The following is a 144,179-nucleotide window of genomic DNA, read 5'->3' as shown; positions in this document are numbered from 1 at the left end:
ACAGGAAGTGAAATTATAAACCTAAAAAATGTGCTATTCTGGGATAAAATGTTAATAATTTTTAGCAAAATTTTGAATACATAAATCTTGACTGTGTTTTAGTTCATTGAGTCGGTCAGAGAGACTTTAAACATTCATTTTCTTACAGCATGTAGCAATATGTGTGTCATTTTACTTTTTGAAATGAAAACACCCTGATGCCCTTTCTGTTGTAGTCACGCACCAACTATTCCGCTCATTCTTTTGATTCATCGATTTTTTGTTTAGATCTAAGTCAATATGAGATGAGGCCATTATGCACTATTAATTGTGATAAGTCATGATTAAAATATTTCAGCCCTTTTTCATTTTGCTCGTTAAATGGTTTAAAATATATTCCATATTTGTTCTGTCTGTGGCCCCAAGTAGTGCTCAGTTTAAATATTTAGTTTGTTACCTGAAAGAGAAGCTGGACTTTACTCAACTCTGTTTCGTTTTCTAATGTCTATTAACAGTTTAAGTTCATGTTTTTTACAGATAAATAATAATTTATTATCAGTAAAACAGTTAAAGATTCCATGAAAAAAATGTAATCAAACAAATGAGGTTCTGATGACTAATACAACAAAGTTTCTCTACAGTGTCAGAACGATCCTTCTGAGTATAAGCGGCTCTACAGAAGCAGAAAAAGCCTGCTAAACGCCGCCGCGCGCCTCTGGCTCTCCTGCACACTTGAAGCGCCGCACGTGCTCCGTGTACCGAGCGGTCTCCGGCTCCAGCGGCGCTCTACGGAGAAAAAAACCCTCTGCTCTGGACCAGTCACCCCTGAAACCAGATCCTCCAGAACACCGCGCCCCCAGGAATGCTTTAATCACGGGCAGAGCAGGAGCCGCCGCCGCCACGATGAGCCGCTAGAGCGCTAATGTGCAGAGCAAATACGGCTCACGCTGGAGCGGACGGAGACAACGCCGGGCAGATAAACTGGACGTAATGATGGTAATTGACGGATTAATGGGACAGTGCAAGAGGTGATTACACGGGCCGCTGGCTGTGTTTGCTTCGTTTAGATCTGGATGAGTCGGAGTAACGGGCGAGACACAACAACACAACAGAACTCAGAGCTCAGTGAAAAGTGCACACCTTTAACATCTGCAATATCGTGTGTAAATGTTACTCTTTGGAGCTGAAATGTTGATGACGTTTTAATCTGATCGAAATGGCTTGAGCAGCAGCCTTCACTCTGTCCTGACCCGATCGTGTGGGCTCCATTCCGGCCCTCGACCTTTTGCTGAACGTCTCTACCTTCTCTCTCGCCATTTCGCGCTACTGTCCCATCAAAAGGTCTCTACATTCGCCTACTGCCACTTTGAATCTTCCGGAACAAAAGGTGTAATTCAGTGGCTCGGTGATGGAAACGTTCCCTGGCTGCGAGTCAGCGAAATGACCAGCGATGTGGAAACGTGCCTCTGAGTGCGTTACGTTTCCTCGAGGGAGATTTAAAAAGCGCTGCGTTCATTCGGCACGTGCACAATACGCCGAGCATCCGCTATTCGCTATTCACCTTATTCCAGAAGCGACACGACGTAATCCTTCTTCTGCTTGTATATTCGTCGACCTCCAGAGAAGTTCCACGTAGAATAAAAAGTCGTTCGGTAAAGCACCTTTTATATACTGTATATGGTAAAAGTATCTATTTCTTGAAAGAGCCTGAATAATAAGAGATGTTTAAAGAACCACGGGGAAAGCGTCCATCCAAGTCCGTTGCTCTTTCTGTTGTTCGACGTTAGAGTAAGAGAAGGGAAAATGGAGACCGTGAAAAACATTTTTATTCATGTTTCAAAAGCAAGAAAAGCCCTTGAACTCTCTTTTCACAATCCTGTCGCACTCACTGCCTCTCGATCCCCGTCACTGTTAACCACTCTGCCACCCATCATGGTTAATTGACAGAACAGCCTGTGTAGAGTATAACGCACGTCCCATTGACATTCGGCCGTTTTTAGCCTTTCAGCTGCGTCATGATTGGGCACATTCACCAGTTTGTGTCCATTTACTGATAATGGTTAATTGTTTTGTTATCTCCTCATAACCAGGCTGTTTTTGTCGTGTTTTTATTTAATCGTTGATGGGCTTTTGTCTTAAGCAATAACTGCGCGCTGTTTTTAATAAGGCTCAACAACTTATCACGATTTGAGAATGAGGCGGGTTTAGCTGAGCGGATAATCCATGTCAAGGTTAATGTATTATTTCTTTATTTAATGTACTATGTTTACTTTCTGTGGTCTACGCTTTACAAAGCTCGGACGGAGATGTGAAGCAGAGTGGACCGCGATCCCACAGACTGGCATCCCATAGACCGCCATCCCACAGACCGCCATCATCACACAGACCACCATCCCACAGACCACCATCCCACAGACCATCATCCCACAGACCATCATCACACAGACCATCATCACACAGACCACCATCCCACAGACCACCATCACACAGACCACCATCACACAGACCACCATTCCACAGACCATCATCCCACAGACCATCATCACACAGACCACCATCCCACAGACCATCATCACACAGACCATCATCACACAGACCACCATCACACAGACCATCATCACACAGACCACCATCCCACAGACCACCATCACACAGACCACCATTCCACAGACCATCATCATCACACAGACCACCATCATCCCACAGACCATCATCACACAGACCATCATCACACAGACCATCATCACACAGACCACCATTCCACAGACCACCATCCCACAGACCATCATCACACAGACCACCATCATCCCACAGACCACCATCACACAGACCATCATCACACAGACCATCCTCACACAGACCACCATCATCCCACAGACCACCATTCCACAGACCACCATCCCACAGACCATCATCACACAGACCACCATCATCCCACAGACCACCATCACACAGACCATCATCACACAGACCACCATCCCACAGACCATCATCACACAGACCACCATCATCACACAGACCACCATTCCACAGACCACCATTCCACAGACCACCATCCCACAGACCATCATCACACAGACCACCATCATCCAACAGACCATCATCCCACAGACCATCATCACACAGACCACCATCACACAGACCATCATCACACAGACCACCATCATCACACAGACCACCATTCCACAGACCACCATTCCACAGACCACCATCCCACAGACCATCATCACACAGACCACCATCATCCCACAGACCATCATCCCACAGACCATCATCACACAGACCACCATCCCACAGACCATCATCCCACAGACCACCATCCCACAGACCATCATCACACAGACCACCATCCCACAGACCACCATCTCACAGACCATCATCACACAGACCACCATTCCACAGACCATCATCACACAGACCACCATCATCCCACAGACCACCATCACACAGACCACCATCCCACAGACCATCATCACACAGACCACCATCATCCCACAGACCATCATCACACAGACCATCATCACACAGACCATCATCACACAGACCACCATCCCACAGACCATCATCACACAGACCATCATCACACAGACCATCATCACACAGACCACCATCCCACAGACCACCATCCCACAGACCACCATCACACAGACCACCATTCCACAGACCATCATCCCACAGACCATCATCACACAGACCACCATCCCACAGACCATCATCACACAGACCATCATCACACAGACCACCATCACACAGACCATCATCACACAGACCACCATCCCACAGACCACCATCACACAGACCACCATTCCACAGACCATCATCATCACACAGACCACCATCATCCCACAGACCATCATCACACAGACCATCATCACACAGACCATCATCACACAGACCACCATTCCACAGACCACCATCCCACAGACCATCATCACACAGACCACCATCATCCCACAGACCACCATCACACAGACCATCATCACACAGACCATCCTCACACAGACCACCATCATCCCACAGACCACCATTCCACAGACCACCATCCCACAGACCATCATCACACAGACCACCATCATCCCACAGACCACCATCACACAGACCATCATCACACAGACCACCATCCCACAGACCATCATCACACAGACCACCATCATCACACAGACCACCATTCCACAGACCACCATTCCACAGACCACCATCCCACAGACCATCATCACACAGACCACCATCATCCAACAGACCATCATCCCACAGACCACCATTCCACAGACCACCATCCCACAGACCATCATCACACAGACCACCATCATCCCACAGACCATCATCCCACAGACCATCATCACACAGACCACCATCCCACAGACCATCATCCCACAGACCACCATCCCACAGACCACCATCACACAGACCACCATCCCACAGACCACCATCTCACAGACCATCATCACACAGACCACCATTCCACAGACCATCATCACACAGACCACCATCATCCCACAGACCACCATCACACAGACCACCATCCCACAGACCATCATCACACAGACCACCATCACACAGACCATCATCACACAGACCACCATTCCACAGACCATCATCACACAGACCACCATCCCACAGACCATCATCACACAGACCACCATCCCACAGACCATCATCACACAGACCACCATTCCACAGACCACCATTCCACAGACCACCATCCCACAGACCATCATCACACAGACCACCATCATCCCACAGACCACCATCACACAGACCATCATCCCACAGACCATCATCACACAGACCACCATCCCACAGACCACCATCCCACAGACCACCATCCCACAGACCACCATCACACAGACCACCATCACACAGACCACCATTCCACAGACCATCATCACACAGACCACCATCATCCCACAGACCACCATCACACAGACCACCATCCCACAGACCATCATCACACAGACCACCATCACACAGACCATCATCCCACAGACCACCATCACACAGACCACCATCCCACAGACCATCATCACACAGACCACCATCACACAGACCACCATCCCACAGACCATCATCACACAGACCATCATCCCACAGACCACCATCCCACAGACCACCATCCCACAGACCATCATCATCACACAGACCACCATCACACAGACCATCATCACACAGACCACCATCCCACAGACCACCATCACACAGACCATCATCACACAGACCACCATCCCACAGACCACCATCACACAGACCACTATCATCCCACAGACCATCATCACACAGACCACCATCCCACAGACCACCATCCCACAGACCATCATCACACAGACCACCATCCCACAGACCACCATCACACAGACCATCATCCCACAGACCACCATCCCACAGACCACCATTCCACAGACCATCATCACACAGACCACCATTCCACAGACCATCATCACACAGACCACCATCACACAGACCATCATCACACAGACCACCATTCCACAGACCACCATTCCACAGACCATCATCACACAGACCACCATCATCCCACAGACCACCATCACACAGACCATCATCACACAGACCACCATCCCACAGACCATCATCCCACAGACCACCATCCCACAGACCACCATCACACAGACCATCATCACACAGACCACCATTCCACAGACCATCATCCCACAGACCACCATCACACAGACCACCATCCCACAGACCATCATCACACAGACCACCATCACACAGACCATCATCACACAGACCACCATCCCACAGACCATCATCACACAGACCACCATCATCACACAGACCACCATCCCACAGACCATCATCACACAGACCACCATTCCACAGACCATCATCACACAGACCACCATCCCACAGACCATCATCACACAGACCACCATCACACAGACCACCATCCCACAGACCATCATCACACAGACCACCATCCCACAGACCATCATCACACAGACCACCATCATCACACAGACCACCATCCCACAGACCATCATCACACAGACCACCATTCCACAGACCATCATCACACAGACCACCATCATCCCACAGACCATCATCACACAGACCACCATTCCACAGACCATCATCACACAGACCACCATCATCCCACAGACCACCATCCCACAGACCACCATCACACAGACCATCATCATCCCACAGACCATCATCACACAGACCATCATCCCACAGACCATCATCACACAGACCACCATCACACAGACCATCATCCCACAGACCACCATCACACAGACCATCATCATCCCACAGACCATCATCACACAGACCATCATCACACAGACCATCATCACACAGACCATCATCCCACAGACCATCATCACACAGACCATCATCACACAGACCATCATCCCACAGACCACCATCACACAGACCATCATCCCACAGACCACCATCACACAGACCATCATCATCCCACAGACCATCATCACACAGACCACCATCACACAGACCATCATCACACAGACCATCATCACACAGACCATCATCATCACACATTTAATATTTACAGGTCCATATTTGAACCTCATTATTTAATTAATTAAGTTTCTGAATCTGAGTGTAATTTATTCCACGATGCTGCGTCTGGACAATGTTCAACGTGTTTTTTAGACTCAATGACTCTTTCTGCTCATTCCTAATTCTACAAAGTGGATTAGTTTAAATGTGGTGTTCAAAACCTAAGTTTAGAATGAGCTGAACAGAAAGGACAGAAACATTTAAGTTTCCTTTTCATCTTTGTTCATTTTCAAAAGGAAACTAAGATAGAATCAAAACTCTATGTATGAACTATTATGAACTCTTAACTTATGAATAAGCCATAATTATGTCTAGATAAAACATGTGTATATTTATCCAAGTGAAAGAAAACACACACACATTTAATTTGATCAGAAATGATGTTTTTATTAGAATAGATAGGTCTGTAACAGCAACATTTTATTATTTATATTAAGATGTACATTTATAAATTAAATTAAATTCAGAGCAGTTCCGTTTACAGAGTAAATACGTTCTTAACTCTGCTGAACATTTTTGACTGTACATTTTGTAATAAAGCAAACTAACCCTGGGACTGCTTCAGGAGGAGTGATCACACAGTCTTGTACAATCAACTTGAATCTAATTTAATAAAGCACAAACAATATGGCCAAAAGCCTCAATGTGACTCTAATGACGGCATTGTAAATCCCGGCACATCCAGTCCTCCCCAACGCAGCCTTTTCAATGTTTTGTCCAATGACACTCGCTGTTTAGTATTCTGCCGCTTTTCCCGAATGTGTGAGAAATGGAATTGCGGCTTGCACTTAACATAATGCGATAATTGATCTTGAGAGCGTGGCCGGGTGCGCGGGGGGCGCGCGGGGGGCTCCGGGTGCTTCTGGGGTCGTGTTAAATGACTGCGTGCTGTCGTTTGTCACAGCACCCCGGGGTGACGGTCGGGTGAAGGTGACGCCACTCTAATTACGGAGCGGACAAAAAAAGTTAGTCCTCTCTCACTGCATCGCTATGGCAGCAGAGGGATGAACCAAGCTGGATTTAAGACGCGACGCTACGTGCTAAAAATGTGTTTGTTTTAGGGTCGTTTTGCTCTGTTAACGCACAAGATTAGGCCGCAGTTATTTTATTACTTGGTTTACGGATTTTCTTATCTTTTGACGTAATACCGCTATTTATGTTTCATTTAAAGCTATTTTGCGTTGACGGCGGTACTTTATAAAAAAAAATATTGATAATAATTTATTTTATTTATATTTGTATAAATCAATAATCTAAGTGCGGCGGATCCGTAAACCAAGTAATAAAATAACTAAGACCTTAATAAGAAGACAAGAATCTGCACTAAAATATGTTACCCATAATCTACACACACCGAACTTTACTTCTCGTTCTTAATAAGATTGACAGATTGTGCAGAAGAATAAGTTTTGAGCAAATTCCAAGCCTGAGCGTTTTCAATTTGACTCCAAGAATGTGGTAAAATGCAGATTTTTATAAACATTTTTAGTAAGTGCTTCTTTAATCAAATACTTTATACAAACATATTTAATAACGTAATCAGAATCAGAAAGCAATTGTCACTGAACAACATTCACAGGAACACAATGAACAATAATAATGTGGTATCAAAATGACGCTAGCAACGCTAACGCTAACGCTAACCTGGCGCTCTGTCCATTTTTCACACAATGCCTTAATTCTATATAAAATGTTACATGATGAAAAATGTGTGAAATAGTTTTTCTTACTTTTATGACAGTAAACTACATAGAAAGTTTCAATTTCTTATCTCAAAATGTTAAAAGTTCCGTATTCGCCTTAATGTAGAAAGTAGTGACTTGCCAGTTCCTCCTGGAATTGAGAGAAAGACTTTTTTTTCATGAATAAATGTGATGTTTACAAATGTCATACTTTAGAACTTCAAAAAGCAATTTGAAGTTATTTAAAAGTCGCATTGCACTCTATAAAATGTGGCAACGACTTCACAAGAACGTCACTTTGCATTTGACACTGTACTTCCTTTTCATCTCTTTCCAGATGAATTACAGCGAGCGTTTCCCTCCTTTCCCCGCCACAGCGTCGCCCCCTTCAGCTCGGCGTGACGGAACACAACACCGCCAGTCTTTTTCAACTTAATGTGACGGCAATAAAAGCATAATTATGACTCTAATCTCCCCATTTCTGCAAATAGACCCTCGTAATTTAAACCCAGCGCACGTTTACAGCCGAGCTACGCCGTCAAATCCATCTGTAACGGCTTGTATGTTGGTAAGCTAACGTTTTATGAGCGCCGCCGGTGTTTTTCGTGGCTCGCTTTGGCCCGTGAGCGTGGGCAGAGCGGACGGTCAACCGCCACCCTCATCGCTCTGACGACCCGCCGCTTTTTTTTTACATAACGTTTTGAAACGCGAGGCCGAGCAGATGACCTCGTGCGCTGACCGCTCTTGTTTATCAAACTCCCACTTTATGATCGGCCTTTATTTTCCCAGCTTTCAGAGTGTTTTTTTCAAAGCTCGCATGTATGAATACCATCCGCAATTGGGTGACCCGATCATCACCATGACAACCGATCAATTAAGAAAGTTGGTGAGTAACGTAAGAGGGCTGTGTTTCTGTTTAGCGTTGTCATGACCACAGAAAAGCTTTAATGGGGAGATATTTCATTCCAGGTCTGTGACTACTGTAATCTATTATGACACTTATTCATTTTAATTTCATATTTATTAAAGAAGACACAAGAGTAAACACATGCACCACATCTAAGGCAATAAAAAAGATAAATAGTTTACTATAATAATGATCAAAAACCCTCGACGACGGCCTTGTCTGGCTTAGAATATGACTAAAATAATGAATATAAAATGCTGTTAAATGCTTATGTTTGGACACCTTGTGCCATAAGTTTGTACGTTACCCTTCTGTGTCATGTCATTTGTTCTGTCTGGAAAGAGAAAAGCATTTTGAGCTGTGGAAGACGATTATTCTTGCACGTACGGACGAAACAAAAGCTTCAGCCACGTTGGAGACGGCGATACCGCTGTACGACGCCGCGAAAGCCAGTGGGAGATAATATCTGCCCTTCGAGACAAGAGCGATTTGAACCCTTTTGTGCTGAAGGCCCGTATTATCCCCCGGCTCTGTCACAGCCAATAGAAGACTAATGTGAACGGAGCTCCGATTATTCACTGCTGTGTCACATATACAAACTCATCCACCATCGGCGTAATGGGATTGAATTCATCTTTTCATCTGAATCCGAGTGCGCCGCTCTGTGCTGCGTCTGTGGCTGCAGCGGCCCGTGAGGCTTTGTGGTTACACGTGTAGAAAATGTGTTTGTACAACATGTGTGTGGTTACACGGTGTAGAAAATGTGTTTGTACAACATGTGTGTGGTTACACGGTGTAGAAAATGTGTTTGTACAACATGTGTGTGGTTACACGTGTAGAAAATGTGTTTGTACAACGTGTGTGACATACTGGCATTATCCACTTACAATAAATGTAAATGTGAGAGTAAAAAACATTTTTTTCTGCTAATCTAATTTGTCTGTTGTAATCATTAACTGAACTACACAGTCTCTAAAACACACACAAAAATACATTAATAACACAGAAAGCAACATTATTAAATCAAAATGTCAAAAAGATAATGAACAATTTGTGATTTTCATCATTAATATACTTAATTCATCATTATTCTCTAGCTAAAAGCCTTCAGTCACCACATTTTAACCTTTATTTGGGTGAAAATGTATCTATGTCTCACAATAGAAATACATGTTTAATAAATGTTTGACATAGAATAGATGACGAGGTGACTAATACAAGGTTATCTGAGCGTGTATTAGATCATGGCCTTTAACCATAAAGCAAAAGAACCTGGATGTTACACTCTTATGATCATGCTTCAAACATTTGTGAGGCTTTTGGAAATGCTTCATGGAGCTGAACAGGAAGTGTGATGATGCCATATGTTTCACACTCTTAAGTCCTCTCTTGTCCTCTCCTGAAGTGACACCGACACAGGTAGAACATGCAAACTCACCACAAAGCGCCCCCACACACCAACTAAAAAATCCGATGCCACGATCATCCTGCTGTGAGATCATCGAGCACAAACAACAACAACAACAACCAGATATGTAATGTGAGGCTTTGAACTTCCCTGCCTCTGCTTGCTTCTAATTCAACCTGATCTCATGACGACCTGATCTCGTGACGACCTGATCTCATGACGACCTGATCTCGTGACAACCTGATCTCGTCACGACCTGATCTCGTGACGACCTGATCTCATGACGAGCTGATCTCGTGACGACCTGATCTCGTGACGACCTGATCTCGTTACAACCCGCTCTCGCGACAACCTGCTCTCGTGACGACCTGATCTCGTGACGACCTGATCTCGTTACAACCCGCTCTCGCGACAACCTGCTCTCGTGACGACCTGATCTCATGACGACCTGATCTCGTTACAACCCGTTCTCGCGACAACCTGCTCTCGTGACGACCTGATCTCGTGACGACCTGATCTCGTTACAACCCGCTCTCGCGACAACCTGCTCTCGTGACGACCTTATCTCGTGACGACCTGATCTCGTGACAACCCGATCTCATGACAACCCGACCTCATAACAACCTGATCTCGTGACGACCTGATCTCGTGACGACCTGATCTCGTGACAACCCGATCACATGACAACCTGCTCTTGTGACAACCTGATCTCGTGACGACCTGATCTCGTGACAACCTGATCTCGTGACAACCCGATCACATGACAACCTGCTCTCGTGAAAACCTGATCTCGTGACAACCTGCTCTTGTGACAACCTGCTCTCGTGACAACCCGATCTCGTGACGACCTGATCACCCCTCCTGTGCTGCAGCCACCTCCATCCTGAGGCCAGACCGCTCCGATCGCACCCATTTGCGCTCCCATCAATCCTCCTCCCCGGTTACAAACAGCTCGGGCTCTCAATCTGTCTGTCCACAACACTTTTGGCTCCGCAACACTTTTGGCCTAAACCAGTAATGACCAATTAACTTCCCGAATGCAATTGTTTATCCTCCTCTCCAGTCTGAGCGCGTGCCAGTTTGCATTCGTGCCTAAGCGTTGTTGATTCGGAGCTATTGATGAACGCAGCAGATGCCACGGCTTCAGCGCCATTGCCCCGCTTTGGCAGACTTCCCTGGCCGTCGCTGCTGCTGCTGCTGCTGCTGCTGCTGGTTCACTGAGCTAATGCAAATGTGCGATCATCCGGGGACCGAGGGGGAGACGAACTGGCTGTGCCCGACATGCTGGCGCTCTCCAGGGGTGAGCCAGAGGGGCGAGACGCTGCACGGGGAAGAGTCCCGCGAGGCCAAAGAGCGAGCCGGGGACGGGGCCAGTGAGGGAGAAGAGGATGTTTTATGATTCAGAGTTTTAACCTTTCGTGCCGCTTTAGCGCTGAACTATTTTTAGTTCTGGGGATTGTACTTCAGGGGGTCGTAGAAGATGATATTTATGACTAAGTTTATGTCATCTTTCATTACGCCCATAAATCTCCTGTTTGGTCTTCCGCTGGCTCTAACCTCTGCATCCTCGTACACATACTTTTACACATACTTATACACATACTTATACAGATACTTATACACATACTTTTACACATACTTATACACATACTTTCACACATACTTATACACATACTTTCACACATACTTTTACACATACTTGTACAGATACTTGTACAGATACTTATACAGATACTTATACAGATACTTATACACATACTTTCACACATACTTTTACACATACTTGTACAGATACTTATACACATACTTTCACACATACTTTTACACATACTTATACACATACTTATACAGATACTTATACACATACTTATACACGTACGTATACACATACTTATACACATACTTATACACATACTTTTATACATACTTATACACGTACTCGTTCACTTTAGCCATGTGTCAGGCTAAACAAACTTGGAATGGAAAAGTCTTTTTGTGAATCACTTATGAAGAAAAGGTCAAATGCAGGTACGATTTAGATTGCATTTATTATCTGATCTTTAGTGACAGTATGTTTGGTGACGTCAGACCGCTGCAGACCGTTAAACAAAGGGTTCCAACACGCTCCAAAGTGAACCGCTCCAGGGCATCAGGGCCAATCGAAACGTGGCTTCATCGTCCCTTTTCAGTACCAGTCACTGTCCGTCCTCTGTCCAGGTCCAACCAACTCGAAATCGCATCCTTAATCAACCGGTTTGCAAGATCCTCGGTTCGATTCGCGGACTTGACGGGGCCTTTCTTTGCAGAGTTTGCATGTTCTCCCTGCGTCCCCTGTTCACCCGGCTCCATCCGGACGCTGACTGGGATGTAGGACACAGAGGAGTGTTTTGATCTGCTGACCCTTCTCGATGACTCTTTCAGCTGCACTTTGACCTTCGCCTGGGACACAGAGGCGACTGGGAAGCGCAGCAGAAGAGCAGGGGAAAGGATTCTGCTGCTGAATGTGAATTTCAGGATCAATAAAGTATCTACGTATCTATCTATCGAGAAAAGGTTTCAAAGGCAGAGTCATTTGGAGACTGTTTATAGTATGGGAATGCTTAGAGGATTCCATCAGATTGAAAATGACTTTAAATTGACTTCCTTTGAAACCTCACAGACTCTTTTATCTTCCCATTAACGTTAATATAGAGGTAGAGGTCTATTTTAAGGCGATATACCTGTATATATGGATCCTTCATATTTATTGCCAATATACGCTTGCTTGTCTCCAGGGAGATCGCTGGGTTTTTCACCATTTTGTGAAACATTGCAGGCAAAAAACAACATTTCCATGGAGAAAAGAACATGTTTTGTACATGTGTCATTTATTTACTCTAAATGTTGTACAAAATGGAACTTTAAACCCTACAAAGCTTGGACTGTCTCCAGGTTGAAGTTATAGATTTCAATTAAAGTGTAAAAAGCATCACGCTGTTGACCATTTGTGAAGAAAATCTGACATTGTACTATTCTCATTGTGTTGTATTATTCCACAGTTATTCCTCGTGCCCATGACCCTGAGATCTCTGGATTGTTGGCATCTTCTGCTCTGTATAGACATTTATTATATTTTTAAAAAAGTACTCCATCAATTGTGAAAGGGTAGAACATACTGTAGATTCCGATTTTGGACATTTATAAAATAAGTTTTGGTATGAAAAAAACATTATCTCTGTATCAAGGACGAAACTAACTAGGAATTTGCCAATATTTTAAGCGCTATTGCTAACAGCTATAGGAAAACACCTTCCTGATACAGCCTTTTTTTCTTTTCCGGCATTATTACTATTTTGTGGCATACATTTTAACTTTTTTCACAGTTTAAAAAGCAACAAGTATCAGCTATACATTATATGCAATATCCCCAAAAAGCGTAAGCGCGTGCAAAAAACATGTTTCTAAAAATACTATACTTTACTACAGTTGAGCCTCCTCCACAGGTTAAACAGTCCAAAGCTTCTTTCACACCATCAACTATGATCCAACTCAGTTTACTCTCAATCCACCGGGGGGACGTGGGCCTCAGTTTGTGAACCACCGCTGCAAAGTCTGCCCTGTCAACTCCGTGTGTCAAATCTCAGTATATAAACATAGACGGCCTTTTCTCGCCATCTTTTAAACATGCTTGAATATTCCTGTTTAGATCTCCGTGCTGCTGTCAGCTCCGCTCCAGCGGCTTCATCGTCGTGGAGACGTACGCGGTGACAGCTCGATCCGTGAACGCTTTTACCGCCGCAGCTTTTCCTTATGTTTTCCACCCGTTTCCGCTGATGGGTGTGGGGTAGCGTGATATTGATCGGTCTGGACACGGCGCCCCCGGGGGACCAGGCCCGGCGGATGGAAGAGACACAGAAACTGGACAGAAAACATGGATTCCAAAGGCTTCTTTTAATAGTGCAGCGCTCAGTCATTCCGGCTGGTTTGAAGGAAAACGCCTGACTGAAATAAAAGTGTTTCTGAACGCCGGGGCCTAAACAAATGGCCGGGCTCTTCGCGGAGCTGACACGCTGCAGTTTTGGCCTCTGCCGCCTGATTTATCTGATTACAAGAGGTAAAAAGCAATGGACGTGATCGCAGTAGAGACATGACTCAGGGGACAATTCACGCCTTGTAGAATATATTTAAATAACAGTGTGTAGCGTGTACTTACTCTACGCAACTAGGGTGGGTACTACACGATGTAGTACAGGACACGATGGAGTACTGGACACGACCGTAATACTGGACATGATGTAGTACTGGACACGATGTAGTACTGGACACGATGTAGTACTGGACAGGGTGTAGTACTGGACTGGACTTAATGTAGTACTGGACACGATGTAGTACTGGACACGATGTAGTACTGGACTCGATGTAGTACTGGACACGATGTAGTACTGGACACGATGTAGCACTGGACATGATGTAGTACTGGACTCGATGTAGTACTGGACACGATGTAGTACTGGACATGATGTAGTACTGGACTCGATGTAGTACTGGACACGATGTAGTACTGGACAGGGTGTAGTACTGGACTGAACTTAATGTAGTACTGGACATGATGTAGTACTGGACATGATGTAGTACTGGACTCGATGTAGTACTGGACACGATGTAGTACTGGACTCGATGCAGTACTGGACACGATGTAGTACTGGACTCGATGCAGTACCGGACACGATGCAGTACTGGACTCGATGTAGTACTGGACACGATGTAGTACTGGACTCGATGTAGTACTGGACACGATGTAGTACTGGACTCGATGCAGTACTGGACACGATGCAGTACTGGACTCGATGTAGTACTGGACTCGATGTAGTACTGGACACGATGTAGTACTGGACTCGATGTAGTACTGGACACGATGTAGTACTGGACTCGATGTAGTACTGGACATGATGTAGTACTGGACACGATGTAGTACTGGACACGATGTAGTACTGGACTCGATGTAGTACTGGACACGATGTAGTACTGGACTCGATGTAGTACTGGACACGATGTAGTACTGGACACGATGTAGTACTGGACTCGATGTAGTACTGGACTCGATGCAGTACTGGACATGATGTAGTACTGGACATGATAAGCAGGCTCTGCGTAAGGCCCAAACCAGATATTATTCAAATCTAATAGAAGTCAACAAAAGTAACACTAAATTCCTTTTCAGCACTGTAGCTAGGCTAACAAACTGTCACAGTGCAGTAGAGCCCTCAATCCCAGCTACACTTAGCTCTGATGATTTCCTCCTATTTTTTAATAATAAAATAAAAACAATCAGAGATAAATTAGATGAAATTACCCCCGCTATTAGCCCTGAACTAGCCCAAGCTGTAAATCTAACGTCCCATATAAATCCACCTGTAAACTTAGAAAGGTTCACAGCTGTTGATCAAGCAGAGATAACTTCAGCCATTATGTCCTCTAAAAGCTCAACTTGTGTCCTAGACCCCATTCCAAGCAGACTCCTCAAAGACATTCTTCCCCTAATTATAGACCCTATTCTTAATATAATAAATACTTCACTCCAAAGTGGCTATGTTCCACAGTCCTTCAAACATGCAGTCATTAAACCTCTTCTGAAAAAGCCTAATCTAGATCCCGACCTATTGGTAAACTACAGACCTATTTCAAATCTTCCCTTCGTCTCTAAAATCCTTGAAAAAGTTGTAGTAAAACAGCTTTGTCGCCACCTGCAGGACAATAACTTATTTGAAGTTTTCCAGTCAGGGTTCAGAGCCCACCACAGCACTGAAACTGCACTAGTTAAAGTCACAAATGATTTGTTATTAGCCGCTGACGATGGACTGGTCTCAATCCTGGTTCTGTTGGACCTCAGCGCAGCGTTTGACACCATCGACCACAACATTCTACTGCAGAGGTTAGAATGTGATGTAGGTGTTGGAGGAACAGCCCTCAGCTGGTTTAAATCCTATCTATCTGATAGGTTCCAATTTGTTAATGTAAACCAGAGCTCCTCACCAAGCTCTAAAGTAATTTACGGTGTGCCACAGGGTTCGGTACTCGGTCCAATTCTGTTTACTCTTTATATGCTACCATTAGGCAACATTATCAGAAAGCATGGCATTAACTTCCACTGCTATGCAGACGACACTCAGCTGTATTTATCAATGAAACCTGATCAGAGCGATCAAGTAGACAGACTTAGTACTTGTGTGAAGGAGATAAAAACCTGGATGACACTAAACTACCTGCTTCTTAACCCTGAAAAAACCGAGGTCATTGTGCTTGGCCCTAAGCATCTACGAGACGCTCTATCTGAGCAGATAGTCACACTGGACAATGTCAGTGTAGCCTCCAGTTCTACTGTAAGAAACCTTGGAGTCTTATTTGACCAGGAGCTCTCATTTAAAGCTCATATAAATCAAGCTTGTAAAACAGCCTATTTCCATTTGCGCAACATCGCCAAAATCAGAAGAATCCTGCCTAAAAGTGATGCCGAAAAACTTATCCATGCATTTGTAACGACTAGATTAGACTACTGTAACTCCCTGCTTGCAGCGTGTCCTAAAAGCTCCATAAAAAGCTTTCAACTGGTTCAAAATGCAGCAGCAAGATTACTAACAGGAACAAAAAGAAGAGAGCACATTACGCCGGTGCTGAAGTCTCTTCACTGGCTCCTGTCGAGTTTAGAATCAAATTTAAAATTCTACTCTTGACCTACAAAGCCATAAATGACATGGCCCCATCCTACCTCAAAGATGCTATAGAACCATATCATCCAAACAGAGCTCTTCGCTCTCAGAATGCTGGCCTTCTGGTGGTGCCAAGAGTCTCTAAAAGTACTGTAGGAGGTAGAGCGTTTAGCTACCAAGCTCCTGTGTTATGGAATCAGCTCCCGACCCATGTTAAATATGCTGACACAGTCTCTTCATTTAAATCCAGGCTTAAAACGTTCCTCTTCGAAATCGCCTATGGTCAGAGTAGTTAGGAACAGAAACATAAACCCACAGCTTTAGCTACGCTGCCCTAGGAGTAACTGTGCTGGGGGAAGTATGGCAGCTTGAGCACTATCCTCTTCTTCTTCTGACTACTTATGCTATCAAACAATATTTATTTTTTGATTCCACTTGCAAATTGTTCACCGCCTTCTTTTCTTTCTCTCACTCCTGAGGACCTGTGGACCCAGATGCCCCTCCCCTGGTGAAGTGGTCCCTGCCCTGTGTGGACGGTCCCTCATCTGCCTGAAGAGTGGGTCCAGCTCGCCCCCGACGGTCCCTCATCTGCCTGAAGAGTGGGTCCAGCTCGCCTCAGTCGGTCCCTCATCTGCCTGAAGAGTGGGTCCAGCTCCAGTCTCCTCGTGTCCGTCTGTGAGAGTCGGATCTCTCCTTCACTGGAACTCCTCCAGGTTTCTACGCTTTTTTCCCAAAGAGGTTTTTTTGTAGTTTTTCCTGGCCGAGAAGGAGAGTCTAAGGACAGAGGACCCTGGGACATCGTCCCTCGCCACCACAGACATTTTCTGACTTCATCGCCACCACAGACATTGTTGATTCATTTCTCCCTGTGGCCCTCAGAGGCAACTGTTGTTGTGATTTTGGGCCTTACAAAAATAAATTGATTTGATTTTGATTTGATGATGTAGTACTGGACTCGATGTAGTACTGGACTCGATGTAGTACTGGACTCGATGCAGTACTGGACTCGATGTAGTACTGGACACGATGTAGTACTGGACACGATGTAGTACTGGACTCGATGCAGTACTGGACACGATGCAGTACTGGACTCGATGTAGTACTGGACTCAATGTAGTACTGGACACGATGCAGTACTGGACTCAATGTAGCACTGGACATGATGTAGTACTGGACTCGATGTAGTACTGGACACGATGTAGTACTGGACTGGACTTGATGTAGTACTGGACACGATGTAGTACTGGACACGATGCAGTACTGGACACGATGTAGTACTGGACTCGATGTAGTACTGGACTCGATGTAGTACTGGACACGATGTAGTACTGGACTCGATGCAGTACTGGACATGATGTAGTACTGGACTCGATGTAGTACTGGACTCGATGTAGTACTGGACACGATGTAGTACTGGACACGATGTAGTACTGGACTCGATGCAGTACTGGACACGATGTAGTACTGGACTCGATGTAGTACTGGACTCGATGTAGTACTGGACACGATGCAGTACTGGACACGATGCAGTACTGGACTCGATGTAGTACTGGACTCGATGTAGTACTGGACACGATGCAGTACTGGACTCGATGTAGTACTGGACTCGATGTAGTACTGGACAAGATGTAGTACTGGACTCGATGTAGTACTGGACATGATGTAGTACTGGACACGATGTAGTACTGGACACGATGTAGTACTGGACTCGATGTAGTACTGGACTCAATGTAGTACTGGACACGATGTAGTACTGGACTCGATGTAGCACTGGACATGATGTAGTACTGGACATGATGTAGTACTGGACATGATGTAGTACTGGACTCGATGTAGTACTGGACACGATGTAGTACTGGACAGGGTGTAGTACTGGACTGGACTTGATGTAGTACTGGACACGATGTAGTACTGGACACGATGCAGTACTGGACACGATGTAGTACTGGACTCGATGTAGTACTGGACTCGATGTAGTACTGGACACGATGCAGTACTGGACTCGATGTAGTACTGGACTCGATGTAGTACTGGACACGATGCAGTACTGGACTTTTTTTTACATGATTTGTCCAGAAAAGTGACTATTACTTTTAGTATGAGATTGAATTTTGAATAATCTTCTAAACTTTTCCAAAACATGTCAAGAGCACGTCATGATCGACCATAAGTCCAGCTTCTGCTTTCGCCGCGTGTGAAAAGTAGGTGTGGTTCAGCGCTCGCACCTCCAGCAGTGACGGGACGCTTCACGGGCTCTACAGGCTGAGCAGGTCGGGGGCCGCGTTGGGGGGGCCGCGGTGGGAGGGCCGCGGTGGGGGGCTGCGGTGGGAGGGCGCGGTGGGGGGCTGCGGTGGGAGGGCCGCGGTGGAGGGGTCGCAGTGGGGGGGGCGCGGTGGGGGGGCGTCTGCTGCCGCTTCAGCATGTTCAGCCTCCGTCAGCGCGTATGAGACCAGATTTCCTGGAATCAAAGCTCGCTGCACGGGGTAAGATGAAGGAGCAGTCGAGGGTTATTTAATCATGAAACAGGAACGTCCTTGTTCTAGAATTCAATACGATAATCACAGAAATCCCCGACAAATGCGTGCTAAAACTGTTGAGGGGTTTATTCTGTATTAGTCACTTCCACTCAAAGTCCATCCCAATTAAGAAGATCGTTAAATGTTAAAAACAAGAGGACAAATCACGTCAGAGTTTCCCAGTCTTATTCTCTGAGTGATCCAATTCTTCTGTGGAAACTTTGTAGAGCTCAGTCCCTTCTAAGATACAGGAAAAGGTTTATTATGAATACTGAATATACATTGTTAAAACTCTCAAGGATCCGTGAATACAGTAGAGGGCAATTTAACATAATCTATTATTACTATCAAGGTTTAGTTCTTGTATCTTTTTTTTAGTTTCACTTTTCTTTTTGTTAAAAACTCTTCGACCAGACGGACAAATGCCTAATCATGGGACATTCCAGTCAAAGTCACTAATGAAGACATCTCCTCTTGAATATCCTCGCATCATTCATAACAGAATCTGCGACTCATTTTTACCTCTGATTTACAGCGTTTAGTTCTTCACTTGTTCATTGGTCAGAAATCCATGCTGTTTCCAGTGTTTATTGTGACAAAAAGGGACCTTCACGCTGATCGATTCTTCTGCAAATCTGCCTCAGAAATCAGGGGGACAGAATAACGACAATGGACCGCACAGTAAAGTATTCTATGACCTGTGACTTTAGAACGGCGGCACAGTGACTCTCAAAGCACTCACAGCAAGAAGGTCCAGGTTCAATCAGGAGAGCCTTTTTTCAAACACACCAGGCCTTTTCAAACACTATTATTTCACGAGAGGTTCAGGCGCTGGTTAAGTTTAGAGATCGCGTCTATAATCGAGAGGACTAAGTGTCACCTGAAGTGGAGCTCGATCCTTCTCGTTATACTCCCGGACTCTGTACTTTTCTGTGTCGACTTTATACGACAAAAAACATAATTTCCAGTCAGATCCTCTTACCACCAGAGCCTTGCCCATGGGTCACGCCGTGTCTCGATTCTCCTTTGACCGGGTGCTCCGGCACGAACGGAGGACGGGTCAAACGCAGCGGACGCCAATAAAAGTACAACGACCTTCAACATGACTCTTCTTCTCCTTCTTCTTTCTTCTTACTTTCGCCTCCCGATCGTCTTCGCATGCACCACACGCAGAGTCCGGACGTCTTTACCTCTCTCCAAGACGACCTTCACCATCCTCCCTCCCCCCCCCCCCCCCCACTTCTCTTTCCCCTTTTGCGGATTTCCTGAAAACGCTTCCCATCTTCAAACTCCTGCTTCCCCCGATCCTTCCGCCGCCGCTGCGTTAAAAGCGAGATGACACTCGAGACGGAGCATCAATCACTCGCGCCAAAGCGATGCAAATGAATACAGAAAACCGCCCCCCCCCCCCACCCACCGAGCGCGCTAATGCATCTCGACCAATACGGGCGTGGTGATTGATCGGGACGTGCGGCGGGGGAGCGGGGCTTTTAGTGCGACTACATTAGCCCTGCCCGCGGGGGGAGCGGAGAGGGTCATAAAGTTTGATTATTTGGGCCTGATGAGCAGACAGGAGACGGCGGTAAACAGGGCGACTCGGCTGTAGCTCGTAGCCTCGCGCATTATGCCAAACCGTCGGTGCCGGTAAAGTGCTCCGGCGCTTGTAGAACATTTACAAGTGCGGCTCAATGACACTGCGGGGATTTGTTTTGACAGAGGAGACGGGAGAGGGACGATTACGTTTAACTCCGGGGCTTTGGTTTATGGAGATGGACGCATCAATTCCTGACACCGAAATGCGCCGTTCAATTCTTTGGTAGTTGGTGAGTGCTTTTCGCGTCGTAGCGTCGTGCTAAAAGGTTATGGCGGACTTTACGGTGCCCGCGGGGGGAATCGTCCGCGCGACATCCGTCCGTCCAGACAGAACGACGGGGTTTGAATGTGACGACGTGAAGGAGGAGGGGAAGACGGACTCGAGGAACTGTGACTGTGTTTGTGAATGTTTGTGACAGTTGGAGGCGATTTGATAAAATGTAATGTGAAAATGACAGGAAAAACTAAACTTTTTGTTTCTACCTCAGGAAGTGTAAAGTAAAAGGAAAAGTTTGTGGGAAAAAATCAGATCTCTTTTTTCTATCTTGTGTCTTTTTCACTGCTTCAGCTTTTAGTTTAGTTTAGTTTATATTCTTCAGGTCGATGTGCAAAGGAAAAAACAAGCACAAAAATTAGAAACATAACATTTTACAGATGGAAAGGGTTTAAGCCAGGGGTGTCCAAACCTTCGCCGAGGGCCGCATTTTGAAACTTATACAGAGCCGAGGGCCACAAAAAACCCAACAATGTCGAATTTGTTGAATGACAAAGTGAATCGCTCCAAATTTAGCATTTGACATTGTTTTGATGCTTCCGCACCTTTAGTAAGACTTGGCACACTGAAATTATGTTGTGTATAACATCAAAAGGCTTGAATTTTTGTCGTTTGACCAACTTAGGAAGAAGCCGGAGGACCAGCAAAAATTGGTCTGAGGCCGTATTTGGCCCCCGGGGCGTAGTTTGGACATGCCTGGTTTAAGATGAAGTTTAACATTTATTTTGCCCAATCTTATGAGGATGAAATTGTATGTGTAATATAAAGAGACATGCAGGATGAATACAGTTCCAGACGCACAAACACGATACAATTCCTTCAGTTTCTCTATATTTTCCTATTACATTAGACTTAAAAGTTTATTTGAAAGGTGTAGATTGTTTTAATGTTTCATCCAAATGAGATACATCAGGTTTTTTTAGGTTAGACATTGAAATTTTTCCTCTGAGGTTGAACTCTTGTTGACTTGTTTGTCACATAAACAATGAACATTTCACACAAATCTGTCTATTTTACATCATATTTTACAGACAAAACATGATTCATGCTCAACCAGAAAAGCCAAAACAAATCTAATCGAATGAAGCTAAAGAGGGTGGGGCAGGAAAACTTTTTAAAAATGCACAATTACAGTAGAAATGTACAAAGGAAGATGATGACTCTTCTTTTTTCCTTCTTCATTTGTTCGTCCCTTTTGCTCAGCTCATTGTTCAGACATCGTACGTTGAAAAGGTGTCGCGCCCGTAACTTTCCAGGTTTGCGATCTATAAACGCACAAAACGACGTGGAAATGACGAGAATGAATGAGCCATAAATTGCTCAAAAGCACTTTGAGCTTTCCAGAGCGCGAGACGAGAAGTCAGCGAATCTGCGTCTTTATAAATGAGCTCGGATCTGTGGAGGGGCGACAAGGCTGCTTTGAGAAATAGAAACACAGGTAATTGAATAAATGCGAGACGGAGAAGATGAATGCCGTATTGTAGGACATTCCGGGCGGAGCAGGAACACCTCTGGAGGAGAGCGTGGGCAGAGAAGCCACAGGGCGTCATTAAAGGAATTTACGGCTTAGGGAGGAAAAGAACCCAATTCGATTCTTGATTTCACGTAGAAGCAATAAATGAAAAATGACTTCCCGTGACATGATTTAGCTTCTTTTCTTCGGGATAATCTCCTTCACTCCGAGCCGTGGGACTGAGGAAAAGCCTTTCAAAGCGCGCGGCGGTACGTAAAGGCTCCCATATGCAAAGCTACAAAGCACCTCAGCCGCATTATGGAGATTTATGATGTCACTCGCGCCGACTTTTCTCACGCCTGGATGTTGCAGATAATGTAAAAAAAAAAAAAAACGCCGGGCTTTATCTGGGTTGAGCCGACACAAGGGGGAGGATCCAGTGTGCGCGAGGGAAGTCTGGAATCAATAACAACATGAAGCAATTAGTGCCGGAGTCTGTTTCCGTTCAGACGAGGAAGAGGCAAAACGGTGTAATTGAAGTCCGGACGGAGTCGGTGAACGCACAGACATCGTTATTCCTCCTCTGTTCCATTTCTCCAGAGGTGGCAACTTACATTTACCTGAGTATAAGTCGCGCCAGCCAAGAAATGCATAATAGTGAAAAAAAAACATATATAAGTGGAGGATAAGTATAAGTCGTATTTTTGGGGGGAAATTTATTTGATCAAATCCAAGACCAAGAACAGACGTTTAATAGGTGTACGTATGCTAACGCTAACACATTCAGCTACATGACTTATGCTAACGCTAACACCTTCAGCTACATGACGTATGCTAACGCTAACACCTTCAGCTACATGACGTATGCTAACGCTAACACTTTCAGCTACATGACGTATGCTAACGCTAACACCTTCAGCTACATGACGTATGCTAACGCTAACACCTTCAGCTACATGACGTATGCTAACGCTAACACCTTCAGCTACATGACGTATGCTAACGCTAACACCTTCAGCTACATGACGTATGCTAACGCTAACACTTTCAGCTACATGACGTATGCTAACGCTAACACCTTCAGCTACATGACGTATGCTAACGCTAACACCTTCAGCTACATGACGTATGCTAACGCTAACACCTTCAGCTACATGACGTATGCTAACGCTAACACTTTCAGCTACATGACGTATGCTAACGCTAACACCTTCAGCTACATGACGTATGCTAACGCTAACACCTTCAGCTACATGACGTATGCTAACGCTAACACCTTCAGCTACATGACGTATGCTAACGCTAACACCTTCAGCTACATGACGTATGCTAACGCTAACACCTTCAGCTACATGACGTGTGCTAACGCTAACACCTTCAGCTACATGACGTATGCTAACGCTAACACCTTCAGCTACATGAGGCACAGACAGAACTGTGGTAAGTGTCTGGTATGTTAACGTAACATATGAACAGTTATTCAGATAACTATAGCATAAAGAACATGCTAACAAGTTTAGCAAAGCATCAGTTTTACCCCAAATCACAAAATCCATTGAATTCTTCTTCCTCTGTGTCACTTCTAAACAACTCTACAAACTCCAGAGGAAGAGGAAGTGCAGATTCTTCTTCTGCATCGCTTAGAGCCTAGAGCGCCCTCTTGTGGCTGTCAGTGTGAAAAGAACAAACAATATCACATATAAGTCGCTCTGGAGTATAAGTCGCACCCCGGACAAAACTATGCAACTTATAATCCGGAAAATACAGTTCTCTGGAAGAAACTGTACTTTTCGGACTAGTTTTCAGACCCTGTATTTTCACTTCTGCTTGAGTAATATTTAGTTTGCAGTAACAGTAAGTTTACGTCCTCTTCTCACTGTGACAAAAGCTTGAGTTGACAATATTTAATCATTGCAGCAGTTTTTGTCATTCGTGTGTCTATTTGCGGAGATAACGCCATCTGTGCATATTTCATTAACACATAAATCATGTTTTAAATGCTTTTCATGCCCAAACTGTTCGCTCAAGTGGTTTTTTCTACAAATACTGTGTTTTACTCTTATTTGAGTCGTTATTTTGGTTAATACTTTTTACTTCTACATATACTGAATTATTGGTAACATTGAATAATAATTGCACGTTTGATAAAGCATCAACAAAGGCTCGATTCATAAAGATTTAGACTTACTAACTACTTTCTATTTACTGCCCTAACCTTTGCTCTTTAAATGTGCTCTTGAGTACCTAGAAGCTAGCTTTCCCCCGACATGCACGCAGTTGTAACGAACACGATTTGATGGCAGATGGCGTTTGTGTCCTTTCATGAAGTCGTTAAAAAGCCTGAATCATTCTCAATGTTTGTTCATTATGAAGTAAAACAAGGCGAGTTTATTTGTCGAGCACATTTCATACACGAGGCCGTTCAAAGTGCTGCACACAGCAGGAAAATGCATTAGAATCACAAAGACATGACAGACCACATATGTAGCATTCCAGACACTCTTTCACATATGTACGTGACATTGCAGCATGACAGGCGTCTCCGGGATGGACACATCACTTTTATATTGATTCTTTCCCATATCAGCGCGTTATCTGCAAACTGCACATGAATAAAGCCTGAACAAAGTTAAGTTCGTCTTTGTTCATGCTTTATTAAGGCTAATCACGTTGTAGCTATTGTCCGGCGGTGCCACATTATTCTAAAGTAGCCTCAGTCTCACTCAAGAACCACCTCCGCTAGTGTTCACCCTCTTGTTCACCCTCCGCTCGTGTTCACTCTCCGCTCGTGTTCACCCTCCGCTCGTGTTCACTCTCCGCTCGTGTTCACTCTCCGCTCGTGTTCACTCTCCGCTCGTGTTCACTCTCCGCTCGTGTTCACTCTCCGCTCGTGTCCTCAGCGTCTCAAATGAACTTCTACACATTTGAACACATCCTCTGCATCTCCTCTTCCTCCAAACTTTATTTTAGACATGGAACCTCGCGGCCGCTGCCCTCTCAAACCCAGCGTGGTGCGTTCGGGTTCATTTCAGCAGTTGGACAGTGCCGCGCTGTCTCATTTATTTTGGCCACAAGCTGAGGGCAGACACCGCTTTTGCTCCGGCCGCTTTGAAACCCGACAAACTCGCCAATTAAACGTGTCCCGCGTCCAAAAAGCTCCAGCCGAGGCGAAAAGGGAGCGTGGAGCTCTTTCCCAAAATCCATGCGATGATCAGCATGTGTTTTATCCACAGCCCGACGCGATGGGAAGCAAATAAACAGAGAACGAAGGTTAAAATCTGCAATGCAAGTGCGAGTAGGAGCCAGGAATAATTTAGACCTGGTTTAGTCCTGGTCAAGACACATAGTTTTGATCCGATTTTGACCTGGTTTCCTGCTGATTAAATATGTGTGTTTAGTGTGTATATATGTATGTATATATGTATGTATATATGTGTATATATATGTGTATATAGATTAGGATGGTGGTTTGTACTGAAGAAGATGCTGAGGAGTTTATTCTATTGAAAGGGCAAATTTATCTTGAAAAGCAACCAAAGAATTATTAAAGCCGCAAGCGGCATCCAACGGCCCTCGCGGGCCGCCGGCCTTCCGACTCTGCGCTTTCGACTTGATAAAGATGGCGCCCTTATTGTGTGTTGAATAAAAAAAGAACTTGACAGACGGCGACACATTGGACATGGCCAATCCAGTGCAAATGAACACAAGTGTCAGTCAAATTTGCAGCTCCGCCGCACAGAGACCGTAGCACTTAGAATATAAATATGGATAACTTTTGATGCCCCGCTTGTGTAGATGATATTTCCCAAAGTAAAGCTTGATCGAGCTATTGCCCACGGAGGAGTTTTTTAAAGTGTGAAGCATAAATTTGAACACTCAAAGATTTGGCGTTTTTCCCATTTGTGACAGTATATTTGCAGCTCCACGGCACAGAGACCGTAGCACTTAAAATCCAAATATGGATAACTTTTGATGCCCCGTTTGAGTAGATGATATTCCCCAAATATGAGTTTTATCGGGCAATCGCCCTAGGAGGAGTTTGTTAAAGTGTGAAGCGTAAAAATGTGGTGATTTGAGCGATTTTGCGATTTTCCCATAAGGATAACATGGGATGTTTCTGTCATCGCTACGGTTACGCCGTACAAAATATGACTTTGGCTCTCATACTTGTATGATCAGGATGGCAAATGAGAATTTTGTGCAAAATATCATGTCATTTGGAAAAACTCTATTGTTTATAGGCCACTCTGAAGGCCAAATAGTCAGAATTCTGGGAAACGTTTGCGGCTCCGTCGCACAGAGACCGTAAAAGTTATCCTTAAAATTTGGATAACTTTAGATGCCCCACTTGTCTAGAGGACGTACACCGATTTTGAGGTCGGTGGGCAAAACGCACTAGGAGGAGTTCGTTAAAGTGTAAAACATAAAAATGTGGTAATTTGAGAGATTTTGCGGTTTTCCCATAGGGATGACATGGGAGGTTTCTGTCATCGCTACGACTACGCCGTAAAAATGTAGGCATTTTTCTGATTGGCTTTTGTGATCGGGACGCTAAAATAGAATTTTGGGTAAAGTTTAGAACATTTTGGTAAAACTAATTTTTGACCTTCAATGTTAATTTAAAGGTCACTCTGTAGGGGGCGCTATCGCGCCCATTTCAATTTTGTCATCATAAACTGGTCCAAACTAGAAAGTTTAACAACTGATTCAAATTTGGTCCTAATCGGACTGGTTTTGATCAAATGGGAGCAATTTTTAGATTTGCAATATCCCAAAATAAGTTGTCCAACTTTGCGGCTGCGCCGCACACAGACCGTCAAAGGTATCTCAAAAAATTGGATAACTTTAGATGCCCCACTTGTCCAGAGGACGTACGCCGATTTTGAAGTCGGTGGGCAAAACGCCCTAGGAGGAGTTCGTCAAAGTTTGACGTGAACAAAATGGCTAACTCAGCTTGTTTTCATTTTCAAAGGAAGATGGCGGCCATAGGGTAAGTCTGGGGGCGTGGCCACAATAATATTTTTTTTTGTCCTCACGAGAGGAATGCGTGTCCCGAATTTCGTAGCTCTAAGACAAAGTTGACCTCGGGGCGTCTCCCATAGGCGCAATGTATTTTGACTTTTGTCGGTGGCGCTGTCGCGCCATTTTTTAACGAAAAAAAAAAATGGCCCAGAAAAAATCAAATTTTTCGCCGATTCTGAATTTTGGGCAAAGTTTGGTGAGTTTTTGAGCATGTTCAGGGGGTCAAATTAGAGTTCAAAGCGATGAATTCACTCATTGTTGACTATTTCTGTCATAGCAGGAGTAAGTATGCATGATCCATGCCTTTGGCATGGGCTAGTTCACTGTACTTGCCAGGGGCGACGGGGCACCAAACATGCGGGCTGCGCCCGCATGTTTGGTCAGACAGTTGCAACGCTGCCTTCGGCAGCGTTGCGGGAGCAATAGGCCCTCCGCCCTGCTGGGGCTCGGGCCGAATAATATTTTTAGCAAAAACAATACAGCCGTTTCCACTATAACAACAAATGATACATCGTTTGAAAGCTCTAAGCCTTCCCGATGACGCCATGGGGTGGAATCATCAGTACGAGCGCTTACGCGCTCGTCACTCCCTATTCCTTTGGGATGCCCCGCCCACTCCCCATAGACTTCCATTGAGTTGAGCAGATACAAGCATGGCCCATGCCTGCGGCATGGACTCTCGCGTACAGGACGATGCCAGGAGGGTTTTTGGAGGAATGCAGCGCTTCGCGCTGCTGTTGTCAACAATGAGTGAATGGGCTACGCCCATTCACTCATTGTTGACTATTTATGTCATAGCAGGAGTAAGTATGCATGATCCATGCCTTCGGCATGGGCTAGTTCACTGTACTTGCCAGGGGCGACGGGGTACCAAACAACTGCAACGCTGCCTTCGGCAGCGTTGCAGGAGCAATGTTTGAAAAATGCAATTTAATATGTGCATAGTGTTTTAGTTGGATTTAAATTAGACTTTTGTTCGAGCCAAACTAGACTTTTAAATCCATCTATTCTTGCTGATATAAAGTTAGCCGTCCTTATCTTTTACTCAAATAACTGATGAAATAACTGCTCTGGACTGAACGGCCACAATAACAGTGACAGTCAAATATGTCAGTGCTATTCATACATTTCATCCATCTTCCTCCACTTATCAGGGGCCGGGTCACAGAGGCAGCAGTCTAAGCAGGGACTCCCAGACTTCCCTCTCCCTAGACAGGATTCCCCTTCCGACTCCTCCGGGGGGATCCCGAGAGACATAGTCCCTCCAGCGTGTCTTGGGTCTTCCCTGGGGCCTCTTCCCGGTGGGACATGCCCGAAACTCCTCCACAGGGAGGCGCCCAGGAGGCCCCGGAACAGAGCCACCTCAGCTGGAGGAACAGCGGCTCTATTCCGAGCTCCTCCCGTGTGACTGAGCTTCTCACCCTCTCTCTGAGGGAGGGTCCAGCCACCCGGCGGAGGAAACTCATCATCTTGTCCTTTCGGTCCTGACCACAGGTCAGGAACCTCGTGTTAACTACTTACATGTAACTTCATTTCTCAGACACAGTTCTATTAAATGGAATCACGGACAGGACGGCCAAACGGAGCGTGACCTTTAGCTTTCACCGCATCTTTTATTCATACATTTTATCATTGCTAATCATGTGTTTATTTCATTCCTTTTCTGAACAGGAACTGTCCCTGAGCTCAAAGCAGAACATGGCTGCAGCACCGGGGCCCGGGCTCGTGTTCCCAGGGTCGGCCTTTTGGAGAGAACAAATCTGCAAAAGCAACATTGAAAAGATTTGTTTCTTCTTTTTCGGTGCTGAAACGTTTCGGATAAAGAAACTCTGCCAGGAGCAAAGTGAACGGCCTGAGGTGATAATGCACCGTGGAAATCGAAGGTCCAATAACCAAGAAGTGTTTCATACGCGTCTCCATGGAGATGATCTTGTTTTGTCTGGAATGTTCCATAGTGTAGCATTAAACTTATCTATGAGACAAGCTGTTGACGTCACCTGGACACGTTACAGGTCAGATCTGTGCGGAGGCAACCCCATTGACAGTAAGAATGTATGTTTTTTGAGATTTTAGACCCACATGAGATGAATGTTTAATGTCATATATATATATATATATATATATATATATATATATATATATATATATACATATATATATATATGTGTGTATATATATATATATATACATATATATAATATATATACATATATGTGTGTATATATATATATATATATATATATATATATATATATATAATATAAACACATATATATATATATATATATATATAATATAAACACATATATATATATATATATATATATATATATATATATATATATATATATATATATATATATATATATCTGCTAATAATGATAATTAAAAAGAACATTTCCTGTCACATTCGAACATGTTCACTCCCCATTTTTCTGTGGAAACTTAAGGCCAATATTTCATAAACATTTACCTGTCTGTGCCAACCTGTGGAGGAAAGAATACTCAGTTTAAGTTAATTAATTAATATGACTGAAAATGTATGAAACTACATGTACTGCTGCCAAAATGCTCAAATAAAAGTAAAACGTCACAGTACAAGTTACTACTAGATAGATGGTGTCTTTTTGTTTTTTTTTGCAAAATTTAAATAGCATTTTAGATCAATCTTTTACACAACAGGATTATTTAAAGCTGAACTACCGTATTTTCCGGACTATAAGTCGCACCCTTTTTCATAGTTTTGGCCGGGTTGAGACTTATATTTATACTTATATACTTATACTCTCGAGCGACTTATATGTGATATTCTTTATCATTTTCACACTTGCAACTGCATTTTATACTCCAGTGCGACTTATATGTTTTTTTCTTCTCTATTATGCATTTTTAAGCTGGTGCGACTTATACTCCGGTGCAACGTCCGTAAAATACGGTAAGTTGTTTTAAAGCGCTGGTCTGTCCCATCAGCTGTTCTGTTTAGACCTGTGGATTTGGATCTTTTGCAGGGAAAAATGAAACAATCGGACTCTGATTAGAACAGTACCTATGATTTTAAACAATTACATGCTAGAAAATGACTCAATACAAGTACGGGTGAAAGGCTTTTGCAGAACTTTTCACATTTTGCGGCTCTGATAAGATCACTACGGACAGAACCTTTCATTTTAGCCTTTCTTTTTGACAGTTGACGTTCTCTCGCTCCTTAACTCCTCCCACATCAGCGACGAGTCGTGGAGAGCTTTAACGTCTCTTCTTTTGGATTCTTCTGACAGCAACGTTACATTTTAAAGGCGACGTTACACAAACACACTGTTCAAAAACAACTCACACCGGGCTTGTTTAGAAAAGGATTTATTATTCAGACGCCACAAACTGAGACACGACGAGACACAAGAAGAATCCACCGTTAAATGTAAAAGCATCAACGTTTGACAGGAGGAACAAGAGCGCTCGCCACTAATATCCACCACTTTCTGTTAGAGAGTTGTACAAATGTTCAAACTTTGGAGTGACAACCGGGCGTCTAAGTTTATGAGTTTTTGAATTTTTATGTCAGAAATATCTATATTCATTCATTCCGGAGAGGAAAAGGGAATATTAAAACCAGATTTTCCGTTATTAAAGCAGTTTTAAGTGATTTTTCCACAAAGACCTGGTTTAGTCGTGGTTTACATCCGGTTTCTAGTCCTTGTTTTGTCCATGAATGATTAATAGTCCTGGTTTAATCCTGAAAAGTAGTGACTCTCGGACTCAGAAACACAAAGTGACCTCCATCGCTTTCGTTTGATTGAAAGAAGTGGATATTAAACGGAGTGCACTTCACAAGACTGTAGACATCTGAACACGTCTGCGCAGAAGCGTGCAGCGTCGTGTCAGCCAAAAACACAAGAAGTCTGTTTTACATTCTGTGTAACGGGAGAGACGCTCTCCAAGGACACTTAATTCATCGGGAAAAACGTGAAAAGTGCTGTAAAAAGTAATGAAATCCTGCACCAATGATAATAATGACGGAATAAAAACGAAAAAAAAGCACTTGTTTTGAAGTGGCATTATGAAGCGCAGCAAACTGGGTGAAAATGGCAAAATTCAACAAAAAGCAAATAAAAGTGGTTTTGATGTTAGTTTCCAGGTTTGATGTTTGATTCAGGAGCTAATGTGGTCGTTTTCTCTTTTGTCCAAGAGTGAATTCAGTCTTTTTTAATTCCAAACAAGACCGAGGGCTCCGACAAATGTGCCACAATCTTGTTTTGTGTGATTTTTATCATATTGAGCAGCGACACTCGAGCACATTTTCAACATAAAAACACCTCACATTCTAAGCAAAGAAATCATACAACTAGAAAAGACATGTGATTTTCCAACACAGGGATGGGGGAAGTAATGAAAGTGTAAAAAGCGAAATGTTTATTCCCTCGGTCAATACATTGTTTGTGTTCAGGTTTTTCTAAAGCCAGATTTTCTCTATTTTGGCTTAAGAAACAATATATTCCCCTCGTTGCTGTTGGCGGGTCTGAAAGTGGTGAAAAACTGGGACAAATCAATGGTTTTGGAAACATTGGTGGGTCATGGGACACGGGGTTCAAAACTGGGACTCTCCCGGGTACAAGGGGACGCTTGGTCACCCTGGATATTCAGTAGAGCAACTTAAATCGGACATTTGAAAGCTAAAGTCGTGGGTTGCATAGCTGTTTCTTGACACAATGATTAATAATCGTGAATTGTCGGCCCAAACAAAGCAGCTTAATAACAAAAGATGTGAGAATATGGACATCTTGGTGAAACGAAAAGACGTACAGATCTCTCTATCGTAGCTGTGGATATATTTCCCTTAGATAATTCATGGGTCCTTTAGCAGCTGCTTGAAACATATGGTCTTCTCCCGGCGCCAGAACAGAACAACAGCTCAGAAATAGCGGCGCCCGGCCTGAAATCTCCACAGCGAGACAAGGAAAAGCCAAAACAAAACAGCAATTATTTCCGAGGCGGATCCACGCGAGCGGTGCGGCGGCGTACGGGAGCGGCTCAAACGCCGGGTAAACAGTTTAAGAACAAAGTCAGAGGACGCGGCGCGCAAAATACTGAACAGACAACGCCGTTTGTATTCAGGAGACACACGGCGAGGACGGTGAAGGCTGCATGTGCGGTCGCAGGAGGTGTGCGGAGACGGGGCGGAGTCAAACTGAGCAAAGTTACGGCAGAATCGACAAAGGAATATGTAAGAAACTTCAGTAAAAAGTGCTGGTGCCCCATTTCGGAACGCTAATTCCAGTCTTATTTGACCTTTTAAAAGTCTGTAAACAAATACATTCTAAATATTGGAGGCAAAACTGTGATGGGATTTCATGGAGAAACTGGGATTAAACTCAGAATATCATGGAATATATTAAAAAAGGTATGTTTGGTGGATAAATGTGAGTGAAATCACAGCCAGGTTTAAGGAGATTTACAACCGTATTTTACTTTTGACATTTAGCTTTTTTCATTAAAAAAATTAATTAGGTTTTACTGGACAATTACAGAAACTTTGACTAGGCATGGGACAATATTGAAATTTGGTGACGATTAATTGCGATTAACGATCACAAAAAACTGTTGAAATTGCAAACTGATACTGAAAATACAAGTTCTAAAGACATGAATTATTTCTTATGATGAACAACTCCTGTGTTTAAACAACTAAACATTGGGATTGTGTCGTATTATCCAGAAGTTTTAACATTCAAACTCTATAATTCCACTTTGTTTGAAGTGAAAAACAACAACGATCCAGACGAGAAAATCATGGATAAGTTTATATTTATGCTGCATAATCTGGTGGTGTAAAAGCGATGATCTTTGTTGACGACACAATACAAGCGATTATTGTCTAACTTTCCTTTATCACGATTCGAACATATTATTTATTGCCCCTTCTCTTGACCCTTCAATCGTTTTTTCATTAAATCTTACGTTTATTTCATCCGTCACCACAAATTACTGTTTTCTTTTTCTTTTTTGTGAAACTCAAACACAATTTTGAGTCCGGACAAAACCATCCATCAAGAAGCAAACACGACATTTCTACTCTGGAAAGTAAAAAGACTTAGATTTGATGTTTGATGTTCTTTGAAAATAGTGGTCTTTTTGCCTTTATTCCAGGATTTAGAAAGTCTTTTATCTGGTGCGTGTTTCTCTTACGCGCAAATACGAGACTTTTTAAGCTCTCGCCGTTCTCCGAGCGCGCTGCACCGCCTCTCACTGTATTTGTCGCTCTTTTCAGCGCTTTTACGGCTGAAGACGGTGTAAGGAGGTGACGCGGGGACACACGGCGCCGCATCCAGGGGCCGAGGGACAATAAATACAGGGATCTGCTGACTCCGGCTCCGAGACATCTCCACAAATCTGCCCCTGACGCCTTTAGGTTCAAATAAATTGAGATTTCAGGCGAAAAAATATATACTTTGGGAAGGAGACGGGGAGATGGGGACGATGTAGTGACACGAGATGAACGACTTTGACAAAGTTTGGCTCAAAAGTCGGACTAAGATTCCCCAAGAGTTTCAATTTCGTACAAAAGTAGTGGTTTTTCAACAACTTTGCTCTATTAATACATCAGATTTTAGGTCATGTGTATAAAATAGAGAATGTTATTAAGGAAAGTTAATTAAATCTCTGTCAAAAACAACCCTGGTGAGCTCAGCCTCGCAGTACTCGCAGTATTCAGAGACAAATGTACAAAAACAGTGGATTACTCACCGCACATAATGACACAATCTCAAGGTTGTTTTTCTGGTGGAACAACAAAAGCTCAAAAGAACTCGCCGCTCGCAATTTTCCTATCGTCGAATCGGAAAAACATAAAAGAAATTATGTAAAATACGTACGGAAATGTACTTTATAGGGTTCCCAGCCGCGGCCGGCGTACAATGAAGCGCACAATAACGGTGCAGCACTCGAAGCTCGGGGCTGAAATAGACTTAACGTAAAAGCTTTTTTCTCCATTTGTTTTGTGCAGGTCTGGGGCAGAACGATTTATCACAAGACAAAGTGGCTGTGTGCACAATGGCGCCCAGCTAGCTCACGGTTAGCGTCGCTAGTTCCTGTCCAATTATTCCTCCGTGGGGATTTATGCCGAGTTTAATAAACCGAAATTAATCAACAGAGGATTACACAGTGTACAATGAGCTGCAAGTGAATGCCAAAGACTTTACATGTGATTAAGGTGGATTTGTTTGTCTCAAAGCTAAAGCTAATGCTAATTTTGAGGCATGACAAAGATAAATTGCCACAAACCAAAGTTAGCCCACTTAAAATATTAGTCACTCTACTTTACTACTACTTTACTACTACTACTTTATGTTTCACGTCACTGACAACAAGTTAAAGACGTTACAAAAGAGGAAAGTTAAATCGTTCTGTCTCAAATGTAAACAGGCTAAAGCTAATTTTAAGGCATAACACAGAAATTATGCCACAAACTGACATAATCTCTATGAAAGTAATTGGTTAGCTTTTATTTTCAATTCTAATGAGTTGTTTATTGTATATTTCACTGACAACACGTTAAAGATGTTATAAATGAGGTAAAGGAAAGGAAAGTTACATCTTTTTGCCTCAAAGCTAATGCTAATGCTAATTGTGAGGCATGACAAAGAAATAATGCCATAAATCAAAGTAGTTTGCATATAAAAACTACCTGTTAGTCTCTATTTTCATTGTATAATTCACATTTGATCAAAGTTAGCATTAGCTTTGAGACACGCAATGATTCCAAGTGGAGAATGAACTAAATATATCCTTTTACTGGGTTTTGTAGCTATAAAACTTGCTAACCTTTGTTTAAACTCCGCAGGCATTTTACAAAGACAATCATGGGTTTCAGAGTGATGAAAAAACTGCAATAAACCGTGAATGTTCTTGAATATTGAATAAAAAATAAAATCACAATATCTGTCACAAAAATCACAGTTAGATTATTTTCCTGAACGGTTCAAGTCTTGGCACAAACAGCTCCGACTGCCTTTGTTCTGAATGAAGTATTTCCCCCGCGCGCCGATACTGTACGTGCAGTGAAAGTACTCCGTTAATAGCCGGGCCGTCAGATGTGAATGAATCAAATTACCCGGCGCCTTTTCAAAACTAGGGCTCGCTCTGGGCTGGTTTTCAATCTCTAAACAAAGGTTTGACATCTCGACTCAGCGCGAAGTAAAACTCGTGGAAAATAGACCAGTGACTCACGTCTCCTCTGAAAATAATGATGTACAATAATACTGCACCTACCATGATGTACTGCACCTACCATGATGTACTGCACCTACCATGATGTACTGCACCTACCACGATGTTCTGCACCTACCATGATGTACTGCACCTACCATGATGTACTGCACCTACCATGATGTACTGCACCTACCACGATGTTCTGCACCTACCACGATGTACTGCACCTACCATGATGTACTGCACCTACCATGATGTACTGCACCTACCATGATGTACTGCACCTACCATGATACTGCACCTACCATGATGTACTGCACCTACCATGATGTACTGCACCTACCATGATGTACTGCACCTACCATGATGTACTGCACCTACCATGATGTACTGCACCTACCACGATGTTCTGCACCTACCATGATGTACTGCACCTACCATGATGTACTGCACCTACCATGATGTACTGCACCTACCATGATACTGCACCTACCATGATGTACTGCACCTACCATGATGTACTGCACCTACCATGATGTACTGCACCTACCATGATGTACTGCACCTACCATGATGTACTGCACCTACCATGATATACTGCACCTACCATGATGTACTGCACCTACCATGATGTACTGCACCTACAATGATACTGCACCTACCATGATGTACTGCACCTACCATGATGTACTGCACCTACCATGATGTACTGCACCTACCATGATGTACTGCACCTACAATGATACTGCACCTACCATGATGTACTGCACCTACCATGATGTACTGCACCTACCATGATACTGCACCTACCATGATGTACTGCACCTACCATGATGTACTGCACCTACCATGATGTACTGCACCTTCCATGATGTACTGCACCTACCATGATATACTGCACATACCATGATGTACTGCACATACCATGATGTACTGCACCTACCATGATGTACTGCACTTACAATGATACTGCACCTACAATGATATACTGCACCTACCATGATGTACTGCCCCTACAATGAGATAACTGCTTAACTACACCAAGTAATAATGTGTAATAGCGTGTAATTACATGACTCTTTAGTAGGTTTGGGTTACACATTAATACACACTATTACACAATATTACACGCTATTACACGCTATTACACACTATTACGCGCTATTACACGCTATTACTATGTAGTTAAACGCGTCAGGTACTTTTAGGGCTGGGCAATATTGACAAAAATGACTATCTTGTTATTCATAAAATCACAATTTAACAATGTGTAATAGCATGTAATTTCTTTGTACTTCCAACTTTACTCTTTAGTAGGTTTGGGTTACACATTATTACACACTATTACACAATATTACACACTATTACACACTATTACACACTATTACATACTATTACACACTATTACACGCTATTACACACTATTACATACTATTACACACTATTACACGCTATTACACACTATTACATGCTATTACACGCTATTACTTTGTAGTTAAAAGTGTCAGGTACTTTTAGGGCTGGGCAATATTGACAAAAATGACTATCTTGTTATTAATCAAATCACATTTTTGCAATTTATCAAAAATAACATATTATGTTTTTTTTTAAGCGTGTAAATGTCTTGGAATATAGAAAACTAGAACCACAAATTTTACATCTTTATCCACGGAGAAATTTTCACAAGTTTGATTCAAAGACGATATCTACGTTTGCGAGTGATGAAAAGCTAAGAATGCATCTGGATTCAAAGTCGTTCACCCATTGGCGAGCTCATCTTCCCCGCTCCGTCTCCGAGCCTCACAAAAACACCAGCTTTCAAATGTCCCAGATACTTAAACACTTAAAGACTTAAACGCAGAGTCAGAGGTTTCCTGTGGCGTTTGTAAATCCAGAACTGCTGTCAAATCACATTCAAAGACCAGACACATCCACTTTAACAAACATCTGTATTAAATCTGTAGAAAAACAAAAGCTGCCAAATCAAAGGCCAATAACAGTGTAAAAATGCATAATATGTGTCCTTTAAACATAACTATTCTCTTTAAAATGGTCAAACGTTCTCACCGTGTTTTACGTCCAATAACAGGAAACAGAAGCCCATGAATAATTGATGTTCTAATTTAGCATATTTTCATCGCAGTCGTGTGCGTAGTGTCCCGTCTCGCCCACCGCCAGCGCATTCTAAAGTGTAGTTTAAAATACAGCGTGACAAACGTGTGTGTTATTTCCGCGATGCCCTTGGTTGTCACGGCGCCGCGGCCGCGCCGGAGATGGAAGATGGCAGAACATATGCCGCTGGTCGGTCCCCGACGGAGAGCGCAGTGCGAGGGACGCCTGGTTCTGACTCATTACAGCCCGATGCCAGCCAGACTGACGAGGAGGAGGAGGAGGAAGAGGAGGAGGAGGTGGAGGAGGAGAAGGAGGAGGAGAAGGAGGTGGAGGAGAAGGAGGAAGAGGAGGAGGAGGTGGAGAAGGAGGTGGAGGAGGAGAGCGCAGTGCAAGGGACGCCTGGTTCTGACTCATTACAGCCCGACGCCAGCCAGACTGACGAGGAGGAGGATGAGGAAGAGGAGGAGGAGATGGAGGAAGAAGGAGGAGGAGGAAGATGAGGAGGTGGAGGAGGAGGAGGAAGAGGTGGAGGAGAAGGAGGAGGAGGAAGATGAGGAGGTGGAGGAGGAGGAGGAAGAGGTGGAGGAGAAGGAGGAGGAGGAAGATGAGGAAGAGGAGGAGGTGGAGGAGGAAGAGAGCGCAGTGCGAGGGACGCCTGGTTCTGACTCATTACAGGCGGACGCCAGCCAGACTGACGAGGAGGAGGAGGAGGAGGAGGACTGTTCTAGTCCCGGTTTAGTCCCAGTTTTGAGCCCATTTGGAGGTGACAGTGGGATTGTTTTAAATGGTGGGCAGGTGGCGCCAGAGAGCGGGAGATATAGTGAAAAAAATGACAACATCACAATTGTTGTTTTGGAGAAACTGAAAATTGGAAAATCAAGTGTTTTGTCTTTAATTAAAACTACACACACGACCTTAAAACGTGTCTAAAGTGACATTCATGCACTTTTGTGGTTAATTTCATGGTCTGTTCAAGTTTTGTGGGAGATTTTAAACCTCCACAAGTATCGAGATGTTCATTTTTGTCAATATCGCCCTTTTCCCCAACCCCAAACACAAAAACAACTTTAACATAATCTGTGTTTGAACTAAAGAAGCGACGGAAAAAGCAGGATGATAAAAACAGGGATGAATACGCCTCAAGGTCAGTCAAGGTTTTTAACACGTCGCGCTGCAGAAGTCGGTGATAATAATAATGCATCTTTCTTTCCGCAGCACTCGGCCTCAAAGTGTGGTTTGAGTCTGTTTGAAGTCCACTCGCTCTGTCATAAAAGAACGTTTCACTGCACAATGACATCTGGAGCAGTCTTTCTGAGAGTTCGACCAAAAACATGCATAAAAAGGCTAATCCTGCAGCGTGTGACTCGTCCAGACCGAGATCCTGGTCCAGATCTGGAGAAAGTCCTCCACCAGCTGCTCCAGTGAGGGCGGGGTCAAGGGTCAAATCCAACAACCATAACCTGTGTCAGGGCTCCGACCAACAAGGATTTCAGCGGTCGAACAGTCAGCGATTATTATCATTTTTGATTAGTCGACAAGTATATTGAGACTTTTTACATCATCAGCCACGTCGAGGTGCAAATGAGTGACTGAACGCTCCTAGACAGAGAATACTTCAGAATAAATGTTAATTATTGATAAAAAATAAGAAATAGTTTATTATTTCTGTCCTTTTTATTTAATAATGGCACTGTCTTTGTGATAAAAAGGTATTTGTGTCTGTGTTTTAGAGTCTGCATAGTCCAGTTTACCGTCACGGCTGTAAAAATACGCTTTACTTTCTACGCTTCTTTATAGGCGACTATTCATTGTTAATTAATTGTTGCAGAGCCTAATCAATGTATTCTCATCTTGGAGCCCTTTTTATTGGGGGGGGGGGGGGATTAAAGCCTTAAGTCAAGAAGCACAGATCTTACACTTTGTCGAACAGTTTATCGCTGACGTCAGACGAGTTTCGGACGACTCGCCGCGACTCAAGACTTCGTGAAAAAAGTCCAGAAAAGTTCAGTCTTCAAACATTGAACTGCATTTCGAGCGCTCCGGACACGTTCCTCCTTAAACGCCGCTCTCTCCTGGACTCGCTCAGGTTCCGAGGCACTTCGCCGACCGCCGTTGAACAAACTCGTTAATCCAGACGTTATCTTCTCTCTCTCTCTCTCTCTCTCTCTCTCTCTCTCTCTCTCGAGTCTCATCGCGCCGACGGCACCGACGCGCGGGAGTCGGACGGCGGTCACGACTGCTGCCAGGGCGGGTTGAAGAACTTGATGGGGTGAGTTTTGGCCCATTTGGCGAACACGGACTTCTCGGTGATGAAGCGGTGTCCTCCGTAGGGGGCACTCTCGTGCAGCGTGTACTCGGCGCACTCGTCTCGACTGCCCGCCTCGTAGTAGTGGTACGGGACCTTTCTGTAGCCGTCCGAGCTGCGGAGACAAGGGAGGAGGGAATGAATAACTCGTCTACTGCGCGGCGTAAAGCTTTATCGTTTGAGACGATGTGCCACTCAAATGACAACATCACCTTTTGTTGTTGTTGATTAATCCTGATATAAAGGTTGTGTGTTGTTTATTTGCTTTCATTATATCAGCCCAGACAGAGAAGGAAACAAGTACATCTGGAAGTTTAGTCGACTTTTCTTACTTGATCAAACCTACACTTCACGAGCAAGGACCACGCCACAACAATGGAATATGATTTTTTTTTTAATTTATAGTGATGATGATAGATGATGGAGCGATGATGGAACGATGGTGGAGCAATGATGGATTGATGGTGGAGCGATGATGGAGCGACGGTGGAGCGACGGTGGAGCGACGAGGGAGCGACGGTGGAGCAATGATGGATCAATGATGGATCGATGACGGAGCGAGGATGGAGCGATGACGGAGCGAGGATGGATCGATGACGGAGCGAGGATGGATCGATGACGGAGCGAGGATGGAGCGACGGTGGAGCGACGATGGAGCAATGATGGATCAATGATGGATCGATGACGGAGCGAGGATGGATCGATGACGGAGCGAGGATGGATCGATGACGGAGCGATGATGGAGCGACGAGAGTTGGCTGGGTGGAGGCTCAGGATGGGGGCTCTGTCTGGGTGATCAGCTCAGTCGATTCAGAACCCCGCCTCCTCCGTAGATGGTGATGTGTTAAGGTGAAGATGATGGAGACATGGGGGGTCGAGAGAGCAGAGACAACAAGAGATGCTGTGATTGGCCTGTATATATATATATATATATATAGGCCTTCTGGGTAGTTAGAGGCGTGGTTAAAGAGTGGAGGTGTGGTTGCTGGAGAAGTAAGAAGTTGAGGCGTGGTCCTGCTCCCGAACCCAAGTTAACGAATAACCTCGTCAACTACACTACTAATATACACCATTTGTTGTTCCGTTGTTGCTATGGTAACGGTGCTAATGTCGCTCTTTCTAACATTCTGAAACCCACTGCGAGATTTTCTTTATTATTTCAGTCATTCTTGGGCTGGTAGTTCTAATATTTCTAATTTAATACCATTTTCTCAACATTCTGGAGGCTCTTTTCACAGTTGTGGAAGAACGAAGGGACTTTTTTCTTCTTCTTTTGATATAGATTTTCTGACCCGAAGGCTTGGAAGCGTGAAATGGTTAGACGTGAGTGTAGAGCACATGAGAGGGTTTTTGAAAGACAATGTACTTACACTGCCACCAAAGCCCATCATCTGCTCTGAGGATATAAATACTGTATGTAGATTCATAAGTGCTGATCTGATTAGAAAGGGTAATTACTTGACTGGCTCTGGATGATTGATCCTGAAACTCTAAATGAATATAAAGCTGATGAAAGGAGAGAGAGTCAGTCGTGTCAGAGTCAGTTATGCAGCAGACACATATTTGATTAAATGTACTTTTTTGAGCTTTTGACCGTTTTGTAGAATCGTTTCCTCATCAAAAACATACCTGGGGTTGTATTTAGCGTCATTCACACTAGTTTGATGAATCGATCTGTGATGTCATAGGGCGTATGTCAGAGGAAGGCGAGCATGTTTAACTCACCAATAATAATTCCCTTTACAGCCAGCAGATGGAGCCAAAAGTCAATGCCTAGCTTTGAAAACGTTGACGTAAAATGAAGTAATTTCATTTTTAAAAGATAAGATGCCAAAGTAAGTTATAAAGTAAAGTTGAGTAGGTACTAAAGAGGATTTTAAAGGTCAATAATAAAACTAATATTTGTCCTTTAAAGTTGTCCAAAAACAGGCTTTTAACTACTTCATTTGGCAGTTGGCTCTATTCTGTGACGTGCGTGTACTGGGTTTAAGGTCCGACACTTGGATGCACTTGCTGCGGGGGATTAGATCTGGTTTGGGGTCGGCTGGAGTGAAGGCTTTATATACATCAGAACATAAGTCAGTGTTTTTCACGTTCTTTCAGAGATTTTCCATCCAGTGCTTTTTGGATTCACAGGCAGAACTCACAAAACAAGACACATTTTCTCTTCAGACGGCGTAATCATAATTTAGCCGTCCATCCAAGACCTTTAGACTCCAAAGAAGAGCATTTTGTAAAGCGCGTGGTGAAGAGTCCATGTGGATGTGTAATAGGTGTTTTCATGCGAGCAGCGCCAAAACAACGGTAGCGGCGAATTACAACAATCACTGTCTCAGCGTGACGCCGACCTGTTTATGTCAGTGTATACGCGATACGAGAAATGCACCTGTCCCTCTGAAAATGACCTTCAAATTCAGTTTTACGTCGTTTCAAATGCTTTAAATTGCAGTTTTAGTCACAATTCAGTCAACACAGGCTTATGAAACTAGACAGATACGACACATGTTATTTTACTGGCTGTATAGGAATACCATTACATTGATAACATCTTTACATTTCCCATCGCTCTAGACTTCACCTCGTGTAAACTGTAACTGTAAATCTGTAAATCAGCCGTCATGTAGTTGGCAGAGGAAATCGCACCGTTTTTAATAACACAAACGCACTCAATGGATTTTTATTGCGTTTTATCGCTCCACGTTCTGTTATTGGAACGTTTTACTTCCGCCCCACGACAATAACCCTGGCCGTATATAAGAGTATTGACATTAAATTGCGTCGAAGTGGCCCCCTCATCGCTCCTCGGGGCCTTGTCTAAACCGGGGGCCTCTGCTTTTTAATATGATGCACGAAATGATGAGGAAACTGAATTATGAAGCTCCCAAACAAGCCCTCAAGGACAGACAGCGACACTCGCGCGCTCTCCACCTGCGCGACAGACGCACTCGCTCGACAAATAACCCGCTTTTGTTTTGGGAAAGTTACTGCGCACGTTTGTGTGGAGGACAAGCGCCGATCCGGCCTCACATTCAACTTTCCCGCAGGCTTAAAGTGATGAAACTATAAACACTACGGGAAATCGCGCTGCGCAATTCATCCATTTTTAATCAAGATTGAGATTCCGTCTATGATGTGGTGGTTGTTGTTTTTTTTAAATTGAGAGATCTGCAGCAGTTTGTAGGAAGATATTTGGCTCTTTTTCTTTTGTTTAAACCGTTATTGTTTATCTTCAGGAAATACATTTTAGTTCATGCTAAAAGCTACTGGAATACTGCAGGAGCTAACCTCGCGCTAAAGCAAGAAGGGATTATTTTTACTACTCTAAATTAGGGAAAGCAAGGAAGGAACATTTCAAATATAGATTGGGAGAAAAGTGTGAAGAGAAATGATCGATGAACACATCCGTATCCTCGTTTATAAGATGCACTCGCTCCCCTTCCATCATCGCCTTTAAAGTCATGCATTTCACCTGATCGTTTTACAGCTTGATATTTCCTTAATTTAGAGTCAATTTGATTCCACTTTCGTCGTTCTTTATGTAATTTCCCAGTTAGAATTATAGCAGCTTCAGGCCTAGATATTTCAGATCTTAGAAACATGTCTTTGATGGTCCTTGGTGTGAATCACTGATATAATTCCATTTACTCCCGGGACCTTCATTTTTTCAACCCTGAGGCTTCTTGGGAAATTTATGTCAAGTTTATGTTGACTCAAGTTGGTTTAATCCCTCATTTGTCCAGGAGTGGTCCATGGTTGAAAACGTTTTAAACAACGTGATCTGGACAATGGTTTTGAGATCGAGATGTAATTGCCATCCATTGATTATTTTCAATCTGAAGGTACTGGACTGAGAAACTAGAATGTGCTCTAGAGCCCTGCCCTATGGGAGGAGCTCTATCCTGAAACCACTATTTCTTTACCTGATTACCTGCCAAGTCGTTAACAGTAGCTCGATTGGTCTTTAACTTGCTTGATCTCTGCCATGGTTTTAGGAAAGTATTCTAGTCTGAAGGCAGGTTATTCACACTTCCCAACTCTGTGCTTTAAACTTTCCCCACACTGTCTTCAAATTGGATTAGGGTTAAGGGTTAAGGGTTAAGGGTTTTAAGGTGAAGGTGGACGACTGATTGTAAACCTGAGTTTGAGTGCCTTATGTGAAAATACAATCTTTTGTGCAAAGGCTGTTTGTTTTTGCCAATGTAATTCTTGTCCTCGGATGAACCCGTTTCCTTCTTAAAGATGTTGGTCACCGGTTTAACGTACACAGGAATATCACCCTTTGCAGTTTCTCCTCCCAATCCAGACTCATGGGAATGGCACCCACATTCCCCCTTGGTCCTGTTCTCCATCTGTCCGCGAACACGTTGATTAATTCATCTGCTCAAGCCAGAGAAGAAGGCGCCAGTTTTCCCAGCCAGGATAAATGCGACTCAGATCATTCATTTTTAAGAGACTGAAATCAAGCACGTTGTTGTGGGATGTTGGCACTGCGAGTAAAAGAGATGCTGAGTTATCCAGGTGGAGGAGCTCTTTTCTCCGGGGCAGTGATGGAGACAGAGAGGCCCAGGCGCAAGTCCAAGTTAGAGTGGCCCCGTGCCAGACTCGAACACCAGTCGAACCGCGTTTTCCTCCGCCGCTCCAGCTCTGACAAATCAATCGACGCGTTCAAGTAGCTCAATTTTTTCCGTTTTAACGCCTTGTCTTTCCGTGTTCAGATGTGCGGAGCCAGAGAAGTGAAATCCACACAGAGATGTAAGAGAGAGAAACGAAACAGAAGAGTGCAGCGGGGGCCGGGTGGCCATTGGGAGACATGGGCGATTTCCTTTGTGGGCCAGTGTCGGTGTCACAGTGTCACAGGCAACGGACAACCTGCCCCCTGCGCCATCTTTCGGCTTTATTTTATTGCAGGGGGTCAAAGACAAAAATAAAAACCTGGATGACACTTAACTACCTGCTTCTTAACCCTGAAAAAACTGAGGTCATTGTGCTTGGCCCCAAGCATCTACGAGACGGTCTATCTGAGCAGATAGCCACACTGGACAATGTCAGTGTAGCCTCCAGTTCTACTGTAAGAAATCTCAGAGTCTTATTTGACCAGGAGCTCTCATTTAAAGCTCATATAAATCAAGCTTGTAAAACAGCCTATTTCCATTTGCGCAACAAGAGCCAAAATCAGAAGAATCCTGCCTAAAAGTGATGCCGAAAAACTTATCCATGCATTTGTAACGTCTAGATTAGACTACTGTAACTCCCTGCTCGCAGCGTGTCCTAAAAGCTCCATAAAAAGCTTTCAACTGGTTCAAAATGCAGCAGCAAGATTACTAACAGAAACTAAAAGAAGAGAGCACATTACGCCGGTGCTGAAGTCTCTTCACTGGCTCCCCGTCGAGTTTAGAATCAAATTCAAAATTCTACTCTTGACCTACAAAGCCATAAATGACATGGCCCCATCCTACCTCAAAGATGCTATAGAACCATATCATCCAAACAGAGCTCTTCGCTCTCAGAATGCCGGCCTTCTGGTGGTGCCAAGAGTCTCTAAAAGTACTGTAGGAGGTAGAGCGTTTAGCTCCCAAGCTCCTGTGTTATGGAATCAGCTCCCGACCCATGTTAAATATGCTGACACAGTCTCTTCATTTAAATCCAGGCTTAAAACGTTCCTCTTCGAAATCGCTTATGGTCAGACTAGTTAGGAACAGAAACATAAACCCACAGCTTCAGCTATGCTGCCCTAGGAGTAACTATGCTGGGGGAAGTATGACAGCTTGAGCACTATCCTCTTCTTCTGACTACTTATGCTATCAAACAATATTTATTTTTTAATTCCACTTGCAAACTGTTCACCGCCTTCTTTTTCTTTCTCTCACTCCTGAGGACCTGTGGACCCAGATGTCCCTCTCCTGGTGAAGTGGTCCCTGCCCCATGTGGACGGTCCCTCATCTGCCTGAAGAGTGGCTCCAGTTCGCCTCAGTCGGTCCCTCATCTGCCTGAAGAGTGGGTCCAGTTCGCCTCCGATGGTCCCTCATCTGCCTGAAGAGTGGGTCCAGTTCGACTCAGACGGTCCCTCATCTGCCTGAAGAGTGGGTCCAGCTCGCCTCAGTCGGTCCCTCTTCTGCCTGAAGAGTGGGTCCAGCTCCAGTCTCCCTCGTGTCCGTCTGTCCGTCTGTGAGAGTCGGATCTCTCCTTCACTGGAACTCCTCCAGGTTTCTACGCTTTTTTCCCAAGGAGGTTTTTTTGTAGTTTTTCCTGGCCGAGAAGGAGAGTCTAAGGACAGAGGACCCTGGGACATCGTCCCTCGCCACCACAGACATTGTCTGACTTCATCGCCACCACAGACATTGTTGATTCATTTCTCCCTGTGGCCCTCAGAGGCAACTGTTGTTGTGATTTTGGGCCTTACAAAAATAAATTGATTTGATTTGAAAGCACAGTCTCGTGGAGTCTGAAACCTCTGAAACCTCTGAAACCTGTGTAAAGTTTGCCCTGATTAGCTGCAGAAACGTCCGTATAGTGAAAAGGTTTAAATTTGCACTAACTAAGATCAGATACGACAAGATAAGAGACATTCAAGAGTTGCAACATCAAGATGAATAATGATTACAAATAGAGTTAAATCGAACTCAAGCCTTTCATATCAACAACTGGTACTATTTTTATTTTATTCATGCCTTTTTTTGTCATAGTCTATGTTTTAATTTGGCTGTTCATGGTTTTAGGTTGCACATAACACCAAAGCAAGTTCCTAGTTTGTGAATCTTGCTCACTGACAAAGGCAATACAATGTTTTCTGATTTTCTGGGGAGGAAGGGGCGCCAAAGAGCTGGTGGCCCCTAGAAGAGCTGCAAACAAATACATTAGACGCGTTCGATGCAGAGGAAACAGACCAAAATGTGCCTGGATTGTAATAAACAACATTGCTTGGACTGTATCTTAAATCCTAACAACTGAAGCTTTTTCTACAATTAAATCCTAACAGTAAATCATATCCTTAAAGGCCCAAAGCACTAGCTGTAAAATCGATTCAGCCACATTCTCTCCAACCACAACTGCTCCACCGAACCAGAGATTTCTTAGCATCCGTTCAGCCCAGCTCTCTAAATTCTTATTCAAAATGATGGTAAAATATTTATGAAGCCAAGCTGCCAGCGGAGATGATGGCGCAGTTCTACACGGCCATCATCGAGTCCATCCTCACCTCCTCCATCACCTCCTCCATCACCTCCTCCATCACCTCCTCCATCACCTCCTCCATCACCTCCTCCATCACCTCCTCCATCACCTCCTCCATCACCTCCTCCATCATCTACTCCATCATCTACTCCATCACCTCCTCCATCACCTCCTCCATCACCTCCTCCATCACCTCCTCCATCATCTACTCCATCACCTCCTCCATCACCGTGTGGTACGCTGCAGCCACAGCCAGGGACAAACAGAGACTACAGCGCATTGTCCGCTCTCTGCAGGACCTGTACGACTTTATGTGGCACCTTAACGCCAAGGAGAGTTTGTATGTTTGCGAACCCGTCTTCAATGACAACGGCAATAAACTCTGATTCTGAAACGCCTGGGAGAACGAGGCGCAGGCTTGACATAAAGTGCCTGCGTAAATGAAGTTATCACACCTGAACATGTGCTGCGCAGCCTTTTATTTGCCCTCCCGCTGTGATGGAGGGAACGCGGAGCGGATGAAAGACAGAGCGTTCGCAGCGAATTAGCGAAAAAGGGTTTGATTTTGGCGTTGGAGAAGAGCGAGTCGTGCTGGTATCAGATCCAAGGAAGATCTGCCCCGAGCTAAAGTGCCTTGTTTGTTATGGCACAGAAGAAGAGCGAGCGAGAGAGAGAAAGAACGGAGAGAAAAGAGAAAGACGGGGAGGTGAGTCAGCTAAAAGAATTAGAACACGAGGGACTAGAGGGGAGTGACGGTCTGGTTACGATGACAACAGAAGGCCAGGTTTCAGAAGTGCGGCTACACAAAGAACCACGGCAAAATCACACGTCAACCGCAGTGTAATCCAGCAGGTTGTTGTGACGCGCTGTGATTGGTCCGTGCTGCAGAGAAAGTCGATGAGACGTACGCGAGACAGATTTTAACACCGAAAGAAGAAGGTGTGGTGGGAAAATGGAACCTGTGAATGAACTCATTAAACCTCTTCACCGCACGGATCTCTCTGCGAAGGCTTAAAGAGAGATTAGACCCAGTGTTAAAAAAAAAAAACAGTGACACCTCTGAGCACTGGGTCTGCGGGAGGAAGCAGAACGAAGTCTATTTGACCAGAACGGCACACGAGGCGACGGGTTCACAGGCAAATCAAGAAGAGTTAAGTAAGATTAGTCAAGTAAAGTCAAGTAAAATTAAAAGTATCACATTTACAAACTACTTAAATAAAAATATCTAAGTACACCTTTAAAAATGTACCTAAAGCAAAGACTAAATGTAATTATTTTTGATTATGAGAACAGTTGATTTTTGCTCATTATAGACAACGTTCCAGGTTATTTATTTGTGTTTACTTAAAGCAAGAACTAAGTCACATTTTCACCAAATAAACGTCTGTGTGAGTCTTTGTGATGGTTAAATATGCATTTTTGGGGTGTTTGAAGTGCCCGTCATCGCCCCCTGCTGTCTCTTGAGCGGAAAAACAGCTTTTTAACTCTCCTGAGAAACCCTAGCTCTTTTTTTGTTTATGTTTTTTTTATTTGTGTTTTTGTGTGTGATTATTATAATAAAGAAAGAAAGAAAATGTGAAAAATGTGACAAAAAGCTTTTGCGTCTATTTTTTCTCATCATGTATGTCACAAGGAACCTGCAGGGGGAGCTCTATCACCATAGTTACTTAGTTCTGCTTTAAATGGAACTCAAACAACTCAAATAAAGAAAATATACTTTTCAGTCCAATTCACAAATGTAGTGCAGTAGAAAGTCCAAATACTGCTCTGAAATGTAGTAGAACAGTGCAGTACAGTACTTTTACTTGTACTTTCCACCACTGTCTGAACGTGCTGAACCTGCCTGGTGTTAAGCGTAAACCCCAGCGTGAATCACGAGCCGGCTCTCGACGCTGCTGGTGTGCACGTGGGCGGGGTTTGGCCGCCGTACTCCGCATAAACATAAACAGCTCCGAGCGGCGTGGGCGTCGTGGTTCTTACTTGCAGTAGGTGTCGTTGATCATGCCGTACACGTGGATCTCTTTGCACATGTCCATGGCGAGGATCAGCGTGAACCACCCGGTGCTCAGGTACGAGCCCGATTGGATCCTGGGACAGAGGGGAAAACAGGAAGTGTTATTAACGAGCCTGGCAGACAAACCGGAGGATTTAGAGTCAGGTTAAGGCGCGCTTTATGGGGGGAAATGCGCCTTGGGAACGCGGCGCTGCATCAGATACATCCACACATCCCTGATCAATATAAATTCAAGTAGTGAAGAAGGAAATATCACATCGCATTAACTCTCCGCAAGATCGTGTCGACAAATCGCATCCAGGATGAAATAGAAGACTTTTAAAATGTCTTGTACTTACACTTGGGCGGCCTAAACCCACGGCCTGATGGGAGTTTAAAGAGCTTTCTCTGGGAGGAGCTCGTCATCGACAACAAACTTCTCTCACCTCAGATTAATTACATAGGACGTCCCGGAGCACGTTCTAGGCACACAAGCCTCAGAGACCTCACATAGACTAGGAGAATTAAAAAAGTTTTTCTGTTTTTTTTTTATCCCGTACAAACTGTGAAAATGTCTCGTGTGTGATTTGGATCATCAGTTCAAAATATCTCTGCCGTCCATTTTATTGTTACGTCCAGATTTGAACTCAATTAATAATGTTATTTTGCCACAGACCAATCCAGTTATCAATTTAAATGTATAAAAACCTCAAGCACGACCCGGACGTACAACCCCAGCGGGACGGAGACTCTTTTCTGGAACGTTCGGGAGCTTTTGGTGCAAAGTTTAGCTCGAACGATTTATGAGAAGGTGCGGATGGAGATAAGTTTGTTATCTTAAGTTCGGGAGCAGGACCACGCCCCTTCCTGCGGCTACACTACTTAATCATCCAGATCACACACACCTGTGTTCGTGATTTTCGTGCACACGCTCCATGGCGGCGGGAGCCTCGCTCGAACTGGCACTGCGTCGCCAGGTTCCTGCGGTTTATCCTCTGGCACTGCGTTGCCAGGTTCCTGCGTTTTATCCTCTGGCACTGCGTCGCCAGGTTTCTGCGTTTTATCTTCTGGCACGGCGTCGCCAGGTTCCTGCGTTTTATCCTCTGGCTACGTCGCCAGGTTCCCGCGTTTTATCCTCTGGCTCTCGAATGCCAGGTTCTAGCGGTTTATCCTCTGGCTTGGCGTGCCAGGTTCCAGCATTTTATCCTCGAGCACTGCGTTGCCAAGTTCTAGTGTTTTATCCTCAAGCTCGGCGTTGACAGGTTCCAGCATTTCATCCCGTTACCGCGTTTCGTCCTGACTCAAAGTTGCCAGCTTATAGCTTCGGTTACAGTCTTTACCAGGTTCTAACGTTTCCATCCTCGGGCACCGCGTTGCCACGTTCCAGCATTTTATCCTCTGGCACCGTGTTGTCACGTTCCGGCATTTTATCCTCGGGCACCGCGTTGCCACGTTCCGGCATTTTATCCTCGGGCACCGCGTTGCAACGTTCCGGCATTTTATCCTCGGGCGTTCCGGCATTTTATCCTCGGGCGTTCCGGCATTTTATCCTCGGGCACCGCGTTGCCACGTTCCGGCATTTCATCCTCTGGCACCGCGTTGCCACGTTCCGGCATTTCATCCTCGGGCACCGCGTTGCCACGTTCCGGCATTTCATCCTCGGGCGTTCCGTCATTTTATCCTCGGGCACTGCGTTGCCACGTTCTGGCATTTTATCCTCGGCCACCATGTTGCCACGTTCCATTATTTTATCCTCTGGAACCGCGTTGTCACGTTCCGGCATTTTATCCTCGGGTACCGCGTTGCCACGTTCCGGCATTTTATCCTCGGGCGTTCCGGCATTTTATCCTCGGGCACCGCGTTGCCACGTTCCGGCATTTCATCCTCTGGCACCGCATTGTCACGTTCCGGCATTTCATCCTCGGGCACCGCGTCGCCAGGTTCCGGCGTTTTATCCTCTGGCTTTACGTCGCCAGGTTCCGGCGTTTTATCCTCTGGCTTTACGTCGCCAGGTTCTAGCGTTTACTCTCTGGCTTTACGTCGCCAGGTTCTAGCGTTTACTCTCTGGCTTTACGTCGCCAGGTTCTAGCGTTTACTCTCTGGCTTTACGTCGCCAGGTTCTACAGTTTACTCTCTGGCTTCAGTGGCCAGGTTCTAGCGTTTCATCTCTGGCTTTACGTCGCCAAGTTCTAGCGTTTCATCTCTGGCTTTACGTCACCAGGTTTCTGCGTTTTATCTTCTGGCACTGCGTTGCCAGGTTCCTGCGTTGTATCCTCTGGCACTGCGTCGCCAGGTTCCTGCGTTTTATCCTCTGGCACTGCGTCGCCAGGTTCCTGCGGTTTATCCTCTGGCACCGCGTCGCCAGGTTCCGGCGTTTTATCCTCTGGCTTTACGTCGCCAGGTTCCGGAGTTTTATCCTCTGGCTTTACGTCGCCAGGTTCTAGCGTTTCATCTCTGGCTTTACGTCGCCAGGTTCTAGCGTTTCATCTCTGGCTTTACGTCGCCAGGTTCTAGCGTTTTATCCTCTGGCTTTATGTCGCCAGGTTCCAGCCTCATTCCTTTCATTCCTTTTCCTCCCGTCCTTTACCCTCGCTCTCGCTCACCCGCACTCTCTTTCTCCCCCTTCCTCCTTCTCCCTCCCTCTCGCCGGGTTCATGCCAGGCCCCGCTCTTATCCAGCGAAAGGTTGCAATTTTCTCTTCCTGGATCACTAGGCGTCACTCCCCCTAACCATGAACTTTACCTTTACAAAATATTTCTCCCTCAGGCACCGGGATGCCAGACCTCCTTTTCGCCCTTCTCCCTAACCGTCAATACTACCTTTACTAAATATCTCCCCCTCAGGCACCGGGATGCCAGATCTCCTTTTCGCCCTTCCCCCTAACAATGAACACTACCTTTTACTAAACATCTCTACCTCATGCCCTCTCTTATGCTCCCCCTGACACCGGGATGCCAGGTCTTTCTATTCCCTCCATTTCCAAACCCCTCGGCACCGGGATGCCAGATCTCCTACCCCCCTCTGTCTCTCATGCTCTCCTGACACTGGGTTGCCAGGTCTTATTTCCCCCATTTCTAACCCCCCCCCCCGGCACCGGGATGCCAGGTCGACTTTCTTTACCCCCTTCTCCCCTCGGCACCGGGATGTCAGGTCTACTTTCTTTCCCCCTTCGGCACCGGGATGCCAGGTCTACTTTCTTCCCCCCTTCTCTCCTCGGCACCGGGATGCTAGGTCTACTTTCTTTCCCCCCTCGGCACCGGGATGCCAGGTCTACTTTCTTTCCCCCCTTGGCACCGGGATGCCAGGTCTACTTTCTTTCCCCCCTCGGCACCGGGATGCCAGGTCTACTTTCTTTCCCCCCTCGGCACCGGGATGCCAGGTCTACTTTCTTTCCCCCCTCGGCACCGGGATGCCAGGTCAACTTTATTTCCCCCCTCGGCACCGGGATGCCAGGTCAACTTTATTTCCCCCCTCGGCACCGGGATGCCAGGTCTACTTTATTTCCTCCCTCGGCACCGGGATGCCAGGTCTACTTTATTTCCCCCCTCGGCACCGGGATGCCAGGTCTACTTTATTTCCCCCCTCGGCACCGGGATGCCAGGTCTACTTTATTTCCCCCCTCGGCACCGGGATGCCAGGTCTACTTTATTTCCCCCCTCGGCACCGGGATGCCAGGTCAACTTTCTTCCCCCCCACCTCTAACCCACTCCCCCCCGGCACCGGGATGCCATGTCTCCTCCTTCCGTGAGGTTCATGCAGCCTCTTCACTCTTCCCTCATGCAGCCTCTTCGCTCTTCCCTCCTGCAGTCTCTTCGCTTTTCCTTCACGCAGCCTCTTCCCGCCTCTCATGCAGCCTCTTCCCGCCTGCAGCCTCTTCCCGCCTGCAGCCTCTTCCCTCATGCAGCCTCTTCCCTCATGCAGCCTCTTCCCCCTTCGGGCACCGGGATGCTGCCTCTTCCCCCTTCGGGCACCGGGATGCTGCCTCTTCCCCCTTCGGGCACCGGGATGCCGCCTCTTCCCCCTTCGGGCACCGGGATGCCGCCTCTTCCCCCTCCGGGCACCGGGATGCCGCCTCTTCCCCCTCCGGGCACCGGGATGCCGCCTCTTCCCCCTTCGGGCACCGGGATGCTGCCTCTTCCCCCTTCGGGCACCGGGATGCCGCCTCTTCCCCCTTCGGGCACCGGGATGCCGCTTCTTCCCCCTTCGGGCACTGGGATGCTGGTCCGCCATGTTTTGCTGGTTATACCAACTTTACCATGCAGATCATCCCCTTGGGACAAGCCCTGTATCTCCCACCTCCCGACCCTAACGTCTTCGGTTCATCACTCCAAAGCGTCGTCATTCTCATCCAGTCCATCAAGTTGCTGCTGCACTTTGATACACCGTTTTATCAGCCGGTTTGGGGGTTCTTTAAGACCGATGCTATCAGGATTGCTGCCTTCCTGTCGGGCCATTCATGTTCATGGCCGTCCAGTCCGATGACCCTGTATCATCAACAAATACTTTCAGAACATTTACTACCGAGGTGGAACATAGACCCGAGTTCCTCCAACCTAAGCTACCACGTTTCACAAATAAGCTCCGCTTCAGGTGCTTCAATCTTCCTAGACCATCCAGCTCAGTTAACGTTCCTTCCATCATGGCTTCGTTCTACCCTCACCATGTTTAACCTTAACTAATTACTTCCCATTCACCTTCTACTACCAGTCACATTGCAAGTACTCAAGCCTACCCGAGTGGCATCGACGTCTCTTCAGACGCGTTCCCCTGCTCAGAGGCCGTCTTGTCCACAATAGTTCTCCTCACCCCGGCATCAAGGACCTCCAACCAACGCTTAAGTCTTCCCCTAAAACGGCAGGACTACTGTGGTAACACGATTTATTCCGAGCCCCTTTGCAATCCGTCCAGACCTTGTGCACTGGTCGTCAAGTGGCACTTCCCAGCAGGACTCAGGATCTGGTTCATCCTTTACTTAAAGTCGTTCCACGCCTGGTCCCCACATTTCCTACCAAACTTTTCCCACATTGGTGCTGCCACATCTGCCTCCAGTTAAGGCGTCGTTGACCGCCTCATTATATCGTGGAGCACTGGTTCTCCACGACTTTCCAGGTCTACACACACCATTACCTCCTCGTCCTCCATTCTGCCAATCTGCACTGCCTCGTTAAGCTTCTTTTGGGGGTATCGAGGCCCGGGAGCCTTCAGCCCTTATCGCAAGAAGACCCAAAACGGCATCAACTTCGTACATTTGTGTTGTTCATGTTTCTCCCCTGCCAATAAACACCTTGCATCGTATCTGGGGTTGTGGTCCTTGCTAGTGAAATGTCGTCGTGATCGCCGAAGGCAACAGAGCGGTTAAGAACAACGACTGATGCCACAGTGCAGGTCCATGATGCTAAAAACAAAGCTACAATACCAGAAGCGACACGAATGAATCAAAATGTTTAGAAGTCTGGAAAGGACATGGGGATTAGGACGAGGCAGCAGAGGTAGGACAGAAGTTGTGTGAGTTTTCAGCCTGTGTTTTGGTGTTGGAGTCTTGGCTGGATTTACATGAGAATGAGTCATTTGAATGGAAATACAGACTCGTGTGTGTGTGTTTGTGTGACCCCTGCGCTCGCTGCACTGCGACGCCGAATTCACACGGTTCATTGTGTGTCGGAGGCTGAGCAAATGTAAACCAGAGACAAACAAGAAGCACAACGAGCTCCGTTACAGCGTCCGCCGGGAGACGTGCGCTTGACATTCAACAGCATTCACAGGATCACATTATAGATAACAGCCACAGAAAAGTATACGGTTAAAGGTGGGAAAGGACGAAAAATCTAATTCTGTCCGATAAGTTCTGTTTTTAAAATCGGGGTTTAGTTTAAGGTGCACGTTTGAAACCGACGCCCATGAGCTGTAGCACCACAGAGAAGACGAGATATGAACGGTTTGAACTGATATAATACAAAAATAAGTGTCTTTTACAAACAGAACGGTCTTATTTGGACACATCATGAATAAGGACTGCACATTATATCACAATTCAGTCTAAATCACAGTTTGAATTGGCAAAATGACAAACAAAACTTTGTGTAACTGAATGTTCACCACAAACAAATGTGGCGGAAATGTATTTACTGTATAATTAACCTTTGTTGTGTCGACTGCATCACAAAACACAAAGGAACTATATTACAAACATGTCAATCAGTTTAATTATTACAAATGTGTGCGTCATTCTTGCTTCTGTTTTAAGTCTCCAAAGTTGAATAAAAACAACATTTAGAAGAAGATTTTAAGCACTCAGTAGGTACAGTTACACGGCCAGAAATACATTAAACAATGAATAATCAGATTACTCAATAAAATGTCTGTTAATTAGTATATACATATATCTAACCGGCCTCATGCACACCAAAATCTGATTATTGTCTAATATCTGTTCTGTTAAGACTGTTTAAATGACAAACAGCCAAATGTTAAGTGAGTAGTCAAAGATATGAGAGGTTCTGTCTATAGGAGTTTGGTTTATAAGAGTTTTTGTTTTATTCTTCTATTAATTTTAAAACTTGCTATGAGTTAACTGTTCTTTTCCTCTGTATCTACTTGCGCTGCAACACCGAAATTTCCCCATGTGTGGACAAATAAAGGCATATCTTATCTTATCTTAAAGGGATCAGATTTAGTCATTTTAACAATCGTATTCAGTGACTCCAAAAATCTGATAACAAAGTGATTTCTAGTGCACATGTAACGAGCGGAATAACTCTTTTCTATGTGTGTCTCTTCCATATTAGTCTTCTTTCCTCTGCTGGATTTCCCTCGTCAAACCCTGAACAATCTGAACCTGTTTACGTGACATTTCCATTTCCTATTCTAAACTTTTCCCTTTTTGTTACTCTCAAAGTCACAACTTTAAGTAGGTCACGCGTGTTGAAGGAGCGGAGTCCGTCTAAGGCAGGGGGTCTCGCTGCTTTCCTCCAGCACCACCGCTTCCCTCTCGGTTTGACTTGATGTAAAACAGTACCAGAGCCCTCGACCTCTGCGAACGGAGCGGCGCGCAGTGTGAGGCGCCCACGACGAGCGAGAGAAAGCACTAATTACAGCGGCGCACGGAGGAGGTCAGCGCTTTAATTCATCCGTAAACAGGTCACATTAGTCGGACGTGCGAGTGAGCGGCGTGTGAATATAAATCTGTGTGAATACTGACGGTCAGAGCTGCTCACTTTGGGAAAAATGTCTGCGTGTGATTGTTCCGACACGTGTTGCAGGATTTAGATTTGTGGTTTATGGTTTAATACTGGGATTTTGTTGAAAGTTCACGTCTTAAACATAACTGAAATATAAGCTTTAAACTGACAAATAATAAAAGAAGGTGAACATGTTTGAGCCGATCTAAGCTGATGAGTTTGCAGTTTTTGTGCAGAATGAGACAGGATATGATGATGTTTGTGGAGGAAATGATGGCACTTGCAGCATTTGAAAGTTGTTAATTCAAATTGTGATTTCGATTTGATTGCGATTAATCTTGCCGAGTTATGATTATTCCCAAAGACAGAAGCGTTTGTGTCCATTTCAGATTTCATGTCCCTCAAACTCGAACACTTTAAATTTACTGTATTCAAAAGAGGTTTATTATTATTTATTAACAAATCTATGAACATAAAGTGTAATAGAAAAAATAAGGAATTGATTTGAATTGTTATTGTTGACCAAAGATCAGCACCATTCTTTATTTATACAATCTACACATTTGACTGCAGCTCTGTGAATGTGAAATATTTTTTTTAGAATTCAATAATTTTTACTGAGATTGTTTTGTGTGATATTTTTACACCTGTATTTGTCTTGTTTTTTATTTATGAGAACATACTTCAGTTATTCCACATTGTACAATTATCTTAAAAAGTGTATGAATCTCACTTCATACTTTTTTCAAAGATTAGACTGAAAGTTAATATTATTTTTGTTTTCCGTTCTTTTACAGACGTATAAAATATACTCAATATTCTCATCCAAAATAACATTTGCAGTATAATCAATGTCCCTCAGACTTCTGCTCATACAGAGGATTCAACTAACCAGCAGTGAAAAGATACTATGCTGTTTCTCACCTTCTCTTTTAATAACACCCACAACTATTGAAAGTCTCTACGTTCAGCACCACGGACAGCCCCAACAGCGGGCAACTCTGTCTTTATATCTTTCGTTTTTCCACTTTCACCAGCCTCCTTCTGCATGTGTAAATCACATATACACATACTTGTGGAGGTCGATGCATTCATTCATCATTACACGGGCCCCATGGCACAGTGTGAGGTGCACATCTGCTTTAAGAGCAGGCGCAGACACTGCAGCCGTCAGCGCTTGAGGGAAAACTCATTCATTCATTTGGAGAAAGTGGGAAGTTAAACACACAGTCGATTCCATCAGGCGTTATGCAAAAACAACTAATTTTACTACCCTATTATGTTAAAGCAACATTTTGTCACTTTCTGGAGGGGGTTACAGTTCAAACCATACATCTCATTAGACATAGAGATAGATAAGTTTTAACCCAACTGTGTAATATTATAACTGAAGGAACAACATTTCCATTCAGTGCAAAAAAACAACCAAAACAAACAGATACACTGTAAATTGAAATATTTTTGTCAGGAGATTTGTGACCATTGTTTGTGAATTATTTACAGTGCAAGATCACTAACCTCAGACAGACATTGTGTCACCTTTAAGGAGCAGCGGAAATCACAAGTGTGACAAAAGTAACTAAGTATGGTCAGTTTAAGGGAAGTTTCTACTGAGCCTTGAGTGAAATATAATTTAAAAAACACAGCGGTCACATTATTGAATTATAAAGTGTTTCTAGAGCAAAAAAATCATGCCTTCCTCCTAAATGTACCGCCTTTCCACAGATCTGAACTGTAAGTTGGCCTGGAGTGTCAGCTGCTTCTCTCCACATAGAGGGGTACGTTTAATAACACTCTCTTTCAAATGTGAAAAACACAACTAGTTCATTTTACAGTCAAAAGTTATTCCTCACTTTCCTAACAAACTATCGTCCTAATTATTCACCAAAACAGTTCATAAATACTTCTCACATTTTCAGAAGATCCCATCACAGTAAAGCTAAAAACAACAACCACTAGCGCAGTAGCTTTACTTCCTGGTTCCTCGGATGATAAAACGCTCTCTGCCGACACAACACAGCTGCCTCATTAAGACTGAGCGGTTTTACATTGCAAATGTCGTTGTATTGAAATGTAGCATCATGACCACGTTTGACTTTTAAATCTATGTGAAACACTTCATTACTCGAAAAGTTTACTACTTTTACTTAAATATTTGTATGTGATATTTACTTCGACCGCGTCTCTGTAACGAGACAAAGGATTGACTTGACAGTGGACATGGACAGGGACAAACATCAGGTGAAGACACTTTAATGACAAATACATTTTGAGTCTTTGGTCCAGTGACACTTTTATGTTCGTCTGCGTAACAAACACACAAATCCCATACATTTTCACCGTCTGTTTCGTACCGTCACTATTGGCTTTACGTTCAGGGACAGCTCCACTAACTCACTCCCTATAATTCTCCTTCCACTTTAGCTGAAGCCATTCCTCCATCCCTCCATTTTAATTGGCCATAAACATAATCGCAGCGTAGTTCTATGCGAGCGCTCATAAATTATTCCTTTACCTTCTCAGTGTGGGTCCTTTTTGTTTGTAATTAAATCCTTAAACGCTCAAGTTCTCTTCTAATGAAAACCTGATATCGTATTCTTGTGAACTGGCAAAAATATATTACAGGCAATAAATAGCGATGTCGGAGTCGGCTTATTCCGCACGTTTAATTACGCTTTAAAAACAGCTGACGGTGTTGTTTTTGTAATAGTTCGGCCTGAATGATGGATATACGTTCCACACTTGTGCGACGTGCGATGGGAGTGATTCGGCTGCTTAAATGTGATGGATGGCTGCATGGATCCCGTCAGCGTCCTCCGCTGGCAGCTTTGCAAATGATATGCAATTACACATTACGATGATATGTGAGCTTGTTAAGGCGCGGCGGAAGAGGGGAGGACGGAGGTGGAAAGAAAGAGAGAGAGAGAGAGGGGGGACTACTTTATGTAAGGAAAGAAGAGGAAGACTGTAGTGTCTGGCGCTCATTACATTGACTTATGTGGTGACGTGATGACTTTAACTTTTTGAGACTTTCCGACCCCAACGCCGAACTAACATATGCGATTATCCAGAAGGAATTCAGTAAAATAGTACATCGTGATGAGTATTTTTCACTGCTAAATCACACTGTATCGTGTCAAGACGGTTTGCCAAGGAAGATGATTTGAGGAAACCATTTTGACCAAAGTTCCCACAGCTTGGATGAGTCTTGCAGCCTCTGAAAGAGTGACAAACGACTAAAGCCAGAGGCAGAGGTTTTAGATCATTCTCCGTCCGAGTTCAGCTCCTGGCTATTGAAGGCCGGCGCAAAATGTGAAGAGACGGCGCGCGCTTCCGTTTAGTGGCAAAGTGTTCCGTAACTCGGGAGCAGCCGCGGAAAAAAGCTCGGTGGCCTCAACTTTTGAAGTGAGATCTCGATCTCGGGTACAGGAATCCGACCATCGACCTTCGGGCCACTCTACGCTCCGCTTCATGCTCTCAGTTTAATGGTTCGGTTGTGACAAACAAACGGCGTTGAAAGGACTCAATACACTTCTGTAGTCTCTTTTACAACAACAACCTCTATTTTTCTCAAGCACCACGGACAGCTCCAGCGCCTGAATCACTCATTTTGCCTAACCACGGCTTTTGTATCGGAAAACTGCCTGAAAGCTGCATTCCTGTCGAGATTTGTCATCGCGTTCTCTAACAGAGACGGATACAGCGCGACCGTCGGCGTGTTGGCGTTACGTCCGACCTCCATAAATCCTATACTCTGCCTGCTCGCTGTGAGGAGTTTCGCCTCTTTACCGGAGAGTGCAGTAAAAGTACATTTGTGCCAGGCGGGCGTGGGCTGACAGAGTTCACACAAAGGCATGTGAGGTGACGAGGTGACGCTGTTTTTCATGGCCGTTCTGGTCGCGATCAAAAGATGCACCTGCGCTGGTTCAGAGGAAGTGTCAGGGGCAAACAGTAAACACGACAATCACAGCAGCACGAGTGAGACAGGATCCAGGAGTTAGGCAACAGGAACGGAAAAGGAAAGAGTACAGGTGTTTATGTGTTTCTTTACGTTCAAATCACCCGTATTAAGCTTATATTTGTGTCGTTAATGAGCCTTTTACACAGGCTCGTATTTAAATAATGGATGTATCGAAAACCACACGTGACTTTCCAACGTTTCCTCATCTTGATTTGGTGTCAGCACATCATCATCTCCAGGCAGCCAAGGGAATTATCGTGGGGAAACAAACAAAAGCTAGCCATGAAGTGACCTGATCCCACAGGCTAATACAAGTACAGAGCTGTAATGAACGCGAATTGACGACAGAAATGCTCAGAACGAGCTCAGAACGATGATTTTGAGTCTTTGAGCTTCAGAAATGAATTTGTTTGAATTTTCCCTGGATTGCTGTGTCACGGGTAAAAGTCGTTGAGTCCATAAACCGTCAGTGGACTCGTTCTTCATCAAACTGTGCTCAAAACAAATGTCTCATTGCCTTTGACATCATTTATTGACCTTTTCATCAGTCATTTCCACAGCAGATGCATCCAACACTTCAATACCTAATTGGAAATGGTGGTGAAGTGTGTGTTTTAAGTTAGAAAATGTAAAATACGTATGGTAAGGTTTAAAAAAGCCTGTTTAAAAGCCAATTGATGCCAAACATACGTGTCCAGAAGCACCTGAAAGCCCGATACTTGAATATATTATTGAATTACTAATACAAGTAACACGTCTCTTTTAAATCTAAGGAGTGACAGTAGTACAATAGCCTTAAGACTACTTGGATTGAACATTCGGTCAATCAACGCACCGTCTCCAATGACTCGAAACCTTATCGTTTGTCTACATTTCCAAGATTTCACACGTATTGCACCACAAATGAGAAAATATGTTGTTGTTGTTTTTACCCGAGTGAAAAGGATGAGAGGGTTTGGTTCCACAGCACGCCGAGGATTTGCACTTGGCACAAAATCAATAGAACAATTTAATTCCATAAGTGAAGGGAGTGAGACAAGCTTACATCACTTTCACTGGGTCAATGCAGAGTTTTAAAGTGGTGGACATGGGCCAAAAGCGCGCCGGGACCAGGATCAGGACCCGGAGCAAATGGACAGCTATTGATCTACAAAAAATGAAAGTATTGTCATTATTTTATTTATTTTTTGCATCATCTCGATAACAATGTCCTCAATGTAACGTCTATATTACATTATACTCTTACTACACTCGATGTTTCTGTCTCTTTTGACGTGATCTTAATATTTTAGTCAAAGATGATACGCTTTATAGTCTAATTTTTCATATTTACAAATCAACAATTGTAATATTATCTATTTGTGTTAAATATCCCCCAAATGTAGTGAAATGTGTGCAAAGTTTGAGTATCTTCTTGATTAACTTCACAACAAATGTACGTAAGTTTAGAAACAGTCAAGAAAAAGATTGATATTTTACTGTTATTTCAAATACCGTATTTTCCGGACTATAAGTCGCACCTTTTTTCATAGTTTTGGCCGGGGTGCGACTTATACTTATATTTATACTTATATACTTACTTAATTATACTTATACTCCGGAGCGACTTATAAGTGATATTATTTGTTATTTTCACACTATGTTTTTTTCTTCTGTGGTATGCATTTTTTGGCTAGTGCGACTTAGCCGCTTACTGCGTCCAGTATATTTAAAGCTGCACTCTAACTTTCCCGGTGAAGCGTCTGTCCTCAGAGAAGGTATTAAACTCATCCATCTAACATTTATTCAACCACATTCTTACTGTGAGTGGACTCGCCCCTCCACTGATCTGACCTGTAACCTGGTCCGACAAGCGAACACACCAAACATATTTAAACTGATGTATATTTGTCTGTAAGTAATTATGGACTTACTTGGATTACTTAGTAATTAAGTTAAAATTAAAACAAAAACAATGAATATTCTATTGTTTTAATGTATGTTGTGTTTGTCTTGGTTTAATGACGCTCAGTTAGTTTGGCTGTTACTTTTTTTCAATTATTATTGGTTATTTGTCTTTATTTTAGATATTGATTATTAAAATGTAGATTATTTAAAAATATTTTGTATTGTTTAGTTTAGAGTTTCTTACATTCGGGCTCAGCTATAAATGAAGAAGCGTTTGGCTTTTCTGTGGATGAATAAACCAGCTCTAAATATATCTTATTATTTGAACATTCCCTTTTGGTTTGTTTGGTTCAAGTTAGTTCAAGTTAGTTTACGTTAGTTTAAGTTAGTTTAAGTTAGTTTTCTGAGGACTAAACGGCTCAGGACCAATGGATTTGCCCTGTTTCCCACAGATATTCAAATTCCCAAGTTTCGTTTAAAACTATAATCGTCCCTGATTGAAAATGTATTGCCTCATTTAAGTCATAAATCACAGTCTCGTGGTTCACTGGCCAACGCTCCGCTGACTTCGAGCGATCTCAGAAGACGTCAGATGAATTCATTAGCAGCTCGTTCAGTGAGGCTAATGCAATGTATATTTAAACCTCATATGGGCAAGACTGTGTCACATATATATACTATAATACATATATATATATATATATATATATATACTATAATACATTATATATATATATATATATATATATATATATATATATATATATATATATAATGTATTATAGTATATATATGTATGCTCTCCTTTGCTCCACTACAATCATGATACAGTTATTTACTACAGATTTGTAACTTACATTTAGAGTTAACAATCATAATGTTTTCATTTACAAAACAAAAATGATCTTTTTAAAAAATTAGAGCAAAAAAATACAGTTATTCAGTGTTTGAGTGAACTAGATTTGACTGAAAATTGGTGTGAACATTAAAATGGTCTAGTTTTTCTTCGTTAAACAGTGAATAAATCAGGATAGTCAGAATTAGATATAAAAAAGTCCTTCTGTTTTATCCATCAAAGTCTTGTTTGGTACAAGATTGTAACGTTTGGTGTAGGAGCCACTTTAAGGGCTGAACTTTAAGTCTCTGTGAGAAAACAAAGTCCTATATAAATCTACGGAGACAAGTGGAATAAATAAGAGCAGATTTGACAATGTTGTTATGTCCAACGTGTCGAGAGTTTAACCAGTAATCACTCACTTTAAACTGTTTAGGTTTCGCCAACATTCAGAATATGTTCCATACAGTTGCTTTAACGCCATTTGAGTATTTGTCATCATGTTACTTCAGGCGGAGGGCGGGGCTTACACAACCATTGGAGATCCACAGTTTTGAAGGAAATATCCATAAACTCCTGAACTGTGCCAGTGTCTATGTTAAGCAGTAGTTCCGACCCTCAACAATCATCTTCCTTTCAAATGGCAACGATAACGACTCGTGAAGACGTTGAACCTGACGACTACGTCTTAAACTGTTGAGTCCAGTTCGAGTGTCGGCGAGAGCACTACAAACCAAAAGATAAAGGGATTTTAGAAAGACCAAAGATCATTTTTCATGACTTTTGTGATGAATACAAATAATTGCAGGCAGGAGCCGACAGTTCATCCTTGTAATGCTGCAATTGGTTTTTGATCTACTGTATGTGACAAAGTACAAGTACACGATGGTGGATTTCTAAACATGTTTTTGCAGTTTTTGTCTCGTTGCTCTCCTCTCCTTTAAACCGACACCTTAACGTGGTGGAGGGGTTTGAGTGCCCGAATGATCCCGGGAGCTATGTTGTCGGGGGCTTCATGCCCCTGGTAGGGTCTCCCAAGGCAAACAGGTCCAAGGTGACGGGTCAGACAAAGATCGGTTCAGAAGCCCCCTATGATGACAACACGAACAAGGCAGTTTACGTCGCCCGGATCGGCGTCACCGGGGCCCCATCCTGGAGCCAGGCCTGGGATGGGTGCTCCATGGCGAGCGCCTGGTGGCCGGGTCTTACCCCACGGGGCCCGGCCGGGCACAGCCCGAAAGAGCGACGTGGGGCCGCCCTCCCGTGGGCCCACCACCCGCAGGAGGATCCATAAGGGGCCGGTGCAGAGAGATCTGGGCGGCAGTCGACGGCAGGGGCCTCGGCGACCAGATCTCCAGACACAGAGACTAACTCTGGGGACATGGAATGTCACCTCGCTGGGGGGGAAAGAGCCTGAGCTTGTGCGGGAGGTTGAGCGATACCGACTAGATATAGTCGGCCTCACCTCCACGCACAGTTTGGGCTCTGGAACCCATCTCCTCGAGAGGGGCTGGACGCTCCACTTCTCTGGTGTTGCCCGCGGGGAGAGGCGGCGGGCTGGTGTGGGCTTGCTGATAGCCCCTCAGCTCAGCCGCCACGTGTTGGAGTTTACCCCGGTGAACGAGAGGGTCGCGTCCCTCCGTCTTCAGGTGGGGGACAGGTCTCTCACTGTTGTGGCGGCCTACGGGCCGAACAGCAGTGCAGAGTACCCGGCCTTCTTGGAGTCCTTGGGAGGGGTACTGGACAGTGCACCGACCGGGGACTCCGTTGTTCTACTGGGGGACTTCAACGCCCACGTGGGCAATGACAGTGACACCTGGAGAGGGGTGATCGGGAAGAATGGCTTCCCCGATCTGAACCCGAGCGGTGTTCAGTTATTGGACTTCTGTGCTAGCCACGGATTGTCCATAACGAAACACCATGTTCAAGCACAAGGGTGTCCATCAGTGCACATGGCACCAGGACACCCTAGGCCGGAGGTCAATGATCGACTTTGTTGTCGTGTCATCAGACCTCCGGCCGCGTGTCTTGGACACTCGGGTGAAGAGAGGGGCAGAGTTGTCAACCGATCACCACCTGGTGGTGAGTTGGATCCGCTGGCGGAGGAGGAAGCCGGACAGACTTGGCAGACCCAAGCGCATTGTGAGGGTCTGTTGGGAACGTCTAGTGGAGCCCTCTTTCAGTAGGGTATTCAACTCGCACCTCCGGGAGAGCTTCTCCCATGTCCCGGGGGAGGCTGGGGACATTGAGTCCGAGTGGACCATGTTCTCCGCCTCCATTGTTGATGCGGCTGCTCGGAGCTGTGGTTGCAAGGTCTCCGGTGCCTGTCGTGGCGGCAACCCCCGAACCCGGTGGTGGACACCGGAAGTAAGGGATGCCGTCAGACTGAAGAAGGAGGCCTATCAGGCCACTCTGGCTTGTAGGTCTCCGGAGGTCATCGACGGGTATCGGCAGGCCAAGCGAGCCGCGGCTCGTGCTGTCGCAGAGGCAAAAACCCGGGCCTGGGAGGAGTTCGGGGAGGCCATGGAGGAGGACTATCGGTCGGCACCAAAGAAATTCTGGCAAACCGTCCGGCGCCTCAGGAGGGGGAAGCAGTGTCTCACCAACACCGTTTACGGTGCGGGTGGAGGCCTGCTGACCTCGACTGGGGATGTCGTCGGACGGTGGAAGGAATACTTTGAGGATCTCCTTAATCCCTCAGTCACGTCTTCCGAAGAGGAAGTAGAGACCGGGGACTCGGAGGCTGGCTCATCCATCACCCAAGCTGAAGTCACTGAGGTTGTTCGCAAACTCCTCGGTGGCAGGGCTCCGGGGGTGGATGAGATCCGCCCTGAGTACCTAAAGTATCTGGATGTTGTAGGACTGTCTTGGTTGACACGTCTCTGCAACATCGCGTGGCGTTCAGGGACCGTGCCTCTGGACTGGCAGACCGGGGTGGTGGTCCCTCTGTTCAAGAAGGGGGACCGGAGGGTGTGTTCCAACTACAGAGGGATCACACTCCTCAGCCTCCCAGGTAAGGTCTATTCCAAGGTACTGGAGAGGAGAATACGACCGATAGTCGAACCTCGGATTCAGGAGGAGCAGAGTGGTTTTCGTCCCGGTCGTGGAACACTGGACCAGCTCTATACCCTCCATCGGGTGCTCGAGGGTTCATGGGAGTTTGCCCAACCAGTCCACATGTGCTTTGTGGATCTGGAGAAGGCTTTCGACCGTGTCCCTCGGGGTGTCCTTTGGGGGGTGCTCCGGGAGTACGGGGTCCGGGGCCCTTTGCTCAGGGTTGTCCGGTCCCTGTATGACCGGAGCAGGAGCTGTGTTCGCATTGCCGGCAGTAAGTCAGACCTGTTCCCAGTGCATGTTGGACTCCGCCAGGGCTGCCCTTTGTCACCGGTTCTGTTCATAATTTTTATGGACAGAATTTCTAGGTGCAATCAGGGGTCGGAGGGTGTCCGGTTTGGGGACCACAGGATCTCATCTCTGCTGTTTGCAGACGATGTTGTCCTGATGGCTCCATCAAACCCGGACCTGCAACATGCACTGGGACGGTTTGCAGCCGAGTGTGAAGCGGCTGGGATGAGAATCAGCACCTCCAAATCCGAGGCCATGGTTCTCGACCGGAAAAAGGTGGCTTGCCCTCTTCAGGTGGGTGGGGTGTCCTTGCCCCAAGTGGAGGAGTTCAAGTATCTCGGGGTCTTGTTCACGAGTGAGGGAAGGATGGAGCGTGAGATCGACAGGCGGATCGGTGCAGCGGCTGCAGTGATGCAGTCGCTGCATCGGACCGTTGTGGTGAAGAGGGAGCTGAGCCGAAAGGCAAAGCTCTCTATTTACCGGTCGGTCTACGTTCCTACCCTCACCTATGGTCATGAGCTTTGGGTAGTGACCGAAAGAACAAGATCGCGGATACAAGCGGTCGAAATGAGTTTCCTCCGCCGTGTGGCTGGGCGCTCTCTTAGAGATAAGGTGAGGAGCTCGGCCACACAGGGGGAGCTCGGAGTAGAGCCGCTGCTCCTCCACGTCGAGAGGAGTCAGCTGAGGTGGCTCGGGCATCTGTTTCGGATGCCTCCTGGGCGCCTCCCTCGGGAGGTGTTTCAGGCATGTCCCACCGGGAAGAGGCCCCAGGGAAGACCCAGGACACGCTGGAGAGACTATGTCTCTCGGCTGGCCTGGGAACGCCTCGGGATCCCCCCGGAGGAGTTAGAGGAAGTGTCTGGGGAGAAGGAAGTCTGGGAGTCCCTGCTCAGACTGCTGCCCCCGCGACCCGGCCCCGGATAAAGCGGCAGAAGATGGATGGATGGATGCTCTGTGGAGCACCCCAACATTTAAAAAAAACATACTCATACTCAATCATAAATAGTGCTTTTAAATGATCCCTGACCTTTTACTTTATTTTTTCTTAGTGTAATTCTGCTATTTTAAACTTTCCCAGGACGAAAACCGAAAAGTAAAGCCATCGTTAGCTTGTTTTTCCAACTACAATTTGATGCTCTCTTTTTATAGAATGCATTTTTTTTTGCTTTTAACCATTTTAAGTAATTGCTTCCTCATTAAAAACAAACCTGGAGTTCATTTAGCTTCATTAAAACTTGTTTTATGAATCCTATTAACGAGGCTCTCTTCTCCGCTCCTTCCCTGAGCCTAAAAAAAACACTAGTCTTCAAATTTCCCCCATTTGTGACATCACAAGTAGAAATCTGTAAGTCTTCCTTGCTGTTTTTAAGTTCACAAATCATTGTTAGACTCAATCAGAACATTTAAGACATCAAATCTTGTTCATTACAACTGCTCGCTTGAATTAGCACGTCGGGGCAAACTAGCTTTTGTTCATGGTAATTCCCTCTGCTGCCAGTAGGTGGTTCTGACGGAGAGACAGACATGTTGTTTTCATGCTATACATTATTTGAAGTTCTATAACATAAGATACTATTTGAAAACAAAAGTCCAGCTTGATTATCTGTGGAGAAAATAGTGTACAAAATGTCTCCCCTTCTTTTGACCCCACTGCCCTGACAAAGTTGGAGTAAAACTTTCTTAAACCCAACTTTCAGATTATAATTATGACTCCACTGGCTCAGAAAATGTGAGAGCACCTTCCAAGCACTCTGACGGGTTAATTATAGAGCCAAACTCTGTAACATAATTGGCACAAAAAAAAAACAGAACGCCGAAATTAATTTAAGACTTATCGTAGCGGAGGAGTGGAGACTGGATCATTACGGCAGTGTCTTCCCGACCCACCGAGTCTCACTATAGGCACCCAAAGCATTCGGGTTGTGCGGAGGTGAAACTATTAAAAAAAACACTGCAATTTGTAGTAATAAGTTAGAGCGAGAGCAAAACTGAAGCGAGTAATTATCAGGCGTCCACAGCTCCACGGTCTGAGCGTCAAAGCTGTCAACACTGTCACCGTTAGCTGCATTATTCAACAGCAATTTGCCACTTCCTCAGCGCCGCACGCGTCCCCAGAGCGCGAGTGGTGTCCTGTAGCACCGTACGCCAGGACCAGGGAGCGGACGACCCACGGACCGACCAGATAACAAGGGGGACATGGTGGAAAGGGCAGAATAACGCTGCAGGACATTACACACGACATCATGAAAACACATTAGTCGTGTTCGGCGCTTTCGCGGACACCGGGTTACTTTACAATTCCATGCAATATTCATTCGCTGTATATTCTGTGAGGGCAAGTTACTATTGTCGCCACAGCTGCCCCCTGACAGAATGATGACATGAGCTGCCAATCTGCACCATCGGCCCCTCCCACTGGGGCAGGGTGAGTTGGCCACGCATGATGTAAAAGAGAAGACTTGAAATAACGATATATTTGGGCGACACACGCTGCCGTGTTTTATTTGCACTTAATTGTTTCTATTTTTGGGGCCCGTGGGCTTTATTAGACAGGACAGTTTATTGTGAAATGGGGATGAGAGAAGGGAGGACATGCAGCAGACTTAACCGAGCAGCACAAACCCTCGTGTTAAAACATGGCCGTAGTGGTTAAGTAGGTCTGGTGGCTGTGCGGCCATTGTGCATGTGCAGAAGTGCTGTTCCCACTCCGCTGCAGCTAGAAGAGAGAGACCAACCACAGTCACACTAAAGCGAGGCAGGAAACGTGTCTTGCCCAAGAGCACAACGACACTGCGGCGCCTGGTGTTCTCAGCAGTACTCTCCAAGTACTTCACGGATCAGACCTGCAAATTATGACAAGTACAATTCGCTCACACAAAGTCAACTTGAGTCTAGCAACCGGCTGAATTGCCAATCCACTGGGGGCACTTGGTCTTGGCATCCGCCTCGTCCACACGGCTCAAACCCATTTCAAATATCGACCGCAACTTTAACTTCAGCGAGCTCATTGGAGAACGGGTGGCGGAGGACCAGCCAACACCACTCTTTAATCTTCTCTACCTGCCTTTTTTTTTTTTTGTTACCTCTGTACGAGCGTGCCAATGGGAACTGTTGATGTGCTGCCAATTTAAAACGGCGATAGAAGCCGCTGTGAAGCCGCTTTGGCAGTAACACAGAGCCGGAGGACACAAAGAATGCAATTTACTTGTTTTGTTAAAGCTGGAAAAACAGTGGCTTTATTCACACGAGGTCCGCCTCACACTGCCGCTACCGTGGAGACCAAATGAGGCGTGATGGAGGTGGTTTGAGACACAATAGCCGACAACAAAGTGGGTACGAGTCTCTAACTGGGGCTGGGTTTGTGTGCGGAGCGAAAACACACCGCAAGCATCAACATCTCCACACGAGTTAAATTGTACTGAGAACGGCAATCTTATACTTTGAACGGAACACAAATGATAAGCTTTTTACCCATAATTGAGCTTTTACCTGTAATTGAGCTTGTGCCAGTGTTATATCACGGATAAAACTTACCTGTTGTATGTATGTTGTTTCTTTAATTAGAGGTCATCTTCTCTGTTCCTTCTCTGAGCCTCACAGAAACACTCCAGATGTGTGCGGTTTTTAAAGTTCATAAATCAGACTAGAGTATTTCTGCTTCCCTCTGTTGCCAGGAGACGCCAACACCAAATCTGGATGAAGGGAACGCCTGACTGATATAAAGTACTGTATATCGATACATTACCCGATCAGTGAGTCAAGACTCGGGCCGTTCTGGTAACAAAGAAGATGAGTTACAGGTGAGATAGATTGACTCCTCCCGGTGGGCAGGGCTTATGCAGCTCAAAGTATTATAAAAATCTGCGTTCTCAGACCAGGTCAGCAGATTGAGAATGACTTTTGGATGAAACACTCTATGATGGAACACTCCCGGTCGAATGAGGGATTACACCGACAAACAACAACAACATATCCATCTAATGTTTGCAGTATTGTGTTTGCAGAAACGTCCAAGAGAAAAAGACACAAATGTAGAACAGCCACTGCTATAGAAAATGAAAAATAAAACACAAGAGACTTTACCACCACTGCACCAGAAATAAACCAGGACTTGAACCAACCAAGTCCAAACCAGGACCAGATGAGGTCTAAAGACACAAGGACCAAACCACCAAAGGAGACGGGAGTTCACAGTAGAACGACAAAACAATGCAGTGTATTTTTCATTATGATATCAAATTAGTATTCAGTATTGAGCTTTTTCCTCCAGTTAGACATTTTTTGTATCATGAAGACATCACAAAACACTACAATGAACCACCGCAGGCCCCAGGACGCTGTAGCAGATGGTCCCCCTTGCTGTAGTACTACGGCGCCGTCAGAGTCCACTGTCGTCCTGGAAACATGTGTCCAGCGTTACAGATGTGATGTGACACCTGTCAGAAGCATTCACTCACACTGCACTCACCCTGCCGTGCACCGACAGGCCCGGATTTACACTGGACACACGGTTACAGTCATGTGTGCACGGCAACGGCTAAAATCATCATTGACCAGCAGCAGAGCTAAAGGGCCGTATTATTGAACTGTTTTAACCACGTAATGTTGGCCACGCCTTTGCTTGATGTGCACCGTACCAGACTTTGGCCCTTTTAAACGTAGGCTCAACATATTTGTATACAGACTAAGTAAGGTAGTGATGTAGACACTTTATCATGCTTATTATGTACAGTTTGTTTAATTGTTTGCTCTGTGGAATGCTGTGTATTATGGGTTTATGCTTTTGTGTTGCTCTGATTAAGACAGGAAGAGCTTTACACCATCGAAGGGCAATGACAATGAAGGTTGATTGATTGATTTCGCCTTAATGAAACAACCTCACTCCGGTCCGTGCGCCCTCTGCAGGCAAAAGCGTTTTAGATGCACAGAAGTTGGCTGACGAGGCTTTACGAAGGCTATGGCGCCAAACAACTGCACTCAAATGTCAAGCTGCTCGTCATCCTCTACGCTACAGGGAGAACAAAATATGTCTTAACCTTATTTTATGCATGTACCATTCTACTTAGATATGGTCCACGGTTTAACGATTAATCGGAACCATGATTAAATGATTAACTGAGGCTCCGAGTGAAAAAAACCTGCAGAAATGATGGATTCATCTCATAAATGTGCAAACCAGAAAACAGTGGATCATTCGGCTCTTCGGGTTCCACACTGCGACATTAAACGCTTCTATTGTCATCATTTATTCAATCGCAGGTGTTTTTATGGCACAAAATGACCTTGAAAAAACACGTCAGTTTAATGCCATACCGTGGAACATTGCTGCGCAGACGGAGCACCGGAACAAACCCAACCTACTTATTTCCATGGACAAAGTCCCTCTTGCAAACAGCTTACACATTTCACCCACAATAGCGCCGTAGTCTTTTCGCACTCTTTCTTCCTTGTCTGGATTTCAAATTGATCTTCGGAGGGAAAAAAAGAGAACAAACACAAAACGAAAGATTCCACAGCTCCACAACGCTGCAGTTTCTGTCTTTGATTCACGTCTCCCCACAGGACCCCGGCAGATGCGAGCCTATATTTAATTGATTACTTGTAACAACACAAAGCAATGAGGGTGAGTGGTTCCTTGCGCCTGGGGGGCTACAGCTCTGTGCAGGAGACAGAAAACGCTCTGTGAGTCGCGCACGGAGGACGACGCTGACTAAATCCCCGGCGTAAAGAGGTTTTTGTACCCGCATTTTTCTCCTGCCCGAACCGGCGCAAAGGGCAATTTATTTAAAATGATGGGAATGAGCAATGGTTTGGCCGGAGTGTTGCTTAAATCAGCCCGCATAAGAAGTCTGCGCACACACCTCCACGATCGTCGCTGCATTAAAAACAGAGACGATTTGCTTTCTTCTGTCCTTTGTTTTTTGTGTTTTTTCTCCCATGTGCGACGTTATAAATAAGCCAGGGGGAGAAAAGGCCGCGATCCTTGAAGAGAAAGGGGACTAAGCGTGCATTTATTATAAGCTGACATGGTTTATATTGCGCTGGCTTTTAGTTGGCTTTAAACGTCAAGGGAAAAACAAACAGAAGATGCCGCGACAAAGTTAGCGAAATTGTAGCACGGGGACGTTGTAAATGTCCTCCGTGGTCTTCCTCTTCGCCTCCGCGTCGCCCTGCTTTTTATATTCACTGTTCCGTCTTTGTTTATGTCCAAAACAGCTCAAACTATAAAGCCTTATGCCTTATTTGAGCAGCTTTAGTTAAAAATAATGCATGTATTGAAAACCAAACCTTACTTTCTTATTTTTAAGGCTTTTTTTGGCCTGCAGCAAACTGTCAGAGCCGGATTCAAACTTGTTCTCTAAACAGGATTTGGTCTTAGCACTCCATCTACTGGCAGCAGAGGGAATTACAAAGGGAGATGAACAAAAGCTAGCTTTCTCCCCCGACATGCTAATTCAACGCATTTAAAAAAGTCCAAAATGGCAACAGCAGTTTCCTCGATGGGCGACTGTTTTCAGAATCAGAATCAGAAACGGTTTATCGACCTTGTCAATGATGTCAGCACACAGTTGAAATGAATTTGACGGCAGAAGAGCTCAGGACGAGTCTATCAATGATTTGTGGACTGTAAAGCGGCAGAAGAGACGGCTAGTTCTCCTCTTCCTTTGACATCACACATCTGGGAACTATGAACCTCAGTGTTTTTGAAGCTCACAGTCGACATGCTTGTAAACAGAAGCAATGAGCGTAACAAGCGTGAATGAAGCTAAATACAACTCCAGGCATGTTTCTGGACGAGGGAGCAATGTTGTAAAGCTCAAAATGTGTGCATTATACTGGTCTTTTAAAGCTTCAAGCATTCTGTAACACCAGACTATTGAAGATTCCAGGCAGAACAATGACACTGGAGACACGTGATGCTACCAGGTCAGATCTGTGGAGAGGCGGCCCCACGCTGTCTTTTTTCAAGTTATTTCTCATCAGTACAATGCCTATAATTGAACAAATGCTAGATAGACGAGTTTAATGCTATACTGGGACATTCAAAGTAAAGTCACAAGATCTCCACCAGAGAAGTTACATGGTGTGTCTTTAGTGTACCAACTGCATAAAAGAAAAGCCAAGGATGCCATGGTACAGCAGTGCTATGGGATGTTTGTTTGAAGCAGTGGAATACAGTGTAAAGAGCATCACCTCGTTATGAGCCTCTGCACTCGTGTGTGTGTGTCTGTGTCCCACAGGTCGCTCATTAGGCCGAGTCCTTTTGCTCCTCTGTCCCGCCGGGATCCCTGTGCCGCGCTTTAATTGTGCTATTTTAAGATGTTCTCACTTCTCTGCGGTGCGTCTCCTCCTTCTCTTCATTTTGTAAAATTAGTGTCACCTTCACACTAAGGGGAAGTTTGTGTTGTTGGGTTGTCGCTCCATGTGTCTACGGGTTTGGGCTTCGTGCTCTCTGCAACATTCTGAGGACTATTTTGTTTCCATTTCTACATCGCTACGGCAACTGTCCTTATTTCTCATCGGTCTCATCGGACAGGGATCCCGAATACGCACTCGTCCCATTCTTTATGAAGAGTCCGGTCACTGCTCCCTGCGTCGCGCCTCCAGCCAAACTCAAAGAGAACCGTGCAATCAGATGAGTTCATTTCAGTGATGCGTACGAACAAGCTCATTGGTCGTCTGTCATTTAGGACTAAATCTAACGTCTCTCACTTCAGATTAACAACCTCGTCTGCATCACTCGTTCATTCTGCAGGAGTAAGTGATGTTTTCTTTTGTTCTTTTAAGCAGCAATATTTGTTTCGATACAGACGACCATGAATCCCACACATCTGAACTCGAGGAGATGAAACTGCTGACCAGACTCATAGTGATCTGTATCAAATATACAGAAATATGTTAAACTGGCAGAGAAGTACGAGTAAACAGCAGTGTTAGAAGTGAAAAGGATTGATTAACTGAACTAAAGGTATTATTCTGCAATAAGACTCCATCGAATAATTAATTGATTAAACAAGTACAGGCCTAAAAACTACAGACGTATCATGAACTTCATCAACATATTTGTACTGCACAGAGCAGGAGAAGCACCCAGAGATCACCCACAGATCACCTACAGATCCCCCCAAAACATCCGGAGATCACCCACAGATCACCCACAGATCACCCACAGATCACCCACAGATCACTCACAGATCACTCACAGATCACTCACAGATCACCCACAGATCACCCACAGATCACCCACAGATCACTCGTAGATCACCCACAGATCACCCCCAAAACATCCAGAGATCACCCACAGATCACCCACAGATCACCCACAGATCCCCCCAAAACATCCGGAGATCACCCACAGATCACCCACAGATCACCCACAGATCACTCACAGATCACTCGCAGATCACCCACAGATCACCCGCAGATCACCCACAGATCACTCACAGATCACTCACAGATCACTCACAGATCACTCACAGATCACCCACAGATCACCCACAGATCACTCGTAGATCACCCACAGATCACCCCCAAAACATCCAGAGATCACCCACAGATCACCCACAGATCACCCCAAAACATCCGGAGATCACCCACAGATCACCCACAGATCACCCACAGATCACTCACAGATCACTCACAGATCACTCGCAGATCACCCACAGATCACCCACAGATCACCCACAGATCACTCACAGATCACCCACAGATCACCCACAGATCACTCACAGATCACCCACAGATCACTCACAGATCACTCGTAGATCACCCACAGATCACCCCCAAAACATCCAGAGATCACCCACAGATCACCCACAGATCCCCCCAAAACATCCGGAGATCACCCACAGATCACCCACAGATCACCCCCAAAACATCCAGAGATCACCCACAGATCACCCACAGATCACCCACAGATCACCCACAGATCACCCACAGATCACCCCCAAAACATCCAGAGATCACCCACAGATCCCCCCAAAACATCCGGAGATCACCCACAGATCCCCCCAAAACATCCGGAGATCACCCACAGATCACGCACAGATCACCCACAGATCACCCACAGATCACCCACAGATCACCCACAGATCACCCACAGATCACCCCCAAAACATCCAGAGATCACCCACAGATCCCCCCAAAACATCCGGAGATCACCCACAGATCACCCACAGATCACTCACAGATCACCCACAGATCACGCACAGATCACCCACAGATCACCCACAGATCACACACAGATCACCCACAGATCACACACAGATCACCCACAGATCACCCACAGATCACCCACAGATCACCCACAGATCACACACAGATCACACAAAGCTCATCCTGGTTTCCACCTCAGGCTGTAGGTCCTGTACATCCCCTTCAGCTCCGTGATTGGATGAAATGTCACGCGACGCCCTCCAGTTTTCTTAACCTTCCACACGAGAAATGCCAAAACCTCAAAAGTCAGATTCACTCTTGACATTTCCGTGCGTCTCGAGTGGAAAATTAAACCAAATGGCTGTTTGAGAATGATCCAGGAGAGAGTGTTAAAGTGAGGTCATGTGAGGTCATGTGAGGTCATGTGACATCATGTGACATCATGTGAGGTTATGTGAGGTCATGTGAGGTCATGTGAGGTCATGTGAGGTCATGTGAGGTTATGTGAGGTTATGTGACGTCATGTGAGGTCATGTGATGGAGGAAAGCACCAGGTCGGCACAAACTAAGCACTAATGCTTCTCCAAAAAAAGTAAAGAAGCCACTTTTAGATAAATGCTTTATATCTTTTTAGAATGGTATGTGCGCTGTGCAATATGGGGATAAGAAACGATATAAGAGTCCTGCTCCTGCCGCCGCTACCACAGATATTACCAGTATTACTCAGTAATCGACTAATTGTGACTAACAGACCATAAATGAAATAATGATAGTCATATTTTGATAATGCGACGAGTTTGCCACTGTCCAGGGTGTACCCCGCCTAAGGCCCAAAGTCACTGGGATAGGTTCCAGTCACCGGCGACCCCGAAAGGGAACAAGCGGTAGAAAATGAATGAATGAATGAATATTTTGATAATGGTAATTGTTATTTGGACTCTGCAGACTCTAAACCACAAACAAAGACCTTTTATCACAAAAACAGTGGCATTATTAGATCAAAATGTCCATAATAAACTTTATTTGTATTGATTCTCTATCTAGAAGCCTCAGTCACCATATTTCAACATGTATTTGGTTAAAGAAAATATTTTAAAAGTCTCAATGTTCAATGGAAACAATCGTTAGCCTAGGCAGCTAATTAGAGCCCTGCTGCCACCCGAGTCCTCATCATTCTGAAATAATAGTAACGTCACATGACAACTTAACATTTTAAACAGACACTTAAAACAATGTTGTGCGAAATCAATTTTCAGGAGCTTTTAACCATGTTACGATGGACATGTCTCATCCCATGACCCAGACCTGGGCAAACTACGGCCCACGGGCCACATACGGCCCGTTTGTCTTTATAATCCGGCCCGCCAAGTAATGTAAAGTAAAATTAAAAAAAATTAAAAACATGGCATAACCCATTAGCTAGTGCTACAGCTAACAATTATTTTGCTCATGGATTCATCTTGTGACCAATCTTTCAATCAAACCAGAACATGAAAAGATCAATCTAAAGTGCTCGGTGGAGAAACCTGCAGAAAAAAGTAATATCTAGTGTAATATTCTTCAGTTCACACATTCTTACATGTTCATAAATACAGTGACACTCCGCCCACTCACAGCTTCAGCCACTTATTCATACGACAAATTAGAACAAAGAATTCTGCTTGTGTGTGATTCTCTCAGGCAGATCCGGGGCTACAGCATCAACTCGGTTCACTTTTACAGACGGGGCCCCCTGCCGGTTCGAACCCAGGGGCCCCAAAGTCTCACGTGTTCAAAGTGGAGCCAGAACAAAGGTTTTGCGGCTCTGATATTATTGAGCGGTGTAAAAGATTAAAGCCTCGCAAGGAAGTTCCAAAGCGCTCCCGAAACGAGGAAGTTGGCAGCTCCAGGAGAACGTTTAATTAATTTACAGATGCACCGCGTAACTTTTCCGACACGTTCCCGTCCGCGGCGAGAGTTACGGCTTTGAAACGTTTCACACAGCAGGGCATTAAGCGTATCTATCTCCATGGAGACAAGCAGGTGACAGCGGTAAAATACGTGTAATTAAATAAATGCAAGATCAGTTTTAAGCTACCCTAAGGAACATTTTGGATTCATAATTAAAAAATATTTACGAGGTCCCTTCCTCTGAGCCTCACAAAACACTCAGCTTTAAAATCATCCCAGTTTTGCAACGTGGAAGGGAGCGACGCTGAGATCTCCCCTGCCGTTTTCAAGTCTATAAATCATCCTCAGACTTGTTCGGAAGTGAAGTGAGGTTTGTTTATTTCTCCGTGATAATTCCTTCTGCTGCCAGTAGATGGAGCGCCGACACCAATTCTGATCGCCACGCACCAAGGAAAATGATGTGTGGTTTTCAACGCATTCATTATTTTAAGTTCTAAAACATACGGATGAGCACGTTTAAAGGTCAATAACAACAGTATGAATAATGTAGAATATGTGTCCTTTAATGTAAGTAATGTAAGAGTGTAATAGAGCAGCAGGGGGAGGAAGTAGCACCCGTAATCAAAAACCGGCCCCCAACACACCAACACGGCAGACGGACGGAGGCACAAAAACACACAAATCAGACAATGTCTCGAGACTCCGCCCACACACTTCCTCCTGACAGAGCCCGCTCGAGACGACTCACGCCGACGGGAACGAGATCCAAGGTCTGAACTGCTTTTGGAAACATTCGGACCCTCTCTGTGTACGGGCCCTCTGTTTTTGTTTGTGGTTTACTCACTTTTTACTTCGCGTCAGATCGAGGAAACAGTCAATATATCGGTTCCCGGAGCACGTCTTCAGTTAAACACAAAGTCGACTTGCACTTTCACCCTCCTGCGGCCGCGCAAATGTATCAGAATCGAGGGAAGACGCAAGAAGCAAGACTGAACGAACGATGACGCATGCAGAGCTATTAGCCTTTAGCCGTTCGGTCGATTAATCGGTCGATGAGAGTCGACCGAAATGTCTTAGAGTTGACTGTTTTTTAAGGGTTAAAAGGACGGATTTGAATTGCAGAAAAACTAGGAGAAAGCTTGGAATTTGTTGGTGTTTTTTTTAGATTTGGGAGTGGATTGTGAGTTTAAGCTGCCTTTTTTCCTTCTCTTCAGTTTAATGGTGATTTTCTGTATAAATATGTGTAATCCCGTGAACTCCAGCGATCTCGTTGGGTCAGATCATAGTATATTTTGAAAGCGTTTGTTGTATTAAACTTTCTTTTTTCTTTTATTCGTACAGATTTTATTTTACTCCGTTTCTTTCGTCGAGTTCAGCCCTAGACTTTATTGTAACGAAACTTGATTAATGAAGAACTGCACTTGAATTAGTTCTAGAGATAATTCACTTCCCACATGAGAAGAAGAGCTCAATTAAACCTATTTCTGATCACAGGGGGGAAAAAGTGTGAAAAATACTTGTTCATTTTAAATCCACGTGGCAAAAAGCCTCAAAGAAACTGTATTATGAAAAGCACACTTCTAATTAAAGCACGAGAACAGATACTTTAACAGACAAGAACGTGTAACACAATCTAAGATATTTTACAGTTTATTTTCTATTGAGTTAAATTATATCAAAACCAGTCTGAGAGATGATAATTCATTGATTTTTTCTTTAATTAACACTGGAAAAAATCTCAAATTTGTTGGAAAAGAGTATCATTATCTCAAGTATCTGAACCAAGTGATTGAAAATGGTTTAAAATCTCATCTTTTTGCGTTGGGTCCATTAAACCTGGAGCTGAACCTGGACAGATCCGGCCTAAACCTGGAGCAGAACAGGATCAAACCCAGTCCAAAAACCAGGACGAGTGTGAAAGCATGTCTGGGGAGAGGGAAGTCCGCACCGGGGGGAGATTATTGGCGAGTGGGAGAGTTTCTCTTGTGGATTACCGGAGCGGTTCCTTCACCCGCGCCTTCGTCTTCACACTCGGCGATAATAAGGTCAGAACTGTGATCATATCCACACAGTCGGATCCAAGTGTTCTCTTTCTCTTTCTCTTTCTCTCACACCCTTTCACTTCTCCTCCTCCTCCTCCTCCTCCATTTTCCCCTGTGTCGTTCAGTCAATTCACCTGTTGACGATGTCTTCAACCATCGAAAGTTATTGGAAGTTATTGCCAGGCCGTGTTGTCCCCATGCAAACCTTTCAAACTCAGTACTATATTCCGTATTTTCCGGACTATAAGTCGCAGCGTTTTTCATAGTTTTTCCCGGGGTGCGACTTATATGTGATATTATTTGTTATTTTCACACTGACAACCACAAGAGGGCGCTCTAGACTCTAAGTGACGCAGAAGAAGAATCTGCACTTCCTCTTCCTCTGGAGTTTGTGGAGTTGTTTAGAAGTGACACAGAGGAAGAAGAATTCAATGGATTTAGTGATTTGGGGTAAAACTGATGCTTTGCTAAACTTGTTAGCATGTTCTTTATGCTATAGTTATCTGAATAACTGTTCATATGTTACGTTAACATACCAGACACTTACCACAGTTCTGTCTGTGCCTCATGTAGCTGAAGGTGTTAGCGTTAGCATACGTCATGTAGCTGAAGGTGTTAGCGTTAGCATACGTCATGTAGCTGAAGGTGTTAGCGTTAGCATACGTCATGTAGCTGAAGGTGTTAGCGTTAGCATACATCATGTAGCTGAAGGTGTTAGCGTTAGCATACGTACACCTATTCACCATGTTCTCTCATCTGTTATTATTTTAAACTGCATTTCAAGATGAAATGTTTGTTCTTGGTCTTGGATTTTATCAAATACATTTCCCCCAAAAATGTGACTTATACTCCAGTGCAACTTATACATGTTTTTCTTCTCTATAATGCATTTTTTGGCTGGTGCGACGTATACGGTATATCACTTTCGATACCACAACGACGAAACAAAAATGTACATAATAGACATGTCATTTTCAACACTAAATCATAGCACTTTCTTTGTGTTTCCACGTGGTCTTAGTCATGCTGATAAAGCTCAAGATCGTTCTAAAATCGGTCGAGAAAAGTGACATTTTGTCCCGTTCGTCGTCTTTCGTTGTTGTTAGTATCGATCAGTGTCAGATTTTTTAGACTTTCTGACGCTCTAATGCCAGGTTTTCTGTTAAAAAATGACTGATTGTGTGAATTCCAAACACAAACACAGACGCAACTGAATAATGTCTCGTTATGTAGCGTCTTAAACCAACTTCTGATCCAAAATAACAAGGCAACACAGTCTCCGTTGCCAAAGTTAGTGGCACATGTATATTATGCTACGTACTATATAAAGTATCGCCAAAAAGTGTCACAATAAGGGCTGAAACGATACGTCGAATTTCAAGCTGCAGATATACATCGTACAAGCACTTTAATCGTATTTATCCCAATTAAATAATAGGCATTTTAGACAGAAAAAAAGCATCATATCTTCAATTCAAACAGAAAATATCGTACTGTGAGATTTGCATAATGTTACATCCCAGTTACAAACCACTTTCTTTTCTTAATGAAGGTGTGATTGTGACTTATTTTAGTAGGAATCTCTTCAACCAAAAAAGTCAAACAATCAAACTCTTTTAATTGTGACTAAAACGATTTGAACAGCAGAAAGAGTGAGTTATCCGGAGTTTGTGAGTTAGTTTAATCCGCTTTTTGACGATACTTCTCTGTGAATATCGTAGTTTTAGAGCGAGATCCCAATCAATCCGAGAGCGTCGGTTCCACGCCCTGTTTCAGTCGATTAATCGGTGATCAGGGCATGTCTTTGAACCAAGAATATCTCAAGTCGTCCAGGTCCTTTTCCATTAGAACTAAAATTGTGTTTCCATTACGTCCGGAACACTTTGTATCTTTGTATCCCATTCATTTTACCATCTGTTTTGTCCATTCCTCTTCGTCTTTTATTCATCTCCGAGCCTTTTTTTCCTCAACCTTTCAATGGTTTTAGTCATCCCCATTAAATACACCTTTTAAGTTTGACCCCGGTAAAACGCTGCCCTCCGAGGGAATTCATGCGCTAACCCCGGTTTTGGTGAAGGCCGCGTCGGAAGCCTCCCAAACCCGCCGCCAGCGTTTGCGCCGCTTAAAACCATTAGCGTCACGGAAAGAGCCGGCGGTGACAACAAGGGCAACGCTTTTGTACGAGTGGGCTTTCAACACACAACACGGAAGGACATTTGAATAAAAACTGAATGGAAATGCTAAGGTTGTACATAATGAAATAACAGAAAAATAACTGATAAGAAGGTGTCGTTTGTTTGCTTAATCGGAGTGAATAAAGTTTTTAGTTCTCATAAATTCAACTCAACGGTGCAATAATGTCTTCTATAAACTACATGAAGCGTTAGAGCGAAGACGTCGTCCACTTTTCTGTAGTTTGTAGCAACAGAACGTGAATTATCGCTGGTGCAATTCACTTTTATGTTAGTGTTACGATTATTGTGAGAAAAAACATCACGATTTAACGATTATTTACGATTATTGAGACTAAACAAGAGTGAAATCTTAAATTGTCTTTCATTCTCTACCAAATTCAACATTCTGAAAAACAAAATAACGTTAAATGTGACAAAAACAGCCGGATTAAAAGTTATTTACATTTTGGTCTATTTTTTGAACGATAGATTGAACTAAAAAGACTCAATTTTGCTTCTAAAATTGTCACGATTATTATTTTTTGGTTCTTACGATTATAATCTGACCTGAATAATCACGATTATCGATGAACCGAAACATCTCAACATCCTCAATAGAAATGACCCATCAATAAATGGTGATTAATACAGTTTTTATTATTTATAGTATTTTTTTTTATTGTATTTATTTATTTATTAATTTTGTCTGTTCTGTGTTATTTCTATTTTATTTTATTTTTACCACGCTCTCTTAATAATCTCGACATCCCTGGTCACTTGATCCGCTCTTTATTCTGTCCATATCATGTACTGAGCATGATCTTATTCAGAGCCACTTCCTGTGATCGAGTTGTGTACTTATATTTGCACAGTCTGGGTTAGATTTAAGTATTATATCTTTAATTCTTTATTGCACATTTCTGTTCTCCTGCTGTTCTTGAATTGTGTGTTTCAAACCCCTGGAATAAAAAATTAAAAGTTCTCTTATGGTAAAAAGTCCCGCGGCGCGTAACACTTATTAGAGTTATTCAGCCGAGTCAGAGATATATTAACGAGCTGGAATTGTGTTTTCTCCGCTAAAACGACACATTTATCTCAGAAGTGCAACGTGAACAATCACATATTCAGGAGATGAAACAACATTTATGAACGACGGTGGAAAAACTGCATAAACTGTGACTATTTAGTTTGTATATTCTTTGATTTTTGTAAAAAACCTTCCCTGAAAAACTTTAAATACGTGGAAGTTTTCTGTCATGTGTCTAAAGATAATTAAATATTATTTAAAGCGCTCACAACAGGTCGGATGAATCATTTTGAATTTAGCTAAAAATTATAAAAAATGTCACAGAAAAGTAAATTTTTTTATAATTATAATTTCACTTCCTGTTTTTAATTGATGACGTCACACTAAGAAATTAATCTGACGTCACCATTTTTTTAATTTGATGAACAAAAATATATGAGAGCGACTTTATTTTGTTGAATTAATGTTTAGAGAGTCAAAAAAGTTGTTTATTTTGTGCAAATTCTGCATAAACTTTGACTGGAATGAATGTCACTTCCTGTCATTTTCTACATATTTTTCAACTTTTTCCCTACAAACACCTGCTCAATTCATGTAAAACTATAATTTATATGTACAACAGGTACAAATACACCAATAAAGTCAAAATTAGATTATCATAAAAACCTGTCATGGGCCCTTAAATCTCGGACGGAATCATTAAAATATCACCATAGACATTTAATATTTTTTATACACTTTTTATTAAAATTAATTGGTCTGGAAGGTCTCGAAAGGAAATGGTAAAATATTAACAAAAAAAATTGTAAAATAGTGTTAGTGCTAGAGAAAATGAATGTTGTTCACCCGATTTATTCCTATATTCACATTAAGCCACATTAAATCACATTAAATCACATTAAATCACATTAAATCACATTAAGTCACATTAAATCACATTAAATCACATTAAATCCCATTAAATCACATTAAGTCACATTAAATCCCTCTTTTAGCCTCGTACTAGTTTGTGGTATATTTCATCAACATCACGGAGAAAAATACAGCACAACAGCACTCACGATTCATAAATAAGAGCGCTAACGGCCGGACTTATGGAGGGATAATTCCAGCGATGGTGTCCAACGCAGCCATGACAACGCGCAGTACATTCATATGAGGGAAAAGACGGATCGCAGTGGCGTTTCAAAGATTTGTGGCGGCGCCTGCTCCGTAGATAAGGCGGGAAATCGATACAGCAATCTACTGCACTTTCATGACATAAGAGGTTATTGATAGAGAGACGGAACGGGCGGATTTATGCGGCGTCTTCGCTCCGAGCGGAGGAAGCGCCGATGCGTTCCAGGCGCCAACTTTTGGAGCGATTCAAGGTTGATTTGGAGACAACGCGTTATCGTTTATTGGCGCGGGATTTGTGAGTCGTGTTTGAACGCCGATGTCGATTCAGACGAGCGGCTTCGGTGTTTTGAGCAGGAAAAAGGTACTTGTGTCTGTAATGCCAATACAAAGTAGAGTTTTCTAAGTATTGTTTACTGTGGGGATGAGGATTCAAAAACATAAATGTTCAAAATGTTTTGTTCAAATACTTTTGGGATTTCAGCTCAATTTTTGCGTGAGACGGTTAATAAAAAGAATAAAACAGCCAATGTAATTTAAAATGACTTAAAATAATGTATCTACTGAAAGCACTTCTCAAAAAATAGAGTTTAATAAGTATTGTGTATTATTTGTACACTTTTTTTTTTTGATGAACAAAAATGTATGAGAGCGACTTTATTTTGTTGAATTAACATTTAGAGAGTCAAAAAAGTTGTTTATTTTGTGTAAATTCTGCATAAACTTTGATTGGAACGAGTGTCCCTGCTGTGAGATCACTTCCTGTCCCTGGTGTGATGTCACTTCCTGTCCCTGGTGTGACGTCCCTTCCTGTCATTTTCTACAGATTTTTCAACATTTTCTCCACAAATACCTGCTCGATTGGTGTAAATGTTCAATGTTTCAATGTCAAATACTTTTGTGATTTCAGCTCAGTTTTTGCGTGAGAGGGTTAATAAAAAGAATAAAATAGCCAATGTAATTTAAAATGACTTAAAATAATGTATCTACTGAAAGCACTACTGAAAGTATTGTGTCCTGTGGGGATGAGGATTTGTTTTAGTGGCATTATAGCTCATTATATATTTAGATATATTTTTAGTTAAACATGTTTATTTGAGTGTATATATTCCACTTGTACTTGTACTGCTGTATACTACTCCAATAACACATTTCAAACATATGAACAGTTATTCAGATAACTATAGCATAAAGAACATGCTAACAAGTTTACCAAAGCATCAGTTTTACCCCAAATCACTAAATCCATTGAATTCTTCTTCCTCTGTGTCACTTCTAAACAACTCCACAAACTCCAGAGGAAGAGGAAGTGCAGGTTCTTCTTCTGCGTCGCTCAGAGTCTAGAGCGCCCTCTTGTGGTTGTCAGAAAAGAACAAATAATATCACATATAAGTCGCTCTGGAGTATAAGTCGCACCCCGGCAAAAACTATGAAATAGGTGCCACTTATAATATAAAATACGGTCATCTTAATGTAAAGAAGCGCTACATAACGTTTCTGGTGTCGCCATGGATACTTGAGCTGAGAGAAAATATTGACAAATGTATATTATCACATTGTTGTCCTGGAGATGAAAGAAATAGAAATCGTCTTTTATTGAAATTACCGTAAAAATAAACAAATACGTCTGTTGTAATCTCATAAAAAACATATATGTATGAAGTGTATATACATTTATGCACTTTTATGGTTCATTTTATGGTCCTTTTAATTTGTTGTGTGGCTCCTGAAGCTTTGTGGAAATATTGGCTGAATATTGTTATATAAAAAAGGCTTAACATATATAGCGATACAGCAATAATATGTGTTAATACTTTCCCTTGAATATTACACTTTATGGTGTCAGACTTTACAATCTCCATGGAGACGAGAAGAGTTACAAGTCAGATCTGCGGAGAGTAGATGATTTTTTCCCGATTCCGTCTGAATTGGCCTTGATTCACTTTTGTCCGTGTTTGTATTTGCTTTATATTAAAACATTGGGTATAAACATAATTTGCTCTAATCAAACTGAAATGACAGTGTCAAAATGTATATTCAAATATGACAATCATATCTTTTCCTCTGCGCTCTAATCGTTTCTGTTAATAACGTCTGCCAAGAAGCTAATGTGATATTGAACTCTGCAGCGGAGATGGATTTAATTTCATTACGAGCAGAAACTTGGAGAACACTCAATATCTCAGAGAAACCTCTCTCTTTCTTTTATCTCTGCTTTTCTTTCCTCTGCTTTTATCTCTGCTTTACTCACATTTGTGAGTCAGTTTTGTTTAGAAATGAGAAACCAAACTCCGTCCTCGGATTAAAAACACTTCCAAAGTGCGTTTGTCCGACTGGAGCTTGAGTCCAAATGTGTGTTTGCTGCTCATGTAACTCTAACTCCTGTATCTCTAACTCCTGTATCTCTAACTCCTGTAACTCTAACTCCTGTATCTCTAACTCCTGTATCTCTAACTCCTGTAACTCTAACTCCTGTATCTCTAACTCCTGTATCTCTAACTCCTGTATCTCTAACTCCTGTAACTCTAACTCCTGTATCTCTAACTCCTGTATCTCTAACTCCTGTATCTCTAACTCCTGTATCTCTAACTCCTGTAACTCTAACTCCTGTATCTCTAACTCCTGTATCTCTAACTCCTGTAACTCTAACTCCTGTAACGCTAACTCCTGTAACTCTAACTCCTGTATCTCTAACTCCTGTATCTCTAACTCCTGTATCTCTAACTCCTGTATCTCTAACTCCTGTAACTCTAACTCCTGTATCTCTAACTCCTGTATCTCTAACTCCTGTATCTCTAACTCCTGTATCTCTAACTCCTGTATCTCTAACTCCTGTAACTCTAACTCCTGTATCTCTAACTCCTGTAACTCTAACTCCTGTATCTCTAACTCCTGTAACTCTAACTCCTGTATCTCTAACTCCTGTATCTCTAACTCCTGTAACTCTAACTCCTGTAACTCTAACTCCTGTAACTCTAACTCCTGTAACTCTAACTCCTGTAACTCCAACTCCCGTAACTCTAACTCATGTAACTCTAACTCCTGTAACTCTAACTCCTGTAACTCTAACTCCTGTATCTCTAACTCCTGTAACTCTAACTCCTGTAACTCTAACTCCTGTAACTCTAACTCCCGTAACTCTAACTCATGTAACTCTAACTCCTGTATCTCTAACTCCTGTAACTCTAACTCCCGTAACTCTAACTCCCGTATCTCTAACTCCCGTAACTCTAACTCCCGTATCTCTAACTCCCGTAACTCTAACTCCCGTAACTCTAACTCCCGTATCTCTAACTCCCGTAACTAACTCATGTAACTCTAACTCCCGTAACTCTAACTCCCGTATCTCTAACTCCCGTAACTCTAACTCCCGTATCTCTAACTCCTGTAACTCTAACTCCTGTAACTCTAACTCCTGTAACTCTAACTCCCGTAACTCTAACTCCCGTAACTCTAACTCATGTAACTCTAACTCCTGTAACTCTAACTCCCGTATCTCTAACTCCCGTAACTCTAACTCATGTAACTCTAACTCCCGTAACTCTAACTCCCGTAACTCTAACTCCCGTAACTCTAACTCCCGTAACTCTAACTCCCGTAACTCTAACTCCTGTAACTCTAACTCCCGTAACTCTAACTCCTGTAACTCTAACTCCTGTAACTCTAACTCCTGTAACTCTAACTCCTGTAACTCTAACTCCCGTAACTCTAACTCCCGTAACTCTAACTCCTGTAACTCTAACTCCCGTAACTCTAACTTCCGTAACTCTAACTCCCGTAACTCTAACTCCTATAACTCTAACTCCTGTAACTCTAACTCCTATAACTCTAACTCCTGTATCTCTAACTCCTGTAACTCTTACTCCCGTATCTCTAACTCCTCTAACTCCTGTAACTCTAACTCCCGTAACTCTAACTCCTGTAACTCTAACTCCTGTAACTCTAACTCCTGTAACTCTAACTCCTGTAACTCTAACTCCCGTAACTCTAACTCCTGTAACTCTAACTCCTGTATCTCTAACTCCTGTAACTCTAACTCCTCTAACTCTAACTCCTGTAACTCTAACTCCCGTAACTCTAACTCCCGTAACTCTAACTCCTGTAACTCTAACTCCTGTAACTCTAACTCCCGTAACTCTAACTCCTGTAACTCTAACTCCCGTATCTCTAACTCCCGTAACTCTAACTCCTGTAACTCTAACTCCTGTAACTCTAACTCCTGTAACTCTAACTCCTGTAACTCTAACTCCTGTAACTCTAACTCCTGTAACTCTAACTCCCGTAACTCTAACTCCTGTATCTCTAACTCCTGTAACTCTAACTCATGTAACTCTAACTCTCGTAACTCTAACTCATGTAACTCTAACTCAAGTAACTCTAACCCTAACACTAAACCAACCATCTGTTTCCATGACGATTAAGTTTTTGTGTGGCACCTGAAGCTTTGTGGAAATATTGTTATTAAAAAAATATATAGCGATATAACGTTAATGTGTGTTAATACTTTCCCTTGAATATTACACATTATGGCGTCAGACTTTTCTATCTCCATGGAGACAAGAAGAGTTACGAGTCAGATCTGCGGAGAGTAGGGCTGCAAAATCTGTGGCAGAGGCGCCAATGTTGTAACCATGACAAAAAGGGTTTTCAAGGTGTTTTTGAGCGAAATGCCTGATGAAGGGCTCACAAAACGAGCCTCTTTTGTAACTCTGGACTCGCTGGTGGTCAGAGAGTGAGTGGGACATTCATCACTTTTATAATTGTTTATTCTGCACCGTAATGAAAGTGACTCAGAGTGTGCAGCGGTGGGAGGGGCACACACTGGACTCTCTCTCTTTTACTGTCCACCTCTCTCTGTCTTCTCCTTCTCTCCTCTTTCCTTTCTCTTCCCTCTTCCTCATCTCTCTCGTTCCTCTCCTTCCTCCCCCTCTTGCTCTCCCTTTCTCTCTCCCTCCTGTCTCTCTTTTCCCTCTCCATCTCTCTCTTGCTCTCTCCCTGTCTCTTTTGCTCTGTCTTTTGCTCTCTCTTTCTCTCTATCCCCTTCCTCCCTTCCTCCCTCTCTCTCTCTCCCTGTCTCTCCCCCTCCCTCCCTCTCGCTCCCCCACTCTTCTCCCCCTCCCTCTCTCTCCCCCCTCTATCCTCCCCCTCCCTCTCTCTCTCCTCCCTCTCTCTCCTCCCCCTCTCTCCTCCCCCTCCCTCTCTCCTCCCTCTCTCTCCTCCCCCTCCCTCCCCCTCTCTCCCCCTCCCTCTCTCCTCCCTCTCTCCTCCCTTTCTCTCCCCCCTTTCTCCCCCTCTCTCTCCTCCCTCTCCCTCTCTCCTCCCTCTCTCCTCCCCCTCTCTCCTCCCTCTCTCTCCTCCCCCTCTCCTCTCCCTCCCTCTTCCTCTCCTCCCTCCCCCTCTCTCCCCCTCTCTCCTCCCCCTCTCTCTCTCCTCTCCTCCCCCCTCCCCCTCCCACAGCACCATTTGACATTTTAACTGCCGCTGCTGTCTCCTGTTGAGCTTGTATAGTTCCACAGCGACTCTAGACGATGGGCTGAATCTGACAGACTCTTTTATCATGTTTAGGTGGAGTAAGGCTTAGAGCACCCATGGGTGCTAGAAAGACACTAGCCTAATTTATATAAATAGTGTTTGGCTTGTTTGGTTGTGACATTCAATATTTTTTGCAAATACTGTTTTAGATGTAATTTAAGTGTTGTTCACACATCCACATGTCACATAAACTCAACAGGGATTGAACTAGAAGAGGAACAAACCAGGACCAATTCAGCAAAAATAACAGCAAAAGAGATTTTTCTTTCCTTTTCAGCAGCTGTGTTCGGCCACAACGAGACAAGTATGTGTATGTGATGAGGGAAACGATCTACTTCTGTTCATGGTCATCATGACATCAAAAACCTGCACTAAACCAGTCTGCAGCATCTATTCTTAGCCTGACCAGAGCCTGGTCTGATGGAGCCATTAGGTCACGTGTCCTGTGACGTGCCCTGTTACGTGCCCTGTTACGTAACAGGACAAGTAACGTGCCCTGTTACACGTAACAGGACACGCCCTGTTGTGTGTCCTGTTATGTGTCCTGTTGCGTGTCCTGTTACGTGCCCTGTTACGTGTCCTGTTGCGTGCCCTGTTACGTGTCCTGTTACGTGTCCTGTTGCGTGCCCTGTTGCGTGCCCTGTTGCGTGCCCTGTTGCGTGCCCTGTTGCGTGCCCTGTTGCGTGCCCTGTTACGTGCCCTGTTGCGTGCCCTGTTGCGTGCCCTGTTACGTGTCCTGTTACGTGTCCTGTTACGTGTCCTGTTACGTGTCCTGTTGCGTGCCCTGTTGCGTGCCCTGTTACGTGCCCTGTTACGTGCCCTGTTGCGTGCCCTGTTGCGTGCCCTGTTACGTGTCCTGTTACGTGTCCTGTTACGTGTCCTGTTGCGTGTCCTGTTGTGTGTCCTGTTACGTGCCCTGTTACGTGTCCTGTTACGTGTCCTGTTGTGTGTCCTGTTACGTGTCCTGTTGCGTGCCCTGTTACGTGTCCTGTTACGTGTCCTGTTACGTGTCCTGTTGTGTGTCCTGTTACGTGCCCTGTTACGTGTCCTGTTACGTGTCCTGTTACGTGTCCTGTTACGTGTCCTGTTACGTGTCCTGTTGTGTGTCCTGTTACGTGCCCTGTTACGTGTCCTGTTACGTGCCCTGTTACGTGTCCTGTTGTGTGCCCTGTTACGTGTCCTGTTACGTGTCCTGTTACGTGTCCTGTTACGTGTCCTGTTGCGTGCCCTGTTGCGTGCCCTGTTGCGTGCCCTGTTGCGTGCCCTGTTGCGTGCCCTGTTGCGTGCCCTGTTACGTGTCCTGTTACGTGTCCTGTTACGTGTCCTGTTACGTGTCCTGTTGTGTGTCCTGTTACGTGCCCTGTTACGTGTCCTGTTACGTGTCCTGTTGTGTGTCCTGTTACGTGCCCTGTTACGTGTCCTGTTGCGTGCCCTGTTACGTGTCCTGTTACGTGTCCTGTTACGTGTCCTGTTGTGTGTCCTGTTACGTGCCCTGTTACGTGTCCTGTTACGTGTCCTGTTACGTGTCCTGTTACGTGTCCTGTTACGTGTCCTGTTGTGTGTCCTGTTACGTGCCCTGTTACGTGTCCTGTTGTGTGCCCTGTTACGTGTCCTGTTACGTGTCCTGTTGCGTGCCCTGTTACGTGTCCTGTTACGTGTCCTGTTACGTGTCCTGTTGTGTGTCCTGTTACGTGCCCTGTTACGTGTCCTGTTGCGTGCCCTGTTACGTGTCCTGTTACGTGTCCTGTTACGTGTCCTGTTGTGTGTCCTGTTACGTGCCCTGTTACGTGTCCTGTTGCGTGCCCTGTTACGTGTCCTGTTACGTGCCCTGTTACGTGTCCTGTTACGTGTCCTGTTGTGTGTCCTGTTACGTGCCCTGTTACGTGTCCTGTTGTGTGCCCTGTTACGTGTCCTGTTACGTGTCCTGTTGTGTGCCCTGTGACGTGTCCTGTTGAGTGTCTTGTTACATGTACTGATGTGTGCCCTGTTGAGTGTCCTGATAAGTGTTGTGTTACGTGCCCAGTTACATGCTCTGTTGAGTGTCTTGTTACATGTCCTGATGTGTGCCCTGATACGTGTCCTGTTACTTGCCCTGTTACGTGCTCTGTTACGTGCCCTGTTGAGTGTCCTGATGCATGTAGTGTTACGTGTTCTGATATTTGCCCTGTTACATAACCTGTTAAGTGTCCTGATATGCTCCCTGTTACATGCCTTGTTACATGCCCTGATATTTGCCCTGTTGAGTGTCGTGTTACGTGTCGTGTTACGTGTCGTGTTACGTGTCCACTGATTCAGGGACACAAGTCGCCCACAGGGGGCTCACTCCATCTCAACCTTTCATTTATTTTTGTATTTTGGACCACTCAGCGCTTGATGTCCGAGGGTGAATCATCCTGCGTCGCCAAATTACAACTTATTGAGGTACGAGCGAGAGGAAGACACACAACGGGAGAGAGGATCGTGACGTAACAGACGTTTAAGTGAATGAGACGTTATGACACGACTCTCTACCAAGGATTAATATGGTTCAGATCTAAATGTAATATGGGAAAGATGATTTGATGGACATGGGAGCGGACAGTCCAGGCTCTTTGTGGGAAATGAACAATGCGACAATCTGGACTCTGGAGGTCAAAAAACAATAACATTTCTCATAAAAAGCAATCAAAGAGGATAAAATGTGCACTAGGTCATCTATGAGGGCTGAAACACGTTCATCACAATCGATTATTGAAATGATCGTTAGGTAATTTAGTATTTCAATCGTTGTTATCTGGACCAAAACATGCCACGTGCTCAGACTTAAAACGACAGAGGAAACATGTACATTATGTTTTTGTTGAAAAGCCTGTTTCATCAAATTTGACAAAAAGTCTCATATGGAAGAGCCGTTTGCGATCCAAACAACCAACTGATTCACTGAAAGAATAATTGTGTTGTATCAGTTCTTTGGCATGGGCAATGTTGACAAAAATCTCAGAAACTTAATTAAAACAAGTCTTTAAATGCATCACTTGAGGCTTGAATATTAGAAAAATGTCTGGACAATGAATTAGAAAAATTCCAAAATATTTTTAAATAACTTGTTTTCATTTATATTTTAATCAGCAGGTAGCATTTTACACAATTAAATATTTTCCAAAAATTCAAAATGTGAATATTATCTAAACAACATTCAAAACATTTCGATATATATTCTCCAGCCTGATCAGAACCAAACTCAAAAATTAACAAAATGTGTGTTTTTATTGTAGTAAAGCATTAGCATAAGCAGGAAGAAAAGTTACGCAGTGCACCTTTAATGAAGCAGATATCATGCCTTTATTTACAGACTCGGCTGTAGTTATTACTTTTAACCTTGTACACGAGGCTGACCAGAATATACAAAGAGAAAATATGTATTTGTGGAGTAAACTTTATGCAGTACTCACGTTGGAGCTGGAGTACGTGTCATTTGGATATCTAAAAACCCACCATGATTCCTTATTGACATTTTCTGTGAGCGCAGTCAACGTTAGACAATATTCTGAGCTGCCGTACAAACTGGCCTGAGGCGTAATATCAGAAACTGAATGTAAAAGTATCAGACAGAGCATTGGGAAGAGTTTTAAAAGTCAAAAGTTGTGGCAGTAAACTCAAAGGGCATTTTAAAGTGCCTATGACAGGTTTTTACGATTGTCCAATTTTGACTTTATTTGGTGTATTTATACTCGTAAATATAAATGATAGTTTTAGCGTCCGCTTTCAGTCCGTGCTGCGCCCCACCAGTTCCCCGACTCCTGCTCTGCACCCCTCACATCGTCCTCATCGTGCCCTCTACACTCTTCATCACATCTTCTACCTCCAGAATCAGAATCAGAATAAGGTTTATTGTCATTGTCAATGAACAGAAATCACAAACATAGGAACTTGTCCTGGTGATTCGGTGCAACATAAAACAATGAACAATGAATAAGTCAAAAGAGGATTTTGAATGTACTATTGGATAAGAATAACAATAAGCTATCAGATAAAAAATAAGAATTAAAAAGAAATAAAAAAATAAAAAAATAGGATTAATATGTACAAAGATTTACAGTTATACTTATAATTTATGTATAAAATTATGGCTAAAGTGACAGTGTTCATGAGTCCAACGACAGAGGGAAAGAAACTGTTCTTGTGGGCCTGCCTGAGGGGAGTGGCCTCCTGCCTGAGGGGAGTGGCCTCCTGCCTGAGGGGAGTGGCCTCCTGCCTGAGGGGAGTGGCCTCCTGCCTGAGGGGAGTGGCTCAAATAGTCTATGTCCAGGGTGATGATGGTGTCGTCCGCAGACTTGATCAGTTTTACGGCGTTGTGGCTGGAGGTGCAGCAGTTTGTGTACAGGGAGAAGAGCAGGTGGGAAAGTACACAGCCCTGTGGACCTCCTGTGCTGATAGTCCCAGTGTCTGACACATTCTTCCCCAGCCGCACACAGAGGAAACATCTTATCTATCTGCCCGGGTCTGACCGCCAAATAACCCACGTAACAAAGCGCTAAAAGCTTCTTTCTGTTTCTGTCAGAGTCTCTCCCGAGTGAAATGCATTTAATGCCACACTGCGGAACCAGCACCAGCAACAGCACCAGCACAACCACAGACCCCCGTCAGAAAAGTTACACGGAGCGACTTCAACGCGATTCCAAACAACAACTCCCACTTTAAGCGTCTACATTTGACAGCCTTCCGTATTTGACACGCCACAACAAAACTGCGCGGAATCTCTCCCCGAGGCCTTGTTTATCAAAGTTCTCTCCTGCCTGTCCCCATCTGCTTGAGAATTCTAAAGAGTCTTGTTTTAGTCACAGCTCGGCGCACACTTGTCACGCCGTGGAAAAGTAAATTAAAAAAATAAATAAAAAAACCGACATAAAAATTTGACGCGGCGCAGCCACCGCGTCGCAGCTGCCTTCAAATGAGCTCTCGCCTCTCTCTCCCGACGGTACGTGACGGCGGCGGGCGTGTCAGGCGGCGCGTTTGGGCGAGGACGACTTTCCCGACTCGGCCGCGGATGTCGAAGGGAGATAAAGGGAACACGTGAAAAAATAAATAGGACAAATCGCTGGAATGTGGCTGCTGTTTAGTGATAGCCCCGTGACCTAAATTAGCATCGGAAGCGATAAAAGGCTTGTCTTTAAAGAGCCAGAAGAAGAGTCACGGCTCGGCGTCGAAACCCCCGGGCGAAACGCGTGACGATCGGAAGCGTTGACTCGTGATTGATTTGAAAAGGGGCTTTCAATTCTGTGTTTTTGTGATGGTTGCATTGCACTAGAAATGTATAAAAGAGTCGTTAGCGCAAGCGGGCCGGCCTCAGTTACATAAGGGACTTATACGGCCTTGTCTAGTTGTGTAGGACTTGTGTCTCGTCCCGTCCTATGTGTTTGATCTTTGTTTCACGCTGATGGGCCCAATACTTACAGAGATATGAAAGACAGAGTAGAATTTGTACTTCAAATGTGCATAAACGTGTTCAAATCAAATCTGCCTGGAGGAACTCTCTCTACTCTAGATGAACTCTCTCTATACTAGATGAACTCTCTACTCTAGATGAACTCTCTCTACACTGGATGATGAACTCTCTACTCTAGATGAACTCTCTACTCTAGATGAACTCTCTCTACTCTATATGAACTCTCTCAACTCTATATGAACTCTCTCAACTCTAGATGAACTATTGAACTATTGGCTATTGGCATGAGGCCATATTATCTGCCCCGGGAGTTCTCACATGTGATTTTGATCGCAGTCTATGTGGCCCCGTCTGCCAATGCTGAAAATGCTTGTGAAGCACTGCTCTCCTGCACTTGTAGGCTGCAAACACAGCATCCACAGGCTCTCTTCCTCATCTCTGGTGACTTTAACCACGCTTCTCCCTCTTCTGTTCTACCAACATACACCAAGTATGTTACCTGCCCCACCAGAGAGAATAGAACATTGGACTTGTTTTTTGCCAACACCAAGGAGGCTTATTCTTCTTCCCCCCTCCCTCCCCTGGGCAGCTCGGACCACAACCTTGTACATCTGAGGCCTGTGTATGAACCCATCGTGCGCAGGCAGCCTGTGGTGTCCCGTGAGGTGAGGATGTGGTCTGCTGAGAGCGAGGAGGCTCTGAGGGACTGCTTCAGCACCACTGTCTGGACTGAGCTTTATGACCCACATGGGGAGGACATCAACACCATCACAGAGTGCATCACGGACTACATCAACTTCTGTTTTGAGAACATTGTTCCCTCCCGGACGGTGCGGTGTTTTCCAAACAACAAGCCATGGATTAACCGTGAACTGAAGGCTCTGCTGAAGGAGAAGAAGAGAGCCTTCAGGTCAGGGAACAAGGAGGAGCTGAGGACTGTGCAGAAGGAGCTGAGGAGGAAGATCAGGCAGGCTGAGGCCGGCTACAAGAGGAGGATGGAGGAGCAGCTGCAGCAAAAGAACATTCAGGGAGTGTGGAGGAGCCTGAAAACCATCTCGGGCTTCAAAATCCCCTCTGTCTGGGCAGTGGGTGAATGATTTAAATGCTCACTTCTTGAGGTTTGATCGGTCACCCGCCCCTCCCCCTGCACAGCTGCATGCTCCCTCTTCCACAGCTGGACAATGCCCTGCATCTGTTCCTCTTCGCTTATCTGCCCCGGACCATCAGCTCCCCACTTCGCCTGGACTCACCCATCCCCCCAGCACACGGTCCCCCTGCCAACCACTGACTGTCACAGCAGCACAGGTGAGGAGTGAGCTGAAGAGGATTAAAGTGAGGAAGGCAGCAGGACCTGATGGCATCAGCCCCAGGCTCCTTAAGTCCTGCGCAGATGAACTGTGTGGAGTTATGGAGCATGTCTTCAACATGAGCCTGAAGCTGAGGGTGGTACCACAGGTCTGGAAGACCTCCTGTCTGGTACCTGTGCCTAAGACACCGCGCCCCAAAGACCTCAACAGCTTCAGGCCAGTGGCTCTCACGTCCCACCTGATGAAGACACTGGAGCGGCTAGTCCTGGACCACCTCCGCTCCACCGTGAGCTCAGCCATGGACCCGCTGCAGTTTGCATATCGGCCTGGCATCGGAGTGGAGGACGCCGTCATCTCCCTGCTGCACCGCTCTCTCTCTCACCTGGAAAAGCCTGGCAGCTCTGTGAGGATTCTGTTCTTCGATCTTTCCAGCGCCTTCAACACCATCCAGCCGCTGCTCCAGAGGGACAAGCTGGAGACGGCTGGTGTGGAGTATGACCTGGCAGAGTGGATCCTGTACTACCTCACAGACCGACCCCAGTTTGTGAGAGCACGGGACTGTGTGTCTGACACTCGGACCTGCAGTGTGGGGGCACCCCAGGGCACTGTCCTCGCGCCCTTTCTCTTCACCCTTTACACTGCAGACTTCAGACATGACACGGACAGCTGTGTCCTGCAGAAGTTCTCTGACGACTCTGCCATCATTGGACTCATCACGGACGACGATGACGCGGAGTACAGAGGACTGGCGCAGGACTTTGTGGACTGGTGTCAGCGGAACCACCTCCTCATCAACGCGGGGAAGACCAAGGAGATGGTGGTGGATTTCCGTAGACGCCACCCCACTGCAATTCTGTCATATGTGCAATTGCTGTTGGAATTCATGTGCAATTCATGTGAAATTACTATGAAATTCATGTGCAATCTATGTGCTGTCGTGACACATATTCATGTGCAATTACTGTCGTGATCACATGCAATGGTATTTATGTATTTATTTGTCTATGGGAGTTTTTATTTATTTATAGGAGATCTTCTACTGAAAGTGTTTTTCAGACTTCCTATAAGTGATCTGTTCTTCTGTATCTACCTCTGTATCTTCCTGCGTTGCACCAATGAAATTTCCCCATGTGGGACAATAAAGGAATATCTTATCTTATCTTATCTTATCTTATCTTAGATAGATGAACTCTCTCTACTCTATATGAACTCTCTCTACTCTATATGAACTCTCTCTACTCTAGATGAACTCTCTCTACACTAGATGAACTCTCTCTACTCTATATGAACTCTCTCTACTCTATATGAACTCTCTCTACTCTAGATGAACTCTCTCTACTCTAGATGAACTCTCTCTACTCTATATGAACTCTCTCTACTCTAGATGAACTCTCTCTACTCTATATGAACTCTCTCTACTCTATATGAACTCTCTCTACTCTAGATGAACTATCTCTACACTAGATGAACTCTCTCTACTCTATATGAACTCTCTCTACTCTATATGAACTCTCTCTACTCTATATGAACTCTCTCTACTCTAGATGAACTCTCTCTACTCTATATGAACTCTCTCTACTCTAGATGAACTCTCTCTACTCTATATGAACTCTCTCTACTCTAGATGAACTCTCTCTACTCTAGATGAACTCTCTTTACACTAGATGAACTCTCTCTACTCTATATGAACTCTCTCGACTCTATATGAACTCCCTCTACTCTAGATGAACTCTCTTTAGACTAGATGAACTCTCTCTACTCTATATGAACTATCTCTACTCTATATGAACTCTCTCTACTCTATATGAACTCTCTCTACTCTAGATGAACTCTCTCTACTCTAGATGAACTCTCTCTACTCTAGATGAACTCTCTCTACTCTATATGAACTCTCTCTACTCTAGATTAACTCTCTCTACTCTAGATTAACTCTCTCTACTCTAGATTAACTCTCTCTACTCTAGATGAACTCTCTCTACACTAGATGAACTCTCTCTACACTAGATGAACTCTCTCTACACTAGATAGATGAACTCTCTCTACTCTAGATGAACTCTCTCTACACTAGATGAACGCTCTCTACACTAGATAGATGAACTCTCTCTACTCTAGATGAACTCTCTCTACTCTAGATGAACTCTCTCTACTCTATATGAACTCTCTCTACTCTAGATTAACTCTCTCTACTCTAGATGAACTCTCTCTACTCTAGATGAACTCTCTCTACTCTATATGAACTCTCTCTACTCTATATGAACTCTCTCTACTCTATATGAACTCTCTCTACTCTAGATTAACTCTCTCTACTCTAGATGAACTCTCTCTACTCTATATGAACTCTCTCTACTCTAGATGAACTCTCTCTACTCTATATGAACTCTCTCTACTCTAGATGAACTCTCTCTCTACACTAGATGAACTCTCTCTACACTAGATAGATGAACTTTCTCTACACTAGATGAACTCTCTCTACTCTATATGAACTATCTCTACTCTATATGAACTCTCTCTACTCTAGATGAACTCTCTCTACTCTAGATGAACTCTCTCTACACTAGATGAACTCTCTCTACTCTAGATGAACTCTCTCTACTCTAGATTAACTCTCTCTACTCTAGATGAACTCTCTCTACACTAGATGAACGCTCTCTACACTAGATGAACGCTCTCTACACTAGATAGATGAACTCTCTCTACTCTAGATGAACTCTCTCTACTCTATATGAACTCTCTCTACTCTATATGAACTCTCTCTACTCTATATGAACTCTCTCTACTCTAGATGAACTCTCTCTACTCTAGATGAACTCTCTCTACTCTAGATGAACTCTCTCTACTCTAGATGAACTCTCTCTCTACACTAGATGAACTCTCTCTACACTAGATAGATGAACTTTCTCTACACTAGATGCACTCTCTCTACTCTATATGAACTCTCTCTACTCTATATGAACTCTCTCTACTCTAGATGAACTCTCTCTACTCTAGATTAACTCTCTCTACTCTAGATGAACTCTCTCTACTCTATATGAACTCTCTCTACTCTAGATGAACTCTCTCTCTACACTAGATGAACTCTCTACACTAGATAGATGAACTCTCTCTACTCTAGATGAACTCTCTCTACTCTATATGAACTCTCTCTACTCTATATGAACTCTCTCTACTCTATATGAACTCTCTCTACTCTATATGAACTCTCTCTACTCTAGATGAACTCTCTCTACTCTAGATGAACTCTCTCTACTCTAGATGAACTCTCTCTACTCTATATGAACTCTCTCTACTCTAGATGAACTCTCTCTCTACACTAGATTAACTCTCTCTACACTAGATAGATGAACTTTCTCTACACTAGATGCACTCTCTCTACTCTATATGAACTCTCTCTACTCTATATGAACTCTCTCTACTCTAGATGAACTCTCTCTACTCTAGATTAACTCTCTCTACTCTAGATGAACTCTCTCTACTCTATATGAACTCTCTCTACTCTAGATGAACTCTCTCTCTACACTAGATGAACTCTCTACACTAGATAGATGAACTCTCTCTACTCTAGATGAACTCTCTCTACTCTATATGAACTCTCTCTACTCTATATGAACTCTCTCTACTCTATATGAACTCTCTCTACTCTAGATGAACTCTCTCTACTCTAGATGAACTCTTTCAATTGTAATGCTGATTTAATCCTGAATACATAAACACTGGGCACGATGGACACGTTTTTGATGTTACAGTTTGGATAAAGGCAATAATCCAGTTGGAAATGTTGTGGGCCAGTTCTTGATAATTAAATCCAGAACATGCTGAACTCCCAAGTCCGTCCAACAATAAGCCAATATTTAAAAAACGGTTGTATAAAGTTTGAACACGATGGACGATGCTCCGCTCGCCCGGGAACATTCTGTAATACACTATATTGCTGTGTATTGAGGCGTTGTTCTATCCAAGGCCGGGATGCGTGACTATTTCAGCCTCATCCTGATCTCTATCTCGGCGCCGGAGTCTCCCGTGGGCCCTCTCCAAATCTGCACTTTATTTTCATCTGTTTTCATTTGCGTGAACGTCACAGCTGTGGAATCATGCTCCATAATCTGCAGCCGTCCACTTCACACCGCGACTAAGTACCTCTGGCACCGACGCCGCGGCGACGCCTGACTCAAATACCAACGAGTGTTCGAGCGGAAGCGACGCCACGAGTGATCGAGGGTTGAAGGCTATTAAAGACATTTTAGTTTTTCTGATGATAAAACGATACAGCGATGTTGGAAATGTGGAGAAGAAATTATCAAAATCACTATTACACTAACATTTCTGGGAGGTATTATGTTACTTTTTTATTTATCAATCAATCAATCTTGTTTCCATGGAGATAATAAGACTTGCAATATCTTACAGTCAGGCCAGTTAGCTTGTGTTAGCTTCACTGCCTTAACAGCAATTTTGCTGGGGAAACACACGATTCTCTGATTCGGACTACTTTTCCTCTCAACAATATTTCATATTTCAGTTCATATTTCAGTTCATATTTCAGATTTCAGATTTGTGTCTGTTCATTGCTGTTCACATGCTTTTCTCCTTCGGACTGTTTCAGACGCTCCTGAGGCTCCATCTCACAACCCTGACCCTGATCTGGAAGCTCCTCATCTGCCTGGAGGAACTCTTTACTCTAGATGAACTCTCTCTACTATAGATTAACTCTCTCTACTCTAAATTAACTCTCTCTACTATAGATGAACTCTCTCTCTCTACTCTAGCTGAACTCTCTCTACTCTAGATGAACATCCCTCTTTACACTAGATTAACTCTCTCTACTCTCGAAGAACTCTCTCGTCACTAGATGAACTCTCTCTACACTAGATTAACTCTCTCTACTCTAGATGAAATCCCTCTACTCTACTATAGATTAACTCTCTCTACTCTAGATGAACTCTCTCGTCACTAGATGAACTCCCTCTCTCCTCCTGGTAGTTCTTCTGCAGATGGAAGCGTGTCAGTCCTGGACTCGTCTGTGGAGCAGGATCTCTCCTTCACTGTGGTTTCTACTTTTTACCACAGGGTTTTTTGTAGCTCTTCCTCCCTGAGAAGGAGGGCGGTATAGTTTATGTTCACAAAATCATTAATAAAAGCCACTATTACTTTGTCTTTGCAAAGACCAAATAGAATAGAATTGAAAATCAAGATCGATCTATATTAGAAACTTAGATTAGATTTATTTTTCCCACATGGCCCAGCCCTATTTTCAAACTCTCTGCTGGATTAATGACGGTATAAATTAAGCAAAATACAACTCCTGTTTTTGTCTGTGAGGTTGGTTACCTGCACAGGCTGGTCCGCGGTTATGCTTTATAAGAACATGTGATCAGAAGCATGAATAAGAATATGAATAACATAAGAGTCATATAAGAGTCACAGTCACATCGTGAATATTCAAACTGTCACTATCTCTCCTCTGCACCATAATATATTCAATCTTCCTCCACAAACGTCTAACATGTCCTGACATAAACCTTTGCTCTCTCCACGGGTTATTTGCACACACACAAAAAGTCTGAACATCTGTTTTCACCACCCACAATGCTTTGCTGCACCCGCCGCATCTTCACAAAGGAGAATGTGGGCGCAACAGGAACTCTTTTCAAACAAACTCCGAGTTTAAATAATTAATATCTCAAAATACATCCATTTTCTCGACAGTTTCGCACACAATTTGCCTGAGATCTCGCTGCCATAGATACGTTTAACACACGTTTACTACACTTAAAATGTAGAATTGCGCACCACATTTTGGAAGTATTTTTCAAAAAGATTCCGCGGCACTCACGCAATTACACGCTTTTTGCTGGAGAAGAGGTAAGGTTGTATTTTTCACCAATCACTCTGGACAATTGTGAATCATTTTGTGATATTTGTGTCGCAGATCGAGCTCATTCTTTCCTTTGAACTCGATTTCGCACAAAAACGCCAGTCACTCGAGCAGGTTTCGCGTAATAATCCACCTTTTGGAACAAAGTCGCGCCATTAAACGTGCCCCATGTTCCTTTAACGCTGCCTCGCTTCAACACGGCGCTTTTGAGAAACTCTTTTCACGGGCGCTTTTGACGGGGAGCGAAATGTTCAGTCAAAGGAGCTACAAATTGCTACCTGACCCTCAAGTATTCACGCCGCGCGCAGAAAAAGCCTATTTGTACAAACGTGGCTGATGTGGCGGCGAAATAGTCGGAGCAAAATTATAAATCTCATGCAAAACCCACAGAAAGCGTGACTTAATATCTTAATTATGGTGCAAAATTAAGAGCCTGGTGTGTGACGTCTGTTGTACTTTTTATTCAGACCACTAAAAACCCACCGGACTAAAGCAGCAGCAGAACAAAACCAGCTCTGACTTAAATCCCCGATAGAACGACTCTTTGGCAGACGCACAGTCCCACAGGTTTATTGTTGCCACCGTGTGTCAAACTCGTACAAATCCACACAATTAGTTCCCGTTTATATCGCTTTCCGTCGGCTTAACCCCTGATACTGCATCTGTCGCCGTCTGAACCGAGCTCTGCGTATTTATCTAAAGGTTTGAGATCAAATACTTCGTCCGCGTCACCAAAAACGAGCCCGTGAAATCAAACGTTTAGCTGGATCCAGTTGCGAGAAAAGCGCGGGCATTTTTCCACATCCACAAACGCAAACTTTTACGCGCCACTGTTTAAAAACGAAGCAGAATAGTCATGTTTAGTCTTGCTGATATGGGCCCAAGTACATCCAAAGCTGCGCTGTGATTGGTCCGAACACGTGGGAGAGTCGGGTCAGACGGATTCTCGTGAGTTCGTCAATTCATCTCTCTTAGTCCCACTTCCTTCTTTCGCCAGAGTTTTTCCATGTAGTTTAATAAAGTCTAGTTGAAAACAGGTTCATTCATTCAATTCATTTCATTTCAACTGAGATATCGAGAGCCAATAATCTCAAACTGTCAACGCTTTTTAATGGAGAAGTCTACAGCTAATCCTCTGTCAGACTAAAAACAAATGACTTATTGTGGTGTTAAAAGGGACTCATTAACTCTGTGTGGATGCCAATGTCCTTATCTTAACGTGACCAAAGAGCAGGAACTCCTTTGCCCCGCGAGTCGCCACGAAAATACCTATTTACTTTGGCTTTGGACGGGCGCAATGCTGATACGGCTTTAATGTCAAAGGAATATAGAGCCGTCTCCTCCGTCCCGGCCGCACGGACACGGCTGTATCTATAATTGCTCGGTGTATTGGACGTCAAGTGGGGAAGAAAGAGCAGATAATACGGCGGCGGCGGCGCTGGCTCGGCAGAGGTGATTCGAACAAGGTTTTACCGCATCGCTACATAACCGTAATTTCATGCTCATCCCGAGCCGTGGCGGCAGGAGAAAAGACAGCGGGGGTCTATATTGTACTCCTCGCCACGTGAAGCTGAGGATTCCTTTTTTTGTGTGTGTTTTTTGAGCCTCGGAGTGCTCTCATTTTGGCGGATTTGTCACCGGGCGAGCGTGTAATGACATTAGACTTTTGTACTGGGAGCTCGTAATTGCCGTGAAATTATCTTATTAAATGAAGCCGCTGGAAATTGGAGGCTGGAATAAGGGAGAAGTCGGGTCAAAGCGGCTCGGGGTGTGGTGCACACGCTGGAGCTGACGGCCCGGACGCCAGAGGAGCGCTAACTGTTCCCCTGATGCTACGCTCAGAGGTGGAGCTGTTCACTGTGGTTACTTCAAAGTGCAGGTACAGGAGAGAGAAATACTCAAGTAAAAGTAGCAGAGTACCAGTCTGAAAGTGTACTTAAGTGTGTTGACATGTTGAGATTATAATAAAGAACTGTGTTAATTTTTGCTTAATGATAGCAACTAAAATACATGTTTCTAGTGAACTTTTATGCAGAATGTGAATGTGTGACAAAAAAGCCCTTAATTCTTAAACGTACTTTCTACTTTCAGTCCAGTTAAAAATGTGAATGTAATGAAAAGTAAAAAAGTATCCAATTTTAAAATGACTACTTTTGTCAGAAAATGTTTTGTATCTTCATAATATATTCATATTTGTGATAAACACAGTTGACATAATAGTTCTGGGTTTTTTGTATCCTGATTAGAATTTTCAGCCAATATTATGTAAATTGAACAGAAATGTGTTTAAATGTATTAATTAAACATGTGCATAATCTTCAGAAGAACATGAAGACGTTCAGTACGATTTGCCCTGAACAGATCAGCTCTGTATTAACTAAACTCTCTCTTTCTCTCGCTGCATAAAAGACACTGTCGATTTGAACATTTGCATCTCTGACTGTGAACATTGTTCCCTTGGCCAAGGAAATGAAACTGTCTATTTTATCATTTTCAGACGATTCCCTGAGCATCATTTTATATCAGTTTTATGGACTGTAAACAACAGTATGAGGCCCAGAGGAGACGCATCAGTTTACAGGAGATGTATCTGTAATTAACTATTCACCACGCAGCGTGAAAACAACTGCATTTATTTAAATATATATTCCATGGTAATGAAAGGCTTGTGCTTTGTGCAGAGTAAAACTATTTGGACATAAACAATATTTTAAGGTACGCTATACTTTATGTGGAATCGACAGTTCAAACAATGAAATAATGTAGTATTTCATTGTGCTGAATATAGTGAGCAAAAGAAAGCAAAAAATATATTAGATATAAATAATGATTAGGTCAGACAGATTCAATTGCCTTGAACTTTCTAAATAATGTCCATAAAATTGGCTTTTACCATTTCTCTTATGTTCAAATAAACAATAGAAACCATTCTGTAACGCTGTAGCTGTCCGTGGTGCTGATCCTTTTCACAGCAGAACAAACAAACAGGAGGACATTTTGTGAGCTTTCCCCTGCACATTGAGGTGAACGGCTCTGAACTGTGAACAGAGGAAACTCCAGTCTTAACGCGAGCGCACGTTCTGTCGGCCCCGGCGCCGATTTTAATGAAGAGTTTGGAAAGACAAACACCACTGTGATCGAACACTCCTCTAATTACACAAACGCCTCCAGCGACCGAGAGAGAGACAGACAGACAGACAGACAGCCCTAAGAGGGAGGGAGGGATCGCAATGCAACAAGACTTCATATTGTCATTTTGAGATTGTACATTTAAGTATGTTTAATTTACGCTTTAATCTGAGGTTGTTTAGCACATTTTTCAAGCCATTTTTTGGGACATTTCTTTGATTAAATCTTGTAGATACTTATTTCTCAGTACTAGATTAAATTGACAGGAGTCTAATATCTGTGATTCACGATGTAGGATACTTATTTAAACATTATATTGTATTTGTTGCCACTGTTTTAGGCGAATCAGCACCACCTGTTTGTCCATCTTCTGTAGAATATATTTCAGACTTCGACATGAGCCCACAAACACCTACAATAACACACAACTTTAATCATCCATCTATATGTTTAGTTATCTCTTTGTTGATTGTCTTGCGTTGTCACATTCATCCCATTAGAACGATATAATCACTGTTTTAAAACTGTAAATCAATATGACAATTGCCAGACCAGATGATTGTATATTGTCGGTTTTTGCTCTGCCGGTTTTTAATTCTGCAAACTCCCCGTCGTCTCGGTAACGTCTCGGGCGGGGTGGGGGTCGCCGGGGCGGGTGCGGCACCGGCTCGGTTTGTGTCGCGCTTCGGGAGCAGATTGTGGCGGACGCCGACCCGGAGCCGGGAGAAAAAACAGACCCTCGGAGCAGGATTCATGTCAGAGCCGGAAAGTCTTATCAGCTGTGGCCCCGAGGTCTGGGCTTCCTCTGTGTCCACAACTCTCTCTCCCCTCTCTCTCTCTCTCTCCCCCCTCTTATCTCTCTCCTCTCTCTCCTTTATTTCACCCTTCTCTGTCTCTATCTCTCCACGATATATCCCTTTTATTCTCTCTTTTCTTCCCTCCTTGTCTTTTCACTGCTTGTCTCTGGACCTTCCTCTCTGTTTCATCTCATTTCTCCCTCTCTTCTCTCCTCTCCTTTCTCTCCGTCTCTCTCTCTCATTCTCTAGACCTTCTTCACTCTCTCCTTTTCCTTTATGGCACCCTTCTCTGTCTCTATCTCTCCACAATATATCCCTTTTATTCTCTCTGTCCTGTTTTTCCACTGCTTGTCTGGACCGTCCTCTCTGTTTCCTCTCATTTCTCCCTCTCTCCTCTCCTTTTTCTCTCTCTTTGCCTTCTATCCCTCCATCATATGAGCTCTCTCCACTCCTTTCCCTTTCTCCTCTTTCTCTTTCTGTCTTTCCTCTCTCTCTCTCTCTCTCTTTGCATCAGTCCTTCCCTCCTCCCTTCATGTCTCCTTCCTCCCGTCTCTCTCCCTTGTCTTCTCACCCCATATCCTCCCTCTCCCCCGCTCTTTCTTTCATTCTCTCATTTTTCATTCTCTATCTCCTCTCGCTTTCTCCTTCTCCTTCTCCTCTCTGTCTCTCTTCGCGGGGCAGTGTCAGCTTGCCCAGTAAATAAGGCTCCTCTCTCCGTCTCCTCCCCCCCTCTTCTCTCTCACTCTCTCTCCCCCGTTCTCCCTCTCTCTCTCTCTCTCTCGCTCTCTCCCCCCTTCTCCCTCTCCCTCTCCCTCTCTCTCTCTTCATGGGACAGTATCGGCTTGGCCCCCTTAGCGCCCTCAGATAAGGCTCTTCTCTGCGGCGCAGCTCCTAAATCACTCTGTCACTTTATTGCTCTGCCACCCGCACTGCACTGACCTGCTGTGTGTCCCCACCAGAGAGGGACGAAGGGAGGGAGGGAGGGAGAGAGAGAGAGAGAGGGAGGGAGAGGAAGGAGAGAGGGGTTGTTGGGTAACCTAGCGTGTCTTGTTTCAATAGTAGTTTTTGTACTAATAAACCTTCATTTTAAAGGATATTCACCTTTTAGGACGTTACTCGGACCTGAACCCAGACCTGATGTATCATCGGCTTTCCAGTAGATTAAAGAAATAACGATCAAATGTTAGATGATATTGTCCGTATAACCCACTCCAACTCGCCAATGCTTCTTCAAAAACACACGAGACCTAAAACGTGTGCGTGGTTCCAGTGACGACATGATCTGATTGAGTCCAGCAAACAAAAACCACACGTGTTGTTGTCGTTGCTTCCTCTAATTTATAAAGACTTGTTTTCCATCACGTTTACGTCTTGGCCGTCGGGTCTCGCTCTCTCCTCGGGAAAGAAAAGCAACCGTGCATTTCGCCTGGAGGATTAACTCCTGTAATGAGATCCCCCTCCTCGTTTCTATTACCGCGCGCGCTCCGTGAACCATCACCGCCCCCAACATGGGCGCCTACGCCGGAGCCGACGCCCACCTCCGCGCTCCGAACGAGAAACGGACGACGGGGCGCTCGGCCTATTACGGCGCGCGTTAATCCTCTTCAGGAGCGACGAGGGGATCGAAGGAATGGAAAACGGAATAATAAGGTCCGTCCTACACAATGCAGCGCTCATTAACCCGCCTTTGTCTCGAGGGACGGGGGCGGGGCTTGTGTCCGACTTTAAGAGAGGACGCGGGCCGGACGTGTACAGTGTTGGCGTAATCAAGCGGAAGTTTAGCGCTGTTGTCCCGTGTGTTCATTCTGCGTTTGGATAAAGACAAAAGTGGAACCCGGTGATTGACCTGGCCTTGTCCCTCTAGAGCAGGCATGTCCAATCCAGGGCCCGGGGGCCAAATGCGGCCCACAGACCAATTTTTGTTGGCCCTCCTCCAACAAAATCTTGTACTTTTTACTGTGAAATTGGGAAAATTCAGGCATATTGATGTTATACCGACCTAATATTAATGTTCTAGGTGTAATTAAAGGTGTGGACGCTCATCGCAATTACGTCAAATGCAACATTTCGAATGATTCACTTTGTCATTCAAGTTGTTTGTGGCCCTCTGCCCCGTTTAAGTTTGCCGCCCTTGGTGAAAAAAGTTCGGACACCCCTGGTCTAGAGCGCTTTGTTTTGGAGCTCTTCGGTTTCATTAGGTTCATGTGCTTTGTGGTTAAAGCTACAATAAAGAAAGAAAACTACTTCCAGTTTATTGTCTATTTTGGATCTCTTAAAAAGTTTTTATGATGTTCCAATTTTGACTTTATTTAGTGCATTTATACCTGTTGTACATATGAATTACAGTTTTTACACCGAGCAGGTATTTGAGGAGAAAATGTTGAAAAATCTGCAGAAAATGACAGGAAGTGACATCACACCAGGGACACTCATTCCACTGAAAGTTAATGCAGAATTTCCAAAAAGAAACAACTTTTTGGACTCTCTAAACATGAATTCAATAAAATAAAGTCGCTCTCATTTATTTTCATTTGCCAAATAAAAACAATGGTGACGTTAGATGAGTTTTTGCCCAGTGTTTGCTGGGTAATTCCCTCGTGTGATGTCATCAACTACAAACAGGAAGTGTATTTTAACTGCTTTTTTAGTTCAATGAGTCGTCCGACCTGTAGGGGGCACTTTAAACGGGCCGGTGCTGTTCACTTAGGACAGTGGAGGAACCATACCGATCCAGGGCATATTTGTCCTGTGGAGCGCCCCCTACATGTCAGAGTCTAGCACTGCAACAAATACTCACACATAAGACCAGTTTGCTCCTTCACACTATTGCTAGTCTCAAGTTATAATAATTTACCCCGCCCAGTCCTCCCATTGGTCAGCCTCAGTGAGTGACACGCGGATTCAACCAATCACGGTGAAGAGTGTCGACCTCTCCTTTAAACACCCAAAGAATCTCGACTATAGCGTCATTTAATCGTGTCAAATCCAAAACGCACTCTAGGCAATGACAACATCTCCAAACTCCGTCCCGTCGAGCAGTAAAATCATTATTCTCAAGTAGCGAGAATAAAAGTTCACGAAAATCACGCACGAAAATCACGCACGATCCCACGCGGCGCTGGCGACGGCGCGGCGCTCATTACGCGCTAAATGTCAGAGCAGTGGTTGCTTATTACGGCTCGTCTGTCGGCGTGTTTTTCCTCCCGCTCGCCGACGATTTAACGCGCGCTAAAATACCACTCTGAAGACGTCTCTTTTAACCTTTGCGTTCTTCAGTCGCGCCCGGAGCCGAGCGGCTGCCGGAGCGAGCGCGTCCGAAGCCGTTTAGAGGCATCAGCACCTCATTAAGGGACAGTTCCACGCAGCAGGACCGAGCGCACGATGCACGATACACACAGAGGCGGCGATCCGGGTCGGTCTCATTGTCGCGTTCACGTTCTCACCAGCAGGAGGCGCTGTCAGTGTCGCTCGGTAGAGGCTGGCGCAGGTTTTTGAGCGTCCTCGTTTCTCATTATTCTGAAACTCTTGGACAGTTGGAGCGTGGCGGTGTCAAATGTTAGTGTTATGATTATTGTGAGGAAAAACGTCCAGATTTAACGATTGTTGGCGATTATTGAGACTGTGACTAAACGACGGTGAAATCTTTCATTTTCTGTCGTTCTCGTGGTTCTGACGTTCCTCAAGTTTGTGACCGGATTTACTAAATGCAACTTCCAAAAGGACTTAATAACGTAAAATGTGGCAAAAACAGCTAGAACAGGACCAAACCATCTACATCAAGACTAAACTGAGACCAGGACTAAACCAGGACTAAACCAGGACTAAACCAGGACTAGAAAAGGACTAAACCGGGTCTAAACCAGGTCTAAACCAGGACTAAACCAGGACTAGAACAGGACTAGAACAGGACTAGAACAGGACTAAACCAGGACTTGAACAGGACTAAACCAGGACTAGAACAGGACTAAACCAGGACTAGAACAGGACTAAACCGGGTCTAAACCAGGTCTAAACCAGGACTAAACCAGGACTAGAACAGGACTAGAACAGGACTAAACCAGGACTAAACCAGGACTAAATCAGGACTAAACCAGGACTAAATCAGGACTAAACCAGGACTAAACCAGGACTAGAACAAGACTAGAACAGGACTAAACCAGGACTAGAACAGGACTAAACCAGGACTAAACCAGGACTAGAACAGGATTAAACCAGGTCTAAACCAGGACTAAACCAGGACTAGAATAGGACTAGAACAGGACTAGAACAGGACTAGAACAGGACTAAACCAGGACTAAACCAGGACTAGAACAGGACTAAACCAGGTCTAAACCAGGACTAAACTAGGACTAGAACAGGACTAGAACAGGACTAGAACAGGACTAAACCAGGACTAGAACAGGACTAGAACAGGACTAAACCAGGACTAAACCAGGACCAGAACAGGACTAAACCAGGACCAGAACAGGACTAAACCAGGACCAGAACAGGACTAAACCAGGTCTAAACCAGGACTAAACTAGGACTAGAACAGGACTAGAACAGGACTAAACCAGGACTAGAACAGGACTAGAACAGGACTAAACCAGGACTAAACCAGGACCAGAACAGGACTAAACCAGGACTAGAACAGGACTAAACCAGGACTAGAACAGGACTAAACCAGGTCTAAACCAGGACTAAACTAGGACTAGAACAGGACTAGAACAGGACTAGAACAGGACTAAACCAGGACTAAACCAGGACTAGAACAGGACTAGAACAGGACTAAACCAGGACTAAACCAGGACCAGAACAGGACTAAACCAGGACCAGAACAGGACTAAACCAGGACCAGAACAGGACTAGAACAGGACAGTTCAGCGGTTCAGTTCTCTCAAACGTTCTCCTGGACCAGAATCTGATGCGGTCGGAGCTGGTGTTCTCTGGGCGGTGCAGACTTTGGGGCGGCTGATGGAGCGGCCGCGGCGCACACTGCGGCATGAGAATGGAAGACGAGTCGATATTACGAGAGTGAGGAGAATCGTGAGCGTCAAAAGGCTGAGCCGCGGATCTATCAGAGGGAAAAATAGAACCGGCGCAGAGGATGAAGTGTGTGCCAAAGACAAATAAATACGGAGCTGTCGGCGCCTGTCGGCTGCTGCTGAGGAGAGAAGAGCTGATGGAAAATGTGAAAATAATGACACGTGGAGTTTGAGCCGGAGAAATCTTAGAAAGTGTTTCAACTCTTGTCACTGAAGATCTCTTTTGTGGATTAGGTTTTAGATTAGATTAGATAAACTGCAAACACATTTTACTCTGTCACTAACTGTCCAGAGACAACAATAGTCTAAGACACTAAAAGAAGAAAAATAAGAACAGTTAAATAACTGTCCAAATATTGGCTTGGTCCATTGCCTTTTATAGCAATAAGCTTAGATGTTGAGAGCCGCATTGAATAAAGTGTTTCTGGTGGTCACATTTGTTTCAAAGTGATAGTCCATAATGTCCCCCTGATGAATGCAACACATGAAAATGTGTCACGTGAATCGTCTGAGCGAGGACAGAAGTGTGAAACATTCAGAGGCTTTATCAACACAGAAGGAGAACACATGTGGGACGAGCGCCACAAACCGACTCAAGACAGAAGATTCTGAGCAGGAGAAGAGAAGGAGGAGAGGAGGAGGAGAAGAGGAGGAGAGGAGGAGGAGAGGAGGAGAAGAGGAGAAGAGGAGGAGAGGAGGAGAAGAGGAGGAGAAGAGGAGAAGAGGAGGAGAAGAGGAGGAGGAGAGGAGGAGAAGAGGAGAAGAGGAGGAGAAGAGGAGGAGAAGAGGAGAAGAAGAGGAGGAGAGGAGGAGAAGAGGAGAAGAGAAGGAGGAGAGGAGGAGGAGAAGAGGAGGAGAGGAGGAGGAGAGGAGGAGAAGAGGAGGAGAGGAGGAGAAGAGGAGGAGAAGAGGAGAAGAGGAGGAGTAGAGGAGGAGAGGAGGAGAAGAGGAGAAGAGGAGGAGAAGAGGAGAAGAAGAGGAGGAGAGGAGGAGAAGAGGAGAAGAGAAGGAGGAGAGGAGGAGGAGAAGAGGAGGAGAGGAGGAGGAGAGGAGAAGAGGAGGAGAAGAGGAGAAGAGGAGGAGAAGAGGAGGAGATTAGGAGGAGAAGAGGAGGAGAAGAGGAGGAGAAGAGGAGGAGAGGAGGAGGAGAGGAGGAGAGGAGGAGAAGAGGAGGAGAAGAGGAGGAGAAGAGGAGGAGAAGAGGAGAAGAGGAGGAGAAGAGGAGAAGAGGAGGAGAAGAGGAGGAGAGGAGGAGAAGAGGAGGAGTAGAGGAGGAGAGGAGGAGAAGAGGAGAAGAGGAGGAGAAGAGGAGAAGAAGAGGAGGAGAGGAGGAGAAGAGGAGAAGAGAAGGAGGAGAGGAGGAGGAGAAGAGGAGAAGAGGAGGAGGAGAGGAGAAGAGGAGGAGAAGAGGAGAAGAGGAGGAGAAGAGGAGGAGAAGAGGAGAAGAGGAGGAGAAGAGGAGGAGAGGAGGGGAAGAGGAGAAGAGGAGGAGAAGAGGAGAAGAGGAGGAGAAGAGGAGGAGGAGAGGAGGAGAAGAGGAGAAGAGGAGAAGAGGAGGAGAAGAGGAGGAGAAGAGGAGGAGAAGAGGAGAAGAGGAGAAGAGGAGGAGAAGAGGAGGAGAAGAGGAGGAGAAGAGGAGAAGAGAAGGAGGAAAGGAGGAGGAGAAGAGGAGAAGAGGAGGAGAGGAGGAGGAGAGGAGAAGAGGAGGAGAGGAGGAGAGGAGGAGAAGAGGAGGAGAAGAGGAGGAGAAGAGGAGAAGAGGAGGAGAAGAGGAGGAGGAGAGGAGGAGGAGAAGAGGAGAAGAGGAGGAGAGGAGGAGGAGAGGAGAAGAGGAGGAGAAGAGGAGGAGAAGAGGAGAAGAGGAGGAGAAGAGGAGAAGGAGAGGAGGAGGAGAAGAGGAGGAGAGGAGGAGGAGAGGAGAAGAGGAGGAGAAGAGGAGAAGAGGAGGAGAAGAGGAGGAGATTAGGAGGAGAAGAGGAGGAGAAGAGGAGGAGAAGAGGAGGAGAGGAGGAGGAGAGGAGGAGAGGAGGAGAAGAGGAGGAGAAGAGGAGGAGAAGAGGAGGAGAAGAGGAGAAGAGGAGGAGAAGAGGAGGAGAAGAGGAGGAGAGGAGGAGAAGAGGAGGAGTAGAGGAGGAGAGGAGGAGAAGAGGAGAAGAGGAGGAGAAGAGAGAGAAGAGGAGGAGAGGAGGAGAAGAGGAGAGAAGAGAAGGAGGAGAGGAGGAGGAGAAGAGGAGAAGAGGAGGAGAGGAGGAGGGAGGAGAAGAGGAGGAGAAGAGGAGAAGAGGAGGAGAAGAGGAGGAGAAGAGGAGAAGAGGAGGAGAAGAGGAGGAGAGGAGGGGAAGAGGAGAAGAGGAGGAGAAGAGGAGAAGAGGAGGAGAAGAGGAGGAGGAGAGGAGGAGGAGAGGAGAAGAGGAGAAGAGGAGGAGAGGAGGAGAAGAGGAGGAGAAGAGGAGGAGAAGAGGAGAAGAGGAGGAGAGGAGGGAAGAGGAGGAGAAGAGGAGGAGAAGAGGAGAAGAGAAGGTGGAAAGGAGGAGGAGAAGAGGAGAAGAGGAGGAGAGGAGGAGGAGAGGAGAAGAGGAGGAGAGGAGGAGAGGAGGAGAGGAGGAGACAGAGGAGGAGAGAGGAGAAGAGGAGGAGAAGAGGAGAAGAGGAGGAGAGAGGAGGAGGAGAGAGGAGGAGAAGAGGAGAAGAGGAGGTGAGGGAGGAGGAGAGGAGAAGAGGAGGAGAAGAGGAGGAGAAGAGGAGAAGAGGAGGGAAGAGGAGAGGAGAGGAGGAGGAGAAGAGGAGGAGAGGAGGAGAAGAGGAGAAGAGGAGAAGAGGAGGAGAGGAGGAGAAGAGGAGAAGAGGAGGAGAAGAGGAGGAGAAGAGGAGAAGAGGAGGAGAAGAGGAGGAGAAGAGGAGGAGAGGAGGAGAAGAGGAGGAGTAGAGGAGGAGAGGAGGAGAGAGGAGAAGAGGAGGAGAAGAGGAGGAGAAGAGGAGGAGAGGAGGAGAAGAGGAGAAGAGAAGGAGGAGAGGAGGAGGAGAAGAGAGGAGAGGAGGAGGAGAGGAGGAGGAGAGGAGGAGAAGAGGAGGAGAGGAGGAGAAGAGGAGGAGAAGAGGAGAGAGGAGGAGAAGAGGAGGAGTAGAGGAGGAGAAGAGGAGAAGAGGAGGAGAAGAGGAGAAGAAGAGGAGGAGAGGAGGAGAAGAGGAGAAGAGAGAGGAGAGGAGAGGAGAAGAGGAGGAAGAGGAGGAGGAGAGGAGGAGAAGAGGAGGAGAGGAGGAGAGGAGGAGAGAGGAGGAGAAGAGGAGAAGAGGAGGAGTAGAGGAGGAGAGGAGGAGAAGAGGAGGAGAAGAGGAGAAGAAGAGGAGGAGAGGAGGAGAAGAGGAGAAGAGAAGGAGGAGAGGAGGAAGAGAAGAGGAGGAGGAGAGGAGAAGAGGAGGAGAAGAGGAGAAGAGGAGGAGAAGAGGAGGAGAAGAGGAGGAGATTAGGAGGAGAAGAGGAGGAGAAGAGGAGGAGAAGAGGAGGAGAGGAGGAGGGGAGGAGGAGAGGAGGAGAAGAGGAGGAGAAGGGGAGGAGAAGAGGAGGAGAAGAGGAGAAGAGGAGGAGAGGAGGAGGAGAGGAGGAGAAGAGGAGGAGAGGAGGAGAAGAGGAGGAGTAGAGGAGAAGAGGAGAAGAGGAGGAGAAGAGGAGAAGAAGAGGAGAAGAGAAGGAGGAGAGGAGGAGGAGAAGAGGAGAAGAGGAGGAGAGGAGGAGGAGAGGAGAGAGGAGGAGAAGAGGAGAAGAGGAGGAGAAGAGGAGGAGAAGAGGAGGAGAAGAGGAGAAGAGGAGGAGAAGAGGAGGAGAGGAGGGGAAGAGGAGAAGAGGAGGAAGAGGAGAAGAGGAGGAGAAGAGGAGGAGGAGAGGAGGAGAAGAGGAGAAGAGGAGAAGAGGAGGAGAGGAGGAGAAGAGGAGGAGAAGAGGAGGAGAAGAGGAGAAGAGGAGGAGAAGAGGAGGAGAAGAGGAGAAGAGAAGGAGGAAAGAGGAGGAGGAGAAGAGGAGAAGAGGAGGAGAAGAGGAGGAGAAGAGGAGGAGAGGAGGAGAAGAGGAGGAGAGGAGGTGAAGAGGAGAAGAGGGAGAGGAGGAGAAGAGGAGGAGAAGAGGAGGAGAAGAGGAGAAGAGGAGGAGAAGAGGAGGAGGAGAGGTGGAGGAGAAGAGGAGAAGAGGAGGAGAGGAGGAGGAGAGGAGAAGAGGAGGAGAAGAGGAGGAGAAGAGGAGAAGAGGAGGAGAAGAGGAGAAGAGGAGAAGAGAAGGAGGAGAGGAGGAGGAGAAGAGGAGGAGAGGAGGAGAAGAGGAGAGAGGAGTTGAGGAGGAGAGGAGGAGAAGAGGAGAAGAGGAGAAGAGGAGGAGAAGAGGAGGAGAAGAGGAGAAGAGGAGGAGAAGAGGAGAGAGGAGAAGAGGAGGAGAAGAGGAGAAGAGAAGGAGGAGAAGAGGAGGAGAGGAGGAGAAGAGGAGGAGGAAAGAGGAGGAGAAGAGGAGAAGAAGAGGAGAAGAGGAGGAGAGGAGGAGAAGAGGAGAAGAGGAGAAGAGGAGGAGAAGAGGAGAAGAGGAGGAGGGAGGAGAAGAGGAGAAGAGAAGGAGGAGAGGAGGAGGAGAAGAGGAGGAGAGGAGGAGGAGAGGAGAAGAGGAGGAGAAGAGGAGAAGAGGAGGAGAAGAGGAGGAGAAGAGGAGGAGAAGAGGAGAAGAGGAGGAGAAGAGGAGGAGAAGAGGAGAAGAGGAGGAGAAGAGGAGGAGAGGAGGAGGAGAGGAGGAGAAGAGGAGGAGAAGAGGATGAGGAGAGGAGGAGAAGAGGAGGAGAAGAGGAGGAGAGGAGGAGAAGAGGAGAAGAGGAGAAGAGGAGGAGAAGAGGAGGAGAAGAGGAGAAGAGAAGGAGGAAAGGAGGAGGAGAAGAGGAGAAGAGGAGGAGAGGAGGAGGAGAGGAGAAGAGGAGGAGAAGAGGAGGAGAGGAGGAGAAGAGGAGGAGAGGAGGAGAAGAGGAGGAGAAGAGGAGAAGAGAAGGAGAAGAGGAGGAGAGGAGGAGAAGAGGAGGGAGGAGGAGAGGAGGAGAAGAGGAGAAGAGGAGGAGAAGAGAAGGAGGAGAGGAGGAGAGGAGGAGGAGAGGAGAAGAGGAGAAGAGGAGGAGAAGAGAAGGAGGAGAGGAGGAGAGGAGGAGGAGAGGAGGAGAAGAGGAGGAGAGGAGGAGAAGAGGAGGAGAAGAGGAGGAGAGGAGGAGAAGAGGAGGAGAAGAGGAGGAGAGGAGGAGAAGAGGAGGGAGGAGGAGAGGAGGAGAAGAGGAGAAGAGGAGGAGAAGAGAAGGAGGAGAGGAGGAGAAGAGGAGGAGGAGGAGAGGAGGAGAAGAGGAGAAGAGGAGGAGAGAGAGGAGGAGAGGAGGAGGAGAAGAGGAGGAGAGGAGGAGGAGAGGAGAAGAGGAGGAGAAGAGGAGGAGAGGAGGAGAAGGGGAGAAGAGGAGAAGAGAAGGAGGAGAGGAGGAGGAGAAGAGGAGGAGAGGAGGAGAAGAGGAGGAGAGGAGGAGGAGAGGAGGAGAAGAGGAGGAGAAGAGGAGAAGAGGAGGAGAAGAGGAGGAGAAGAGGAGAAGAGGAGGAGAAGAGGAGAAGAGAAGGAGGAGAAAAGGAGGAGAGGAGGAGAAGAGGAGGAGGAAAAGAGGAGGAGAAGAGGAGAAGAGGAGGAGAAGAGGAGGAGAGGAGGAGAAGAGGAGAAGAGGAGGAGAAGAGGAGAAGAGGAGGAGAAGAGGAGAAGAGAAGGAGGAGAGGAGGAGGAGAAGAGGAGAAGAGGAGGAGAGGAGGAGAAGAGGAGGAGAAGAGGAGAAGAGGAGAAGAGGAGGAGAAGAGGAGAAGAGGAGGAGAAGAGGAGGAGGAGAAGAGGAGGAGAAGAGGAGAAGAGGAGGAGGAGAGGAGGAGGAGAAGAGGAGGAGAGGAGGAGAAGAGGAGGAGAGGAGGAGAAGAGGAGAAGAGGAGGAGAAGAGGAGGAGAAGAGGAGAAGAGGAGGAGAAGAGGAGAAGAGAAGGAGGAGAGGAGGAGGAGAAGAGGAGGAGAAGAGGAGAAGAGGAGGAGAGGAGGAGAAGAGGAGAAGAGGAGGAGAAGAGGAGGAGAAGAGGAGAAGAGGAGGAGAAGAGGAGAAGAGAAGGAGGAGAGGAGGAGGAGAAGAGGAGGAGAAGAGGAGGCGAGGAGGAGGAGAGGAGGATTTTCAAAAAAGAGATGGTTTAAATGGAAAAGTGAGGTCGTCTGATGAAAGAGACACTCCCACTACAGCGTCATCGCTCAAAGCTTCACAATACGAGTTCAAACATCACGAGTAAAAGAGATTGAACCGGTGGCTGCGTCTCACCTGTCTTTGCCCGTCTCCTTCTTGAACACCATGTCGCAGTAGTTCATCCTCTCTTCGGTCGTCACGTAGATCTGAGCCTGCGGGTAGTTCTCCGCCGCCTGCTTCAGCATATTGTACACGATGCCTTTCCCGTCCTTCCTCATGTTCCTCAGGGGCCCCCACACCACGTAGACCGTGTCGTTGGACTGTCCGAAGAAGTACTGGGGCTTCTGCAGGATCAGGGGCACGCTCGTGTGGGACACCACCCGCAACGTGGTCCGGTGTCCCACGTCGCCCTCGAACCCTCGCGTGGGAGCGTTGTTCATCCTCCAGATGCAGGGCGAGCGGTCGACCAGAGCGCCCAGACCCTGACCCAGCATCTGACCCGAGCTGGACACCACGCTGCACAGGTCGCACTGGAGCTTCAGCGGCTGCAACCAGAGACGGAGACGGGGTTAAAACTGTCCCGCCTGTGCACAAGAGATAAGCTTTAACGAGCGTATTTCTGGAGTATAAGTCGCACCAGCCAAAAATACAGAGTAGAGAAGAAAAAACATACATAAGTCGCACTGGAGTATAAGTCAAGAACAGACATTTCATCTGTAAATGCAGTTTAAAATAATAACAGATGAGAGAACATGGTGAATAGGTGTACGTATGCTAACGCTAACACCTTCAGCTACATGACGTATGCTAACGCTAACACCTTCAGCTACATGACGTATGCTAACGCTAACACCTTCAGCTACATGACGTATGCTAACGCTAACACCTTCAGCTACATGACGTATGCTAACGCTAACACCTTCAGCTACATGACGTATGCTAACGCTAACACCTTCAGCTACATGAGGCACAGACAGAACTGTGGTAAGTGTCTGGTATGTTAACGTAACATATTAACAGTTATTCAGATAACTATAGCATAAAGAACATGCTAACAAGTTTACCAAAGCATCAGTTTTACCCCAAATCACTAAATCCACTGAATTCTTCTTCCTCTGTGTCACTTCTAAACAACTTCACAAACTCCAGAGGAAGAGGAAGTGTAGATTCTTCTTCTGCGTCGCTTAGAGCCTAGAGCGCCCTCTTGTGGTTGTCAGTGTGAAAATAATAAATAATATCACATATAAGTCGCTCTGGAGTACTCATAAGTCGCACCTCAGACAAAAAAGAAAAAATTTCAGTCTGGAAAATCTCAGTCAAATTTGAAGTGGAAATATCATGCTTTTCTTTTTACCTTTAATGGCTTTTAAGCACACTTTTAGTCACAGTGGTATTTGTAATTCATAACCTCAGAACTTAAAATGATGCAATTTAAATGCAAGGGTAATATTTTAAGTCATTATTTGTGCTCATTCATTCATTTTATTTATTTATTTATTTATACAGGGAAAACACAATGAGAAACGCTGATAATATACATATATATATATATATATATATATATATATATATATAACTGAGGGGACTGTGGCCATGATGAACTCTTCCACAGCACAAACATAAACAGAAGCTTTAACAGCCTTTTAGCATGGCGTCATTATCAGAACAAGACACAGACGTGATTAATGAAGAATAAAACCCTGGCCGTGTTTTTGATGATGGAAAATAGTTTGAACACGATAACAAGCTCCAAAAGTAGTGAGAATAAAACAGAGCTGGATGTTGATAATTATGTAGAAGAAAAAGAAAAGGAAAAACACAGACGATGTTTTTATTGTTCCTTTGTCACAAGTTCATTTAAACAGAACATGTGAGGTGCTTTTTATTTACAGACAAATACAGAGTATTTACAGTGAAGAGAACCACCACTATCAAACACACTATTTACAGGTCTCACAGTGACAGGGTCTCACAGTGACAGGGTCTCACAGTAACAGGGTCTCACAGTGATAGGGTCTCACAGTGACAGGGTCTCACAGTAACAGGGTCTCACAGTGACAGGGTCTCACAGTGACAGGGTCTCACAGTGACAGGGTCTCACAGTAACAGGGTCTCACAGTAACAGGGTCTCACAATAACAGGGTCTCACAGTAACAGGGTCTCACAGCAGACAGGGTCTCACAGCAGACAGGGTCTCACAGTAACAGGGTCTCACAGTAACAGGGTCTCACAGTGACAGGGTCTCACAGTAACAGGGTCTCACAGTGACAGGGTCTCACAGTAACAGGGTCTCACAGCAGACAGGGTCTCACAATAACAGGGTCTCACAGTAACAGGGTCTCACAGCAGACAGGGTCTCACAGTAACAGGGTCTCACAGTAACAGGGTCTCACAGCAGACAGGGTCTCACAGTAACAGGGTCGCACAGTGACAGGGTCTCACAGTAACAGGGTCTCACAGTGACAGGGTCTCACAGTAACAGGGTCTCACAGTAACAGGGTCTCACAATAACAGGGTCTCACAGTAACAGGGTCTCACAGCAGACAGGGTCTCACAGTAACAGGGTCTCACAGTAACAGGGTCTCACAGTGACAGGGTCTCACAGTAACAGGGTCTCACAGTAACAGGGTCTCACAGTGACAGGGTCTCACAGTAACAGGGTCTCACAGTGACAGGGTCTCACAGTAACAGGGTCTCACAGCAGACAGGGTCTCACAATAACAGGGTCTCACAGTAACAGGGTCTCACAGCAGACAGGGTCTCACAGTGACAGGGTCTCACAGCAGACAGGGTCTCACAGTGACAGGGTCTCACAGTAACAGGGTCTCACAGCAGACAGGGTCTCACAGTAACAGGGTCGCACAGTGACAGGGTCTCACAGCAGACAGGGTCTCACAGTAACAGGGTCTCACAGTGACAGGGTCTCACAGTAACAGGGTCTCACAGCAGACAGGGTCTCACAGTAACAGGGTCTCACAGTAACAGGGTCTCACAGTGACAGGGTCTCACAGTAACAGGGTCTCACAGTGACAGGGTCTCACAGTAACAGGGTCTCACAGTAACAGGGTCTCACAATAACAGGGTCTCACAGTGACAGGGTCTCACAGCAGACAGGGTCTCACAGTGACAGGGTCTCACAATAACAGGGTCTCACAGTAACAGGGTCTCACAGCAGACAGGGTCTCACAGTGACAGGGTCTCACAGCAGACAGGGTCTCACAGTGACAGGGTCTCACAGCAGACAGGGTCTCACAGTAACAGGGTCGCACAGTGACAGGGTCTCACAGTAACAGGGTCTCACAGTGACAGGGTCTCACAGTAACAGGGTCACACAGTGACAGGGTCTCACAGTAACAGGGTCTCACAGTGACAGGGTCTCACAATAACAGGGTCTCACAGTGACAGGGTCTCACAGTAACAGGGTCTCACAGCAGACAGGGTCTCACAGTAACAGGGTCGCACAGTGACAGGGTCTCACAGTAACAGGGTCTCACAGTGACAGGGTCTCACAGCAGACAGGGTCTCACAGTAACAGGGTCTCACAGCAGACAGGGTCTCACAGTGACAGGGTCTCACAGTAACAGGGTCTCACAGCAGACAGGGTCTCACAGTAACAGGGTCTCACAGTAACAGGGTCTCACAGTGACAGGGTCTCACAGTAACAGGGTCTCACAGCAGACAGGGTCTCACAGTGACAGGGTCTCACAGTAACAGGGTCTCACAGCAGACAGGGTCTCACAGTGACAGGGTCTCACAGTAACAGGGTCTCACAGTAACAGGGTCTCACAGCAGACAGGGTCTCACAGTGACAGGGTCTCACAGTGACAGGGTCTCACAGTGACAGGGTCTCACAGCAGACAGGGTCTCACAGTAACAGGGTCTCACAGTGACAGGGTCTCACAGTAACAGGGTCTCACAGTGACAGGGTCTCACAGTAACAGGGTCTCACAGTAACAGGATCTCACAATAACAGGGTCTCACAGTAACAGGGTCTCACAGCAGACAGGGTCTCACAGTGACAGGGTCTCACAGCAGACAGGGTCTCCTAGGCTCTCTCTCCCAACAATCAGCAGAGTTCCCTTATAACCCCCTATCCCCTCCCCTAGCTCCTCCCCTAGCCCCTCCCCTGGTCAAACCAAGTAAGAAAAGAAAGGGGTGAAACACAAAAATGCCATAAATCAACACAAACCCCCAAAATAATATGACTCCTTTAACTTAACGGCTCAGACATTAAAACCAAATGAAACAATAATAACAAAAACACACATTTTAACACAATGGTGGAGTTCTCTGGACATTACAGACAAAACCCACATAACCCACCGCCACAGCAGAGGTGTTAAGCAAATGTCTTTGGAAAGAGAACTGTTGAAAGTCCCCATAAGCCAGTCCCCATTGGCTTTGGGTGTATTTTAAGTTCTCAGATGTTTGGAAGTCAGATAAAAACAGGGTCCCTCACCGTCCGCCCCAGATCACAAGTCCCTCTGCGTCACCCCTGGCAACCACAACCACTGTGTTTATTATGGTCTGTCCGGCTCGTGGAGGTGTTTTTCTGCCTCATGGACGTTTGACAAAAAGACTGGAATATGATGAACTACAGGCTGAGCAGAGTTTACACAGAACAAAACCTTTTTACGGGTGATTAAGGTGATTTTCTTTTTGCCAGAGAAATTTGAAATGACGAGTTTTGTGGTGCGCTAATTGTTATTGTTCAATGATCGTGATGAATCTAACAGCGCTGCAGTTCATGCGTCATCATACAGGCAGATGGATGGTGGTAATTAGCTAAAAAAGCAAAGGTATGAATTTAAAGTGGACATATTCTGCCTGTTGTTGGCTTTAATTGGCTTTTAAACTTGTTTTTTGGCCACATTTGCATTAGCATTTCACACTTTTCAAACATAAAATCATGTCGTTTTCAATGAGGTAAGCGTCGGAGCGCCCTCTGCTGTCAGCAGTGTGAACAAACAATGACATTCAACAGGATGAATGAAAAACAAGAGCCAATGAAGCAAAAAAACAGAACAATAAAGTACATTTTGCATAATACGTGTCCTTTAAATGAACTGTAAAATGTGAATCTTGATCTTAAATAAAGTGAAACTGAGCGAGATATTGTGCCCAACTGCAGCAATAAATCACAATGCAATATTTTGGATTCAAGACAGAATTGAATCTGAAATAAACCTGGACTCGTTCTCTTTTCGCACCTGAAGCCACGTTTGATGAAATTCACGTGTTTGCTGCGCCGACCTCGGCTCTGCCTCAGTCCAATCGTTTTTTAAAAGTTTCTCTGCTCACGAGATGGAAGTACACGACAAATGCGCCTCTTTCACACGTTTTCACTATGCGTATTTCTGAAGCCGGCAGGATATTGAAATGATCGCCCGTTTGTGAGTCCCAATTCCATTTCCTGGTGAATGTGTGAAGTGGGCGGACGCTTTCAGTTCTGCAGATGTAATTTGACTTTTTTTTTCAACAACATTCAAAAGAACCGCTCGCTGTTTAGCTTCATGTTCTAATGAGTCTGGTCCCTGACATTTCCAGTTTAATTTCCCCGAGGAAACATTAGCACAAAACGGACTTTCAGAAGAACTTAACCGACCAGATAAGTGTGGTCAAAACAGCATAATTAAATAATCATATATTTTTTAGAGAAGGACTTTTATTGACAATTAGACTTTTCTCTTTTCACTAGCGAGGACCACGACCCCGGCTACGACGCAAAGTGTTTATCGACATACGAGAAACATGAACAACACAAATGTACAGAAATGGATGCAGTTTGGGGGCTTCTGTGGGCTCCGGGGGCCACCTTAGAAGAGGGTCGGAGGGAAGGGCACGAAGTCACGAACGCTGATGTGTGTGACCTGGATGCTTAAACAGTGTAGCCACAGGAAGGGGGCGTGAAAGGGGTGTGGCCCTGCTCCCGAACTTAAGATGACAAACTTATCTTCGATTAAATCTGTTTCAATTCAGTGCATTCATGAATGTGGAGAATGTACTTAGTTAAATGTTCCACTACTACTACTACTACTACTACTACTACTACTACGACTACTACTACTACTACTACTACTTCTACTACTACTACTACTACTACTACTACTACGACTACTACTACTACTACTACTACTACTACTTCGACTACTACTACTACTACTACTTCTACTACTACTTCTACTACTACTACTACTACTACTACTACTACTACTACTACTACTACTACTACTACTACTACTACTTCTACTACTACTACTACTACTACTACTACTACTACTACGACTACTACTACTACTACTACTACTACTTCTTCTACTACTACTACTACTACTACTACTACTACTACTACTACTACTACTACTACTACTACTACTACTACTACTACTACTACTACTACTACTACTACTACTACTACTATTACTATTACTATTACTACTACTACTACTACTACTACTACTACTACTACTACTACTACTACTACTACTACTACTATTACTATTACTACTACTACTACTACTACTACTACTACTACTACTACTACTACTACTACTACTATTACTACTACTACTACTACTACTACTACTACTACTACTACTACTACTCAGGAATAGAACATTTGCATTATCTGTTTGTCACACAAATGAACATTGTACGGTATAAGACGACGTAATGATGATGATGTGATGTCAATGTTCTACCTCGAGGGGCAGCAGGTGGAGGCTCTGGATTGGCCAGCAAACCAGACGGAGCAGGAAGCAGCAGCCTAACAGGAAGTGGGATATATATAAAGACACGCCCCATGATTGCAGCCATGTTTGGAAGGTCAAGCATTTCAACACACAACAAGGAGGCCAGGGGTCGTAACAACATGTGCCCCTCCCCCGACCCTCGCGGAGAAAGTCAGCTCCAGCTCTTCTCTTGTACTTTAGTCTCTACTTCACTCTTTAAATAAACGCACAGGAAGCGCGTATATATTTCACAGACGGGAAGGGTCCAAAGTGATCTCTTGGCAGCGCCGCTTGTGAACCAACCATGATTAAAACGTGTCTGATAATTATTTTTAAAAAGCGGCGCGTCTCGTCTATAGGCTCTTCTATACGCCGTCGGATTACTGCGCTCCAGGAAGAATAACGCTGATTACGTTAATTGAATGGGGAGCAAAGAGGTTACAGATACTTTTCAGAAAAACGCCGCACTGCGAAAAGGCCAATTTATCTTCATATAGGCATTTTTGTTTGGATAATTTATGAGTGCGGGGACTTGTTCTGAAACCTCAAGAGTGATTTTTGTAACTGGGAGCTGGAGCTTATTGAGGCTAATGTACTCGATGGGGTTGCTGGAGTGAAAAGAAAGTTAGCAAAGAGAAACGGTCACGTCTCGGCTTGTTGATCATTCCAATAGCGCAGAATCTCGCCGGTTTGAATAAAGATTCCCGACGCGTTCGGTCCGATATTTATGCGGAGAACGCCCGAGTCCACGCGGCACGGAACTGAATATAATGAACGAACGGCGGAAGGTGTTCGACGGAGGAATTCGGTAAACAGAGCCCAGAACGCAGTGCACACACGGCCGGGTTCAGAGAGAGCAGATGTCGAGAAAACATTTCCACTTCAATGAGAGAATGCACTCGATAATAACAACAATCAGTCTTATGAAGGATTTTCCAGACACTTAACGTGACTTTGCAATTTGCGGCTTTAATTGTAATCTACTGAAGTGTCTTGCTCAAGGACAGAATTTGTAGAGAGTCATAATAACCAACAAGCAGGATTGACAGAAAACCCTTTTAAAACATGAACGGCAACATATAATTGCACAGAATCCATCATTAGTATCTATAATTAGTCCGAGAAGTTACTTATTCAACTCTTTACAGCTCAGATCTTGTCATATTATGAAATTAATTACAAAACGTTCCCACAAGTGCAAAGAAAATCTTCACACAATAAATTTTTACCCCCACAAAGTATTATTTCAGCTCTAAGTTACAGAGTTGATTTGGTAATTATCACAGAAAAAGTGATAAAAAATTAAATAAGAAATTGAGAGATAAATATTGGAGAAAAAACTAAATATTTTCTCCTTTTTTTTGTTTAATATTTGCTCTCTTTTAAATGTACTAAAAAAAACCTGTCTTTCTGTCCGTCTCCGCAGCGGGCCCATTGCCTGTATCTGACACACATGGTTGAAGCCTTGAGCCGTCAGCAGATCGTCCATCACAAACCCCCCTCGGACCCCCCTCCATCCTTCACCCATAACTCCGTCACACTTCCAGTCTCACATTTACGAGAGATAAATCCTGTTTGACAAATATGACAACAGAGCGTGTACCACAGGTGTCGGAATGAACGCCGCTCTGGCAGTGTTATCGCTCTCATACAAGGCTAATTTGACTTTTGTAAACTTTTGACCATGTTGTAAGCATGTTTCCTCGTCAAAAACAGCTTGTGTTTCGGGAATCCTGTTCACAAGGTCCTCTTGCGCTGAGCCTCAGAAAATACTACGCTTAAACTGTGACGTCCAAAGTGGCACTCAGACTCATCCCGAGCATCTCTGCCGTCAAATTGTGTCCATCGTTACGACTGCGCGCTCGTATTAGCGCGCACCCAATCCAGGCGAGGGAACGCGCGCTAATGCTAAATAATACGTTGCATTCTTTTAAAGGCACTCCACCTGATTTTTACTGTTTTGAAACGTGAAAAACAGAGCTCCACGTGTTCCACTCACGTATCTAAAGCGTTCCGAGCATCCTAAATACTCACCGTGATTAACGTTAGCATGCTAACGGCGCTCTTCCTGCTTCTCGGAATAAAGAAAGCGTTGTGGTCTCATTTTCACCTGCTTTTACACTATATCTATATCTAAAACAGATTTATTACATTCAAAAGATCAGGTACATGAAATAGTTCTGTTTTTCACGTTTCAAAATGCTAAAAAAAAAATCAGGTACAGCGCATTTAAATTTGACAGCGTCTTTGAGTTACCTTGGAAAGTGTGATCGATAATTTTACATTTTTAAATTATTATTATTATTGAGTTCTGAAACATGAGAGGCCAAAGCAAAGGCACATCTAGAGCATGTGTAAAGGACATGACAACAGTCCTTTACCGTCATGGACACAGAAAACACACTTTTTCACCTTTTTTAAGATTCAGATAAGATTTATTATGCAGAAAAATATCAAATGAAATTGAGATTATGTTTCACAGAACCATTCAAACTCTTTTAGACAAGAGAGTGCATACTATTACAATACTATACTATCTAATTCTGATACAACTAAATCATGTCAAGAAAGGTTTAATTTAGTCCTTTTTGTCTTTTTTTGTCTTTTTTGTTCAGTACTGATGCTAGTTCCAATGCTCGTTTCAGTATAAATTAGGGCATCAGTACTTTTGCACCCACCTCACTGCAGTTACTAATAAGAGTACATTTAAATAACTCTCCAGCTGGAATAAAAGTGACGCCAAACATAAAACGAAACGCACAAAAAGCCGCCTCCAAATCGAGACACTTTTCTCTGCTTTACTATGACTCACGTTGGTGTTTTTAAAGTTTAACGCCGCCGTTCAAAAGCGTCACGCCGTAATCGCTGTGCGCTCTTTCCCCGGCACAATCTTCGCCCTTTTGGTTCCGACACAAGTCGCCTTGGCAACGCTTCACTCGCCGTTTTCAAACAGCTAATTGTCGACCGGGACGTGTCTCGCTCAAAATTGGAGCGCGTGAACCCAACCTTGACGCTCATTTTAATGCATCGAAGGCCATTAATTAATAAGCAATGTTAATAATACAAATGAGCCAAGAAGTTGCGGCGGCGTTCCGGTGCTCCGAGCGATTCTTTTAAACTCCATTGATTCATTTTGGCTGTTGGCGGAAATGAAGTTGGAGGGCGAACCAAAAACAGAGATATATATTTGATTAATTTGCGACTTCTCTATCGTTGTCGAAGGTCGTCTCTTTTTTGCAATCCGCCGCTTGTGTTTACGAGCTGTCGGAGCCGTCTTCACGCCTCGCGGAGGATTAAACCAAAGGGCAGAGGCCAAGGTCGGACCCAATTGGCGCGTGGCGTGATGCAACGTTTTTTGATTAGTTTCAGTTTCGGGGGAGACACTTGACATTTATTGTGAACAGCGGGAAGACGGAACAGGAGCAGGAACGTACTTTGTTGCAACTGTCTTACTTACTTGTTGAGTCGAATATACGAAATCTATTTCACAGGGACAAAAAACTCTACTTTAAAGGTCCCATAACATGCAAAATCGACTTTTCAGAGCTTTTAACCTTCTTACATTGCTATTTGTGCTTCATATATGTACCCATGAATGATTGATTCCCGCAGTGTTTAGCTATATTACAGACTATCTCCTTTCCTCGAATCTCCAAACTGACGGGGGGTGTTCACAGGACCACGTCATAATCACAGACACGTGTCATCATCCCCCCTCCCCCCCCTCTCCACCCGCCTCCCCCTCCCGCCTGCCGCCTCCCGCCCCCTTCCCCCCGGCTCCGTGCAGCTGCAGGCTCGTCTCCCCATACAAGCCCCGGAGTTTTTCTGCTTCGATTTACGAGGAAACACGGTTCAAAGAGGCCCAAAACGTCATTAATGATATCGCACTCTTTACTATTATCACAATGGTGAAGGTTTATGTGGCAGTTGATGCAGCAACCGGGAAAATAAACGGAGAGAAGTTCTATCCGATACCGAAAAACCAGGAAATAAGAGCGCGATGGACATAAGACTTTTATATATATATATATATATATATATATATATATATATATAGATCTATAGATATATCTGTTCTGCGCACGCTGTAGAATAAACACCAGATTTATTTCGGCTCAAAGTAATGTTGATCGTTTCTCACTCGCGCGGCAGGAGCTGTGCATCGCAGCTGTGGGGCTACGTCACAGGTGGGCGGGGCACACACACGCTCTGAGACTACGTCACGGGTTGGGCGGGGGAGCCAGATCGCTCTTCACAAGGGTGGGGGCAAATATCAAACCAAACCGTCTGCATTTCCGGGTTGGTGAGGGGGTCCAAGGTCTGGGTGATATTTCTTAACTATTATGTTAAGGGTGTTGCACAACCCTTATTATTATCAATTATACACTTAGGATAGACTACGAAACGTGAAAAAAGCACATTATGGCACCTTTAAAGAAGATATTGTGCTTTTTCAGGTATTTCGTATTAAACTATAACATTATCTATTCGACGTGAAGCTCAATATTGCGCTGAAATGGCCAGAAACAGTCATTGACTTCCTGTTCAAAGCTGCAGAACTGTTAAGCTCCGCCTCTTCATAGTGTAACAAACAGTGGATTGTTGTTTACATGTTTTTATTGTTGCAAAATGGCTGTGCAACATTTTTAAACCCTAAATGTTTGACCCGGAGTCTGAGTCAGTGGATGGAGATCGGGGGAAGGTGAAAGCATAACTTTTCCTCAAATACAGCACAGGATCACTCAAACATGCTTGGATCAACTGAAATGTTACTTTGAATACGATAACGAAGAGAAAACACCATTATAATGTGGTGAAACGCTCATCACATTTTACCTAATACATCCTCTTTATCATAACTTGAAGGCGCACTATGTTACGTTTGTGGTGGAGGGAACGTTTGCCTCCGCGCTTGTTTGGAATGTTTCACAGTGTGGCATTAAACGTGTCTCCATGAAAACCATCGGCCCAAATTCCAGGTCAGATCAGTAAGAATGCACGTTCTTTATGGCGTGGTGACGAGGGATACGGGTATTTTTCCGCCTTTCCATACGGACCTTTTCCTGTGTTTGAAACCAGAAAGTCTGCTTTCTAAAGGAGTTAGCATTAGCCTCCAAACATCACAAACGATGAAAAACCAGGGTTGTTTTGGCGACTGACAAACAACTCGACCGCACGTGAGAAACACCAGAGCTTTGTTAGAAACTGTTTGGCGTAGATTCACGTTAGCAATTAGCGTCAAAGTTAGTATATGCTAACAATGGTCTTGAATCTGATGTTTTGCTGGACGATAATGCACCAAGGACAAAACAGTTTGTTGAGGGAATGTTAGTCCTGAATTCGTAATATATCAAAAGGTAATGAAAATATAAACAACAACCACTTGGCTGCGCTGGCAAATTCATCTTTTTTTTTTTGCTGCCGTAATAACATGAATGTGGTAGAGCGTTTGTCAGTGCCAGGCTGAGCACGTCACTCCTGGAAGGGTCTATAATTAAAGCACATACACCATGTTTCCTGGTCGTATAGAGTCCTCACGCTGAGTTATAGTAAAGCATTTATCCATGAAATGTTGACGCGTGACAGATGGATCTTGTTTCCACGTGAAATTACCATTTTTACACATGTTTGTCACGCCACTACCATTCTATTGTCTTGCATTGCTGTATCTTCCTCCTCCACAGCGTCTGTTCTTAATTAAACGCTCCACACGAGCCGACTTCCTCCTCTGCTCGAGCCTTTTGACACATTTATAAACCCTTGAATGGGACATCAAATCTTCATGGAAACATCGCGCTCCAGTCTGCGCTCCGGATCCGAAGAACCGGAAGACGAATGTTTCCCGCTCTCGTAGGCCATCCATCACGGCGGCGGGCAGGAGGGGGCGCGACGGCGACGGGGCCCTACGTGTGCGTGACAGACCGTTACACCGAGAACACTGCACGGCTTGTGGTTGTTTCTACCTCGGTGTTGTGGGTTCGCGTCACTGCGTCGACCATTTGCCGAATGCCTCTTCACTCTCTGTCCCCAGTCCATGCTGTATAAAGCCTTCGGGACGAGGTATGGGGCAAGATGTTGTGCCGCAGGATACTTTACGGGCACGGAGAACTTGGAGAACGCTGAACAGCCAAACTCAAATCATCTTTACCCCAAAAACCTTTTCCGAGCGCTGGTGTCCCGGTCGACAGCAGGTCGGAAGTTTTTGGAGACATTTATGGTACTTTGGATGATGCAATTTGAATGAAGGCAATGAGCATATTGCAGTTTCGATTTGATTGCAATTAAACCTGAATTCTCCCATGGATACATAACAAGGCACGTAAAACGGAATAGAACTGTTGGACCAATTATCTCTATGATCTGACCTTCTATCTGCAACAGCTAATATTGCTTTAGCTAATATGTAGCTATAATTGCAAATAAAGACAGGCCATCACACGAATATGTGACCACAAGTTCGAGCATTTGATTTTCAGACGTGGAACTTTTGTTGTTCACGCGCAGTCAAACAGGCTCCGGTAGTTTTTACTTGTACTTTAGCGCAGCGTGCCGTAGTTTGTCACCTCTGCTGAGCTAAAGCGACTGTTCCTGTCTGTTCCTTACCTGGTTCAGTTGAAGGCCTCTTCCAGTCTTGCTCCTTGTCTCCAAAGTCTAAACTCTAAACTCTACGACGACACGAGGACTTCCCCGCACATTATTAGGATGTCTGGCGCCTCAATCGCACTTCTCACTTCGTTCGCACGCATTTCGAAAAGGTCGGTTTGAATGCGACTTGGCCAGTTATCCGCTTTCCCTGGCGTAAACACACCGATAGACACTAGACGTTCTTCTCTTACCTGTGCTGGACAATTACATCCTTTTGTACCACTTGTCTCGCCTCTCAAGTCCGACCAAACATCTAAACAGCTGAAGAACGTATTTGCTTGCACCCAACAGCAGGTATGCAGATTTTACTGACAATTATTCATTATTTACAAAGATGAGCAAAACCCGGGCAATGTTTACTTGCAAGTGAGGACTTCGGTCTATAGCTCGGAGTGGAGTCGCTGCTCCATCACGACTTGCTGAATTCACCTGAAAGTGCGCGCATACAGAAGCAAGTAAGAAGGGAAACTTGGGACGGCCAGTTGTTGTTTCACTCTGTTAAATACCTGAGTTGAATTGAAAATGTTTTAAGCGACATGCAGCTCGGGAGGGGAAAAAAACGTTCTACGCCGATTTCAAGCCCTCTATGAACCTTTTTGTTCGTGCCGCACACGTCTTTCATCAACGAAATGATTTAGTCGGCGCATAATCTTCCATTCATCCGAGACCAAAACCGCTCAAAGCCACTCGTCCTCCGGCCAATCTCCGCTCTCTTCATTTGCTCGGCTCTTTCATTGACGTGGGCCGTTTGGAAACACTCAAAACAGGCCTAATTTCAGTCTCCCTGATTGGCCTGGGTCTTTCGGGACGGCCCAACGCTGTCCGGGGCGGGCAGGCGGGCAGAGGTGGGGGGGGGATGGGTGAGAGGATGATTGCTTTGGGGCTTTGGGGGGTCTCGGAGCCGGGCCTCGGAGGAGCGGCGAGGACGGGGCATTCATCTGAAAACACCAGGCGGAACCGAGAGGCTGCGCAGGGGCCAATATCCGGACTGATGCGAGCGGGAGACTCTGCGGGACGGTCCTGCTGCTTGTGTGGAGGCTGTTTACTCGCCAACAACTTCATTAACGTCAATGAATTAGAATATAGAGAGTAAGTGAATGTCATTTTGAAGATGGAACTAAACAGACTAGAAGGATTAGTGCCCTCTGCAGGATGAGCGGTGTCACGACAAAGGCTGACGAGGTAAAACGACGCGCTTTTCTCATGCGAATTTTGAAAATATTGACATTGTTGCAGAGGCTGATGTCACAGAACTGTCTGATATCGCTTTAAAATGTATTGTTTTTTCAATTGAGAATCCTTTTTGACACGTGGCCGCGGAAATCAAAATCGGGCAGTGACAGATTGGCTATTACGCCAAAAAGCAGCTCAAACTGGAGGAACGTGGGGCTGTTCTTCTCAAACGCCTAACTAAAATGACCCATAATTCAAAGCGAAGCTGTTCCTGAACGTTCCGGAGAATAAACTCTGTGGTTTTGGCCTCTGATGCCTGATTTATTTCAACTATAAGTGGTACCAAGCTCCGCAGAGACGTCATATCTTTCCCTTTATGAATAACACTGCCAAAAATGGAAATAAATCAAGACAAAAAGGAGAGAAATTAAGAAAAAAAACAAGCTCCAATCTCCATTTTAACAGGTGCTTTGAATATTATTAGTATGTTTACGATGTCTTTTGTGATATAAGTGAGTACAAAACATTTTCTCTTGTTGTTACCAAAAAAATGTCTAAAATGTGATCTAAAAGTAGGAACTCCTCTCAATCAAAATTCAAATCTATTTTCTTTCCTCGTCCAGCCTCGACGCCGTCACTATCTAACGCACATCAACACAATCCAATTTACTTCTCCGCTCGCCGCCGCCGCCCCCGAACAGTCCTCCTTTCACGCGCGGAATTATCAGCCTTTGATATTTCCATTTCCATAAACTGTAATGGGAATACGGGAATCAACAGGGTCAGGCTTCGAGCGAGGGAGAAATACGGTTCACGAGCGACAAAACGGGAGGTTCTGTGACCGAGGTGAGAACGGCGGCGACGCTGAACGAGGCGGAGAAAAGATGAGTTATGATGAGTTCTGACGATATGTTGTGGTCTGAACTGAGGAGTCGTTTTGGTTTGTGAAAAGACGGGCGCTATTTTCACGGCGTGGGAGTTAATGTAATACGGATACATAAATAAAGCAGAACAGAAAGTCATTGAAACTGCGCGAAACAGAAGTCAAGTGAGATCAACTGTGTGTTATGATTGTGTACGATAAATGTTGAAGGTCAAATGAAAAGTATTAAAATGATGGCTCGGAAAACTTTCAGAATAATGCAGTCAGCCAGAGTATTATTAAATCAATTCAAAATGATGTATTTAAGTGATGAAAATATAAGACTTTGTTGAGACAGACAATGGAATTAATCAGAATCAGAATAAGGTTTATTGCCATTTGTCAATGAACAAAATTCACAAACATTTGAACTTGTCCTGGTGATTCAGAGCAACACAAACAACAAAACATTGAACAATGAATACAAAACGGCATGATATTTACATAATAAAATATAAAGTTATGTAGTGCAATAAGAAGTGACAGTGCAGTGAGTGCAAAGTGCTTAGGCTGTGTTCATGAGTTCAACGGCAGAGGGAACAAACTGTTCTTGTGACGGGAGGTTCTGGTCTAGATGGACCGTGGCCTCCTGCCTGAGGGGAGTGGCCTCCTGCCTGAGGGGAGTGGTCTCCTGTCTGAGGGGAGTGGCCTCCTGCCTGAGGGGAGTGGTCTCCTGTCTGAGGGGAGTGGCCTCCTGCCTGAGGGGAGTGGTCTCCTGTCTGAGGGGAGTGGCCTCCTGCCTGAGTGGAGTGACTCAAATAGTCCGTGTCCAGGGTGAGAAGGGTCGGCTGTGATCCGACCTGTTCGTCCCAGAGTCCTGGAGACAAAGTCCACAAACAGGATCCTGATGTAGGTTCCCGGGGAATCTAGATGCTGCAGGTGAAGTGGAGAGCCAGGTTGATAGCGTCGTCTACAGACCTGTTGGCTCTGTAGGCGAACTGCAGGGGGTCCAGCAGGGGGTCCAGCAGGGGGGAGGTGAAGGACTTGAGGTGGGGGCGGACCAGGCGCTCAAATTACTTCATGACTATAGACGCCAGTGCCACAGGTCTGTAGTCATTAAGTCCAGTGATCCGGGGCATCTTGGGAACAGGGACGATCGGGTTGGCAGAGGTGGCCACAGTGGGGGAGGGGGTGTTAAATCTGCAGTAGAAAGAGTTGAGTTGCTGGGCCAGTTTTCTGTCATCTACAGAAGGGGGGGCTCTGGGCTTGTAGTTGGTGAGAAGCCGGAGCCCACTCCACACAGAGGCGGACCCACTCCACACAGAGGCGGGCCCACTCCACACAGAGGCGGGCCCACTCCACACAGAGGCGGGCCCACTCCACACAGAGGCGGGCCCACTCCACACATAGGCGGGCCCACTCCACACAGAGGCGGGCCCACTCCACACAGAGGCGGGGTTGTTGGAGAACTGCTGCTTCAGACGTGTATTGTAACAGGCTCTAGCTCTCAACACCTCTGCTAAATCCGTACTTTGCATCTTTGTAGCGCTCTCACCGGCCCTGTGCGCTGCCTCCTTCTGCTGTCTCAACTGCCTCAATTTGGGTGTGAACCAGGGTTTGTCACTGCTGAAAGTGACTTTAATGTGAGTTGGTATAATGCTGTCCTCACAGAATCGAATGTATGATGTCACAGTGTCCGTGTATTCATCCAGACTGTCTGTGGCAGCTCTGAAAACCTCCCAGTCTGTAATGTCCAAACACGCATGTTGCTCCTCCTCCACTGCCTCGTTGGTCCACCTCTTAGAAGTCCTCACTACAGGTTTGGAGAGCTTCAGCCTCTGTCTGTACGTGGGGATCAGATGAACCATGACGTGGTCTGATGAGCCCGGCTCGGGTCACGGCACAGAAGGCGTGGCTGACTGTTGTGTAGCAGTTGATGTTGACGAGTTGATCCAGCGTGTTCTGCTCTCTGGTCGGGACTTTAATAAACTGTCTGTACTTTGGTAGTTCGTGGCTGAGATTCCCCTTGTTAACATCGCTCAAGAAGATACACAAGGAATCTGGGAAGGTCCGCTCCACGCTCCGGATCTGCTCCGGCGGGATGTAAACAGCAGCCAGGATGAACGAGGCAAACTCACGCGGCGAATATTAAACTAGCTTAACAATTACCAATCATTTTACAATCAAAAAATAGTGAAAAAGATAATATGATATAAAATTTTTATATTATTTTTTGTGCATATAATGTTTCTATGACTGTGGTTGTTTAGTCGTTTGGTGGATGTATTGTTCGATGGCGTCTTCGTTGAACACATTTTTCATTAGTCGATATTATTTGAAGATTAAAAGGATTCATGCACAAAAGGAGGACGCGTGAAGTTAGCGTTTTGGGAGTGAAAAGACACATCCAACAACGTTCACATTGTCGTCTTTACACAGTCAGAAACGTGGGCCGACAATCATCGGAGCTGTAATTACCGCGCTAATGCCATCGTTAGAAGCAGGAAACGAGGTCATTTCATCTCATAATAAATTGTCTGTACAAAAGGAGGAAAGACGTTATTTATTTCAGTGTCTGGCATGTTTGGTCTCTCACCTCCTGCTTGGGCACGCTCAGGTATCCGGGGTGCGGTTTGAAGGCGCGGTACGGCGGCTTGAACAGGCTCTGGCCGAACACGGGCTGCAGCAGGAAGTACGACTTCTCCGACAGGTTCACGGCCACAACCAGCAGCGACACGGCCACGATCAGGCTGGTGGCGATCAGCGACTTCCTCTGAAACCAAACGCACAGCACGTCAGGCTCCGGAAACGGCCTTTACAGAGGCTCAAGGGCATGTTGTAGGTTGCACCTTAATAACTGTTTAACCTCAATAACTGTTGCATGTTGCACCTTGATAACTGTTGTAGGTTGCACCTTAATAACTGTTTAACCTCAATAACTGTTGCATGTTGCACCTTGATAACTGTTGTATGTTGCACCTTAATAACTGTTGTATGTTGCACCTTAATAACTGTTGTATGTTGCACCTTAATAACTGTTGTATGTTGCACCTTAATAACTGTTGCATGTTGCACCTTAATAACTATTGTATGTTGCACCTTAATAACTGTTGTATGTTGCACCTTAATAACTGTTGTATGTTGCACCTTAATAACTGTTGTATGTTGCACCTTGATAACTGTTGTATGTTGCACCTTAATAACTGTTGTATGTTGCACCTTAATAACTGTTGTAGGTTGCACCTTAATAACTGTTTAACCTCAATAACTGTTGCATGTTGCACCTTGATAACTGTTGTATGTTGCACCTTAATAACTGTTGTATGTTGCACCTTAATAACTGTTGTATGTTGCACCTTAATAACTGTTGTATGTTGCACCTTAATAACTGTTGCATGTTGCACCTTAATAACTGTTGTATGTTGCACCTTAATAACTGTTGTATGTTGCACCTTAATAACTGTTGTATGTTGCACCTTAATAACTGTTGTATGTTGCACCTTAATAACTGTTGTATGTTGCACCTTGATAACTGTTGTATGTTGCACCTTAATAACTGTTGTATGTTGCACCTTAATAACTGTTGTATGTTGCACCTTAATAACTGTTGTAGGTTGCACCTTAATAACTGTTTAACCTCAATAACTGTTGCATGTTGCACCTTGATAACTGTTGTATGTTGCACCTTAATAACTGTTGTATGTTGCACCTTAATAACTGTTGTATGTTGCACCTTAATAACTGTTGTATGTTGCACCTTAATAACTGTTGTATGTTGCACCTTAATAACTGTTGCATGTTGCACCTTAATAACTGTTGTATGTTGCACCTTAATAACTGTTGTATGTTGCACCTTAATAACTGTTGTATGTTGCACCTTAATAACTGTTGTATGTTGCACCTTAATAACTGTTGTATGTTGCACCTTGATAACTGTTGTATGTTGCACCTTAATAACTGTTGTATGTTGCACCTTAATAACTGTTGTATGTTGCACCTTAATAACTGTTGTAGGTTGCACCTTAATAACTGTTTAACCTCAATAACTGTTGCATGTTGCACCTTGATAACTGTTGTATGTTGCACCTTAATAACTGTTGTATGTTGCACCTTAATAACTGTTGTATGTTGCACCTTAATAACTGTTGTATGTTGCACCTTAATAACTGTTGTATGTTGCACCTTGATAACTGTTGTATGTTGCACCTTAATAACTGTTGTATGTTGCACCTTAATAACTGTTGTAGGTTGCACCTTAATAACTGTTTAACCTCAATAACTGTTGCATGTTGCACCTTGATAACTGTTGTATGTTGCACCTTAATAACTGTTGTATGTTGCACCTTAATAACTGTTGTATGTTGCACCTTGATAACTGTTGTATGTTGCACCTTAATAACTGTTGTATGTTGCACCTTAATAACTGTTGTAGGTTGCACCTTAATAACTGTTTAACCTCAATAACTGTTGCATGTTGCACCTTGATAACTGTTGTATGTTGCACCTTAATAACTGTTGTATGTTGCACCTTAATAACTGTTGTATGTTGCACCTTAATAACTGTTGTATGTTGCACCTTAATAACTGTTGTATGTTGCACCTTAATAACTGTTGTATGTTGCACCTTAATAATTGTTGTATGTTGCACCTTAATAACTGTTGCCCCTTAATAACTGCTGTGTGTTGCACCTTAATAACTGTTGTATGTTGCACCTTAATAACTGTTGTATGTTGCACCTTAATAATTGTTGTATGTTGCACCTTAATAACTGTTGTATGTTGCACCTTAATAACTGTTGTATGTTGCCCCTTAATAACTGTTGTATGTTGCACCTTGATAACTGTTGTATGTTGCACCTTAATAACTGTTGTATGTTGCACCTTAATAACTGTTGTAGGTTGCACCTTAATAACTGTTTAACCTCAATAACTGTTGCATGTTGCACCTTGATAACTGTTGTATGTTGCACCTTAATAACTGTTGTATGTTGCACCTTAATAACTGTTGTATGTTGCACCTTAATAACTGTTGTATGTTGCACCTTAATAACTGTTGTATGTTGCACCTTAATAACTGTTGTATGTTGCACCTTAATAATTGTTGTATGTTGCACCTTAATAACTGTTGCCCCTTAATAACTGTTGTGTGTTGCACCTTAATAACTGTTGTATGTTGCACCTTAATAACTGTTGTATGTTGCACCTTAATAACTGTTGTATGTTGCCCCTTAATAACTGTTGTATGTTGCACCTTAATAACTGTTGTATGTTGCACCTTAATAACTGTTGTAAGTTGCACCTTAATAAGTGTTGCATGTTGCACCTTAAAAAATGTTGTATGTTGCACCTTAATAACTGTTGTATGTTGCACCTTAATAACTGTTTAACCTCAATAACTGTTGTATGTTGCACCTTAATAACTGTTGTATGTTGCACCTTAATAACTGTTGTATGTTGCACCTTAATAATTGTTGTATGTTGCACCTTAATAACTGTTGCCCCTTAATAACTGTTGTATGTTGCACCTTAATAACTGTTGTGTGTTGCACCTTAATAACTGTTGTATGTTGCACCTTAATAACTGTTGTATGTTGCACCTTAATAATTGTTGTATGTTGCACCTTAATAACTGTTGTATGTTGCACCTTAATAACTGTTGTATGTTGCACCTTAATAATTGTTGTATGTTGCACCTTAATAACTGTTGCCCCTTAATAACTGTTGTATGTTGCACCTTAATAACTGTTGTGTGTTGCACCTTAATAACTGTTGCCCCTTAATAACTGTTGTATGTTGCACCTGAATAACTGTTGTAAGTTGCACCTTAATAAGTGTTGCATGTTGCACCTTAATAACTGTTGTATGTTGCACCTTAATAACTGTTGTATGTTGCACCTGAATAACTGTTGTATGTTGCACCTTAATAACTGTTGTGTGTTGCACCTTAATAACTGTTGTGTGTTGCACCTTAATAACTGTTGTGTGTTGCACTTTATGTTGCACCTTAATAACTGTTGTGTGTTGCACCTTAATAACTGTTGTGTGTTGCACTTTATGTTGCACCTTAATAACTGTTGTATGTTGCACCTTAATAATTGTTGCATGTTGCACCTTAAGGCCAAAAAAAGTTCCTATGTTTGTGAATTTTGTTCACTGAAAATGGCAATAAACCTTTTTCTGATTCTGATTCTGAAATATAAGTATAGTTTTATTCTTAAAAGGTGATTAAGGCCGAGAGCTGCAAAAACAAACTTCTTTTGGGCTCAGATATTTCATATTCTCTGAGAGTTTAGCGTTCCGTGCAGTGGCAGAACTTTGCATTCAATTCTTTTTCACACTTTTTATAAACAAATATTTATTTTCTACAATATGTTTATCACCAACTATTTATTTTCTACAATATGTTTATCACAATCAGGGTTAAATTGAGCTTTGCTGGACGAAATGTCAAACTTCAACCCGGATCCCTCTGTGCCCCGCCCCAGTGAACAGCTATTGCTTTGGCGTTGCTATGGAGATTGTCGACAGTGCAGAGGCCTCACAGTTTTGACAAGTAGCCATTTAAAACATCCAAAATGACAAACAAGGTGCATAAAACAGAAAAATATGAGGGGAAAAATGACCCAATTGAAGTAAAAAGCAGAAGTCCTTCATTCCTCGCCTCCATCGTCAGCTTGAATTGCACATTTTGTTTTCCTCAGACGGGCACTAAAGAAACACCAGCGTGAGTGTTTATAAATGACCCTGGACCGACCATAAAGTCTGCTGAGGGACGTCCACTGTCTGCGTTCTGTCGGCCTGAAACACCAGCAAATAAAAAGGGTTTACGCCGCTTTATAAACCTGAGGGACCCGGCGTGTCACGAGCACGCTTGACGGACGCTTAGAGACGCATCCCGTGTTTCAAGAAGAGAAAAACACGCCAAGGAAGCCAAATGTGCCGCTCAAGACACCGGAACACGCCCCGGCTTAACGCAACGAACCGGTGAAACCTCCATAAGCAATTTAAATGTTTATTACGATTGAGGGATTGGTGGTTGAAACGGCCGTGTTCTACAGTTTAATATATAATAATCCCAGAAATAATATCTCTGGGATTATTAAACTGTAGAACACGGCCGTTTCAACCACCAATTGTCCAACCACCTCAGAACAAACTGTTTTGAAGTTTGCCGAGAGAACCAGAATCGATGATGATGATAATGATGATGCGGTTTGTGTCTTATTATGTACGATTTTGTTTTTTTTAAAGGAAAAAAGGCAATAAGAGCAATCACATTTCAACCAACCAATTTGTTTCATTTATAAACCGTTCAAACACTGACATTCTATGATTTAGTCGAGCTCTACGTGCTGGAAATCATGTTTGAAAATATAATATAAATATAAAAAACGATCTACTGTCAAAAATCCTTACACAAGATGTTCAAAGTGAGAGGAGGCCAAGGCAAACGTGGAGGAACAGAGATGTTTAAAGGACTTGATCTCTGAAGCTTTAACTCTGAGCAGATGCATGTACTTTGTCAAGGGTTAAAGCGCCCTCTACAGGTCGGACCACTCGCTGAAATAAAACGCAGTTAAGATATTAACATTTTTCTAAAAATTGTCAAAATGTTATCACAGAATAGCATATTTATTAGGTTTATCATTTCACTTCCTGTTTGTAATTGATGACGTCACACTAGGAAATGACCCAGCAAACACTGGGCCAAAACTTAAAAATGTACAATACAAATATATGAGAGCGACTTCATTTTGTTGAATTAATGTTTAGAGAGTATTTTTTTGTGTTTAAATTCTGCTTTAACTTTGACTGGAACGAGTGTCCCACGTGTGATGTCACTTCCTGTCATTTTCCACAGACTTTCGACTTTTTCTCCAAAAATACCTGCTCGATCTGTGTAAAACTATAATTTATATGTACAACAGGAATAAACACACCAAATAAAGTCAAACTTAGACAATCATAAAACCCTGTCACGGGCCCTTTAATGTCTTTGGGAGAAAGTCTCAATTCGAAATATCGGACCAAAACAAACTAAACTAAACGGCCTCTTCCCGCGTCTCCAGGAAACCCACGAGAAACCGACAGAGTGATGCCTCAAAATATACAACCGCGATCCTTAATCCGGCCCTGCCACTGTCACAGAAAAGCTGTCCCATCGTGGCCCGTCTGCCCCGGGTCATGCGCGGCAGGAGGGCTCTTACCGCGGCTGCATGTGACTCAGAGAATAATGAAACGACCGGTTGAAGCTCAAACGTGGCTGATTAAACGAGTATATTTTATGAATTCCTCGCAGGAAACGTCTGAGTTGATTAAAAAGAAATGACCCTCATTTTTTCACTAATTGCTCGGTGACATTTTTGATTAATACCACGTTGAATTCCCTTAATCATCTGTGAAACGAGAACAAAACGAGACACAATCGCAGCGGGTAAAAGAATATCGTGCGCGTGTTAAAAGGAGCTGATTTTACAGTTTTATTCGGCGTTTGCTTGGATTCGATGGACATTTGTCAGAGATCGATGCAGTTTTCCGTCAGCAGACAGAGCTAAACTAAACTACTACTACTCTTTTTCTTCCTCTCTCTTTTTTTTTTGCATGAATGGCCCGTGTTTTTCCAGTACAAACGTGTTACGGTCGCGGGCGGCTCTCGAGCGTCCGGCCGGAGAGGGACGAGGCCGGGCAGAGCGATCGTCGAGGTAAGAGGCGATCGGAGCCGCCGAGTGGAGATGAATAATGCAGGAGAGGAGGGGGAAAGGAGAGAGAGAGGGATGGATTCAGGGAGGTAAAGGGAGGGAGGGATAGAGGGAAGGGAAGAGAGAACGAGCGAGAGAACGTGTGAAGCTGAGTCACAGAGAGGCGAGAGTCCAGTCTTACTTATGGTGCGTCGTCCAGTGAGGTTTCAGTCCTGGCAAGGTCCTGACTCAGAGCCGGAAAAGACCCCGAAAAAATTAAGGTTTTTGTGTTCAATATATAGTAAAAAATGTAAAGAACTTTTTTAATATTCTGTGTTTTTTGCCATACTGTATTTCACTTCATTTTGTCTTTCGGAAAGTTCAGTTTCCGTTTCAGTTTCGTGAGCAACAGTGACGTAAACAATGGGAGTGAAAGAAAATGACAGATTTCAGTCTCAATCATCGTGAAAAATCATTAAATCGTGATGTTTTTTCTCACAATAATCGTAACGCCGACATTTGATATCGTGAAATCCTTCAAAAGTTGAAAATACACAACTTTATTCCTGTGAATGAGCTTGTTTTACTTCCTCCTGAGAGTAAAGCGTAAAAGCAGCACTCGTGACTGAACGCACTCCGTCTGCATCTGACAGTGTCGTGTTTTATCTCTCGTGAACCCGGAAGTGAGAGCTGAAGCTGACACGTGAACATTAACAAAGTGTCAAAGTGTTTGTGAGAGATAAATACCTCTTTTTGGAAACCTCTGTTTGGAAATCAGGTACTCGAGCTTGAACGTGTTTCTATTCAACATGCAAACTGTTAATTATTCACTTTTCTTATCTCTCTGTCAAAAAAAATAATAATAAACGACGTCAAATGGCACATTTTCACATAATGGGAGGTAGATGATGATTATTCACAATATAATCATGAAAACAAAATAAATGTTAAATATTTAGCAGCGAAAATAAGACATTTTCCATCCAATTTGCACTGGAAAAAGATAAACCAAATATAAAGCGCTTTAAATGTGTCGGTTTACGTTACATTAACTTTACTTTATCGTTCAGAGTTTGGGAATTAAAGTAAACTTAGGATTTATATAAAAAAATCATAAAAATTGTGAAATTTCATATCCGATTTTGGTTGATTTCATTATTACTCAATCAAAAATCATGATTATTCAGGACACTATATAATCATAATAGCTAAAACAAATAATTACAATTATTTCAGAAGCAATGTTAAATTTTTATGTCACATTAACTTTAATTTTTCAATATCTATGAGACAATTTTAATGGCACAAAATAAAGGAGTTTACTGTTATTAGGTCACAGCGTTGATAATCGTGAATAATCATTAAATTGTGGTGTTTCTTCAGGCAATAATAATAGTAACACTAACATGTGATTGGATTGTCTCTCAAGATTACCAAACCGTACAAAAAACAAACTCTTCTAAAAGAACGTGGCTAAAATAAAGTCAAATCTATCCGACCGAACATCACGTTATCTTGGTGGAAATCTCCCGGCGGCCGCGATCCGTGTGATATCCACCTCCACTTTGAACTTATCTGTCGGGGGAGTGGATTGAACGCGGCGCGGTGTAACGGTGAAAAAAGCCCAGCTCAGCTCAAACCGCAACACACACACACAGACCGCCATCGCTCTGATCTACCCGTGATCACATCAAACGTCCCGTAGAGGGCGCTGTGGGCCGTCGGAGCGCTCCCGAACATCAAACGAGATGAAACGGCGGCAGCAGAGGCCGACCGCGGTTTAGCGCTTACACCCGGATTACATCAGGCGCCATTTCAGAGCATTAGCGGCCATCTTTGATCACGGCAGAAAGGGACGACCTTTGATGTGCCGGAACAGGCCTCATGAGGGCACTTAAACGTCGCGCGCCGCGGGGACATCAACCAGAGTTTCTGGAGAGCGAAAGAGGAAAGGAAAGTTTTGTGAACTCGTGAACGTTGGCCTGAAGGTCTGAAGATGGTTTAGGGGCGGAGTCGGGCGGTCGGTTTGAGAAAAGACGATGCTTTTTACGTGTTACTTTAGTTAACGATTCTTTCTATGGAACACTGAGGCTTTTTAAACACCTTATCGACCAAAAATAAGGTTGAAAAATGGGGACAAAAGCTTCTAAAATGTGTGCCGTATTTTCCGGACTATAAGTCGCACCTTTTTTCATAGTTTTGGCCAGGGTACGACTTATACTTATATTTGTACTTATATACTTATACTCCAGAGCGACTTATATGTGATGTTATTTGTTACTTTCACACTTGCAACTGCATTTCATACTCCAGTGTTTTTTTCTTTTCTATTATGCTTTTTTTGGC

The 144,179-nt window shown here is 44.5% G+C and overlaps 1 protein-coding gene across 1 annotated transcript; it reads right to left on the bottom strand.

Annotated features, from left to right (window-relative positions):
• Nucleotides 1-40,577: 40,577 nt before the first annotated feature.
• On the bottom strand, nucleotides 40,578-135,874 carry st6galnac3 (ST6 (alpha-N-acetyl-neuraminyl-2,3-beta-galactosyl-1,3)-N-acetylgalactosaminide alpha-2,6-sialyltransferase 3). Its single transcript, XM_072440668.1, has 4 exons — nucleotides 135,752-135,874; nucleotides 117,880-118,289; nucleotides 49,830-49,937; nucleotides 40,578-40,794 (listed from the first exon to the last, which is right to left on the bottom strand). Exons 2-4 carry the CDS (start codon nucleotides 118,236-118,238, stop codon nucleotides 40,605-40,607), a joined length of 657 nt encoding a protein of 218 aa, XP_072296769.1. The 5' UTR covers nucleotides 118,239-118,289; nucleotides 135,752-135,874; the 3' UTR covers nucleotides 40,578-40,604.
• Nucleotides 135,875-144,179: the final 8,305 nt, after the last annotated feature.

Source organism: Eucyclogobius newberryi, unplaced genomic scaffold (genome assembly GCF_026437365.1).
Source record: "Eucyclogobius newberryi isolate DKJ021-1_F unplaced genomic scaffold, fEucNew1.0.hap1 SCAF_12, whole genome shotgun sequence".
Taxonomy (NCBI): Eukaryota; Metazoa; Chordata; class Actinopteri; order Gobiiformes; family Gobiidae; genus Eucyclogobius; species Eucyclogobius newberryi.
Note: the sequence above shows the minus strand (reverse complement) of the source record. Positions and strands in the feature narration are given on the sequence as shown.

Excerpts from the sequence above, each read along its gene's own strand:
- st6galnac3 (XM_072440668.1), bottom strand. The coding sequence starts at position 118,238 with ATGCTGGGTCAGGGTCTGGGCGCTCTGGTCGACCGCTCGCCCTGCATC. Across the intron at positions 49,938-117,879 it reads AAGGAGACGGGCAAAGACAG|GATCCAATCGGGCTCGTACC; the intron begins GTGAGACGCAGC and ends CCTCTGTCCCAG. Across the intron at positions 40,795-49,829 it reads ATCAACGACACCTACTGCAA|CTCGGACGGCTACAGAAAGG; the intron begins GTAAGAACCACG and ends TTGTCTCCGCAG.